The 144,179-nt window shown below is 37.0% G+C and overlaps 3 protein-coding genes across 3 annotated transcripts in view; 2 read left to right on the top strand and 1 right to left on the bottom strand.

The window, feature by feature from the left end:
• LOC140151027 (tubulin gamma-1 chain-like) overlaps positions 1–16,627 on the bottom strand; it is a 22,624-nt gene extending 5,997 nt beyond the window's left edge. The window contains 10 exon segments of the mRNA XM_072173216.1: positions 1–153; positions 4,664–4,819; positions 6,342–6,428; positions 11,473–11,599; positions 12,342–12,421; positions 13,173–13,241; positions 13,928–14,019; positions 14,022–14,094; positions 14,561–14,673; positions 16,481–16,627. The exon segment at positions 1–153 is cut by the window's left edge and continues 6 nt beyond it. Of these exon segments, the coding sequence (XP_072029317.1) occupies positions 1–153; positions 4,664–4,819; positions 6,342–6,428; positions 11,473–11,599; positions 12,342–12,421; positions 13,173–13,241; positions 13,928–14,019; positions 14,022–14,094; positions 14,561–14,673; positions 16,481–16,529 (999 nt within the window). The 5' untranslated portion in view covers positions 16,530–16,627.
• Positions 16,628–42,469: 25,842 nt separating this feature from the next.
• On the top strand, positions 42,470–66,110 carry LOC140151024 (ATP-binding cassette sub-family F member 2-like). The gene is made up of 13 exons (XM_072173212.1): positions 42,470–42,603; positions 45,883–46,034; positions 48,413–48,652; positions 49,464–49,652; positions 51,296–51,563; positions 52,495–52,597; positions 53,411–53,506; positions 54,658–54,777; positions 55,188–55,277; positions 59,959–60,132; positions 61,519–61,647; positions 63,572–63,775; positions 65,398–66,110. Exons 2-13 carry the CDS (start codon positions 45,911–45,913, stop codon positions 65,539–65,541), a joined length of 1,881 nt encoding a protein of 626 aa, XP_072029313.1. The 5' UTR covers positions 42,470–42,603; positions 45,883–45,910; the 3' UTR covers positions 65,542–66,110.
• Positions 66,111–83,457: 17,347 nt separating this feature from the next.
• LOC140150244 (uncharacterized) lies at positions 83,458–143,362 on the top strand. The gene is made up of 16 exons (XM_072172247.1): positions 83,458–84,059; positions 110,572–110,781; positions 114,354–114,474; positions 117,374–117,483; positions 118,123–118,190; positions 119,104–119,294; positions 120,561–120,635; positions 124,215–124,274; positions 125,543–125,735; positions 127,970–128,241; positions 132,424–132,584; positions 133,132–133,291; positions 138,462–138,610; positions 140,728–140,965; positions 141,864–142,238; positions 142,609–143,362. The coding sequence occupies exons 1-16, from the start codon at positions 83,553–83,555 to the stop codon at positions 142,752–142,754; spliced, it is 3,036 nt and encodes a 1,011-aa protein (XP_072028348.1). The 5' UTR covers positions 83,458–83,552; the 3' UTR covers positions 142,755–143,362.
• The last annotated feature ends 817 nt before the right edge of the window (positions 143,363–144,179 follow it).

The following is a 144,179-nucleotide window of genomic DNA, read 5'->3' as shown; positions in this document are numbered from 1 at the left end:
AGGATCTACCTCTCCCTGTATGATATTTAAGATAGAGATGTAACAATGATTGCTTTTCCTGCTCCTATCTGTGTTGGATACCATAATATTCTTGGGTTGAAGCAACCGTCTCATCACATCTAGCACTGTTGTTTTGCGGATGTTTCCACCACCCTGGAGGGGAGAAATACAACAAAGTTAAGTATTTTGCTTTTAAGGGGGTACTACACCCCTGGCCAATTTTGTGCCTATGTTTGCATTTTTCTCAAAAATGATAGCGCATTGGTGACAAGTAAGATATGAATACCTGAGTGGAAGAAGGGCCCAACTCCATCACAACTGTTTTTGAGATATTAAGAAAAAACTTAATATTTGGAAAAGTTTTATAGACCGAATGTTTTTATCTTCAGGGGACCTTTAGTACATGAACATAAAATATTACATACATGCGAAATTATATATGATGTTTCCACGGCAGCGGTACAGGTCTTAATCTGAGCTGGAGTTGGGCCCTTCTTCTACTAATATACTGAAAGTGTCAGTTCCGTGTTATAATAGCTACAGAAATTAGGTAATCACCATTAATTGCACAAGTAGCACTCGTGTAATATGTTAGCAAGAAAGTTTATAGTAGTGAAAAGCAGATTTCATGGATGAACAAAATTCCTCTTTAACCCTATATTTGTGGAAGAAGGGCCCAACTCCACGGAGTTGGGCCTTTCTTCCATGAAAAGCTCATGATTAAGTGTACATGGAAGACTATTTAGAGAGTGGATTTTGGCTCATCTTTCACACATAAGGAAGAACAGTCTGCTGGCAATAAAATGCTGGGTCTAACTCATTTTTGTAAAAAATTGGAGTTGGGCCCTTCTTCCACTCAGGTATTCATATGTATATTATAGGGGCAATGACTACAACTACTGCACGGAAAATTCAGCAACTCAAGGCAAGTAGTTATTGATTTATTGATCAAATATTGGTTTTCCCTCATTTTTGACTGTAACTCCACAACTGTTGTCTGTGCTGAAATAAAATTTCCAGTGCAGTAGCCGAGGGCACTCAAATTTTTTTTTGGGTAGGGGTGTGCCACCGCCAGTTTGAACTTGAGGTCTAAGGAACTGATCGGCCAGCCAAAAAGGGGGGTCTAGGGAACTGATCGGCCGGTTAAAAAAGGGGGTCTTGGGAACTGATCAGCGGCCAATCATGGGGGGTCTCGGGAACTGATCCAGGGTAAGTTTAATTTTGTTGCATTTTTGCCACAGATTTTCGAAAGAATCGGTTTCGATTCCTGTCAAAAATTGTGTAACTATCATCACGTTTCAGGAAAACTATATTATTAAAAAAAAAGCTAATGTATCTCAGCACATTTGGATCAAGATCATTTAGGCCTAGCGATACACTATTAGGCCTAAATCAGAATTATGTCATGAATATCAACCTGCATCACATCACTTGAATCCTGATCATAAAATTTACCCTGGGTCCGTAATGCCTACTTGACTCACCTAGCATTGCCTAAGTAGTACTGAATCATTGGCAGCAGCACTACATAACCATGATAAGCAAACCCATCTAAAAATGGTTTTCTTCTCAATATTAAAATGGTTAAAACATTAACCCATCACAGTCCGAATTCCAATTTAATGACAACAGCTGTACTCGGGTGTTTTACGTGTGATATGATGAACTGTGTGACAAGGATGCAGAATTCAGCAGTCTTTCCCGACCATTAGTGGATCGTAAATCAACTCTAAATTCACTATTATAGTTACTGGCCTCAGGAAATGCACATATTTTTGGCACAAAGTTATAATATTCACTTTCAATTTTATTCCCAATGGTGGTCTATTCTAAATAGTTGTCAGCCAAAAAGTCAAAAGTTCGGTCTTCTTGTGACTTGCGATGTAAATGGATTTAGTTGTTGCCAGCAATGTCAACAAGGTTGAAAAGGAGCCCAATATCCCACCCAATATTCACCTTAACAATGGTTTAAATAGGTTTTTTCAATGGAAGAAAATTGACGGCAATGCACTTTCTGAAGTTTTGGGCTAGCAATTGCCAGACATATAGACTGGGGCATGAGAGCGGTTGTCAAAAATTCTGAGAGTTTGCGGAACGACCAGAAGATTGGCAGGGGCAAGAGAACGAGTATCTATGAATTTTGAGGGTCTAGAGAACGGCTGTCGGCTCTGAAAAAGGGGGAAATCGCCATGGCACATACCGTATAGCTGGGACACGCTTGAGTGCCCTCCCGGTGCAGTAGTTGTAGTCCTTGCCCCTATAATATACATATCTTACTTGTCACAAATGCACGATAAGTGTTGAGAAAAATGCAAAAATAAGCACAAAATTGGGCAGGGGTGTAGTACCCCCTTAATAATATAACAACAATAATTGTTGTTATAACATTCTGTTGTGCAATTATTGCACAACATATTTGCCCTCCCTTATGCCCGTATCATACAAAGTAATCCCAATAAGCATAACGTTTTTATGACATTTTTATACGTCTACATCCGTTGCTTGATGGGAATAGCAATTGCCGGCATATCGATCAGAAGTCTCTAGCATGCCCCAGAATCAGATGGCTAGCAGTTGACTTCAAGCTAAGCAACTGGTAGGGTTGTAAAATCACTACTGGCCTTTGATCACAGCAATTTTACAGTCACTCACTGCAACCGCTTAGTATGATATGGCCATTGGAGTATTACTTCACAATATATAAACAGATATTTAAACTTAAGGTCAGAGTAAGGGGAGACACATTCGTCCACACCCGAATTTGAGATTTCTTGATATTTATCAACACTAAGATGTATTCTTTCACTTGAAACTGATAAAAATACAACTTCCTAATATTTCCTTGTATTTTTGCTTGATTTATTTCACTCTATTCAACTCTAAAAAGTCACATGGCTCAAGACAGTTTAGTAAATTGGCGGGAAATAATGAGTCGGCAATGCGAGAATGCGAAATATTGTGACGCGGCGCAACTCTGCGCGTATGTCCAACGCAGTCAAGGCGCATTCGGTATGTTGTTAACGCCAGCAAATGTGATGTAAACAAAACAAAAATTTGCAGTGAAAAGCCACTTAGATTTTTAAATTATTTTGGATTTAGGCGCACTAAAAACAGACATTATAGATTCATTGGTGCAAAAAGATGCATATTTAGACCATGCACCAGATACAGCTTTTATAAGCATGAAAGTCTTGCCGTTTTAAAATATAAGGACGTTTTGTGCATAATTTTGACATTTTTTTACTAAAACGTCGATTTTTCAGAGTTTATCATTTTTAACAATATTATACGATTTTTGTGACAAGATAACTCAAAAATATGCAAGCAAAAGGTAAACCGTTTGCACTATCGTTTAGAGCACATCAAAGTCTAGGGAAGGTTTTCTCATTTTTTCAAAATATTTGTTTTGGACAAAAATATCCACCATTATGTGCAATTTTTAGCTTAATAGAATGACAAAATTGCTTTTTTCACATGTTTTTTGAAATATTTCGAAAAATAAGAAGAATATCAAAAAAATAAAAAACCTTCCCTAAGTTCATGTCTCTTCTCCATGAAAAACTAACTGTTTTTTTTTTACTCGAACAGATTTTTTTTTTTAAGTTGTCACAAAAAATTGGGGTAAAAAGTGCATTTTGTGATTTTTTCAAAAACTCGAGATTTTTGAACAAATCTGACGTCGCCATGGAATTCCTTAACTCATTTCCTTTCCAAAAATGTATAGTTTTATATACTTTGGACATACAATTCAAAAATAATGATGCTCGAAAAGGTCCGTGTTCTCTCCCATTACTCTGCCCTTAAAAGAAGCAAACAAATAACAAGGTGAAAGTTGTTTTGAACTTCTTTTCAAAATCATAAAGGTTTTTATAGAGGCCGTCAGCCTTTCCCCATCTTGTGGGTACAAATGATCTGCGTGTTCATGTGTCGGACACTACGCGCAGGGTGCAGCTTGCCACGCAGCTGTTATCACGCATCAATGCGGTGATTTTGCTGTTCACGCATGGAGATCGAACGACCATCACAGCGTGTACCACAAGATGGCGGCATATGACGTCACGCTGATGGACTCTATTGGAAATCAAAAATGCTGATCTAGTTTTATTTTCAAGAACAGATGCTACATGTAGATAGTGAATTTAACAACATGTGAACATTAAATTTCATCATACGATAACATTGTTAATATCAACATGCAACAAAGGTCAACTTTGTCTGAAATCACAAAAATTCTGTATGCGAAAAACAACCACTTGCACAGTATAGACGAATCCAACGAGCCAAGTCATGGTCAGGATTTGGTCGGCCATATTTGGTTCCCCGCATGCACCAAACAGGTGTTGTGAGTGAACAATTGGGTGGATTAAACCCACTTAAAATTCGATGTTAGATTCTTTTGTGTTGTAAACTGTCATCATTCTTTTGTCTACTTGTAACACAGGTGATAGAATGCAGTTTAAAATACCCTTCAAGGCCGCATCATTTCACATTTTAGGTGAGATAGCTGGGTCCCCGTCGTGGCTATGGCTGCCATTGAGGAGTAGGAATGCATGAAATTGGATTAGTCTATTGTCACACAGTGGATCTCCAACTTGTAACTAACAGTAACATCTCCACATAATTTTAAAATTCTTGAAATACTTGGCATAGGCTTCTAACTCACCTTCTGATCAGCACTGATTGTGAGTGGTGTGTATCCAGTCATGAGAAAGTGAAGTCTTGGTGTTGGAATAAGAGAGGCTATTAGACCAATCAGATCATTGTTCATGTAACCAGGGTAGCGTAGTGTTGCTGGGCTGGTTGCCATAATTGTTGACACCTAGATAACAAAGTGATGAATCAAGAATAGAAACCACTGGCTGCATCATTCATGTGTTATGGTTAGAGCTATATTGATTTATAGACAGTATAACAAATTTTCAAGTTTGTACCCAACAAAGGTAGGGAGCACGGTGGCCGAGCGGAACAGGCCCCGACTCATAATTGGAAAGTCGCGGGTTCGAGCCCGGCGAGACCATCGTGTTGTGCCCTTGAGTAAGGCACTTTATCTCGATTACTCCTCTCCACCCAGGTGTATAAATGGGTACCGGCATTCTTAACTCTCTCCACGTGGGTGTCGACTGCAGACGACATGTTTCAAAAATTTCTTAAAAATTCAAAAATTTCAGAAATGTAAATTTTCATGACCATATTTGTAATCAACATGAAAATTGCATTAAAATGAGTACAAACAAGCCTAGTATTGGTTCAGTAGTTCTTAAGATAGCTCTTGATATTTTGAGAAAATATTTCAAAACTTGAATTTTTTCTGTTGAAGCACATGGATAGCAGAGCATTAAATGCTGGGAACTTGAAGGTAACAGACTTGCTGTGGAGGAGGTGTAGCGACCCCCCTATAGCAACATTACATGGAGGAGTCTGGCCCAATCGCCAAATGAAATACAGATGGGCACTCCAATCACTATTTATACAGGATCGTCTCCTTTACCTTACCCAACAAACAAATAACCAAAAGATGTTTCATTGCAATTGTTTATATTTGTGTGCAGTCAATATCATCAAGAAACTGCAAGAACATTGTATTTGACAAAGACACTAATGACAGATGTTCTTGTCTATCTACCCATCTCTGACTACTGTTTGTAGACCCTGGTGGTTTACCAAAGATTCATCGGTCGGTTTAACAAGGGCTTCAATTCAGAGGCATCATATCAATGAAAGAAATTAAAGATATGTGTGTGCATACCATAAAAACTAGATAGTTAGCACATATGTGCTTACTATCAAGCACTTTTGAAAACATGAAATTGTACCAAAGTCCGGCGCTTTACCAACTGAGCTAATGGGGTTGAGACACATATTTGCAGGCTTACTTGTACGTATATAACTATGTGTATCAATGATTTGCTCAGAACCCTTTACACTTTTGTGGATGGGTTCTTCATGTTTGCATGTTTTAAAAGTGCTTGATAGTAAGCACATATGCTGCCTATCGAGTTTTTATGGTATTTCATTAAATATAATGAAGAAAATGTAGACTAATATTAAATTAACCCCAGTTTTCCACAAACCCATGTTTACTTGTCACCTGGGGTCACTATCAACAGTCAAATTGATTTGATATTAGCATTGAAGTTGCATAAATGGCATGCATGCCATATTCCAGTAAATTAATTTTAGGGATAGGTTTGTGGTACAACTTTGCACTTTGGTCGCCCTTTGAAATTTCACCCAAAATGTCGCTTGTTTTATCTATGGTCACAGGGTGTCTCTAAAATGGCTTAACATTTCGTTTAAATTGTAGAAAACATGAATACACTCTTACAACCTTCTATTCTTACCATCTGGTTAATCTGTGTAAAGTCTGGATTCTGTAGTTTTAGTCTGTCTACTGCAATACGATTCAATGCTGTATTGTCTAGAATCACCTGTGTACACAAAGCATATAAAACAAAATCATAGTTGGGACAAATGACTATTCTATATAATATCACTTGTAAAGAGCTGAAGTGCATGTTTGCAGCTTTAGTTTTATGTAGAAAAGATAGGATGCAATGATACTTTTTCATTTCATCTCTAAACTTTGATTTGAGGGTCTATTGCTTTGATTAACTCAGTCACATAGTTTGTTAATGATTGGGGGGAAACCAATAGACCCTCAAATTTAGCAATGCAATGTCATGAGTGTACTTTTTTCTAAAAGAATAACCTCTGATCAAATCCATTGTTATTTAAATTATACCAGGTGCAAACCTAAGGCAGTTCAATGTTGACGCTCCAAGTTATCTCCAAAAGAGCATCACTTGATGAGCCACTTTCAGGGTCTGAATTTCGACGAGAACCCAAGAATCTATTGTAGCAAAGATTCTTGTGAACAGATTTGCGTGAATCAAAGTTGATTCTCGCAAACTTTTGTAGTTTACACAGAAGTTGATTTGAAACGAAATTCTGACCCTGCACTTGACAAAATGTTAATTCCACCATATAGTAGACTTGTTAAGGGGTGAAAATGGGGCGAACGCTGCATTTTTTAGTACAAAGGTCCCACTTGGCATGAATGTTCCTTGGGGCAAAAGGAAAAGATTCATCCAAAGAGACACTCTGTATCTATGCATAAAACCCCTAATTTGCATAAATTATGCTAATTAGCACCCAAAATATGGTATTTTCTAACTTTTAGCCCATTTCACTTTAAAACATGTGTAAACAGTTGAATTTGGATTAGTTTAGGATAAAGAATTAATTTTAGGGATAATTTTGGGAATATGTGCCCATTCTGACCCCCAAATCCAAGATGGCCGCTGGCCGCCATCTTTAAAAATTGTGTTTTTACAACTTTTGAACCAATCGAGCTACAGACTTGTGTGGCATATCAATTAATACTAACATGGGGGTGGGAAACTAATTTCTGGCACTGTTTATAAGATAGGAAGTCATTTGAAAAGGGCACAGTGGTTTTTTAAATGTAAATTCTAATGTACCAGTCTTTGACAATATTGTAGATGGTTGAACATCAAACTTATATTTGAATATATAGTTTGGTTCAGTGCGTCGCCAACATTTTGGTCGTTGGCAATTGTGGGGATTTTCTATATTTTGCTTTTTTGAAGTCTAGGATTCACTTGTAATGTAAACCAATGTTTACCATTTTTTAAATACCAATATGGCGGCCATTTTGACAATCCAAAATGGCCGGTTAATCTTCACACACGCAGTCATTTTCAGTTCCTAAAAGTGGACCTTTGAACCTGAAATAGTTACTTTTTATTGGACTGTGCAGTCATACTTCTTCTTAGCGTGTCCAAGCGCAGGGGTCAAATGCGCCGAGCCAATAGCTGGCGCTTGATGACGAGCAGAATCGTTGAATTCAGCTAGGTCCTCATGTGTGCAATGTTGCCCCATCTGTGGACAGACCAACAGGTGTTCCATAGTCTGTGGAACCGTTCCACACTCACAGGTAGTGTTTTGTCCTTCTGGTAGGTATCCCCATTTCTGCAAAGCGACCTTGCACCTTCCGACCCCTGATCTTAGTCTGTTGAGACACCGCCACTCAGGCCATGTGGAATCAGCTCCAGGTGGTAGCTGCTCACTGGGTTGTAGTCCCATAGCTGGTGAATTGGGAGATCTCTCTTTCCACAGGGTGAGTCTTTCCGCTTCCTTGGAGACTGTCCCAAGAGGATGAACTTTGCTTAGGAAGCTTCCTCTGGATCTAAGGCGTTTGGGTGCAGCAGTCTGGTTGAACATGGGGTGTTCATATCAGTGGTCTGACGCTCACGCTCTTGCATGCTGGTCACTTGTCTGCGTACATCTGGAGGGGCTATAGCAGCTAAGGTGTAGAGACTCTCCGTTGGTGTTGATCGGAGGCATCCAGTGATAAGTCGACAGCATGGGTTGAGTGCTGGGTCCACCTTCTTGGCATGAGTTGATCTTCCCCACACTGGGCAGGCATATTCAGCACTAGAGTAGCATAAAGCCAAGGCTGCTGATCTGAGAGTGTCTGACCGGGCTCCTCATCTGGATCCAGTGAGCTTGTTCAAAATTTTGTTTCGTGAACAAACTTTGCTCCTTGTCTTCTCAATGTGGCTCTTGTATGAGAGTGTACGGTCGAGAGTGACTCCCAGATATACGGGTGTTTCACAGTGCTCTAGTGTGGTTCCAGACCAGGTCACCTTCAGTTGACGTTTAGCTTCACGGTTGCGGAGGTGGAAAGCACACACCTGTGTCTTGGATGGGTTGGAACGGAAGTAGTTTTCCTCATAGTATGGCGTGAGCTCAACCAGGGCTTTGGAGAGTCTCTGTTCCACAACAGTGAAGTCGGTGTGTTGTGCACTGATGCCAAGCTCGTCTGCATATATGAAGCGTTGGGTGTCTTCACTTCTCGGTTGATCATTGGTGTATATATAGAACAGGAGAGGTGCGAGAACACTGCCTTGGGTTAGTCCGTTCCTGGGTCTTCGCCACCGGCTCTTCTTGTCTCCAAGCTGAACAAAGAACATCCTGTTGTCAAGCATGCATTCGATGAGCTCCGTCAGGTGGATATCTTTGGTTAGATCCAGGATTTTGCTGAGGATACATTTATGATTGACGGTATCGTAAGCTGCTGAGAGGTCGACGAAAACAACTCCGGTTACCAATCCATCCTCAAATCTATCCTCAATGTGCTGGGTAAGGTTGAGAACTTGGCTTGTTGTTGATTTGTTCTGGGATGAGTTGCTCGTCTACCACGGGTGCCAGTCTGTTGAGCAGGAGGCGTTCGAATAGCTTGTAGGTATGGCTGAGAAGCGATATTGGTCGATAACTCTTTGGGATGGATGGATCTTTCCCTGGCTTCAGCAGACCGATGATGTGAGACTTGTTCCAGATCTTAGGGAGTCTGTGGCTGCGACGACAGGTGTTGTAGAGCTGTAAGAGCCATTTCTTTGCCTCTGGACCAAAGTTCTTCAGCTGCTTAGTTGCGATGTTGTCAAGGCCAATTGCTTTCCCTGGTTGGAGTTTGGCGATTCCTGCTTCCAGCTCCTGCATAGTAAAGGGCTTGGTGAAGCCTGGGTCTCCGCTGTATTTCTTGCGGTCTAATTTGGTCTTATGTTTCTTGCCACTTCCATTCAGGAGCAGTTGGTGGGCAACCTGGTTGGGTGTGACTTTGGGCTGCAGTGGGGGCTGTTGTAGGGTCACCTTGAATTTTTTCGGATGGTGGACCATGCCTTCTTGCTGTTATGGTCATGTCTGCTGACTCTATGAGGGTATGCCAGGTCTTATTACGCTCTTTGGAGGTGGATTCCATAACTGTCGCACCCTTTGCTGTTGTTTCCTCGGTGAAAGGGTCAGCTTCAAACATGGTTACATACTCTTGGTATTCTTCTGCACATTCCTTGGAAAGGCCTGGTATGTATTCCACCCTGCAGCCTCTAGGTATATGTCTACGAGCAGTCTTGGAAACTAGTTGGGCAAAGGTGTCATAGTTGTCTGGAGTCTGCTTTCTTGTAATTGAAGCGTCGCTGAAAAGGCACTATGTTTGGTAAGATTACGGTGTTAACGTGGATATCAATTGGCCGGTGTTGTGTTTGGGGAACTAGATCCAATACAATCTTCTTACACATGTCAGAGATGTTGTTAGTGACAATAGCTAGATCAGGGTTGTATCTCTCCTCCAACGGGTACTATGGAACGAAGGAGGAAGTTTGGAATCATTAATAAGGCTCAGCTGGTGTTTGTCTATCCATTCCTCAACTGCAGCTCCATCGTTGTTGGTTTCTTTGTAACCCCATTGAGTGCTGTGGCTGTTGAAATCGCCGATGAAGATACATGGCTTGGTGTCAGTGTTAGAAGTGAAGAGAGGGAGCTTGAAGTCTTCTGCTGGTGGCTTGTAGACTGATGTTATTGTTACATTACTGAGCTCAACAGTGAGGACTTCAATGTTGTTGTCATCAGACATCATAGTGGCTTCAATCACAATAACTTCATTCACAAATATTGCACTCCCGTATTGACGACGTGGTCTCTCAACGGCAAGGACCATACCTGGTATGGTTGTGCGGTGGTTAGTCGCTCCTCTATGGGTTTCCTGTAGACACAGGACATCACAGTGGAGATTGTTGCACAATCCGCTGATGATATTTTGCTTGGCGGTAGAGAATCCTTCGACATTCAGTGATGTAACTGTCAAAGCAGGCCTTAGAAAAGGTCTGCTTGGACTTCCTTTGGCGATTCTGGGCATGATGGAAAGCTTCTAGATGATAAGTTGCGATTGGTGGTGGCAGGATTGGTTGGTTATCCAGGGCCGCGTGAACTATTGGTTTGGACGCTCCTACCATGACCCCAAAGTCATACTGATATGGTACTAGTTCAATCTGTTTAATGTAATACCATAAACCAGTGTGTCATTTACCACGCATGTTTTGAAGGTATAAAATCAGGAATGATTGAGAGCAGATTTTTTTTTCTGACTCACCCTGTATAGCAAATAAATAAACCTTTAAATTAACTCCTTTAATCAAATTAATGCCGGAAATGAGCTCTACAGCCCCAAATTAGTATAAATTGATATATCACACAAGTTGGTAGCCAGTATGATTCAAAAGTTGTAAAACGTATATTTTAAAGATGATGCCAGCTGCCATCTTAGATTTGGGGGTCAGAATGGACACATATTCCCAAAACAACCCCCAAAATTAATTCCTTATCCTAAATTAATCCAAATTCAACTGTTTTCACCTGCTTTTAAGTGAAATGGGCTAAAAATTAGAAAATACCATATTTTGGGTGCTAATTAGCATAATTTATGCTAATTAGGGGGTTTTATGCATAGAGACAGAGTGTCTCTTTGGATGAATCTTTTTCTCTTGCCTCAAGGAACATCCATGCCAAGTGGGATCTTTGTACTAAAAAATGCAGCGTTCAACCTCTTAACAAGTCTACTAATACAGACTTGTTAGATCGAGCTAATATTAGGTTTCTTCATTATCAACCACTTACCACACAGTCTGCATTTTGTGTGAGCCTCTTCAAAGTCAGAATTGAATTATATGGTTGTACAACAACATCACTTATCTCCTCTTGGTTAGGAAACACAGAGTAGGTCTGGATCAACTTCTTAGGAAACCTTGCAAAAACAAGGAAAACAATGCTGGTCAGTTTTGCTTTGGGTGAGTGTTGCCAAAGAAGAGTAAAGGCATGCTCTAACACCTGCAACCAAAGGTCATTTCACAAACATTGAACTATAATTTGGTTCACCTCAAGTTTGTTAGTGACGTCAATGCTTTTTCACGATTGCGCCGCAAGCGTGCCAACAAGCCGCCTCTGTATGTGTGCGTATACACTCAGTGTGTTTAACTTTATGTGCACGATTCGATACTGCGGCAAGCAAAATACGCAAATACGTCACTACTGAACTTGAAGTAACCAAATTATAGAAACACATTTGAGCCTTAAATGTCCCCTTATTACTGATGTATCGCTGTCCAATCTTGCCAGCAGCGTTTACAGACAGGGTTGGGAGTGTGCGTACGTGTTTGCCGACAAACGAGGAACAAAGACACATACATGACATTTCACATTTAAACTGTGGACCTCTCTGCCACGGGCGACCATCCTCGGTTTTGGAGGTCTGCAAATGACCACAATTGCATGCATTTGCGAGATATGTTCTCTATCATGCATTAGATATATGCCGTTTGTAGTTGCTAGGTAAAATTTCCTTTTATGCACAAAAGTGGTGGAAAACATCCTCGGTATGTTGATTGAATGTGGATTCAGATGACCATAGGACCACACAGGTGTTGGGGTGTGTGTGTAAGAGTGAAGCATGCATATACATTACATTTTAACCACCAATTATACCATACCTATCATTGAGTCTCTCCAGCATGTATGAACCCAGACCAGACCCAGTGCCTCCAGCAATAGAATGACACAGCACAAAACCCTGAATAGTAGAACAAATGCAAAGATACATATAAGATTTTATTTTAGTGAAATAAAATGTTATTGCAGGTGAAGCTCATAGCTCTTGTCTTTTAATATGTTTTTAAAAGATTGCGAGTCCGCTATTTACAATGACTGTTACAGCATACCTAACCTGTTGAATAACTGTGCATCAGTTATTTGGAGGGCACTGTGAAAAATCAATGAACATTTTGCCTTTGAAACTGAGGAATATCCAGAGGCGTAGTCCGGCGTACCCCGAGGGATATTCCGAGGACAAACCATCAGTTATACAAATGTTATTTAGCTTGAACATTGTTTGAATTGCAGAGATTGTTCAAATCAACCTATGTGTTACTGCTACAAGTAACATGCTACTTACACCTGCAAGTGTCTGGAGAGACTGTTAAATAAAAGGTATCATTCACACAGTCTCTTTTTAAAATTCTCATAAGTACACAATTCAAGAGAGTGATTTGATTCACCAATTTAATATTACATTTTTACTTTCTAATTCTATACAGATTACAGTTTGTTTGTGTGCTGGTGCTAGCTGGTAAGCTTCTTGTTACATTACACAGAGATGCCACTTGCTTGTTGAAAAAAATCAGGAAGTTGCAAAGCGGAACCACTCATTCATTGCAAAAAAAATTCTGAATTTATGTCTAAAAATGGCAAAAATCAGGAATTCCTGATAAATCAGGAAAAGTGGCACCTCTGATTACAGTAATAAACAGAAAGGGTGGACTCACTTCTAAGCTGTCGCTGCCATCTGCTTCTCTGTCAATGACATCAAATATCTCTTCATAGATGCCTTCACCCTGCAGGAATGCAAACATCAATCTCATTAAATACACTTCGACTTAAACTTATCATTTAATTTGCTCAGCCCTCTGGAAAGGGTTTCTCTACAGTTTGTCCAAGTACAAAGTGACAACGCGCTCATATACAGCGTGTTAACAGTGCGTAGTGTCGCGTCTTCGCTGCAGGTATGCGTGTCTTCAAAGTCGGCACAATGTGTGCGTCCATGTCTGTACTTTGTACTTCAGAGAGTAGACTGACTGTAGGGGAATATTATATCCTACCCAAGGGCTCATTGTTTAACACTGTACTGACCTGTTTGACTTATTTATTGCATTCAAACTTTCCGCAACCAATAATTCCTAATTTCCTATTTTACTTGTACATTCTACAACAAAGTGTTCATCCCAGTCGTCCTTGTACCTGAGTGTATTTTAACTGACCGCACTAAGCAAATGAAATTTACATATCCATGGTTTCCAATCTGGACTGTGCTATGCACACTAAGCAATACCAGAATGGTATAAATATTGGAACACAGGTCATGTTGGAGGTGACAGTGGGATACATTTGTACCATCCGTTTTATTGTAATATCATAGAAAATTTTTCCTGGAGGAAATTTTACTTAAATGAGGATGACTATGTTGCAAGTCTTGACATCATGATATAGCATACAAAGGGATACAAGCTTTGTCTGGGCTTACCCGTGTATATCCGGCTCCCCAATTGTTTCCGGCACCTCCTCCATCCTTAGACAGATATATGTTCTCCTGGTTGAACAGGTTAGCGTGGCTGAATTCAATATACTGTGAATTACTCGAGGCTCCAGGTCAATAAGAACTGCCCCTGGAGTGTAGCGCTCATCATCAGCCTGTCAATGAAATGGTGATTTCCATTATTATACTTTTTTTTTTTAATTTTATACCATATTTCCTTGAATAGTCGCCCCCCCCCCCTCAAATAAACGCCCCACCACTTTTTTCAACCAAGATGTTTAAAAAATGCTGACATTTTCATGCTTTCTTGTGTAGTAAGCTTACCAAGTTGCTCACATGGTTGATAATAGCGTCAATAATCGGCGAAAATCATGGTCGGAAACCCGGAAGTGAACCAGAAGTCAGTGTTTCTTGTTCAAAGTTTGTCATTTCAGCGCGAGTTTTAAGCTTACTTAAATTTTAACAGGAATTATGGTTCTCTAAAAGGCGGTCCATAACTAGTGAAAACTAACATTTTGTGGAAATGTTAAAATATTACAATAAATTTGTTATGTACAATACTAGTACCAGTATAAAGTTTTTTTATATGGTTCATTGAATGTCCTTGCAAACCCTAGTTACCTGGTAAAAGAAAACATCTTTCCGATCTGTACCATCAGTTGCAAACTCTTCAAGAATGCCTTCAGGACTAATCCCATGCTCTAGACATAGTCGCTTCCAAAATTCCATTCCAACTAGAGAAAACAAAACAATTACAATTAGAAAACTGCATTACCTGGTATATAGTAAGCTGAGATTATAGGGATTAACAACAACAACAAAACTGCATTTATATAGCGTCTTACGAACACCTCAAGGCGCTTTACAGAGAATATACTAAAATACTTTAACTTACAACTTAAATTATACAACTATATTAGAAGGCGTGATTAAAATACCCCCGGTACTAGTTAAAGACCGATGCACCCCAGGGGTGGGGGGGGCATGTCTTATACTTCACCCAGATCCTTCTCCTCTTTGGCCACCATAATTTCATCTTCTCCTGCATTTTTGTAGGACATAGGATCATAGCTTAGGATAGCTTTGCTCCAAAGCCGACCTATTTTCCATCCAATTGAAAGAAAAAATGAAAAACCATGCCATATGCCCTCTGACACTATAGTAAAGACCGGCCGTAGGTCGGCTGCGCCTCGTTAAGTGGACTTGAGCGGTTGGTGGGTGGAGTAGACCAATATTAATATCTGTGGGTAGACTACATTGTACTTGTTGGTGACAGGGAAGTGCTGCTTGGTGACTTATGTAGCTTACCTAGTGATAGTGTAGGAGTGGTATTAATTTTTTACAGAATGGTCTAACCAGGCAGGGATTGGCCTTACATTTTCTTTACTAGTCACTTGCTTGGGTTTATTTTACTCAGGGATCACTGGATCTTCTAAGGTACTGCGAGGGCTCTGATCAAGAGCTAAGCTTAGGATTGCTACCAGTATTCTTCTCCTTCCAAATTATTTATAGTGTCAACAACTAGACAATTTCATTGTGATGAAGACTCAGACACTGAATGTGTGCTATGTGCTCACCAAGTGTGAAATAAGTGAGCTTGACTTGAACCTGGGGAAACTTTGACAAAAAGTGGCCCCTGGTTCACCAAGATTTGGAGTGAGTGAGCCAGGGGCCACTCTGGATGTACCAGGGGCCACTTACCAGTAGTGCTGGTATCGATCGACAAGGTTTTTGCCGATTGTCGACAATGTATTGACAAAAAGTAAACAAAAACTTTGGCTAAGCACGCTCGAAAAGTTTAACATCCTAACATAGATTTACCAAGGTATTTTTGGGATCTATATTCTTAACATCTTTGTTGATTTCCCTGACGTTCTCATTGTGTTTCTTTAGCGTTTTCATCTTTAGCGTTTTGATCTATCGCACACGCTGGTAGGCTGTGCATGTGGTAGCATCCAATTCTTTCACTCGGCAGTCGCCATTTTCGCTCTCACGCAACATTGGCAAACAGGGAAAGTCCCTGAGACCCTGATGATCAACTGATGACGTCAATATTGAAACAAGCACACTACTACTAGTTGGGTATTTATGCGAAATGCAAATGGGTAAAATATGAGCCAATCACAGTCGCTGTTTATTTGCAATTTGATCTTTCACACAATGTTTTTTTTTCATCTCTGTATCTGATTCTGTACCAACTACACAACTATTTGATTTCATGATTTTGTTGAGCGATCGTCAGATCAGATATACATGACAATTGACATAACACGGTCACGGACCACGGTCGGCATTGCAAATCAAATAAGGTGATCATCAACACGTGTAGTGCTGGGCTCACATGTTCTAGAACCGGAAGGGTATCACCATCAGTTTGCAATGACAAGCAACCTTTGCAAATCGGGAGATGGATTGATTTTATTTATTTGTTTACATTATGATTGACTGTACTACAGCGGTGCAAAGCTTCCGAATTCTGCGGATCAACATTACGAGTAAAAAGTATGACTGGGAAATACAATGAATCACACATAAACTTACTTTGATTTCCACATTGCCCCAATTGTAGTGTTATAATTTCTCGAGGCATGTTGATTTATGGGTCACATACAAAAGATAGGAAAAGAAAAACACAATTTTTCGTTCCGATCTGAGAAATTCACATTCACAAATTTGCGCTACAGTACTGCGCATGGGCACAGATGTCGTCATGTTAATAACAATCCTTTAAAAGGGAATAGGCCCCAGAGCACGAGAACATGATATTTGCTCCCGGGCCCTGGGGAGAACTCAACTTTGGAAGTGACGGTATTTGCCTGTCAATAGGCCTCCTCTTTTGAAGTCGACTATACCCGATGACGCCCTTTTTGTTTAAAGTCATCCCCCCCCCCCCCCCCCCCCCCCTGAGTTGCGGCTACCCAGTATACTGTGTGTGCACACATGATTTATGTTTACATTATAATCTATTTGTGGTATTTTTTTATAAATTGTGGGATAGGCTTTTACGACGGGAATTCATAACCATTAGTGGGTCAGTTTTAGCGGGTTCGACGTCGGACAAGTTCTAAACTAAGAAATATTAAAATGACGAAGCTGACCAAAATTGCTATCTTCAGAAGATAGCAAGCAAAAAACGTAAAAAATAATAATATTTAAAAAAAACATTGCCTAGCACGCGTTGTAGATGATGATTCAGTACGGCGCAAAACTGCATTGACTGGGAATGCGCGATTAGGGAAAAATCGGCATTTGGCCGAACGTAAGCTATAAAGAAATATAAAAATTACGAAGCTGACCAAAATTTATCAAGCAGAGATTATCATCTCCCTGTTTCTCTATTTTTTTACCTCTTTTCCCCCCTTTTTTAAACATAGCGCGGCATATAGGCCGATTTTTAAATTCGGGCAGAGTAACCGTGCGCGTTTTAGGATTTTTTCGCTATATCTACTGAAGATAGCATTTAGAATCTCATCCCGAGTCATTGCATCTTTCTACTCTAGAAGTAATGTTTTACATTACTTTCTCTAAATTTTTACTTCATCATGTAGCGGTGATTTTTTTTCATTCTAATAGGCCTACATCAGTCCCGATCAGAAAGTTTAAAGCGATAATACACACTCATCACTTTCCGCATCTGCCTGTTTCTCTATTTTTACCTCTTTTTTCCTTTAAAAAAATGGCGCAGCAAACAAAAACGACAACCAACGGTCATTTAAATTTGAGCTATCTGCAGCTGATAGCAAAATCACACGAATCCGACAAACACCAAAATGACATAAAACAGATAGAGAATATCAAAGGTTTATTTCAAAGTTGGTTTCAGCGTCATACGGTATTCGGTTTTTGAGATATTTCAATTTTAAAATTACCCATGTAAAGCAATGAAGGAGCTCTAAAAAATAGACACCGGCACCAGAATTGAGCAAATTATGGCATGTCTCGCCACATTTTCTTTTAGTATAAAAAATGAGAGCATTAGGTCGAATGCAAAGCTGTAAAGAAATGTTAAATGACGAAATGACCAAAATTGCTATCTTATCAGAAGATAGCAAGCAAAAAAGAAAATGATAATATTAAAAAAAAAATATAAAAAAAAGATTGCCTAGCACGCGTTGTAGATGATGATTCAGTTCGGCGCGAAACGGCAAAACTGCATTGACCGGGGCTGAGCGCTTAGAGAAAAATCTTCATTGGGCCGAAGGCAACTAAGAAATGTTAAAATGACGAAGCTGACCAAAATTGCTATCTTCAGAAGATAGCAAGCAAAAAAGCATAAAAAATAATAATATTAAAAAAAAACATTGCCCAGCACGCGTTGTAGATGATGATTCAGTAGGGCGCAAAGCTGCAAAACTGCATTGACTGGGAATGCGCGATTAGCGAAAAATCGGCATTTGGCCGAACGTAAGCTATAAAGAAATATAAAAATTACGAAGCTGACCAAAATTTATAAAGCAGTAATTATCATCTGCCTGTTTCTCTATTTGTTACCTCTTTTCCCCCCCTTAAAAAAATAGCGCGGCATATAGGCCGATTTTTAAATTCGGGCAGAGTAACCCTGTGCGTTTTAGGATTTTTTCGCTATATCTACTGAAGATAGCATTTAGAATCTCATCCCTAGTCATTGCATCTTTCTACTCTAGAAGTAATGTTTTACATTACTTTCTCTAAATTTTTACTTCATCATGTAGCGGTGATTTTTTTCTTTCTAATAAATCAGTCCCGATCAGAAAGTTTAAAGCGATATTACAGACTCATCACTTTCCGCATCTGCCTGTTTCTCTATTTTTACCTCTTTTTTCCTTTAAAAAATGGCGCAGCAAACAAAAACGACAACCAACGGGCATTTAAATTTGAGCTATCTGCAGCTGATAGCAAAATCACACGAATCCGACAAACACCAAAATGACATAAAACAGATAGAGAATATCAAAGGTTTATTTCAAAGTTGGTTTCAGCGTCATACGGTATTCGGTTTTTGAGATATTTCAATTTTAATATTACCCAATGCAGGAGCTCTATAGACACCGGCACCAGAATTGAGCAAATTACGGCATGTCTCGCCACATTTTCTTTTAGTATAACAATTGACAGCATTAGGCCAAATGCAAAGCTATAAAGAAATGTTAAATGACGAAGATGACCAAAATTGCTATCTTCAGAAGATAGCAAGCAAAAAAAAAATTATAATATTAAAAAAAAAAAAAAAGATTGCCTAGCACGCGTTGTAGATGATGATTCAGTTCGGCGCAAAACGGCAAAACTGCATTAACCGGGGCTGCGCCTTTAGAGAAAAATCTGCACTGGGCCGAATGCAACTAAGAAATGTTAAAATGACGAAGCTGACCAAAATTGCTATCTTCAGAAGATAGCAAGCAAAAAACAAAAAACATTGCCTAGCACGCGTTGTAGATGATGATTCAGTACGGCGCAAAGCTGCAAAACTGCATTGACTGGGAATGCGCGATTAGCGAAAAATCGGCATTTGGCCGAACGTAAGCTATAAAGAAATGTAAAAATTACGAAGCTGACCAAAATTTATAAAGCAGAAATTATCATCTGCCTGTTTCTCTATTTGTTACCTCTTTTCCCCCCTTAAGAAAATAGCGCGGCATATGGGACGATTTTTAAATTCGGGCAGAGTAACCCTGCGCGTTTTAGGATTTTTTCGCTATATCTACTGAAGATAGCATTTAGAATCTCATCCCTAGTCATTGCATCTTTCTACTCTAGAAGTAATGTTTTACATTACTTTCTCTAAATTTTACTTCATCATGTAGCGGTGATTTTTTTCTTTCTAATACATCAGTCCCGATCAGAAAGTTTAAAGCGATATTACAGACTCATCACTTTCCGCATCTGCCTGTTTCTCTATTTTTAACTCTTTTTTCCTTTAAAAAAATGGCGCAGCAAACAAAAACGACTACCAACGGGCATTTAAATTTGAGCTATCTGCAGCTGATAGCAAAATCACACGAATCCGACAAACACCAAAATCACATAAAACAGATAGAGAATATCAAAGGTTTATTTCAAAGTTGGTTTCAGCGTCATACGGTATTCGGTTCTTGAGATATTTCAATTTTAATATTACCCATGTAAACAAATGCAGGAGCTCTATAGACACCGGCACCAGAATTGAGCAAATTACGGCATGTCTCGCCACATTTTCTTTTAGTATAAAAATTGACAGCATTAGGCCGAATGCAAAGCTATTAAGAAATGTTAAATGACGAAGATGACCGAAATTGCTTTCTTCAGAAGATAGCAAACAAAAAAGAAAATTATAATATTAAAAAAAAAAAAAGATTGCCTAGCACGCGTTGTAGATGATGATTCAGTTCGGCGCGAAACGGCAAAACTGCATTAACCGGGGCTGCGCCTTTAGAGAAAAATCTGCACTGGGCCGAATGCAACTAAGAAATGTTAAAATGACGAAGCTGACCAAAATTGCTATCTTCAGAAGATAGCAAGCAAAAAACATAAAAAATAATAATATTTAAAAAAAAACCATTGCCTAGCACGCGTTGTAGATGATGATTCAGTACGGCGCAAAGCTGCAAAACTGCATTGACTGGGAATGCGCGATTAGCGAAAAATCGGCATTTGGCCGAACGTAAGCTATAAAGAAATGTAAAAATTACGAAGCTGACCAAAATTTATAAAGCAGAAATTATCATCTGCCTGTTTCTCTATTTGTTACCTCTTTTCCCCCCTTAAAAAAATAGCGCGGCATATAGGACAATTTTTAAATTCGGGCAGAGTAACCCTGCGCGTTTTAGGATTTTTTCGCTATATCTACTGAAGATAGCATTTAGAATCTCATCCCTAGTCATTGCATCTTTCTACTCTAGAAGTAATGTTTTACATTACTTTCTCTAAATTTTTACTTCATCATGTAGCGGTGATTTTTATCTTTCTAATACATCAGTCCCGATCAGAAAGTTTAAAGCGATATTACAGACTCATCACTTTCCGCATCTGCCTGTTTCTCTATTTTTAACTCTTTTTTCCTTTAAAAAAATGGCGCAGCAAACAAAAACGACAACCAACGGGCATTTAAATTTGAGCTATCTGCAGCTGATAGCAAAATCACACGAATCCGACAAACACCAAAATCACATAAAACAGATAGAGAATATCAAAGGTTTATTTCAAAGTTGGTTTCAGCGTCATACGGTATTCGGTTCTTGAGATATTTCAATTTTAATATTACCCATGTAAACAAATGCAGGAGCTCTATAGACAACGGCACCAGAATTGAGCAAATTACGGCATGTCTCGCCACATTTTCTTTTAGTATAAAAATTGACAGCATTAGGCCGAATGCAAAGCTATAAAGAAATGTTAAATGACGAAGATGACCGAAATTGCTTTCTTCAGAAGATAGCAAAAAAAAAGAAAATTATAATATTAAAAAAAAAAAAAAGATTGCCTAGCACGCGTTGTAGATGATGATTCAGTTCGGCGCGAAACGGCAAAACTGCATTAACCGGGGCTGCGCCTTTAGAGAAAAATCTGCACTGGGCCGAATGCAACTAAGAAATGTTAAAATGACGAAGCTGACCAAAATTGCTATCTTCAGAAGATAGCAAGCAAAAAACATAAAAAATAATAATATTTAAAAAAAAAACATTGCCTAGCACGCGTTGTAGATGATGATTCAGTACGGCGCAAAGCTGCAAAACTGCATTGACTGGGAATGCGCGATTAGCGAAAAATCGGCATTTGGCCGAACGTAAGCTATAAAGAAATGTAAAATTACGAAGCTGACCAAAATTTATAAAGCAGAAATTATCATCTGCCTGTTTCTCTATTTGTTACCTCTTTTCCCCCCTTAAAAAAATAGCGCGGCATATATGACAATTTTTTAATTCGGGCAGAGTAACCCTGCGCGTTTTAGGATTTTTTCGCTATATCTACTGAAGATAGCATTTAGAATCTCATCCCTAGTCATTGCATCTTTCTACTCTAGAAGTAATGTTTTACATTACTTTCTCTAAATTTTTACTTCATCATGTAGCGGTGATTTTTATCTTTCTAATACATCAGTCCCGATCAGAAAGTTTAAAGCGATATTACAGACTCATCACTTTCCGCATCTGCCTGTTTCGCTATTTTTAACTCTTTTTCCTTTAAAAAAATGGCGCAGCAAACAAAAACGACAACCAACGGGCATTTAAATTTGAGCTATCTGCAGCTGATAGCAAAATCACACGAATCCGACAAACACCAAAATGACATAAAACAGATAAAGAATATCAAAGGTTTATTTCAAAGTTGGTTTCAGCGTCATACGGTTTTCGGTTTTTGAGATATTTCAATTTTAATATTACCCATAGTGTAAACCAAAGCAGGAGCTCTATAGACACCGGCACCAGAATTGAGCAAATTACGGCATGTCTCGACACATTTTCTTTTCGTATAAAAATTGACAGCATTAGGCCGAATGCAAAGCTATAAAGAAATGTTAAATGACGAAGATGACCAAAATTGCTATCTTCAGAAGATAGCAAGCAAAAAAGAAAATTATAATATTAAAAAAAAATAAATAAAAAAAAAAAGATTGCCTAGCACGCGTTGTAGATGATGATTCAGTTAGGCGAGAAACGGCAAAACTGCATTAACCGGGGCTGCGCCTTGAGAGAAAAATCTGCACTGAGCCGAATGCAACTAAGAAATGTTAAAATGACGAAGCTGACCAAAATTGCTATCTTCAGAAGATAGCCTGCAAAAAACATAAAAAATAATAATATTAAAAAAAAACATTGCCCAGCACGCGTTGTAGATGATGATTCAGTACGGCGCAAAGCTGCAAAACTGCATTGACTGGGAATGCGCGATTAGCGAAAAATCGGCATTTGGCCGAACGTAAGCTATAAAGAAATATAAAAATTACGAAGCTGACCAAAATTTATAAAGCAGTAATTATCATCTGCCTGTTTCTCTATTTGTTACCTCTTTTCCCCCCTTAAAAAAATAGCGCGGCATACAGGCCGATTTTTAAATTCGGGCAGAGTAACCCTGTGCGTTTTAGGATTGTTTCGCTATATCTACTGAAGATAGCATTTAGAATCTCATCCCTAGTCATTGCATCTTTCTACTCTAGAAGTAATGTTTTACATTACTTTCTCTAAATTTTACTTCATCATGTAGCGGTGATTTTATCTTTCTAATACATCAGTCCCGATCAGAAAGTTTAAAGCGATATTACAGACTCATCACTTTCCGCATCTGCCTGTTTCTCTATTTTTACCTCTTTTTTTTTCCTTTAAAAAATGGCGCAGCAAACAAAAACGACAACCAACGGGCATTTAAATTTGAGCTATCTGCAGCTGATAGCAAAATCACACGAATCCGACAAACACCAAAATGACATAAATCAGATAGAGAATATCAAACGGTTTATTTCAAAGTTGGTTTCAGCGTCATACGGTATTCGGTTTTGAGATATTTCAATTTTAATATTACCCATGTAAACCAATGCAGGAGCTCTATAGACACCGGCACCAGAATTGAGCAAATTACGGCATGTCTCGCCACATTTTCTTTTAGTATAACAATTGACAGCATTAGGCCGAATGCAAAGCTATAAAGAAATGTTAAATGACGAAGATGACCAAAATTGCTATCTTCAGAAGATAGCAAGCAAAAAAGAAAATTATAATATTAAAAAAAAAAAAAAAAAAGATTGCCTAGCACGCGTTGTAGATGATGATTCAGTTCGGCGCGAAACGGCAAAACTGCATTAACCGGGGCTGCGCCTTTAGAGAAAAATCTGCACTGGGCCGAATGCAACTAAGAAATATTAAAATGACGAAAGCTGACCAAAATTGCTATCTTCAGAAGATAGCAAGCAAAAAAGCAAAAAAAAAAAAAAAAAAAAAAAAAAACCATTGCCCAGCACGCGTTGTAAATGATGATTCAGTACGGCGCAAAGCTGCAAAACTGCATTGACTGGGAATGCGCGATTAGCGAAAAAATCGGCATTTGGCCGAACGTAAGCTTTAAAGAAATATAAAAATTACGAAGCTGACCAAAATTTATAAAGCAGTAATTATCATCTGCCTGTTTCTCTATTTGTTACCTCGTTTCCCCCTTAAAAAATAGCGCGGCATATAGGCCGATTTTTTTATTCGGTTAGAGTAACCCTGTGCGTTTTAGGATTTTTTTCGCTATATCTACTGAAGATAGCATTTAGAATCTCATCCCTAGTCATTGCATCTTTCTACTCTAGAAGTAATGTTTTACATTACTTTCTCTAAATTTTTACTTCATCATGTAGCGGTGATTTTTATCTTTCTAATACATCAGTCCCGATCAGAAAGTTTAAAGCGATATTACAGACTCATCACTTTCCGCATCTGCCTGTTTCTCTATTTTTAACTCTTTTTCCTTTAAAAAATGGCGCAGCAAACAAAAACGACAACCAACGGGCATTTAAATTTGAGCTATCTGCAGCTGATAGCAAAATCACACGAATCCGACAAACACCAAAATCACATAAAACAGATAGAGAATATCAAAGGTTTATTTCAAAGTTGGTTTCAGCGTCATACGGTATTCGGTTCTTGAGATATTTCAATTTTAATATTACCCATGTAAACAAATGCAGGAGCTCTATAGACACCTGCACCAGAATTGAGCAAATTACGGCATGTCTCGCCACATTTTCTTTTAGTATAAAAATTGACAGCATTAGGCCGAATGCAAAGCTATAAAGAAATGTTAAATGACGAAGATGACCGAAATTGCTTTCTTCAGAAGATAGCAAACAAAAAAGAAAATTATAATATTAAAAAAAAAAAAAAGATTGCCTAGCACGCGTTGTAGATGATGATTCAGTTCGGCGCGAACGGCAAAACTGCATTAACCGGGGCTGCGCCTTTAGAGAAAAATCTGCACTGGGCCGAATGCAACTAAGAAATGTTAAAATGACGAAGCTGACCAAAATTGCTATCTTCAGAAGATAGCAAGCAAAAAACATAAAAAATAATAATATTAAAAAAAAAACATTGCCTAGCACGCGTTGTAGATGATGATTCAGTACGGCGCAAAGCTGCAAAACTGCATTGACTGGGAATGCGCGATTAGCGAAAAATCGGCATTTGGCCGAACGTAAGCTATAAAGAAATGTAAAAATTACGAAGCTGACCAAAATTTATAAAGCAGAAATTATCATCTGCCTGTTTCTCTATTTGTTACCTCTTTTCCCCCCTTAAAAAATAGCGCGGCATATAGGACAATTTTTAAATTCGGGCAGAGTAACCCTGCGCGTTTTAGGATTTTTCGCTATATCTACTGAAGATAGCATTTAGAATCTCATCCCTAGTCATTGCATCTTTCTACTCTAGAAGTAATGTTTTACATTAATTTCTCTAAATTTTACTTCATCATGTAGCGGTGATTTTTTCTTTCTAATACATCAGTCCCGATCAGAAAGTTTAAAGCGATATTACAGACTCATCACTTTCCGCATCTGCCTGTTTCTCTATTTTTACCTCTTTTTTTCCTTTTAAAAAAATGGCGCAGCAAACAAAAACGACTACCAACGGGCATTTAAATTTGAGCTATCTGCAGCTGATAGCAAAATCACACGAATCCGACAAACACCAAAATGACATAAAACAGATAGAGAATATCAAAGGTTTATTTCAAAGTTGGTTTCAGCGTCATACGGTTTTCGGTTTTTGAGATATTTCAATTTTAATATTACCCATGTAAACCAAAGCAGGAGCTCTATAGACACCGGCACCAGAATTGAGCAAATTACGGCATGTCTCGCCACATTTTCTTTTCGTATAAAATTGACAGCATTAGGCCGAATGCAAAGCTATAAAGAAATGTTAAATGACGAAGATGACCAAAATTGCTATCTTCAGAAGATAGCAAGCAAAAAAGAAAATTATAATATTAAAAAAAAAAAAAAAAAAAAGATTGCCTAGCACGCGTTGTAGATGATGATTCAGTTCGGCGCGAAACGGCAAAACTGCATTAACCGGGGCTGCGCCTTGAGAGAAAAATCTGCACTGAGCCGAATGCAACTTAGAAATGTTAAAATGACGAAGCTGACCAAAATTGCTATCTTCAGAAGATAGCCTGCAAAAAACATAAAAAATAATAATATTAAAACAAAACATTGCCCAGCACGCGTTGTAGATGATGATTCAGTACGGCGCAAAGCTGCAAAACTGCATTGACTGGGAATGCGCGATTAGCGAAAAATCGGCATTTGGCCGAACGTAATCTATAAAGAAATATAAAAATTACGAAGCTGACCAAAATTTATAAAGCAGTAATTATCATCTGCCTGTTTCTCTATTTGTTACCTCTTTTCCCCTTAAAAAAATAGCGCGGCATATAGGCCGATTTTTAAATTCGGGCAGAGTAACCCTGTGCGTTTTAGGATTTTTTCGCTATATCTACTGAAGATAGCATTTAGAATCTCATTCCTAGTCATTGCATCTTTCTACTCTAGAAGTAATGTTTTACATTACTTTCTCTAAATTTTTACTTCATCATGTAGCGGTGATTTTTATCTTTCTAATACATCAGTCCCGATCAGAAAGTTTAAAGCGATATTACAGACTCATCACTTTCCGCATCTGCCTGTTTCTCTATTTTTACCTCTTTTTTTCCTTTAAACAAATGGCGCAGCAAACAAAAACGACAACCAACGGGCATTTAAATTTGAGCTATCTGCAGCTGATAGCAAAATCACACGAATCCGACAAACACCAAAATGACATAAAACAGATAGAGAATATCAAAGGTTTATTTCAAAGTTGGTTTCAGCGTCATACGGTATTCGGTTTTGAGATATTTCAATTTTAATATTACCCATGTAAACCAATGCAGGAGCTCTATAGACACCGGCACCAGAATTGAGCAAATTACGGCATGTCTCGCCACATTTTCTTTTAGTATAACAATTGACAGCATTAGGCCGAATGCAAAGCTATAAAGAAATGTTAAATGACGAAGATGACCAAAATTGCTATCTTCAGAAGATAGAAAGCAAAAAAGAAAATTATAATATTAAAAAAAAAAAAGATTGCCTAGCACGCGTTGTAGATGATGATTCAGTTCGGCGCGAAACGGCAAAACTGCATTAACCGGGGCTGCGCCTTTAGAGAAAAATCTGCACTGGGCCGAATGCAACTAAGAAATATTAAAATGACGAAGCTGACCAAAATTGCTATCTTCAGAAGATAGCAAGCAAAAAAGCATAAAAAATAATAATATTTAAAAAAAACATTGCCCAGCACGCGTTGTAAATGATGATTCAGTACGGCGCAAAGCTGCAAAACTGCATTGACTGGGAATGCGCGATTAGCGAAAAATCGGCATTTGGCCGAACGTAAGCTTTAAAGAAATATAAAAATTACGAAGCTGACCAAAATTTATAAAGCAGTAATTATCATCTGCCTGTTTCTCTATTTGTTACCTCGTTTCCCCTTAAAAAATAGCGCGGCATATAGGCCGATTTTTAAATTCGGGCAGAGTAACCCTGTGCGTTTTAGGATTTTTTCGCTATATCTACTGAAGATAGCATTTAGAATCTCATCCCTAGTCATTGCATCTTTCTACTCTAGAAGTAATGTTTTACATTACTTTCTCTAAATTTTTACTTCATCATGTAGCGGTGATTTTTATCTTTCTAATACATCAGTCCCGATCAGAAAGTTTAAAGCGATATTACAGACTCATCACTTTCCGCATCTGCCTGTTTCTCTATTTTTAACTCTTTTTTCCTTTAAAAAAATGGCGCAGCAAACAAAAACGACAACCAACGGGCATTTAAATTTGAGCTATCTGCAGCTGATAGCAAAATCACACGAATCCGACAAACACCAAAATCACATAAAACAGATAGAGAATATCAAAGGTTTATTTCAAAGTTGGTTTCAGCGTCATACGGTATTCGGTTCTTGAGATATTTCAATTTTAATATTACCCATGTAAACAAATGCAGGAGCTCTATAGACACCCGCACCAGAATTGAGCAAATTACGGCATGTCTCGCCACATTTTCTTTTAGTATAACAAGTGACAGTATTGGACCGAATGCAAAGCTATAAAGAAATGTTAAATGACGAAGATGAACGAAATTGCTTTCTTCAGAAGATAGCAAACAAAAAGAAAATTATAATATTAAAAAAAAAAAAAAAAAAAAAAAAAGATTGCCTAGCACGCGTTGTAGATGATGATTCAGTTCGGCGCGAAACGGCAAAACTGCATTAACCGGGGCTGCGCCTTTAGAGAAAAATCTGCACTGGGCCGAATGCAACTAAGAAATGTTAAAATGACGAAGCTGACCAAAATTGCTATCTTCAGAAGATAGCAAGCAAAAAACATAAAAAATAATAATATTAAAAAAAAAAACATTGCCTAGCACGCGTTGTAGATGATGATTCAGTACGGCGCAAAGCTGCAAAACTGCATTGACTGGGAATGCGCGATTAGCGAAAAATCGGCATTTGGCCGAACGTAAGCTTTAAAGAAATATAAAAATTACGAAGCTGACCAAAATTTATAAAGCAGTAATTATCATCTGCCTGTTTCTCTATTTGTTACCTCGTTTCCCCCCTTAAAAAAATAGCGCGGCATATAGGCCGATTTTTAAATTCGGGCAGAGTAACCCTGTGCGTTTTAGGATTTTTTCGCTATATCTACTGAAGATAGCATTTAGAATCTCATCCCTAGTCATTGCATCTTTCTACTCTAGAAGTAATGTTTTACATTACTTTCTCTAAATTTTTACTTCATCATGTAGCGGTGATTTTTATCTTTCTAATACATCAGTCCCGATCAGAAAGTTTAAAGCGATATTACAGACTCATCACTTTCCGCATCTGCCTGTTTCTCTATTTTTAACTCTTTTTCCTTTAAAAAATGGCGCAGCAAACAAAAACGACAACCAACGGGCATTTAAATTTGAGCTATCTGCAGCTGATAGCAAAATCACACGAATCCGACAAACACCAAAATCACATAAAACAGATAGAGAATATCAAAGGTTTATTTCAAAGTTGGTTTCAGCGTCATACGGTATTCGGTTCTTGAGATATTTCAATTTTAATATTACCCATGTAAACAAATGCAGGAGCTCTATAGACACCCGCACCAGAATTGAGCAAATTACGGCATGTCTCGCCACATTTTCTTTTAGTATAAAAATTGACAGCATTAGGCCGAATGCAAAGCTATAAAGAAATGTTAAATGACGAAGATGAACGAAATTGCTTTCTTCAGAAGATAGCAAACAAAAAAGAAAATTATAATATTAAAAAAAAAAAGATTGCCTAGCACGCGTTGTAGATGATGATTCAGTTCGGCGCGAAACGGCAAAACTGCATTAACCGGGGCTGCGCCTTTAGAGAAAAATCTGCACTGGGCCGAATGCAACTAAGAAATGTTAAAATGACGAAGCTGACCAAAATTGCTATCTTCAGAAGATAGCAAGCAAAAACATATAAAAATAATAATATTAAAAAAAAAACATTGCCTAGCACGCGTTGTAGATGATGATTCAGTACGGCGCAAAGCTGCAAAACTGCATTGACTGGGAATGCGCGATTAGCGAAAAATCGGCATTTGGCCGAACGTAAGCTATAAAGAAATGTAAAAATTACGAAGCTGACCAAAATTTATAAGGCAGAAATTATCATCTGCCTGTTTCTCTATTTGTTACCTCTTTTCCCCCTTAAAAAATAGCGCGGCATATAGGACAATTTTAAATTCGGGCAGAGTAACCCTGCGCGTTTTAGGATTTTTTCGCTATATCTACTGAAGATAGCATTTAGAATCTCATCCCTAGTCATTGCATCTTTCTACTCTAGAAGTAATGTTTTACATTAATTTCTCTAAATTTTTACTTCATCATGTAGCGGTGATTTTTTCTTTCTAATACATCAGTCCCGATCAGAAAGTTTAAAGCGATATTACAGACTCATCACTTTCCGCATCTGCCTGTTTCTCTATTTTTACCTCTTTTTTTCCTTTAAAAAAATGGCGCAGCAAACAAAAACGACTACCAACGGGCATTTAAATTTGAGCTATCTGCAGCTGATAGCAAAATCACACGAATCCGACAAACACCAAAATGACATAAAACAGATAGAGAATATCAAAGGTTTATTTCAAAGTTGGTTTCAGCGTGATACGGAATTCGGTTTTGAGATATTTCAATTTTAATATTACCCATGTAAACCAAAGCAGGAGCTCTATAGACACCGGCACCAGAATTGAGCAAATTACGGCATGTCTCGCCACATTTTCTTTTCGTATAAAAATTGACAGCATTAGGCCGAATGCAAAGCTATAAAGAAATGTTAAATGACGAAGATGACCAAAATTGCTATCTTCAGAAGATAGCAAGCAAAAAAGAAAATTATAATATTAAAAAAAAAAAAAAAAAAAAAGATTGCCTAGCACGCGTTGTAGATGATGATTCAGTTCGGCGCGAAACGGCAAAACTGCATTAACCGGGGCTGCGCCTTGAGAGAAAAATCTGCACTGAGCCGAATGCAACTAAGAAATGTTAAAATGACGAAGCTGACCAAAATTGCTATCTTCAGAAGATAGCCTGCAAAAACATAAAAATAATAATATTAAAAAAAACATTGCCCAGCACGCGTTGTAGATGATGATTCAGTACGGCGCAAAGCTGCAAAACTGCATTGACTGGGAATGCGCGATTAGCGAAAAATCGGCATTTGGCCGAACGTAAGCTATAAAGAAATATAAAAATTACGAAGCTGACCAAAATTTATAAAGCAGTAATTATCATCTGCCTGTTTCTCTATTTGTTACCTCTTTTCCTCCCTTAAAAAAAATAGCGCGGCATAGGCCGATTTTTAAATTTGGGCAGAGTAACCCTGTGCGTTTTAGGATTTTTTCGCTATATCTACTGAAGATAGGCCTAGCATTTAGAATCCCATCCCTAGTCATTGCATCTTTCTACTCTAGAAGTAATGTTTTACATTACTTTCTCTAAATTTTTACTTCATCATGTAGCGGTGATTTTTTTCTTTCCAATAAATCAGTCCCGATCAGAAAGTTTAAAGCGATATTACAGACTCATCACTTTCCGCATCTGCCTGTTTCTCTATTTTTACCTCTTTTTTCCTTTAAAAAATGGCGCAGCAAACAAAAACGACAACCAACGGGCATTTAAATTTGAGCTATCTGCAGCTGATAGCAAAATCACACGAATCCGACAAACACCAAAATGACATAAAACAGATAGAGAATATCAAAGGTTTATTTCAAAGTTGGTTTCAGCGTCATACGGTATTCGGTTTTTGAGATATTTCAATTTTAATATTACCCATGTAAACCAATGCAGGAGCTCTATAGACACCGGCACCAGAATTGAGCAAATTAAGGCATGTCTCGCCACATTTTCTTTTAGTATAACAATTGACAGCATTAGGCCGAATGCAAAGCTATAAAGAAATGTTAAATGACGAAGATGACCAAAATTGCTATCTTCAGAAGATAGCAAGCAAAAAAGAAAATTATAATATTAAAAAAAAAAGAAAGATTGCCTAGCGCGCGTTGTAGATGATGATTCAGTTCGGCGCGAAACGGCAAAACTGCATTAACCGGGGCTGCGCCTTTAGAGAAAAATCTGCACTGGGCCGAATGCAACTAAGAAATGTTAAAATGACGAAGCTGACCAAAATGGCTATCTTCAGAAGATAGCCTGTAAAAAACATAAAAAATAATAATATTTAAAAAAAAACATTGCCCAGCACGCGTTGTAGATGATGATTCAGTACGGCGCAAAGCTGCAAAACTGCATTGACTGGGAATGCGCGATTAGCGAAAAATCGGCATTTGGCCGAACGTAAGCTATAAAGAAATATAAAAATTACGAAGCTGACCAAAATTTATAAAGCAGTAATTATCATCTGCCTGTTTCTCTATTTGTTACCTCTTTTCCCCCTTAAAAAAATAGCGCGGCATAGGCCGATTTTTAAATTTGGGCAGAGTAACCCTGTGCGTTTTAGGATTTTTTCGCTATATCTACTGAAGATAGCATTTAGAATCTCATCCCTAGTCATTGCATCTTTCTACTCTAGAAGTAATGTTTTACATTACTTTCTCTAAATTTTACTTCATCATGTAGCGGTGATTTTTTTTTTTTTTTTAAATTAGTCCCGATCAGAAAGTTTAAAGCGATATTACAGACTCATCACTTTCCGCATCTGCCTGTTTCTCTATTTTTACCTCTTTTTTCCTTTAAAAAAATGGCGCAGCAAACAAAAACGACAACCAACGGGCATTTAAATTTGAGCTATCTGCAGCTGATAGCAAAATCACACGAATCCGACAAACACCAAAATGACATAAAACAGATAGAGAATATCAAAGGTTTATTTCAAAGTTGGTTTCAGCGTCATACGGTTTTCGGTTTTGAGATATTTCAATTTTAATATTACCCATGTAAACCAAAGCAGGAGCTCTATAGACACCGGCACCAGAATTGAGCAAATTACGGCATGTCTCGCCACATTTTCTTTTCGTATAAAATTGACAGCATTAGGCCGAATGCAAAGCTATAAAGAAATGTTAAATGACGAAGATGACCAAAATTGCTATCTTCAGAAGATAGCAAGCAAAAAGAAAATTATAATATTAAAAAAAAAAAAAAAAAAAAAGATTGCCTAGCACGCGTTGTAGATGATGATTCAGTTCGGCGCGAAACGGCAAAACTGCATTAACCGGGGCTGCGCCTTGAGAGAAAAATCTGCACTGAGCCGAATGCAACTAAGAAATGTTAAAATGACGAAGCTGACCAAAATTGCTATCTTCAGAAGATAGCCTGCAAAAAACATAAAAATAATAATATTAAAAAAAACATTGCCCAGCACGCGTTGTAGATGATGATTCAGTACGGCGCAAAGCTGCAAAACTGCATTGACTGGGAATGCGCGATTAGCGAAAAATCGGCATTTGGCCGAACGTAAGCTATAAAGAAATATAAAAATTACGAAGCTGACCAAAATTTATAAAGCAGTAATTATCATCTGCCTGTTTCTCTATTTGTTACCTCTTTACCCCCCTTAAAAAAAAATAGCGCGGCATAGGCCGATTTTTAAATTTGGGCAGAGTAACCCTGTGCGTTTTAGGATTTTTTCGCTATATCTACTGAAGATAGGCCTAGCATTTAGAATCCCATCCCTAGTCATTGCATCTTTCTACTCTAGAAGTAATGTTTTACATTACTTTCTCTAAATTTTTACTTCATCATGTAGCGGTGATTTTTTTCTTTCCAATAAATCAGTCCCGATCAGAAAGTTTAAAGCGATATTACAGACTCATCACTTTCCGCATCTGCCTGTTTCTCTATTTTTACCTCTTTTTCTTTTAAAAAAATGGCGCAGCAAACAAAAACGACAACCAACGGGCATTTAAATTTGAGCTATCTGCAGCTGATAGCAAAATCACACGAATCCGACAAACACCAAAATGACATAAAACAGATAGAGAATATCAAAGGTTTATTTCAAAGTTGGTTTCAGCGTCATACGGTATTCGGTTTTTGAGATATTTCAATTTTAATATTACCCATGTAAACCAATGCAGGAGCTCTATAGACACCGGCACCAGAATTGAGCAAATTAAGGCATGTCTCGCCACATTTTCTTTTAGTATAACAATTGACAGCATTAGGCCGAATGCAAAGCTATAAAGAAATGTTAAATGACGAAGATGACCAAAATTGCTATCTTCAGAAGATAGCAAGCAAAAAAAGAAAATTATAATAAAAAAAAAAAAAAAGAAAGATTGCCTAGCGCGCGTTGTAGATGATGATTCAGTTCGGCGCGAAACGGCAAAACTGCATTAACCGGGGCTGCGCCTTTAGAGAAAAATCTGCACTGGGCCGAATGCAACTAAGAAATGTTAAAATGACGAAGCTGACCAAAATGGCTATCTTCAGAAGATAGCCTGTAAAAAACATAAAAATAATAATATTTAAAAAAAACATTGCCCAGCACGCGTTGTAGATGATGATTCAGTACGGCGCAAAGCTGCAAAACTGCATTGACTGGGAATGCGCGATTAGCGAAAAATCGGCATTTGGCCGAACGTAAGCTATAAAGAAATATAAAAATTACGAAGCTGACCAAAATTTATAAAGCAGTAATTATCATCTGCCTGTTTCTCTATTTGTTACCTCTTTTCCCCCCTTAAAAAAAAATAGCGCGGCATAGGCCGATTTTTAAATTTGGGCAGAGTAACCCTGTGCGTTTTAGGATTTTTTCGCTATATCTACTGAAGATAGCATTTAGAATCTCATCCCTAGTCATTGCATCTTTCTACTCTAGAAGTAATGTTTTACATTACTTTCTCTAAATTTTTACTTCATCATGTAGCGGTGATTTTTTTCTTTCCAATAAATTAGTCCCGATCAGAAAGTTTAAAGCGATATTACAGACTCATCACTTTCCGCATCTGCCTGTTTCTCTATTTTTACCTCTTTTTTCCTTTAAAAAATGGCGCAGCAAACAAAAACGACAACCAACGGGCATTTAAATTTGAGCTATCTGCAGCTGATAGCAAAATCACACGAATCCGACAAACACCAAAATGACATAAAACAGATAGAGAATATCAAAGGTTTATTTCAAAGTTGGTTTCAGCGTCATACGGTATTCGGTTTTTGAGATATTTCAATTTTAATATTACCCATGTAAACCAATGCAGGAGCTCTATAGACACCGGCACCAGAATTGAGCAAATTAAGGCATGTCTCGCCACATTTTCTTTTAGTATAACAATTGACAGCATTAGGCCGAATGCAAAGCTATAAAGAAATGTTAAATGACGAAGATGACTAAAATTGCTATCTTCAGAAGATAGCAAGCAAAAAAGAAAATTATAATATTAAAAAAAAAAAAGAAAGATTGCCTAGCGCGCGTTGTAGATGATGATTCAGTTCGGCGCGAAACGGCAAAACTGCATTAACCGGGGCTGCGCCTTTAGAGAAAAATCTGCACTGGGCCGAATGCAACTAAGAAATGTTAAAATGACGAAGCTGACCAAAATGGCTATCTTCAGAAGATAGCCTGTAAAAAACATAAAAAATAATAATATTTAAAAAAACATTGCCCAGCACGCGTTGTAGATGATGATTCAGTACGGCGCAAAGCTGCAAAACTGCATTGACTGGGAATGCGCGATTAGCGAAAAATCGGCATTTGGCCGAACGTAAGCTATAAAGAAATATAAAATTACGAAGCTGACCAAAATTTATAAAGCAGTAATTATCATCTGCCTGTTTCTCTATTTGTTACCTCTTTTCCCCCCTTAAAAAAAATAGCGCGGCATAGGCCGATTTTTAAATTTGGGCAGAGTAACCCTGTGCGTTTTAGGATTTTTTCGCTATATCTACTGAAGATAGCATTTAGAATCTCATCCCTAGTCATTGCATCTTTCTACTCTAGAAGTAATGTTTTACATTACTTTCTCTAAATTTTTACTTCATCATGTAGCGGTGATTTTTTTCTTTCTAATAAATCAGTCCCGATCAGAAAGTTTAAAGCGATATTACAGACTCATCACTTTCAGCATCTGCCTGTTTCTCTATTTTTACCTCTTTTTTCCTTTAAAAAATGGCGCAGCAAACAAAAACGACAACCAACGGGCATTTAAATTTGAGCTATCTGCAGCTGATAGCAAAATCACACGAATCCGACAAACACCAAAATCACATAAAACAGATAGAGAATATCAAAGGTTTATTTCAAAGTTGGTTTCAGCGTCATACGGTATTCGGTTCTTGAGATATTTCAATTTTAATACCGTAAACGTTCGCCTAATGGCGCTATGGAGTTCATGGAAATGAGAGAGCGCCATCCCTGTAAAAGCCGACTATTATCACTGATCATTAAGGGTACGTGTAGTTAAAGGGTGAAACCTATCGACACATATAACTATGAACAAGATCGAACAAACTTGTTCATGATAATGCGGTAATAATTCACCTGATACGTTGTGGCCCAGTGAGCAGAGCATTAGACTATAGTGCGAGGAAAAAGAGAACTTGTGGAGAAGATTGATGGTTCGAATCTCATGTAGTAATTTCTGACAGATTATGATGTCTGTCAATGTTTTTTTTCTGATTTGAGGAAATTTTATTCTCTATTTTCTTGATTTTATCTTTAACATTGTTTATATAATTTTATTATTTTATCTTGTATGTGTCTTTTTTCATGATTCTTTGAGACGAACTGTCGCGTGCGACAAGTCTTTCAATTCGCGCGAGTGTCCTTGCCTATATGCATCAGTGGTCATAAGAGGTATATCATTTTATTCGAAAGGGGGGGTCCCAAATATACAGGGGTCATAAAGTCTTGGAAAGAATAATAGGAGGGGTCATAAAATGTTTTATGACCAAAATGTAGGGAGTCACACGATGACCACAGAAAGTGTGTTATTTTATTCAAAAAGACTGATTTCAATACAATTTTGGGGTTTGGGATCATAAAATTTTTGTTGCCGAAATAGGGGGTGCGCAATTTTATTGACGCAGACTTTTTGTAAATTTGGGACCCCCCTTCCGAAAAAAATGATAGCCCTCTAAGAGGATTCAAAAGATAACCTCTGCCCCAATAATCCCTAGCTATATTTGTTTGAAACTGTTCCACGGAGGATGTATCATAATAGGCTCAGTCTTCAAATGATATAAATAAAATTTGAATGAGTGAACGAACAAAATCATACAACGACCAACTGAATAGAGGCTGTGCATATGACGTATCATCCCGTAAATATGGCGGACTACTCAAATGCATTCAACAAAAGCATGATTGCATCTACGCGACAGTTCGTCTCACACACATAACAAAATGCACTACGATCAAATAGGTTGATGACAACATTTGATTGAATGGACTGCACTGCGCCATGATTACGGGGAAGAAACCGGTTCAAATCCTTTGTTTGGAGCCAATCGATAAATGCAAGGCCTCTATAGCTATCATTGAATACTGGCTAGGATTCCACAACACAATGAGAACATGTTATAAGGCGCTTTGGAAGGCACACAATACCCCAATGGCTTTCCATATTATGAGCACTCAACAACTATTCAGTTTCGAAGCCCGGTATCGAAGTTACGTAATGTTACTATGTCAACGGGATCACGCGCTTAATTAATGAACCACGATCGAAACAATCAGTACACAAAAAAGGCATACCAAAATAGCGTGATCGTAATGATCGCCATACAAACAGTGCTTGGTTCCGATACCATCACGGAGTTACGTAACTACTTCGTGGTCTGATATGATCAATGGTCTGATCTACTTGGGTTCGATCCTTTTAAGAAAAGAAAAATAGCTGATCATTTATAATGCATAAATGAATAAAGTAATGTAGTTACACAAATTGAAACATTGAGGCCGTTCGTTCTATTTTTCAAAGGTCATTTAACTGTTAAATGTAGTGGAATATATCACGCATTGATAGGTAGCAGGTGGGGCAAATTTTGTCAGCGGTTTTTGTTGCCGTTTGTTCGCAGTGCCATTTTATCTAAAAAAAATAAGAAAATTAAATTCACAATATTCGTTCGTAAAATGGGGACAAAATCCAAAAACATTTCTTGACCCTCTTCACATAAAAGTGGGGGCAGAAATCAAGATTCGAACAAGTACCATTCACCATTCAAGGCGCACCCTCTACCGACTGAGCTAACGGGTCAGACAATAGAAGGGTGTCATTTGAACTGAAGAATATTAAAAAAAATATGAAGAAATTACAATGTTATAAAAAGATTTACTAAAATGAGTTAGGTATAACGTATGAATCGATTTACAAATTAAGTCCAATTGCACTTTAAGAAAGAATACCTGAAGAAACCCCAAAACATTTGCTGCTCTAGCAACTAACCTAGTGACCTAAAGTATTGGGTCATGTCACGATATTTTTTTCTGAGGCATTATGTCCAGGTTGCTCAATTTAACATACACGTATCCTTAATGCTGTTGAGATATTACAAGGATGGCGCTCTCACATTTCTAAGAATCCAAAAGCGCCATTAGGCGAACGTTTACGGTATTACCCATGTAAACAAATGCAGGAGCTCTATAGACACCGGCACCAGAATTGAGCAAATTACGGCATGTCTCGCCACATTTTCTTTTAGTATAAAAATTGACAGCACTAGGCCGAATGCAAAGCTATAAAGACATGTTAAATGACGAAGATGACCAAAATTGCTATCTTCAGAAGATAGCAAGCAAAAAAAAAATTATAATATTAAAAAAAAAAAAAAGAGATTGCCTAGCACGCGTTGTAGATGATGATTCAGTTCGGCGCGAAACGGCAAAACTGCATTAACCGGGGCTGCGCCTTTAGAGAAAAATCTGCACTGGGCCGAATGCAACTAAGAAATGTTAAAATGACGAAGCTGACCAAAATTGCTATCTTCAGAAGATAGCAAGCAAAAACATAAAAATAATAATATTAAAAGAAAACATTGCCCAGCACGCGTTGTAGATGATGATTCAGTACGGCGCAAAGCTGCAAAACTGCATTGACTGGGAATGCGCGATTAGCGAAAAATCGGCATTTGGCCGAACGTAAGCTATAAAGAAATATAAAACTTACGAAGCTGACCAAAATTTATAAAGCAGTAATTATCATCTGCCTGTTTCTCTATTTGTTACCTCTTTTCCCCCCTTAAAAAATAGCGCGGCATATAGGACGATTTTTAAATTCGGGCAGAGTAACCGTGCGCGTTTTAGGATTTTTTCGCTATATCTGCTGAAGATAGCATTTAGAATCTCATCCCTAGTCATTGCATCTTTCTACTCTAGAAGTAATGTTTTACATTAATTTCTCTAAATTTTTACTTCATCATGTAGCGGTGATTTTTTTCTTTCAGTCTAATACATGATTCAGTCCCGATCAGAAAGTAAGCGATATTACAGACTCATCACTTTCCGCATCTGCCTGTTTCTCTATTTTTACCTCTTTTTTTCCTTTAAAAAAAATGGCGCGGCATATAGGCATATATAGGATTTTTTTTCGCTATAGTCCCAAAGTAACGCCTATAGTCCCAAATTAAACCAAAACAAAAATGTCGCAACACTTGATTTAATTTGATTCTCAGTAGATATAGCACTAGTAGGCCTAGTCGATTCGAAAATATTATCTCGCGCAGGGAACAATGAAAACATAGACCTGCATTTTATTTCAGCTATATACTTGTATTCAGTAGGTAGAACAAAAAACCACATGCATTTAAAATTATAAACCAAATGTAGCAACAGCGAAAAGAAATCCTAAAAAAGTAGGGGGCGGTAAAAAAGAAGGGGCCGCGGAAGATAAAGGGGCGGCAAAATGAATAACAAAAGAAAACAATGGCGGGACTTAAGGGGCGGCAAGAATAATTAAGAAGGAAAAAAGGGCGAAAAATTATGAAAAATTAATGAAACTATACCTTTTTGACGTTTAACAGGACGACAGCTCAAGGTTGTGGGGGGTATTAGGGGGTGTAGGCCCTAATACCTGTAAAATTTATCTTGAAAAGATGTGGTTAAAAATTTTAAACTCCTACCACCCCCCCCCCCCCACTTGTTTTGATGGCTGGACAAAATTCAACCTTTTCGGGCTGTTGCTGCAAGGGGCACACTGACACCGCCAGGCTAATACTTAGCCTATTAATTGGTGCAGCAGAGACACTAAAATGAATACACGGGATCGATACACGTGAATTGCTATGCACGATTTTGATATCAGACGAAAATCTTCGGATACCGGGTTAGAAAATGATGAATATCTCCCGTAAATGAATTTTCTCAAGAAACCAGATGTGGTCTCATACACTTGAAAATACGTGTTGAACAGATATGATGGTCGCTAGAATGCGCCATGATGCAGTCATGTCTACAGTAGAATTCATCTCGACCTTTGCAGGACTTAAACCCCATTAAAAGCTATTAAACCAAGATAACACTCATTGAAACAGCTCAACTGATTAAATCGGATCTTCTCTGGTTGTGCACAAGTGTCTGTTTTACATGTGCGATATCGCAATAAAGCTGGTATTATAGCTTCAGTTGGGTAACCGATTATAAAGGAAACGAAAGGAAACAATGGTATGTGTACCTTTGTTCACGAAATGAGACAATGGCCTGCTTTTTGTAAACCAGCATTCTTGAAAATGAGACATAATGATTGTTGACTTAACACGGTTTGGAAATAATTTCTTCATATTTTTGGTGTTATCTGTCGTTTACATATCCTTCCTAAAACACAAAAGTGCGACCCTATTAACACCTAAATTAGCTAAAAATTTAGGACATGTTACAAAACTATATTTTCTAGAATTTCATAGAATAGTTTAAATGTAGCTTGTACCGTTTTTTTTGTGGCATCCTTCAGAACGGAGCGGTCCGTTACCAATACAGCTCAATATTTTCGGTGAAATCTCCATTCAATTAACACGGGGAGTTGGCTAGGTATGAGCTAGCTATGCTTTGCCCTCACTCATATTCTACGAAAGTGCGACCCTCTGAACATCTAACCTAGCTGTAATTTTAGGTCATGTTAGAGAAATATATTTGCTAGAAGTTTGGAGAATAGTTTAAATATTGGCTGGTTATTTTTCACACAGTGATGTTAACTAGGCAATGCCCATATACCTATAACATACACTGTTTGCAGAGGTCACGCGTCAATGGTGAGAGCACTGTGTATTGTGTATAGGAAAACGGACAGTAACTGCAGTAGGCCTATGCTTTGAAAATTGGCCGTGCGCTTTGAACTCAAAATCGGACCAAAACTCTAATTTTATATTGCGTTGGTCCTGTATGGACTACATCGTGTAGTACATGTACAGCTGCACTCACTACTAGGCAGTATAAAAGTCGATGACCATTGACCTCAATGGGGTATAGAAGCTTATTCACGGCGCACAACCAAGATCAATACCCGGCTATTGTGAGTAGCCTTAGTCATGTCCCTCGACCCCGCCCTCGACTTTTTCCGAATATTCGTCTCAAAGAGCTTCAAAGGTCTGAACCAAATGGGCAATCGTGGCTGTGGATTCAACCTACCATGGCGATTTGTGCCATGAAGATATAGGGTCGATGACACTGTGAGGGGCGGCAAAATTTACATTTAGCCCCCCGGGGTAGGAGCGGCCACGGGTACGGTAGGGGAAGGTGGGGCATAACGGAACACTTAACTTTGAGGATGCTCTGTGACGTCACCATAAGTAATATGACTGTAAAAATTATATATTCAGTTGAAGTTTGTATTTACCTTTAATATACCATTAACCAATATAACTTGAATCTTACAATTTTTTATAAAAATGAAGAAATATTTTCAACAAAAAAATCCGTTTTGCCCCACTATCGGGGCAAAACGGAACCCCCTATGGGGCAAAACGGCACCCTGGGTGCAAACTTATATTAGTTGTTCCATCGGTAGGCCCTAGTCCTAGTTATATGTAGGCCTATATTCAGTTACAATATTAAGTGGGGCTACCATCTCAGTGGAGTGAGTGGTTAAGTTCTTATAGGCCTAGTAGGCATATAATATGTATGACCAATATTTGATTAGAAAGAAATATTCAGTAGGCCTACCATCTCTGTGGAGTAAGTGGTTAACTTTTAATCATTAATTCTATCTGTAGGTCTAGTTATATGTCTATGTTTCAGCGAAGTGTTTACCATGTTCGAGTAGGCTCCTAGATAACGCCTACATTTCCTTGAGTGAAGACAAGTTATGTCCAATTGGGGCAAAACGGAACCCATCTGTGGGACAAAATTTTGGGGCAAAACGGAACCCTGTTCCGTTATGCCCCGCACCTAGGGTTCCGTTTTGCCCCATACCCGATTTTTTAGAAATTGGTTGCATGCATAATACATCGTAGCATATAGGCCATGCACTTAATACAGCTCATGGCTAGTACATTCGTGTTTACAATATACACAATTATTTGGGAATCGGATATTAATGAAGTAAAATTTCAGCGCATTAAACATCTGCATATCTTACACCAGACGGGTAGTAATTTTTTGACTCGATCTTGCTCGAATGTCAGTGGATTGTTTCAGATAAAATTTTTGTTGTAAATCCTCGTAGCCATACTTGTGTTCCTCAATATAATTTGCATAGACGGCAGTATTGCCAAGGCCTATTTTTCCAGGTGGTTCCGTTTTGCCCCGGGGGTCCGTTATGCCCCACCTTCCCCTACTGTGAGTTGGGGGCCGGGACATTGGCTATCCAGGCTTGTGCATTTTTATTGTAGTGAGCTTGGAACGGTCCATGGATTTCCCATGGATTAGCATGTGTCCCTCACGCGTGGACCAAGTAGCAAACAATGAATATAAATCCCATCATTATTTTTTTTTTATTTCACTTGCAAACGACTGATAAAGAAGCCTAAACCAATTATGCCTTATATGGTAACCGGCATATTGCGTCATAGTTTTCCGGAAATTTTCATTTTGGCTGGAACCCATTTTTTTTGCCGTGAGATTTTAGTGTTGTTTGGTATCGTTGGTACTCGAAGCACGGCGACATCGAGAATCATTGCTACATGTGTGTTGATCTCCCGCGGTTGTCTACTTTGTTCCTTCTCCAAATCTTTACACTTAGCCTAGTGTAATTCTTGAATATTTTCTTGTTTTTTGGTAAGTTGTACTTATTTCTAAGTGTTTATGTAATTTTACCTCGTATCGGTGTGGCGATCTTATTACCGAAGTACTTGAAAATCGTGCGATTCGTGTCATCGTACGTCATACTAAATTTTCCATTGCAATGCATGAATGAATGAATCATTGAACGTGCGAAGTTTCCTGTGTGCATGTTCAGTGGAAATTTCGATTGCACAATCACAATATTGTAAATGAACTGATATTAAATATATTAACTATAAACATTCTCTACTCAGACACACTCTTTTGTTGGTAAAACATTGCCCGTACACTTCAAATAATGATCACAATCGTGTTGTAAAAAAAAATCAAATTGAAATAATTGTTTTATAAATCCACATTCATTTCTTTCACGATGATCATGACATGTGCATGTCATGTACATCATCAAGTGTCAAGTTCAAAAATGCCAAATCAATTTTGGATGATTATTATTTATTGATCTGCGCCACGCAGCATCCTGTTTGGCATATATATATTTCCAATATTAGATGAACATTTTTAATTACCGTAGCAATATTCAGTGATAATAGATTTTGTTTTTACTTGTTAATATTTTTTTATTTGAATTGGGAGTGGTCCCGGCCCCCAACTCAACACAAAAGTTGGCAGACCCCCTTTGCAATGATTTTTCATCCAATTTACCCCCCTTTTTCATGCAAAATCGAGGACAAAATTTGGCTAAAAACAACCCCTTTTTTGCGTTTTTCAATGAATGACTATGACTAGAATTTCAAATACGGTAGGTCCCTTTTCAATGTCATGACTAGAATTTCAAACACCCCTTTTCAATGACACTAAATATTGACATAATAAAATTACCAGATTTTCTTAAGTACGGTAGGCCTACCCTAGTGCCGTACTATTACGCTGACTTTCGTATTCGGCGAGGAGGACGATTTCGACCTCCTCGTTTGTTTACAAACAGAGAGGTAGACAAAGGGGCCTGTCAAACCTGTTCCGCTTGTCCAAATACTCAAGTATCAAAATGATGGTCCACAATAGAGACTAAATCGGTGATTCACGCAACATGAATAGGGGATTAAAAAACTGTGAAGTAGCACCATGTGCTCCTATTGTCCAATTTGCCATCAAGATTTCGAATAAAAACAGTTCAGACCCAGTACACGATAATGTCAGAAATTAATAATTTGTTCTGGGTCTGATTATTCGGACTAGGCCTACCCCTTTTATCCAACTTTCGCAGACAGTGCAAATTAAAAACGGGTCCCCTATTTCGCTGATTTCACGGTCAAATTTGCGGACAGTTCAAATTAAATACCCCCTTGCTACTGGTAAAAAATTAATCCCCTTTTCCGCATTATTTGGTAACTCTCATTGTTGCCAATTTTGGGTTGAGTTGGGGGTCCGGGGGAGTGGTTTTTAGAATATGATATCTGCAATCAATCGATCGTCGTGCAGGATGATTGGTAAACTGCTGTTAGGGACCGTTCACAAACACTTGTAAGGGGGGCCTGATGCAAAAATGTTATCGTTTTACAGACCTCGAAAATTTCAGGGCCCCTTTTTGACATGAAAATTATGGGTCAACCCCATAGAAAAGCATATAAACTCAATTTTTCCCAGGAAAATTTGTGGTCATTTTTTCAGGGCCCCCTTAGGAGGGTCAAAAATTTTCACGGACCCCCTTTTTGCATCAGGCCCCCCCTTACAAGTGTTTGTGAACGGTCCCTTATGCCTGTGCGACAATACTCAAATTGAGGTATGCACGCGCACATATATTATAAAGGATGAGAATATTGTTTTAATTTTAGCTCATCAGCTGCTGTCATGCATAGATTGTCTTGTATTTAACTCATATTTTTAAGTAAAACGATGAGGCGAAGCCAGGTTTGTTTGTTTAAACGGTCACTCCTTGTGGAGACACGCTTGATTTGGGAGTTGGCTCCCGATGAGACCAGGTTCAAACAAAATGCTCAAGCCAGGCTAAATTGTTTTATGACAACAAATAAAAATGCCAACAAATAATTTAAAAAAATAAGTATATGGTACATTGTACGTATACCAAATTTTAATCAAAATTAAATCCTACATTTACAAGGAATTAATTAACCTACTGTAGGGCTTTATATCAATCAGTCCCGTTGTTGCTATGGCATGCATCATTGCATGTCGCGATTGGTTCAAATGTCGCACGTACGAGTATTGCGTCGACTTGCACACGCTGAACTGTGTATATCGTGTCATATCACACACTGCTAAAGAACCAATAAAAATAGATTGGAGGAACTTTCTCTAGTACCGGTACCGTACATGTATAATGTTTTTTGTGTATAGTTATTTTGATGAGTCAACTTATCTTTTGAGTAAAGGTTAGCCATTTTGATTTGAACAATTCAAATTTTGAAGTAAAGTTTTAGCAACATTTTTGATGCGATCTCCCGTCGTGATTGGCTATGTTTACTTCTGAACTAACATTGCTTTGTAATGAAACATGATACCACGCTTCAGCGAATCCGACCAGATTTCGAATGCAACAGTCTCTTGCCTCAAATGTGAAGCTCATGCTCATCGGTGAGAAAATTTGTGGCTAGACTTCTCAAGCAAAGTATAAGGTCTGCACATAAGCTCATGGTACATGTAGACTAGAGCATAGAATTATAACTACGGTACTTCAGTCACTTTTAAATTGTAGCCAATTTTCAAGCGCATTATAACACTTAACAGTCCTTTGAGAAGTTTAATTAATGTTACGGAAATTTATTTTGATTCAATTTGATGACTTGTCTGTATCTTCAGAGCAAAGTTTGCTAATTTTAAGAGATTGACTATCTATATAAATAAAAGTATACAATGTAGGGAGGTTTCATGTACTGTACACCACGGGTCACTAGCCCTGGAGGCACAACAACGATGAAAATGAAATATCACCTACAGAGTGCTAATATTCCTTACAATTTACAAAGCATGGGTTTGAATGACATGCCAAAGATTCACAGAGGATGATAATAGTTTGTTTGTCCTCCAGCACACTTGACTGACTCTCATTTTTATCAACCTTTTAACCTTTCGTGCAAGTGCCAGGTATATGCTAACAATTCGCTGAGGTGTCATTCGTGTAAAAATCAGAAATTCAAAAAACACCTCTGTGAGAAGGGCTGGGCGAATGGGTGTCCTCCTTTCAGCAAATAATTGAAATATTACCGGTACGTAAATGATTGTGAATCATTGTTTAATTTCAACATGAATTAATTAATAATGTATTGTATTCATGTGTATTACATTATATCACAGACATCAAGGTTACCAGGTAATTTTCATCATGCCAAAGAAAAGGGCACCACCAGGTCGTAGAAAGAATTCCAATGCCCAGACACCTGCTGTCAATGGGAAAGCTGAGCCTGAGACTAATGGCATCAAAGATGAAAGGAAAAGCAGCGTAGCAAGTAAGAATTTCTGTATTACCCGGTACCGTATTTCCCCGAATAGTCGTCCCCCTCAAATAAACGCCTCCACCACTTTTTTCAACCAAGATGTTTCAAAAATGCCAATATTTCCATGCTATCTTGTGTAGTAAGCTTTCCAAGTTGCTCACATAATACAATGTAAGCAGCAATAATTGGTGAAAATCTGCATCAGAAACCCGGAAATGAACTAACGTCAGTGTTTCTAGTTCATAGTTCGTCATTTTAGCATGATTTTTAAGCTTACCTAATGATTTTAACAGGAATTGTCATGCTATCAGAAACCCGGAAATGAACTAACGTCAGTGTTTCTAGTTCATAGTTCGTCATTTTAGCATGATTTTTAAGCTTACCGGTACCTAATGATTTTAACAGGAATTGTCATGCTATAAATGACCTCTAATAACCCCCCCCCCCCCCGTTTGGAAAATGCAACGCTCCCGGGAGCCGTTTATTCGAGGAAATACGGTAATTTATTTATTTATTTATTTTTTTTTTTTCAAAAAATAAATTTGTATAATGTAAAGGTCTTTTTTTATCTTTTTGTCGTAAATCATCCATTAAAAAAAATACATTCAGTTTCTTGATCTCTTGATTGTTGCTTCTCATTCTCTTGGTTGGAGTTGTTCCATCCTGTTCACTTACCCATTTCTCATGTCTGTCAAATCCCTATTTGTTTGTACAGACAGGGTCGTTCAGTTCCAGTCAATTAATTTCCTCTGCATAGAAAATGCCAATTTGGTTTTGCTTTTGTAATTATTGGAGTTTATTTCCCTGATCAGAAATCAAACTTGTTCAAATTGTTTCACCAAGAGGTATTTATATAAATTATCCTCCATTGAGTACAACGGTACATGTAAGTGTTCCTGTCCTGTCCGAGTGGGATGAAGCGATGGATCGCGAGCGCAATGTTCGGTTAGCCAACTGCCAAGTCCTAGTGACAGTGTCCGAAATAAGGAAAATATGGAGGTTGTCCAGAGGACAACTAAAGCATAAATTCTGCTTGTCCTCAAAACATTTTGGTTGTCCCCAAAATGTGTCATATAAAATATACCGTATTGTTTAGGTAATAAACGCCTGGGGCGTTGCATTTTTCCAAAAGGGGGCGTTATTGGAAGTGAATTGTCAGTGAAAAAGCTTAAAAATCGTGTTCAATTTCCCGATGGTGCTCCTATTAAAAGGAGGGACTTACACTATACATGATGGCGGCGCCCACGGAAAATGATATTTTCGTGGGGAATACAACAAAATTACACCTGTAAGTGCATGGAATTAGTGAAATTCTACCATAATTAGGCAATAAAATGGATGGGAGTTGAGTCATAATAGGTTTTGTCCATTCAATTTTGCGATCGTGACTGACATGACTGATGCAAGTTTTAAGCTTACCTACAGGCTACACGATATGTCATGGAAATGTTCGCATTTTTGTCAAATTTTCGCAGAAAAATTGGAGGGGGGCGTTTATTAGAGGGGGAGCGTTTATTACAAACAATACGGTAGTGGTTGTCCAGAGGATAAGTACATATCTCAATATGGTTGTCCCTAGTGATTTTTGGACAAGAGGACATTAGGATAAGTGCTTATTTCGAACACTGCCTAGTGATAAGCTGCATGAAATGTGACTAACCCTCTTTTTTGTTTTGTTTCTGTTTGTTGAAGGCATTAAATTTCTTTTGAATGGTTAAATGTACATGTAACCATTGACACAGTAAAGATAAAAAGGCCCACTAAAAAGTGCCTCTGCTTTCTTCAGTAATGTATTCTTTGTGAAAAATGTCTTTTTTAAAATTCTACTTTCAATATTGTGATTGGTTGGCTATTTGGCTGATTATGGATAAGACCAAAACAAGGTAGGGTTTGCTTTAGGATTTGTATTTTCTACTACAGTACAACGTAGCCCTCCGGGCCATTGAGATTGCAAAGCTCCCAAGCGCCTAGGCAGCCAGCCGTGTAGGGAGTGTTTACACACCCAAATTTGTAAATACACACCCAGTTTTTGCCCACATGACCTATACTTTGTATACAAATCTTAATTTACACACCCAAACCTTCAAATCCTGCCTAAGACCCTGAAAGCTCCTTACAATTAAACTACCATCGTCGTCCATAGGGAATAGATTCAATTTTGCCAGGCTGCAGTTGTTCCTTTTTTTATCTCCTTGGTGAGAAATGAACCCCTGCATAGTTAGTCATTTTGTCATATTTAAAAATAATTACATGCTTGGTCATGTTGCTCCTCACTGGTCTAAGTGGCCTTGTGGCTTTCATAAAAAAAATTAAAAAACACACACACAAAGAACATTGCTGTATGTTTGTAATTTGTTCATCACAATTTTGTAATTGAATTACCAAATCAGGTCTCACAAATGGTAAAAATGGTAAAAATGGTGACGGTGAATTGACCAAGCAAATGGAAACCCTGGACATAGCAGCAGCAGCCAGAGCCTGTACAGGAGCCCTAGGTTCACATCCAAGCAGTAGGGATATCAAAATCATCAACTTCTCTCTAACATTCCATGGGGCAGAATTGTTTGCCGATACTAACATAGAGCTCAACTGTGGTAGGAGATATGGTCTGATTGGATTGAATGGCTGTGGTAAGTTACATGTCAAAATGAATGGCTCTTACAAAAATGGGGCACTGTCATGTTGTCAACCTATGGAAGAACTTACTTTACATGTAGTTACTAAAGACCATTTAGAGAAAGATGGAACATGACATTGTACAGGATGTACTTGATAATAAAGGTCAATAGATCAGGGTCATTGAACTTCCATCTTATACAGGACAGACTACATGGAGCTAGATTTACGTTTATTTGATCTTTCGATTGACCATTATGCTTGGTTGACCCTTTATTATTTATGAAAATGAAATACAATGAATTGTTGAAGGGGTGTGACCCTTTAGGGGCTTTATCCCCCATTTAAGATTTTAGAATCAAAAGAAAACTCATTACCGAGTTCCAGTGAGAACAAAAACATGGTGAATTGTGGTAACCACAACCGGTTACCGGAGGTATGTGCTCTCCATGGCATTGGGGATTATTTTGCATATATTTTTGCCTCTCATATCAAAACACCTGGACCAACGACTCAAACTTTCAACACTTTTGGTACTGACTTCATATTGCACTAAAAAAAGAAGAAACAAAAAGTAACAAAAAAGTTCCCAATCCAACCTGGTATGATCCTGCTGTTGGGCCTGGAAACTGGGTCCAACTGGCAAATACTACAAATCTGTTGTTGTGAAAGTTGTAGTTCATACTGAAAAGAAATGAATTCATAATTTTAATTTTACCTTTTTTAATTATTATTTTTGGCAAATTATGTACATGTAAGTTCATAAATTGCTAGCAACACATAGCTTGGCTAAAACATTTGAATGTCTTTCATTTTTTTTTCTAGGTAAATCCTCGCTCATGTATGCTATTGGCAATCGTGAAGTTCCAATTCCTGAACACATCGATATCTTCCATCTAACCCGGGAGATGGCTGCCAGCGATAAGACGGCACTGGAATGTGTCTTAGAAGTAGATGAAGAGAGACTCAAGTTGGAGAAAGAAGCTGAGGAGTTGGCCCATGATGACAGTCAAGGTGAGAGTGATAGATGAACTCGGCCCTCGAATTAACCCACGGCACCCAAGGCATTTTGCTGTGGGTGCCCATCCCCACTGACGTAATCCCCTCAAAATATGTCCTTTACCCAATGCAGTCACTTGCCGTGTCCTCTAATGAAGTTGCCGTCGGTGCACCAGCCTTGCCCCTTCATTATAAAATCATCTATCTATGTTTCTCATCTCAAATTTTCAACAGTTGCCATGATGCCCTCTTGAAATATTACAAACTGCTGGGCTGCCTTGCCTTTTCAGTGAAAATCCAAGGCAATTATCAACTTGCCCTACAAAAAATTGCCGTGGCCCTTCAGATTCTTAAAGGCTTTTACGATTTCCTTCAAATTTTAAATTTGTCATTATATACTCAAAATGCTGAAATAATACTAGTAATAATGATCGGGAATGGTTTCTGTCCATTTTGAGCTGAAATAACGAGGTAACGTGAAAGAAACACTGCTTGTTATTTTGGCCGTTTAACACGCAGTTCTATGGGCGAACTTTGCTCTGTTTACCTACAAACACAACAAATTTGGCTGATTCCATTTAGGTGCAAGTTGTGACATGTGTAAATTAACCAAATTCATATTATAAGATCGTACATTATGACTTTAATTCGAGGGCTGGATGAACTTTAGTTCCAAAAGAAGAAAAATTGTTTGCTCAATAGTTTCAAATTATTGTTATCAAATTTGAAAACAATTTCGTCACACGAAACTTTTGAGACATAAATGAAGCGATTCTGTGTACATGTAGGTACTGTCTAAATTCACACCTTATTTGGACTGAAAGTTTATTTTAAGGCTAAGTATAAGTAGGTTCACACCACACTTGCATTCAGGTAAAAATAAATGGTTTTTTTGGCTTTAAAAGTCAAGCTTCTGAAGTTCTGATCAGCAATCTTGAAATCAGGGACAGTGGTCACTTCTGCTCAGAACAAATTTACACAACCTAACCATGCATTTTGAGGAATTGAAGTGTGAGATGGTTGATATTGACCATCCATCCAGGCAGGGTTTGAATTCGTTTACAAATTTTGTGTAGCAGTTTTTGGCTAATTACTTCCATATACTAAAGCACTATAAAAAGTGCTATACAAATGCAAAATTGGGTAGCAGTTACTTCAAAATGTGGAGCAAACTGCTATGCGATACAGCCGAATTCGAACCCTGCATCTAGGTCTTGTACACTAGTCTAGAAATTTCAATTGAATGAACACAGCCTGACATAGCGTGACATATTTTCATGTACTGTACGTACACTGCGCGATATACGCCAGTGTGTGCAACTGTGTATGCATAACACAGAAGTGATTCCATAGATGCCAATTCACTCGTGATTGATTATATTAATTATTCTATCCAAGGTCATGCGTTCCCGTTGTAGTTTGAAATACGCGATATAAGATCGTGGTTGGATCGTGTACAGCTGTTGTATGTGTTCATTCAATTGAATTGTCTAGTATAGTCTAAATTAGCTTCATCCTTCATGTAAAACTACACAAAATATTTTTCCAAAAAGTTTCATTCAAAATAAATCCAGAAAGCACAAAATCTGGGTCAGTCGGGCCCGTGAAATTTATTATTTTCCCCGCATCTAACAATATCATTTTTTCACCACTCACAGAGGCACAGGATTTACTCATGGAAATGTACGAACGTCTTGAAGAGATGGAATCAGACAAAGCAGAGGTGAATGCTGCCCGTATTCTCCACGGTCTTGGTTTCACCAAAGACATGATGCAAACCAAGACGAGAGACTTTTCTGGTGGTTGGCGTATGAGAATAGCCCTGGCGAGGGCGCTTTTTGTAAAACCACATCTACTTATGTTAGATGAACCCACCAATCATCTCGATTTAGAAGCATGTGTTTGGCTTGAAGAAGAGTTAAAGAAGTGAGTAGCTCATATAAGATGGCATATTTTGTATTGTACAGTGTTGCCAGTCTTCAGGAAATTTTCTGATTTCAGGAAATTTTACTTGGATGGTCCTGTACAAATGTATAGGCAAAGTACATTTATCAGGAAATTTCTTGCCGTTTCAGGATTTTTGACAACACTGACTGGCATCTCTGATTGTAGCCTGCTTTGGATGTTGAGGACACGGTGGCTCAGTGGTTACGGCCTTGGACTCATAATCTGAGAGCTTGCTCGACGTGCGTGGGTTCGAGTCCCATTCCACCACTGTGTTGCGCCCTTGGGCAAGGCGCTTTGCCTTGCTTGCCTCACCCCACCCAGGTGCAATGGGAAGCTGTTAGGGATAGCCACAGTCGTTGTACTGATGAACCCTGCGCCACTTGTAGGCAGCAAACGTGGGTGAACCGACATATTCTAATGACGGCGGAATAAATGTAAAGTGCTTTGAGGCTGTTTACGGCATAAAGCGCTATATAAATATCTACATTTTTATTTTTATTTTATGTTTGATTATTCGATAGGAATTCAGTTTAGGCGAGAATCAGAGAATCAATTCTCGCAATGATTCTCCTAAAATTGGTTTGTGAGAATCAATGTTTATTCCTGTACAATTTTCAGTAAACAACGAGTGGATGATTATCTGCATTGATGAAATCGCACCCTTAATTCTTTCTTATCCATTTTGAAGCTTTAAAGTAGAATTGCCTGATTTAAATGTCTCAGTTCTTCCATGTATATGTGATCTGAATCTGATCCACACAGACCACAAAGTTAGAAACTTATACAGTGCACTGTATTTCCGCTATTATTCGGCTCCCTTGTATTAAATACCCCTCCCCCACCATTTTTTTAATTTTCAACCAAGATGTTTACAAAAAGCTGACTTTAATTTGTCTTTTTTCTCTTGCAGATATGCCAGAATATTAGTCATTATATCACATTCTCAAGATTTCCTTAATGGTGTATGCACAAATATCATCCATGCACATCAACAACAACTGAAATACTTTGGCGTAAGTATATTAGTGAAACTTAATTGGTATGCTTTGAGTATAAAAGGAACTGGAATTGTCAGCAAATTGTGCTAAAAAACAACCTTTTGAGATATTTGAAAATGCACCCCTTCTCTGCATCCTGGATGTAACCTAAGAGCCTAAAATGTGTGGATCTACTGCACATCCCTGTTACCCCCGCCCTTCTGCTAAGTACACCCCCAGGATCTAGCTACCAAGTGGTTTCAAATAAGAGATAGACATTTTGAAACAGGCATGAACTTTTATTTTTCTATATTGCAAAGAATTTTAGCTTGGCACATTGATGATACATATATGTGACGTGTCATGTCAAAAGCAGACACTTTTGGGCAGGATTGTAAATGGAGAAATTGCCAACAATCTGCCCGGGGGAGATTTTTTCACAATTTGGGTTTGTTGTGAATTTGAGATGTTATTAATATTTAAAATATTGTCTGATAGTTTCAGACTGGAATATAACTGGCATCTTGTATTTTTTAAGACATTTTTCTAGGTAATTCCTACTCTCAACATTGTCAATAATAATTGTCAAGGCCGATATCTCAATTTCCAATTTTATAATACCATAACTTACGAATTCAATATCTTCGCTTAGGAATGTCCGATTTCATTGGGGAAAACAGCATTGTGGAGCAACATATCTCTTTATTTAAGATATGTTAAAACCTCAAAATTGATAACCTGCCTAAAAGTGTCTCCTTTTGACATGATACTACACAATGCTCATCATCTGCCAGCTCATGGATAGTAAAATAATCATGGCTGTTCATGTTTTTTATTTCCACTTTTCAGGGTAACTACGATTCATTTGTAAAAACTAGAGCAGAATTAGATGAAAATCAGATGAAGAAATACCAGTGGGAGCAGGATCAAATTGCCCATATGAAGGTATGGCTACAATATTTAATTGACTGTCTGATTTGTCGTGTTTATTGTCGGATTAAGACATACTTCATAAATCAAGGTTATGTAGAGGGTTCCGACTGTCCTTGAATTTGAAAACACTTTCAAGGCCTTGAAAGTTCTGGAAATTTGCACAAGGTCCTTGGAAGTCCTTGGAAATTAGAATTTTACCTAAAGTATAATTTTGACAAAATTTGGGGAGTGGAGAGAAGCTGTCACTTTCGTTAATACGTGCCGCGTGGAGAGTCGCATCATGATTTTTGTGTTGTGGTAAGTCCTTTTTAAATGCTTCAAGGTGTGGGAATCCTGTATGTACTATTTCGCCATCTGTTTGTTATCAATCCAATCTAACCGAAAGCACCAAGCATGGAAGTACAAGATGAGTGCGAGTTTAACAAAGTGCCGCAAATTCCACAAATAGTTGTGTACGCTGTAGTTAGTGGAAATGGCACATGCCCAGAGGATTTAAATCATCATGAGATCTGGGCGACCAATCACAAGCCAGATCCATTTGCAGATGCATAACATAGACACTCGTGTAAAGCATTTTAACCGCAAGTCCACTTGGGATGTTTGCAAACAGAAGCAGTACAGTGACTGAAAAGATCGGTTTTATGTATAAATGCAATGGGCAGAGTATGGACAATGGGCAAGTGGACTTTGGAGAAGTGCTAGAGATATAACAAATAATGGTGAAGAATGATGACAAAAAAGGCCGAATTACAGTGCCAAGTAATCCCTTACTGTCGGTCCTTTTCTGGCAGCAGGATGCTGGGTGCGATGAAAACAACAGCCGAAGCGATTACTTGTCTGACTTCATGGAATAGAATGATGTTATTCCACATTTGGGTTACTTGAGGGGGGATATGGATGTATGCCATGAAATGCACACCTATGACTATTGCATAAAATAGGAACAAATTAAGTAACAAATGTATCATTGATACCACTCTATATGCCAAGCAGAATTCCGCTCAATGTGAGGTTAATGATCACCTCAATTGAAGAGGTAACCTATATAAAAATACAGGTTGCCCAAAATGAATGTAGAATGTATTATAGTGTTCTGGTTCAAAATCAAACTGAATTTAACAAAATTGTGGAACTCTAGCATTTTTTCTTCTTTTGCTTTTTAGAACTATATAGCCCGGTTTGGTCATGGCAGTGCTAAACTAGCTAGGCAAGCACAGAGTAAAGAGAAAACACTAGGTAAAATGGTGGCTGCAGGATTAACGGATAGAGTAGAATCGGACAAGGTAAGAAAAGGATAGTCTTCTAGTTCAAATAGAAACAGAATGAGGCTTTAAACCTCAAACACTCTTTAAAAGAATATGTGCGTTCCTGGTTGTTCAGTTTAGATCAACCCCTATTTCCAGGTCTTTTCAAATAATGTGTGGCCGTCATGGAACTGACTTATCGCATACATGTAGCGTACAGGTGTACGACGGAATCGACTCAATAATGGTGCATGATGAGTCTGTTCTGCAAAGGCCCAGCTAGCTACACCGTATATGTACTTTGCTTCCAGCGAAGTTTCACGAGAATCAAGTATTCCTCGATGGACACAAATTAGTTAACGTTTGTTCAGAACAAAGATCCTGAACATTTGTATGAATATTTGCCACATTGCTAATATTTTCCTTCTCTGTTTTGTGGAATTGTGCAGACGGTATCATTTTATTTCCCTGACTGTGGCACTATACCTCCTCCAGTCATCATGGTCCAGCATGTCTCTTTCAAATATGGTGATGATAAGGTAAGAAAAAATGAATGCCAGGCTTCACATTGCTATTACAGTAAAATACAAGAGAATTTTGGGCGGGTGATCTTGTTATTACATATCACAATGTTGTATTACACTGGTCAGGACCTTGGCGAGTTGGACACTTCAATTATCATGGATTGTGTTTTGCCATAAAATGTTGAGCTTGTTGTAACACTTTATGAATAAATCCAGATGTGTTGTTTCCTCTTAAAAAATAAACGTTTTTGGTCCTTGTTTCCAACAATTCTCGCTATTCGCAATAAGGGCGCCGCCAGCGGTTTGCGATGTAATTGTGATGTATCATGGGAAAAGGTCGACATCCAACTCCGCGCAATACGAATATTACCATGCTATTACATAGGAACATGTGACAATATTTTTTAGTTTGTCAATATAACGGTATTACACACAAATCGATAGAGAAAAAATTAATTGTGCACATTTCAAATCACATTATTAAGTATTATTGAGTATCGATTCGCGTGTAACACCTTTATTTTGACAAACTAAAAAATATTGTCACGTGTTCCTATGTAATAGCATGGTAATATTCAGTATTATGCGGACTTGGATGTCGACCTTTTCCCATGATACATCACGATTACATCGCAAACCGCTGGCGGCGCCCTTGTTGCGAATAGCGAGAATTAAAGGTCTTTTTATGACATTTTTCAGTATATATCCACGAAAAAAGCTTATTCCCAAAATTTCAGTTGATTCCGATTTTGTGTTTGCGAGTTATGCATGATTATGTGTATTACACTGCTCCATGGGCCACTGTTGTAATTTCGTTGTGGTATACCAGAACGAAATTCAAAATTGACAATATTTTTGCTAAACAAATTAATCTGCAAGAAATATTTGGTACATAAACATTATGTAGCCAGAGGTTTCCAGTGGTATAAAAACCTCAAGTTTTTTTGAGAAAAATGGGGAGATGAGGCTGTGGATCACAAAATGTCCTTTTAAGAGATTGAGCTGTGCTTCATGTGGCAAAACAGGATACTAAATTTTTATATCAAAAATGAGTGCTGTATTTTTTGTTACCAGGACTACATGCATTCAGTTAGATTTATAATGAATCTTTTCTCCAAGGAGGGATATAATTATTTATCTCCTTGCTAGAAATAGAACCTGCTGCTACAATAAATTTAATGTGTGAAGAATGATGACAAAAAAGGCCGAATTACAGTACCAAGTAATTCTTTGCTTTCAGCTCGTCTGACTGCAGGATTCTTGGCACGATGAAAACAACAGCCGAAGCGATTACTTGTCTGACTTCATTTTACATCCGATTTTACACAGATAAAATCGGATAAACAAATAAGATACATGTATACTTAGTACAAGTATTTGGCTTGATTGTCACGGTATACAAAATATACCTTTAAAAACAATTCTTAGTCAGTGGGAGTGGTCTATTACGTAGACACATAATCTGATTGGACAATCGCATGATTTTGGGTGTCGTCTATCAGGCTGAAGACGACCCCACGTCATCATGAGTGTTGATAACGCGTAACACGTTCATAGAGGTGTGCGTATGTATCGCGTTGTATGTGTAGACGCAGTGCGGAATACTTGGGACGCGCTAGCAGTACGCGCAACAAAAGATGTGACGTTGTAAACAAGTTTCATTCATTTTAGAAAAAGGGGAGTTTTTATAACGGTAACTTAATTTTTGATTTAAAAAATAATTTACAGTTATTAAAATAATATTTTTAACTGACTAAGAATGAGAATAAACGATAGGAATTTTTATTTTGACTATCTTCAACCTATGATAGACGACAGACAGGCAGGTCCAACATTTTTATCGTAATGGATACCGGATGTGCCGGCATCCACTACTCAAAATATTGGACCTATTGGACAAAATGGGATACTAAATTTTAATACCAAAAAATGAGTGCTGTATTTTTTTGGAACCAGGACTACATGCCTTCAGTTAGATTTATAATGAATCTTTTCTCCAAGGAGCGATATAATTATTTATGTTCTTGCTAGAAATAGAACCTGCTGCTGCAATAAATTTCACATATGTGTGAAGAATGATGACAAAAAAGGCCGAATTACAGTACCAAGTAATTCTTTGCTTTCAGATCGTCTGACTGCAGGATTCTTGGTACGATGAAAACAACAGCCGAAGCGATCCTTGTCTGACTTCATTTTACATCTGAATTTACACAGATTAAATTGGATAAACAAATAAGATTTCTTATCCAAAATGTTATTTTTTGTATTGTGTACTTTAGGTAAAGGGTGAGATATTTAGATATCAGTCATGAGAATTTTCAGTTTAAAAATGAATTCTGTTTTTTTAGTCAAAATTGCTGCAACTTTATTTAATTTTAGCCTGTTTTTGGTACTTTTTGCCCAATTTCACATGTATTTTCAGTTTTTTAGGAAAGTGCAGTATCATGCCTGAGATATCTAAGTAGGATCAATATATGTGACATGATCAAGGGGAAAGAGTCACATGTCGAAAATGGGTTTTACATATGTTTTTAAAGAGGACATTAAGAGCTTTCAGAAACTGAAAACCCCATTTTGATACGACTCTTCTTTGTGAAGTTATGTCAATTTATCAATCGCTGAAAACAATATTGCGTGACGAACGTCGGCGTACACTGCGTGTCAAGTGGGTGGTTAAGAGCCCCTGTATTGCAGAAGTGAATCCAATTCACTCCGATTGGCTGGTATTTTCAATGTCTTTGGATTGGTTTGATCAGTATTTCTGCTCATCCACATTTTGTATTTCAATTTTAAAATACGATTGCGGTCAGATCGCATACAGCTGTTGGCGGTTGTGTTCATTCGAATGAAATTTTTTAAATTGTTATGACTACAGTCCTGTTATATAATAAGTTGAAGCATTCAGAAGCTTGAGTAAGTCCATAGACTGATATGAAAAAATGAGGGCTTGAGCTGTGCTCCATGTGGTAAAACAAGATACTAAATTTTAATACCAAAAAATGAGTGCTGTATTTTTTTGGAACCTGGACTACATGCCTTCAGTTAGATTTATAATGAATCTTTTCTCCAAGGAGCGATATAATTATTTATGTTCTTGCTAGAAATAGAACCTGCTGCTGCAATAAATTTCACATATGTGTGAAGAATGATGACAAAAAAGGCCGAATTACAGTACCAAGTAATTCTTTGCTTTCAGATCGTCTGACTGCAGGATTCTTGGTACGATGAAAACAACAGCCGAAGCGATTCCTTGTCTGACTTCATTTTACATCCGAATTTACACAGATAAAATCGGATAAACAAATAAGATTTCTTATCCAAAATGTTATTTTTTGTATTGTGTACTTAGGTAAAGGGTGAGATATTTAGATATCAGTCATGAGAATTTTCAGTTTAAAACTGAATTCTGTTTATTTTTAGTCAAAATTTCTGCAACTCTTTTTAATTTCAGCCTGTTTTTGGTACTTTTTGCCCAATTTCATGTGTATTTTCAGGTGTTTTTTTAGGAAAGTGCAGTATCATGCCTGAGATATCTAAGTAGGATCAATATATGTGACATGATCAAGGGAAAGAGTCACATGTCGAAAATGGGTTTTACATACGTTTTTAAAGAGGACATTTAAAGCTTCCAGAAACTGAAAACCCCATGTTGATACGACTCTTCTTTGTGAAGTTATGTCAATTTATCAATCGCTGAAAACAATATTGCGTGACGAACGTCGGCGTACACTGCGTGTCAAGTGGGTGGGTAAGAGCCCTGTATTACAGAAGTGAATCCAATTCACTCCGATTGGCTGGTATTTTCAATGTCTTTGGATTGGTTTGATCAGTATTTCTGCTCATCCACATTTTGTATTTCAATTTTAAAATACGATTGCGGTCAGATCGCATACAGCTGTTGGCGGTTGTGTTCATTCGAATGAAATTTTTTAATTGTCATGACTACAGTCCTGTTATATAATAAGTTGAAGCATTCAGAAGCTTGAGTAAGTCCATAGACTGATATGAAAAAATGAGGGCTTGAGCTATGCTCCATGTGGTAAAACAAGATACTAAATTTTAATACCAAAAAATGAGTGCTGTATTTTTTTGGAACCTGGACTACATGCCTTCAGTTAGATTTATAATGAATCTTTTCTCCAAGGAGCGATATAATTATTTATGTTCTTGCTAGAAATAGAACCTGCTGCTGCAATAAATTTCACATATGTGTGAAGAATGATGACAAAAAAGGCCGAATTACAGTACCAAGTAATTCTTTGCTTTCAGCTCGTCTGACTGCAGGATTCTTGGTACGATGAAAACAACAGCCGAAGCGATTACTTGTCTGACTTCGTTTTACATCCGAATTTACACAGATAAAATCGGATAAACAAATAAGATTTCTTATCCAAAATGTTATTTTTTATTTTAACTCTTTTTAATTTCAGCCTGTTTTTGGTACTTTTTGCCCAATTTCATGTGTATTTTCAGGTTTTTTTTTAGGAAAGTGCAGTCTCATGCCTGAGATATCTAAGTAGGATCAGAATATTATATTGGCGTGTCAGACTAAGAATTGTACATCAAAGACAGTTATAGGGGTTTCTTAATTTTGCAATGTTTCACAAATTGTTGACATAATATATGCCATCGTTTGACATGAAAATAGTGACTTGACAATTCTCACATCTTTCACACCTTTCTCATTATTTTGCAGCCATTAATATACAAGAATATAGAATTTGGTCTAGATCTAGACAGCCGTATAGCTCTTGTAGGGCCCAATGGCGCAGGCAAATCAACATTACTGAATCTCATTGTAGGCGATCTAGTTCCAACTGATGGGCTTATACGGAAGAATTCACATCTACGTATAGGACGCTATCATCAGGTGAGTGGGTCACAGATTGCTTTTTTTTGTCTCTGTATTATATATATATATGTATATAAACATCTCAAAAAAAGTAACTAACCCCCCTTAAACAATGGCCATTATTCAAAAAGGGGCTATTGTATTGCAAATCTGTAAAATATGTTGGAAGCAGAATTTATTTCTACCCATTTTGACACCTCATTTGATACGATAGCCCAGAAAACAATAAAACTCCGGTCAATTTAATGTAGTGAGGTCCAGATTTGAAAGTTGCACTTACAATTTTTTTCAATACAAAAACACTCAGATATCATTACACAGATTTTCGTCCATTACACTGAATACAAAATCAAAACAATTTACTGCAATTTTCAAATCTTGGGTTACATTGATTTAAATGTACGCTGTGACGTCAATATTTAGTCAATTGGTGCAAATGAGGTGTCAAAATGTGCAGAAATAAATTCTGCTTCCAACGCATTTTACAGATTTGTAATACAATCACCCATTTTTGAATAATGGTCATTATTTAAGGGGGGTTAGTTACTTTTTTTGAGATCTTAAGCATGAAAGCATGTGTCTTCTGAGGAACATAGGCCCTTGTTACATGTATGTCTTTGCAGGCTCAGAAATCTGGTGCAAATCGATTTGTGCAAATATTCTTGTTAAACTGCAACTGAGCAAATCCGTGTGGATTCAGGTAAACATTGATAGTTTACAGCAAGAAAAAAGATATACTCGTGTAGCATCGAGTTTGACTCCCAGTTTGACTGCTTATACTTATACATTTTTTAAGCCGCTGAACCCCACAAATTGTGAATTATGGTATAATTTATTTCAATCATTAATATAAAACAATACTGATTTGAGTGGGCATTTTAACAGCAAAACAGCCATTGTGTGGAAAGACTACTCAAACATGATTCCTTGGGATTGCTTGCAGTGTTGTTAGTGCAGAAAGGGACGGACCTCTCTCAAGTAGGGTTGGTTTTTTGCAAACATATTTTCTAAAAATGTTTGGCCCCAAAAACGGCTACACAATTCTAGCAAAATTTGACAAAAAGAATTTCTCCAAAACGTAAATTCTTGGTCGGTCGGGCCTGTCACCGTATGGCTTTAAGTCTGACCCCAAACTAGGCACGTAGAACAGGGTTTTTTTTGTCCCCTAAGGTACAATATTTTATAATGAATTTACATTTGTGTGTGCGCAAGTAGTTGATGGTTATAAAAAAAATTATAACAAGGAGACAAAATTTAACAAAATCCAACTGAAATTTAATAGAGTAATTTTAGTCTGTAGTGATTTAGTAGCAGTTTTGTGAAAACTAATGGAAACCACTTTACTGCTGTATATGTGTACTGAATGATTTACATAACCCTAATATGTAGTGATTTGTTTTACAGCATTTACAAGATCTTTTGGACCTAGACATGAGTGCCTTGGATTGGATGTTGAAACACTTCCCAGACATCAAGGAAAGAGAAGAGATGAGGAGAATCATCGGTCGCTATGGACTCACAGGAAAACAACAGGTGAATGAATAGACATGGTTGTTCATTTCTTATTTGGTAACACAATTAAGGCTAGAAGATTTGATTTAAGGGAAGGGGTATGAGCGTTTGGACAGTATTTATTGTGGGACATTAGAGCACATCAGACATATCAAATTGCATTCTGAATCGAAGAATGTCCTTCTGATATCAAATAATTTTGATTTTTGAAATTAGCAATGTAATACACATTTTATGGCAAATCATAAAAAATTGATATTTTTTTTATATTTAACAGTACTCGAAGTAAACTTTATAAATCTGATGATTTATACTTAAAGTGTATGTAGGTGGGATGAAAAGCCGACGATCAATTGAAAATTTTGACCTTTTGTAGTGAAGATACGGATTTTTTCCCAAAACACAAAAAAATTAGGTCTTTTTGGGAAAAAATCCATATCTTCAATATGAAAGGTCAAAATTTTCAATTGATCGTCGGCTTTTCCTCCCAGCTACATACACTTTAAGAATATAGGCACTATCATTAGATTGATAAAATTTACTTCAAGGACTGTTATATATCAAAATTTGAAAAATATCAAATTTTAATAATTTGTCATAAAATTTATATTATATCGTGAATTTCAAAAAATGAAAATTATTTGATATCAGAAAGACATGCTTCGTATTCAGAATGCAATTCAATACGTCTGAGGTGCTCTCATGTCCCACAAAAAATACTGTCGAAATGCCATAAACGCTCATTCTAGATCTCTTAAGGCTAGAAGATTTGATTTAAGTTACTTACCGTATTTTGTCAAATAGTCGCCCCCCTCAAATAAATGCCCCCCGCCACTTTTTTCAACCAAGATGTTTCAAAAATGCCGATATTTCCATGCTATCTTGTGTAGTAAGCTTACCAAGTTGCCCACATGGTCGATAATAGCGTCAATGATTGGCGAAAATCTGGATTGGAAACCCGGAAGTGAACCAGAAGTCAGTGTTTCTAGTTCATAGTTCGTCATTTTAGCGGGAGTTTTAAGTTTACCTAATGATTTTAACAGGAATTATAGTTCTAAAATTAACCTTGAATAAACGCCCCCCCCCCCAGGAAAATGTATCGCCCCGGGGACGAAATACGGTATACCGTATTGTTTGTAATAAACGCTCCCCTCTAATAACGCCCCCTTCAATTTTTCTGTGAAAAATTGACAAAAAATGCGAACATTTCCATGACATATCGTGTAGGTAAGCTTAAAACTTGCATCAGTCATGTCAGTCACGATCGCTAAATTGAATGGACAAAACCTATTATGACTCAACTCCCATCCATTTCATTGCCTTATTATGGTAGAATTTCACTAATTCCATGCACTTACAGGTGTAATTTTGTTGTATTCCCCACAAAAATATCATTTTCCGTGGGCGCCGCCATCATGTATAGTGTAAATCCCTCCTTTTAATAGGAGCACCATCGGGAAATTGAACACGATTTTTAAGCTTTTTTCACTGACAATTCGCTTCCAATAAACGCCCCCCTTTTGGAAAAATGCAACGCCCCCGGGGCGTTTATTACAAACAATACGGTATGTGTGGATTATTTTAGGTTCACCTTTGTTTCAATGGTACATTTTGATGCAGAGCATGACATATATCTACATGTAATGCGCAATTTCTGTGAAAACTAAACTCATTTAAAAAAACGGTATTTACATCATTACATGTGTGTGCAAATTGCAAGTATATGAAAAGAGTGGTATTTGAGGACACTATCACCTCAGTTTTAGGCCTGTAGTAAAAAACCAAAAAAAAAGAGCTTGTTTTCATAAAATTTCAAACATGGGGTATGTCATGCAAGTAGTTCGCTTGTCCTAAAACATAAATGTTGTCAAAAATGGGGTTTTCATGAAAGAAATGGATCAATCAAAACATAAAAAACATAACTTCTGTTGGTTTTTCATTCCAGATTTGCCCAATTCGTAATCTTTCCGATGGACAGCGTTGTCGAGTCATCTTTGCCTGGCTGGCATTCTCTGCACCACATATGCTGCTACTTGACGAACCTACGAACCATTTGGATATAGAAACCATAGATGCTTTAGCAGAAGCCATCAACGGGTTTGACGGTGGATTAGTTCTAGTTAGCCACGACTTCAGACTTATTAACCAGGTAAGTGGGCAGACTAGAGTTTAAAGTTAGTTTTAAATCATTGTTAAAAGGAGAATATCACGCCGCCAATAGATTTTTTTTTTTTAAATTTTTTTTTGTTGCCGCCAATAGATGCCCTGTGTTACTTTTAAAATCATCATGAGAATGTGAGTTTCAAAATCATGCAGAGGAATGATGTCGCAGAAAAGGTTTTTGCCCTCGCTTCCAAAAGCAAAATAGTGAGATTTTTTACACCACCAGAAAGATAACTGATACAAAGTTGTTAACCCCTAAACAAGGACACATGTGTGACATAGCAAGGGATTATGTGCCACAATTACTTCTGTGTGGGATCTGACCAAAAAAGGGGGTCATTCAGTGACACTGGGAAAAATTTTGGGTCAAGATATTAAAGGTGATAAAAAGTTTTCAAAAATTCATCCATAATTTGAAAATTTTTTGAAAAATTTTAGGAAAAATACTGAAAAAACGGGGTCATTTAGTGAGAGATTATCAGAAATTTCCCAAAATTTTTTTGAAAAAAAGGGAGTCTTTTGGTGACAAGAAAACAAAAAAGGGGGTCATTGGGTGAGAGGGAGCTCAGTAAAATAAAAAAGGGGGTCATTGAGTGAGTGGTGGTCAATGTGGCCGCACATCCCCGTCGCCCATTTTTAGTGAGTGCCCCCCGGGGTGTGCATCATAGGTCACTTTCGCACAACACCCATTATTTGCACACTGCATGATTTTGCTCTTTTGTAATTGGTTGCTTAAGCTGAATTTATACTCAATTGCTTTTGCAGAAAAGCGATTCTCACGCATACTCAGTGTTTACTTCCACTTACAAAATCGTTGAGGCAAAGATGACGTCGCTTTTCCAAGAAAGAAACCTCAACTTACAAACGATATCGCTTGACACATGAATACATCAACCAATCATTTCCTATCAAATGGATCTATTATTTTGCTAATTAATTTACCTTTCTCGATTATTAACTTTCGGTGATGAATTAATTGAAAACAATAATTATTAACAGCAATGGATGTTCTAAAAATGTATTTTCTGGCATTTAGAGTATTTTAATTGTCGTCTGCAATCGCTATCGCTGAATTTATACTCAATTGCTTTTGCAGAAAAGCGATTCTCACGCATACTCAGTGTTTACTTCCACTTACAAAATCGTTGAGGCAAAGATGACGTCGCTTTTCCAAGAAAGAAACCTCAACTTACAAACGATATCGCTTGACACATGAATGCATCAACCAATCATTTCCTATCAAATGGATCTATTATTTTGCTAATTAATTTACCTTTCTCGATTATTAACTTTCGGTGATGAATTAATTGAAAACAATAATTATTAACAGCAATGGATGTTCTAAAAATGTATTTTCTGGCATTTAGAGTATTTTAATTGTCGTCTGCAATCGCTATCGCTGTGATACATATAAATGTAAAAACGACGAGTGATGTATCGTACAATTCGGCGATTGCCCATCGCTTTCCAAAAGCGGTGCATCGCAATCGCCTGGCAATTGAGTATAAACTCAGCTTAAGTCTGATTTTGCCCATTTGATTTTTTGAAGGGGCAAAAGCTGCAAGTATTAATGCATTTTTCCCTTTTTCTTCTTTTTCCCATATTTAGGTAGCAGAAGAGATTTGGGTGTGTGAAAAACAGTGTGTGACAAAATGGACGGGTGACATTCTATCGTACAAGGAGACACTCAAGAAAAAGATCTTGAAGGAGAATGCTAAAATGGCCAAAATGAATGGCGGTAAAAAAAAATAAATGCCATTTAGATTTAACATTTGGAAATTCTTGGGGGGGGGGGGGAGGTGAATTGAACATTTTTTGGAAATTATAAGATTAAATTCAAATTTTATGTCACTTTTGGAGACTCAAAAAGTTATTTGAGTAAAAGATTCTATGATTTTGGAAATGTGAGTAATCAATTATGTCCAAAACATGAGCAACTAAAATTTGAAATTCATTTGTCCCAAGTAAGGTCAATGTTGCTTTAATGCAGGTACATGTTGCATCAAAGGGCGGCAGTCAGAAATTATTGAAAGAGGTTGATCTAAACAACATCACCTTATCTTATATTTAAATATATTGAATATTTATTATCAAAGTCAAACTATATGTAAAAAACATGCCAAGTCAGATGTCATTGTTGGAGAAGATTTTTGTGAAAAATCAAGTTATTGTATTAACCTTTTAAGTGTACACAAATATATGCACAGGGTCATATAATTTTATTGTACATGGAGGTATCCACAAAAACAACATGTATCTCTAAGAATTATATGTGCAAGAACTTTATTTTATTTAAAAAAAAATATGCAAATTGCTGCTGAGCTACTGTATGTAAGGTGTAGTATTATTTAATATCTATAAAATATTATTGAAGCCTGTTGTCAACAAAATACACTGGATCTATAACCTATTCCAGCTCCAGTGACACCTCATGCATATTGTCCTGGATAGGATATGTTGTTCATCACCTGAGTGGCATGTGTTGATGATAGCTAGCACTGCTTAAGTGCTGTATTGATTTTTCAAAGTAAACTAATACCGATTACAATACTAAGCATCCGAAGGTCCAAGGAAATTAGCAAGGTGGCACTAAAGCTAGAAGAGATAATAGTAGGAATCCAACAGTCTTTAAAATGTGGCCCCACAGGCCAAACCACAGTGTATATCGAGGGTCGAGAACCAGCCTTAACTCACAATGCCCTGCTCCCACAAAATGAGCATGAACTCGCCAGGATACTATAGAAGATACAGTCCATTAAACTTGACAAAATTGCAATAGAAAACGAAAGAAATTCTGGAAGAAATTGATTTTTGAAACCAAAGCAAGGAGCCATCGTAACAATTTTGGTATGATTTTAAAGGGTATAAAATAAGAATTTTATTTCTGGTTATGGTGATGTTTAATATATCTCGGATTGTTCCTATGCTACTATTTTATACTTGCATTGAAAAAACCTGCTCCTTTAAATGTGTGAGGGGATTCAAAAGTTGAGTGTCTGCCGTGACCAATGTTTTCTGTGAAATGACGAGGTCAGTTTGATTGGTATATATAGTGCAGTGCAAATCTCTTTCAATGTGTACTTGCTCAAATAGAATCAATGTGTAAGACTGTATTTTTGGCCTACAAATATTGATTAGGTGATGAAAAAAGAAAACCCTGTTCTACAGGCCCGACCGACCCAGATTTTGAACAAATTGGGGAAAAAACTTTTCCTGTACAAATGATTGCGACCCAAATTTGGAAATTTCAGGAACAAAATTTTTTTTTTGTATTTTCTCAAATTGCAAATTATTTACAGATTTTGGTGATTTTTGGGTCATTTCCAAAAAAAAACACATGACCCTACTTGAAAGGTCCGTCCGCCCGTAGAACTGGGTTTCTTTTTGTTGTCGCCTTATGGTGTACTTACCTGCACTATTATACAAATATTGACTGCTATGAGGGGCATGGTTAAGATTATAGGCCAAGGTGATCTCAAAACCATGCTATGACCGAGGCGCAGCCGAGGTCATAGCATGGTTTTGAGATCACCTGGGCCTATAATCTTAACCATGTCCTTAATATAGCAGATCAATATTTGTTTTATATACCGAATGGATACGTGGATGCTGCGATTGCGCAGTTTGACCGGGACGCACATGACCGGTCCATAGTTCATTTCCATGGACCGGTCCATAGGCCTATAGTTCATTTTGCGGGCATAGTTAATTCAATGACTGCACTTTTAACCAATCAGATGACAGGAATCTATATATGAGGTATATAAAGTACATTTCAAACTTGTTGCACATCTTGTGATGTAAAAAGCGTATCTCCTGCAATATGAATATACTCACTATTTTGGTTACAATGATATTCCATTCAACACATTTTACTTGCAGTTTACAATAGTGAATGCCAGTGGCAGCGGAAGCATTAAAATTTTAGGGGGATGAGCATATTTTGTTCCAGTTTTATAGACAATTTAGGCCAAAATGAATGTGAATTGTACTACATTTGCAAAATAGTGCGATTTTACCCTTGGGCAATTAGTGCTATATTGTTTTAGATAATTAAGATTTTTAGGGGGGATGTCCCCTCCACCCCCACCACTCTTCCGCTGCCTGTGGTTGTTGCAGTGCAGTCTGGATATGCCCCCATACCAAGCCCTCAATTAAAAATAAGCACAGATTTATGGAGTATCTTACCACATTTAATTAATGGTACAATTGCCGTAAATCCTTTTCATGAATCCTTTGCATGGGAAAAACAGAAAAGGTGTGCCCTTAATGTTGTTTGCAAGTAACTTTAGGAGAGATGCTCCAGGAGAGGGTAGCATAGTTGTTTTATGGTTACCTGGGAGCGTGGCTGGGCACAAAACACTTGCTACAAGCAGGACTCAAGTATGCTATAAATAACCAGTCTCAAAAGACTGACAAGGTAGTGCAGAAGTGAGGTACAAAATAGTGCACAAACACCTCAAAATGGTCTGTAAACCCTCTTCACAAATGGGGATGTGCAAGATTTTATCTTCATTCAGTTTTGATACATTTATTACTCCAGGTTGCCTGTGTGTAGTAACTTATTTTACAATTTATTGTACATAGTAGGTATATTTATCCTTTATTTGTAATTGTAGGTGTAAATGTCAGTGGAACAGAGTCTGGTTAGGCCAGTTAGAAAAAAAAAATTCCAGTTGTAGGTATGATATCAATGTGAATGAGCTGACCGAGAAGAAATTATTTTTGTTTGTTTGGTGTGTATGCAGTAAAATTGTTATTCACATAGGTGACATAACTTCAGTTTTGGACTTAAATAGAACCAAGTCCCAATTGTTAATAGAAATGTAACCACCTTTTGGAAAATAAAATTGTTTCATGCTCCGTAACGTCGTATCTAGATCAGAAAATAATGATTCCACCCATTTGATGTATTTTTTTATTTAAGGACATGACTGAAGTTAGTCATTCGTTGTGAATTCTGACCTTAATTTGCATTGTTACATGAACACATCAGATTCAAGAGACATATTTCCATATATCTACCTTCCCAAGAAGAAACACAGTATCTTAATTTGCTTATCACTAGCAGATACTTGGTTTTGCGTTGGGAGTTAAGACTATTTCAAAATAGTTAGGCAATAGAACCAAATTAGTTTGATCTTCCGATCAACCATCGATGCTTGGTTGATCTTATTATTTATAAAATTAATTGACGATTGTTAATTGTGATTACATATGAATCTGTGCATGTAATGATAGTGACCAATACAAATTTACCAGTAATTCTGATTTATTAGTTGATAGTCCATAAATTACAAGCATCATAGCAGCATCGACGGTCGATCCAAAGATCAAACAAATTTGGTTCTGGTGCCTTACCTTGTTCTTTACATGTAGGTACAGCATTATGACTTTGTGATTCAAAACACATGTCTCACAAAAGAAGAAGACAGTATCTCTTTAGTAACATGTGCATAGATGACTGCATTATTACTTTGGAAAGCAGATATAGCACATGGTATTTCAGTAAGACAAGTGATATCTTAGGAATCCTTAATGGATGGCTGGCTCAGGGATGTAAGTCTTCAGGCAATTACCAGAATTCCGGAAATTTGGCAAAAAAAAATCCAGAAATGTAATGATTTTTTTTGCATTTCCGGAATTGGATGATAATTCGTCATAAAAAGAGACAAAAAACTTTTTTTAGGAGGGGTGATATGCTGCAGTCTATTCCCTGGACAACCCTCCCTAAATGTTTGATACCACACACAAGCCCTCGGCCACCTGTCCAAGGACTAGATGGATTTTAAGGAAATGGATATTGCCCATTTACATCTCTGATGGCTCTGGCACCTTGAGTGTTGCATTTTGAGAAATGATAAAAATCAATGTATGAAATTAGTGATGTTAGTAGTTTTTTTTGTTATGATATGTTTTGTTTTCAAATTATGATTTTGTTTTTGTTTCCTTATTTGTTGAGTTTATTTTAAGTAAAATAAAATAGTAATTTCTGAGAATTCAGTGATTTCTGAATGTGGTTAGTTAAAAATTATATCATAAAGCCCTTGGCTGTTTATTGGGCTATCCGTATGCTACATGTCAAATTCATTTTGCAAAATGCAAAGGCACGATGCAGACACAAAAAGGGGTAAAGATTACGAGTAATTTGTAGCTTGTTACAAATGATAATTCTTAATTTAATTTTCTACAGGTTTTCTGTAAGTCTCAAGTACACAGCTTGAGACATGTCTTATTATTTAGTCCTATGTTTATTGTCTCAACCTCATTGTGACGTGTCATGTCAAAAGTAGACACTTTTGGGCAGGATCGTAAATGGAGAAATAGCCAAAAATCTGCCCGGGGGTGAATTTTTAACAATTTGGGTTTGTTGCGAATTTGTGATATTATTGATGTTAAAAATATTGTCTGATAGTTTCAGACCAGAATATAACTGGCATCTTGTATTTTTTGACGCGTTTCAATAATAAGGCCGATATCTCAATTTCCAAGTTTATAATACCATAACTTAGGACATCTATTTCATTGGGGAAAACAGCATTGTGGAGCAAAATATCTCTATATTTAAGATATGTAAAAACCTCAAAATTGATAACCTGCCCAAAAGTGTCTGCTTTTGACATGACACATCACATTTAATCCTGGCCCCATTAAAATAACAGAATTGCAGTACGTGAGTACAAATCGCTGTCCTTGCACTCATTCCAATACTCATTGACTGGTACCTGCACTTCGTTCAACAATGAATTTTGTACCAGGAGCAATGCCTATTAAATATTCTACCTAGAAATGTATTATGGGCTATGGAACTGAAGTCAGTTACTGACTCGTATTTGCTTTTGTTACATGTAATGAAAGTGGTGCCCATAGTGCCGCTTGAACCTCAAAATGGTTTAAATATATTGGAAAGAATTTAAAACAGTGCAGCTCATACTTGAATCGTATTGGCCAATTTAGAGTTAATGTAGGAAGAGTATTGGGGTATTATATATGTAAGAAATTTGGGCAGTATTTGGGTGTATGAATATAATGCAGTGTTTTAACTGTAAAGTTAGTAATGTTCTCTTAAATTATCAATGTCCATTTGGAATTAAAACACGTTGTTATCAAATCCGTTGTATGTCTCCTTTCTTGTGTCATTGCAATTGCTAGATCAAAAAGTAAAAGGAACAATCAACAATTGAATACCTGAGTGGAAGAAGGGCCCAACTCCAATTTTTTACAAAAATGAGTTAGACTCAGCATAGTATTGCCAGCAGACTGTTCTTCCTTGTGTGCGAAAGATGAGCCAAAATCCACTCTCCAAATAGTCTTCCACGCACTCTTAATCATGGGTTTCAAGGAAGAAAGGCCCAACTCCATGGAGTTGGGCCCTTCTTCCACAGATATTGGGTTAAAGAGGATTTTTTTTCATCCATGGAAATCTGCTTTTCACTACAATAAACTTTCTTGCTAACATATTACATGCTTCTACTTGTGCAATTAATGGATAATTATCAACTTTCTGTAGCTATTTATAACCCATCTGCTTACAGAACTGGCACATGCAAGATATTAGTGGAAGAAGGGCCCAACTCCAGCTCGTATTAAGACCTGTACCGTTGCCATGGAAACATATATAATTTTGAATGTATGTAATATTGTATGTTTATGTATTGAAGATCCCCTGAAGATGAAAACATTCTGTCTATAAAACTTTTCCAAATATTAAGTTTTTTCTTGATATCTCAAAAACAGTTTTGATGGAGTTGGGCCCTTCTTCCACTCAGGTATTCAATTAGAGTCAAACATTCATTAAACGATACCGATTTATTTATTATTATTTCTCTCTCACTCTCTCTTGGTCAGATGGCGCTTGATTGCGCTGCTGTGGTCTTTACAAGAGTACGCCATCTACTTCGATCAAAAGCCAAACGTGTTGCACCATACATTCCGTGTGATGAAACGTTCTTCACATCATTTGTCCAAGATGTTGATGGACGTCCCCTTCCACGATGGCCTTCCACGGCTCCCTGAAGAATCTGCATCTCAACTCCACCATCCTTTCTTACAATGTGGCCAAAGTAGCGCAATTTCCTCTCAATGATGGACTTTTGATGTGTGCCAATCTTATTCAGGACCCAGATGTTTGTCTTGTCTTTCCAAGATACTCCCAACAGCCTTCTATAGCACCACATCTCAAATGCATCTATCTTCTTCCTGTCATTCTTTGTAATTGCTCAGGATTCGCACCCGTATGTAGCAATTGAGAAGACTGTTGCACGAAGTAACCGTACCTTGAGGTTGATTGATAAATCACGACTCCCTATCTTTGACATACTCTGAGTTGTTGTCCTTGTCATAGCTAATCTTCGTTTGATCTCGGATGTGCTATCACCTTTGTATTCAAATTGTTTAACGTCCCCTTGAGGCATGTCTTACTATTTAGCCCTATGTTTATTGTCTCAACCTCATTTAATCCTGGCCCCATTAAAATAACAGAATTGCAGTACCAGTACGTGAGTACAAATTGCTGTCCTTGCACTCATTCCAATACTCATGGCCTGGTACCTGCACTTTGTTCAACAATGAATTTTGTACCAGGAGTAAAGCCTATAAAATGTTCTACCTAGAAATGTATTATGGGCTATGGGACTGAAGTCAGTTACTGACTCTATTTGCTTTTGGTAACATGTAATGAAAGTGGTGCCCATAGTGCCGCTTGAACCTCAAAATGGTTTAAATATATTGGAAAGGATTTAAAACAGTGCAGCTCATACTTGAATCGTATTGGTCAATTTAGAGTTAATGTAGGAAGAGTATTCGGGTATTATATATGTAAGAAATTTGGGCAGTATTTGGGTGTATGAATTAAAACTTCTGCAATATAATGCAGTGTTTTAACTGTAAAGTTAGTAATGTTGTCTTAAATTATCAATGTCCATTTGGAATTAAAACACGTTGTTATCAAATCCGTTGTATGTCTCCTTTCTTGTGTCAATGTAATTGCTAGATCAAAAAGTAAAAGGAACAATCAACAATTAGAGTCAAACATTCATTAAACGATACCGATTCATTTATTATTATTTCTCTCTCACTCTCTCTTGGTCAGATGGCGCATGATTGCGCTGCTGTGAGTCTTTACAAGAGTACGCCATCTACTTCGATCAAAAGCCGTACCATACATTCCGTGTGATGAAACGTTCTTCACATCATTTGTCCAAGATGTTGATGGACGTCCCCTTCCACGATGGCCTTCCACGGCTCCCTGAAGAATCTGCATCTCAACTCCACCATCCTTTCTTACAATGTGGCCAAAGTAGCGCAATTTCCTCTCAATGATGGACTTTTGATGTGTGCCAATCTTATTCAGGACCCAGATATTTGTCTTGTCTTTCCAAGATACTCCCAACAGCCTTCTATAGCACCACATCTCAAATGCATCTATCTTCTTCCTGTCATTCTTTGTAATTGCTCAGGATTCGCACCCGTATGTAGCAATTGAGAAGACTGTTGCACGAAGTAACCGTACCTTGAGGTTGATTGATAAATCACGACTCCCTATCTTTGACATACTCTGAGTTGTTGTCCTTGTCATAGCTAATCTTCGTTTGATCTCGGATGTGCTATCACCTTTGTATTCAAATTGTTTAACGTCCCCTTGAGGCATGTCTTACTATTTAGCCCTATGTTTATTGTGTCAATCTCATTTAATCCTGGCCCCATTAAAATAACAGAATTGCAGTACTTGAGTACAAATTGCTGTCCTTGCACTCATTCCAATACTCATTGACTGGTACCTGCACTTTGTTCAACAATGAATTTTGTACCAGGAGTAAAGCCTATAAAATGTTCTACCTAGAAATGTATTATGGGCTCTGGGACTGAAGTCAGTTACTGACTCGTATTTGCTTTTGGTAACATGTAATGAAAGTGGTGCCCATAGTGCCGCTTGAACCTCAAAATGGTTTAAATATATTGGAAAGGATTTAAAACAGTGCAGCTCATACTTGAATCGTATTGGTCAATTTAGAGTTAATGTAGGAAGAGTATTCGGGTATTATATATGTAAGAAATTTGGGTGTATAAATTAAAACTTCTGCTATATAATGCAGTGTTTTAACTGTAAAGTTAGTAATGTTCTCTTAAATTATCAATGTCCATTTGGAATTAAAACACGTTGTTATCAAATCCATTGTATGTCTCCTTTCTTGTGTCAATGTAATTGCCAGATCAAAAAGTAAAAGGAACAATCAACAATAGAGTCAAACTTCATTAAACGATATCGATTCATTTATTATTATTTCTCGCTCTCTGGGTCAGATGGCGCATGATTGCCATCGCCATCTACTTCGATCAAAAGCCAAACGTGTTGCACCATACATTCCGTGTGATGAAACGTTCTTCACATCATTTGTCCAAGATGTTGATGGACGTCCCCTTCCATGATGGCCTTCCACGGCGCGGCTCCCTGAAGAATCTGCATCTCAACTCCACCATCCTTTCTTACAATGTGGTCAAAGTAGCGCAATTTCCTCTCAATGATGGACTTTCTGATGTTTAAGTATGTGCCAATCTTATTCAGGACCCAGATGTTTGTCTTCTTGTCTTTCCAAGATACTCCCAACAGCCTTCTATAGCACCACATCTCAAATGTAATTGCCCAGGATTCGCACCCGTATGTAGCAATTGAGAAGACTGTTGCACGAAGTAACTGTACCTTGAGGTTGATTGATAAATCACGACTCTTCCAGATCTTTGACATACTCTTGAGTTGTTGTCCTTGTCATAGCTAATCTTCTTTTGATCTCGGATGTGCTATCACCTTTGTATTCAAATTGTTTAACCTCCTCGATCTTTTGACCATCTATCAAAAATTCCTCTCCAGTTCCATTTCTATCAATAACCATTTAATTACTTTAGTCTTCTTGGCAAGGCCCTTCTCCTCACTGGCTTCCTTGATGCATTTCAAAAGGGCTAGCAGTTCCTCTCTACTGCTGCATATTAGAGTGGTATTATCAGCATATTGTAGATTTGTGATACTGTTACCGATTTTTGATACTGATATATTATTATTTAATTCAATTAAAGTCCATCCACAACTTGTGAATGGATTTTAACGTTGTAAAGGGTAGACTAGGTATTTTTGGTCGAAGCAGCCAAAAAAAAAAAATAATAATAATAATAAAAAAAAAAAATTTGTGCCTATTTTTTGCATTTTTCTCAAAAATTATAGCGCATTGGTGGCAAGTAAGATATGGATTTTATAGGGGCAAGGACTACAACTACTGCACTGGAAATTTTATTTCAGCACAGACAACAGTTGTGGAGTTACAGTCAAAATGAGGAAAACCAATATTTGATCAATAAATCAATAACTACTTGCCTTGAGTTGCTGAATTTCCAGTGCAGTAGTTGTAGTCCTTGCCCCTATAATATACATATCTTACTTGTCACCAATGTGCTATAATTTTTGAGAAAAATACAAAAATAGGCACAAAATTGACCAGGGGTGTAGTACTTTGAAAACTTGCTGAGATGCCAACCCTCCCTATTTTTGTAAACATTTTTGTCCATTTTGACACCAAAATTTGGCAACCTTCCTTTTATACCGTTTTGAAATTGCATGTAATTTTGAAAACCTCCCTATTTTTTGTTTGAATCCTCCCTATTTTCTGGATGTTAAGGGTAGACGAGGTATTGTTGGTCGAAAGCAACCTAAAAATCGATTTTCATTATCTAGATCAATATGTTATTGAAAATTAACACCTTGATGTTTTGCAAAAGTGCATTCTACAAATCGTATACTTTGCACACTTGCTTAATTTATTGTTGTTAATGAGTTATGTACGTTTTACAAAAGTGTTGTTGTTGCAGCCCTCTTTACAACGTAACTCAAGAACCGCAGCACCTATAAAAGTATATCTGTGATATTTTAATTCTTCTACACGCTCGCTATGAATTGAGCAATGCAGTTTTTGCCAAAGCTCACTACCATTCGTAAGATGCTGTGAACTACCAAATCACAACAGTTTAGAATAATTAATAACCTTAATGTTGGCATCTCTTTTATAAACCATCATGCGCACAGTTTCCACCTCGATACACATGAACACACATTTTCGTCCAAGAGCTTCCAAACAGCAAGCAGTGAATTGTCTCCGCACAGTCTTTGATTGCACTACATGGTTGAGTGCATAGCAATGTAAGAGCTGTGGAGCTTCTAGCTGAAAAATGGGGACTCTTTGATAGGTTTTTGTCGAAACATCAGTGTTCCCTTCACCCAATCAGAATTTTTTTAAATATCAAACGAAAGCTAACACTTCCCACTAAAAACACTTTTCATGCTTTTCGTCACTAGGTCAACAGATAACGCCAATTCAATGTTATAGCAAGGCGAACGTGGAAAATCTGTTCAAAACCACCTATCCATGCACATTGTTTTTGACCAAAACGTAGGTTTTAAAAGTCAAAACCTCAAGTGTTCCTTACAATATTTTTCAAATTTTATGTCATTAAATGAAAAAGCATACTTATTTATTGTCCATATTATATTAGCGTCACTAGAATGAGCAATGGCCAATTCTCTTTAAATTACAAATCTTGTGCAAAAAGTTACTATTTTTACCTGTTTTGTCATACGGTTGTAAATTCAATGAATTAAGACTTTGCTAAAGATATGTATTTTTTTCGTTTAATAATGTCAGTTAAAACATAGTGCTTGGATATACATTTTTTAAAATCCTGGTGCTAAAATTAGGCATGAAATTGTGTCTTTTAGTGTAACATTTTTGAATTTTATAGGCCTTAATTTTGCACGCGAGCTTTTTTTTGGAATTAATATTTTAGCGTTTCAAACTACGGTAATAAAATTCGCTAAAAAATATTTCCCATCTCTGTAAGGCACATCGTGTGGTTCTATAGTTTTGTCAGTATATTCGTTTTCCCACTTGCGACGCCCAAAATATCTAACCAGTACTTCATTTCCAATATAACCAGCAGAAATAATAATAATAATAATAATAATAATAATAATAATAATAATAATAATTTCAAGCTCCTAATTAAGTGACTGAGTGGGTCTTGTTTCACAATAGGCATCGACTGACTACATGGACTCGCGCACAGCCTGATTTTAGTATTGAAAAAATTGCCTCACCTGCCTCGGTATAAAGGTTCTTTTAGTAGCAGACCAGTGGGACGATTTGGACTGTTCCCCCGGTACAATGACTACGGTATGTCTATGAACCATACCCCACCATGAGTGGACCAAGGCGGGACTCTGAGTTTTCATTTCACGCTTCGCGCCCGACACATTATTAAAATCACCAAAAAAAATAATATAACCCCCCGGAAAACTAGCGACTAGCGACGGCCCTGAGGAGGGGGGACAAAGTGAAAGATTGGGAAAGAGGGAGACACCCTCCCCTCACCCCCACACACCCCACCCCCTCTTGTAGATGCTGCCACCCCCACACCGGGGACACACACATCGGTTACGGGGCTCCGCCATCTATTTCCATATCAGTGATCGCCTTGTCAAGGAGTACTTACAAACAGTGGAGTGGTAAGAGCACTTCGCTTTCAAGCGCCTTACACTTAACATCGTTTGATTTTTTCGAGTTCAATTAAAAGGTGACTTAAGTGTCTTCGTGAGACCATGTACCAGTGTTATGTCGACAAAATGCAACAAAGCGAGGAAGATTGTGAAATTTCGTCGTCGACGCCGACAAAAATCAGTGCATTTTCACATAACTCTTCTGAAGATTTGAACAGATGTTCGCCACAAGTTTGTGATGATATTCCATTAGAATTCATGTGTAGCATGGATGAATCTATGAATACAAATAATAAACAAACAACTTATTTACGGAATGACGATGAAGAGGATTGTGATGAGAATCTATTAGCGAAACATTTGCTTCTTGTTCACGCTTCATATTGCGAAGAATGTCAATTTATGAATACCAAAGGACCAAATTTAAATGACGCGGTTGGTTCAAACGAACGAAAGTATCCAGAGAAAGATCATATTGGGTGTGGTCCGAGTGGGTGTGGTCCAAATAGATGTGCCTCACATAGGACTGATTGTGAACAGAAATATACAAAAAGAGCATCATTAAAACATCAGCGATTTAGTAAGCCACCTGTACCAGCTCCAATATCAGTGCCATCAGATTCGACACACACGGTAAGATAATAAAATAAAAAAGTGTTTGTTTTGTGTGTTCGTATTTTTGCCTTATACTGTTCGTTTGTTGATAGTTTATTGCTTTTTGCTACCTTGTCAATTCTTTAATCCGCACAATTTCTATAAGAAATTAAAAAAACCACAGCTTTAATTTTAATTTTAATTTCAACACACACATTTGTCAATCCCATACATTCAGACACACCCTTACGTGACCCTCCAATGGTAACTCTGTTTAGGAATTTAAACGGGGACGTTACTTTCTGATTCTAGTTTCACAGGGGACGTTCCCGTGGACGTTATATTCCTTGTTATACTCGTATAGCATTGCATTGGTCAGTCCTATAAAGTGCTTTCCAATTCGGCAACATTCCACACCATGTCCAGCACGTAATTGAATATTGCATAGATAAACAATTTTCATAACTTTCAGTATCAAGTAGTTCTCAAGATAACAAAGTTGGCTGAAATGCAACCTTAAAATACTATTAGTCTAGTGGAATCTAATATTTGATAGTGTAAACAATAAGGTTTCTGGACAAATCGAATCAAACATCAACTTTTATAAAAAAAAATGACATAAAGTTAGCAGCATACATATTTGATAATAAATTATATCATCAATGTTCACAAAAATCAAACAATATCGTGTATCTTTAACCGTAACTGACTGTAAGGAATGCTATACTTCAAACGTTAGAAATTAGCTATTTCATCATGATTTGATACAGTCAAATTTTCTTGACATATTTTTGGGTGTAAAATAAAAGATATATGGGCCCGTTGAAAATAGTAATCGAATAAGGAATAAAAAATTTTACTCTCTAAATGTAAAGACGTGAAAAAAGAGTGAACGAGTGAAAAAAAGATTCTCTGCAAATGATCGCTCCAATCGAGTGAAAATTGAGCGAATTCACTCTGGAAATAAATAGAACAGGAGTGCAACTCACACTACGAGTGAAACTTCAGTCCAGTAATTATAGTGATCATTGTATAGGTCGTGCAAACCAAAAAAAGAGTGTCTTTTTACTATTTTGATCTACCATATCCCTCACACGTATGATCGCAAATCCAAATACATATTTGAAAAGAGCAAGATTATAAAATTATTCTGATTTCAATTTGATTTAGTTTTCTTTTTCATTGAAAGCATTAACCATGTTAACACCATTTCCAAACCACACCCAAATATTGGATATTTCATTAAGTTTGATAAGTTTAAACTCTGTTACCAGAGACCTCTCAAACCAAGAAATTACACAATTACGTTTCAGCTAAATGACCACAATATTATCAAAAAATGTTTCAATGGCAAAAGCCTCTTGGCTTTTATGTTGGACCCTCATCTAATGACCATCGTACAAGTTTTTTTAATTTGATTGTTTGTTTGTAGTATCACACATATTGTATTCATCGTTTTGTGACCAACACATGCTATTATTGTAAGCGAGAGAGGAAGCTTAAATATATAATGTTTTTGAGGGATTCAGTAAAATATTTCACGTGTCATGATGCACTAATTGTTTTATGTGCGCTTTTCTTACTTATGCCAAAAATACTTCTTTATATTTTGCATCTAACATCAAAAACACTGCACAAGTTAGAGATTAAAACAATACAAGTTTCCTCATTATTCGTAATGACAAATGACGTGCATATATAGCCTTCTTAACCTGTAAGAAGATTACAAACAAATAACTAAAAAGTAAATTGCAAAGTAAAGTATCAATACTTAATGTCAGGAATGCAATTATACCTTTTTGATAGACATATCTAAATATACGAGAACGAATGTCATTTTTTTAAAGTAACGAACGTTAAAGCGTATTTTACAAAAATCATTTATTTTTGAAAAGCAATATGTAAATGTGATGTTACAAAGGTAAATACAATTGATATTAATTAATGTCATAAACAAAAATTTTTGACGAATTGATTAACGTAGAATGTTAATCGGTTGTATCCTAAAATTAATGTTGTTATTAAACCATTTTACTATGGTCACAGTCAACTATTTGGTGTTATGCCAACATTTATATTAAATGAATGGTTGGAGGGGAAATCGCTGGATGAATGGTAACCATTTTACTATGGTATTGGTCACAGTCAACTATTTGGTGTGATGCCAACATTTGTATTAAATGAATGGTTGGAGGGAAATTCTTTCAGTGTACCAGAAATATAGAAGCGATATTAAGTTATTATGACCACTGAGATACCCTTAGCTGTTGCTGATTATTATCATCAATATCATTTCACCATAATAGAATATTTGACATTTTATCAAAAGCCCACCTGTATAGTAAAACCAAACTATGAGTTTTCATAATGATCCGTGATCACGATGATTAAAATGTGGTGACCGTTTGTGACTTTTGCAGCACATGCCTAAGGTGTCAGAATATTGGTATAAGTTCGAAAAGTCAGATGAGATAGATATGACGGTACCACCACCCACATGTATCTAAGCAAATAAGACACTTGTCGGCTTGTTTTGTTGGGCTTTTGCAAAAAGCCATATCTGCATTTTTGTCATTTTGTATTTCATTGTTAATATCTAATTAATTGCTTTCAAGACTGAAAAATAGCTTTCAATGTGTGCATTTACCTAACCCCTTTTTTTCTACGAAGTCGGAATGTTTTGGGCTGAAGCATATTTCTCTACTCTTTCATCATAAAGTTGCAACCATTGTGCACTGATTTGCCTACTTTTTTACCAACAAAAACAGGAAAAACAGGAAAGAGTGCACTTTTAAAAGAACACAGACATAATTATTTCCTCCACGTTCATCACAAAAAAGTAACCTTTTGCTTTTTTAAAATCGCGAAAGAAAGAATGAGCGAATGAAATAATTGTACAAAATTCCCCGGTTTGTTTTCACAAGCTTGAGTATCGGGCTCGGGACCATTTTTCAAAAATCATTACTCGACATTTTTCATATTTGACTCGATCATATCACAAATAGTTGCGCCCCTGAAATGCAATGTTTTTTATTAATGCACGAAACGGTGATTAATGTCGCATTGAGATCATTAAAAGACATTTGTCATAAAATATCACATGTATGAGCAACTTATTTTCAGACACATGAAGTGTTTCCAATGAGGGATATCTTTTGCATGAAGGGAAAACTTTAGCAGTTTTTTGCAGGTAACGTTTTACAAGTTCAACTCAACATAATTCCTATCCTATGACATTGTAAATCATGAGATTGGTCTCTGAGGTCGAAAGAGGTTGAAATGATAACGACATCTTAAAGAATAGTTTTTCAAAACATAAACACCCACATGTCTTTACATAAAATTAGAAAAAACCCTTTTAGCATACTATTGGAATTCTTAGTGTTATGTTTCTGGTTTTAAGAACCACTCAAGTGACCCACTATCATCCCAATCTCGTCATCTCCATCTCTGGGGCACACGGATTGTAATTTACATATAAGGGGACACACAGAGTATTATAAAGAATGATTGAAGTAACATAAATTAAGGGACCGTTCATAAATACTTTGGTGGGGGGGCTGGGCACTTGGAAATTTTTGGAGTCAAAACTTTTTGACCCCCAGAGAACCTAAAACTTTTTGACCCCCCTCTATAGACATACAAAACTTTTTTGACCCCACCCCCTTTCCAAGAGGTTATAAAACAGTCTGGGGAGGGGGGCTACTCCATTTCTGCAAACTCAGTCACAAAATAGGCCTACACGTTTGTTCATACATTTATTTATAGGTCTGTTTCCTAGAAACATGAAAGTTGATTGTGTTTTTCACATGCTGTGACTTGTATGAAGTTTAATTTCAATTTATGCATTCTAATTTTTGGAAAATACATATGTTTCATTCTTATAACCAATAATTAAAATAAATAACAGTAACACAAAAAAGGGAAATTGACAGTGGCGTAGCTAAGGCTTGTGGCACCCAGGCTAAGGATAGGTGTCACTCCGATTCTTGAAATTATTATTGTGCGCGGAGCACAAATAGGGCATAGCGCTAATTAATTTTGGTTATATTGAAGTGGATATCGGTCTTAAATTGACCTTTCAAATGACTTTGTCCTGAAATGCGCGCGTACCGCACACAAATTTTGACTTTCATCGCTTAGAGGGCTGCAGAATCGATGCTGAATTGGTCAATTCGGCGCCCCCTAAGAGTGGCGCCCAGGGCACATGCCCCCACCTTCCCCCCGTCGCTATGCCACTGGAAATTGAGAGCAACATCTGGGCACATACTCAAGATTTTTAATACTTTTAAGTCTTAAAAGACTTGTTTATCAGGGGCGTAGCCAGCTTTCTTTGTCAGGGGTGCAAAATATAAATTTCGGGGCAAAGACAAAAAAATGCTGGTTCCATCATTTTGACCCGGTATTATCAGTGGGATATACATACATATACCCTTTTCTAATAGCAAATTGTAGAATACATGTAAAGTCTTTGAGAATCCAAAAAGGCTTTAATGGGATACTGGTAATGAAAAAAGCCAAAAAACGTATTTTACACTATTTTGGGCCATAATCGGGGTAAAAAATGGCTTTACTGACACATATGCGCGTGTAGCGCGAAAATTTTTTGTATGCTCTTGTTCTTTTGGCATTTTCTAGTTTAAATTTTTTTTGACCCCCCCCTCCTTTAGTAACCAAAACTTTTTGGTCCCCCTTTGTGCAACTCAAAACTTTTTGTGTCCCCCCACACTTTGCCCAGACCCCCCCCCCACAGTATTTATGAACGGTCCCTAACACTTGTATTGCTATTACCACGTACAATTTGAATTTGTTTTCCCTTACAAAAAGTGTGTTATTTTTACAAAATAAAGACAACCAAAAATATTAAAACATTATGATCAAATTGATGTTCCATAATTCTAAAGTGTTCAAATTAAATGTGTTAATTTCATCAACAAGTATTTTCATGGTTTTTTTACGTCATTGGTGTTCAGATTATCATCATTTTTAATATGAAAACTATTTTGTTTTCATGATGCTCGAGTGCGAGAGAGAGAGAGGGATAATAGGCGAGGGTCATTAAAAAAAGTTCTGCCTCACCACTCTTATCTCTGCCTCTGTAGCCCTTTAATATTTTCCACAATTATCAACTGGGGGTCAGAGGTCAACCAAGGTCATGGTTCACTTGGGATTTTTTTGTTTTATGCCAAGATCCACTGTGCCAATTCTCGAACCAATTTAAACGAGTTTTCTATATTAAAAATATAAACCACGAGAAAGAGACACAAATAGAAACAAAATCAAAGAGAAAATGAGGGAGAGAGCGAGAGAAATGAGAAAGAGCATATAGAGGGAGGGAGAGAGGGAGGCAAAGCGAAAAAGTGGGAAAAGAGATGAGACACACACACATTGCGTTACGGTGCTCCGTCATCTATTTCCATCTATTTACATATCGGTGATCGCCTTGTCAAGGAGTACTTACAAACAGTGGAGTGGTAAGAACACTTCGCTTTCAAGCGCCTTTCACTTAACATCGTTTGATTTTTTTCTTGGATTTAGTGTTCAAATCGTAGCTGTAAAAGCAATCTCGATTTAAATTAAAAGGTGACTTAAGTGTCTTCGTGAGACCATGTGCCAGTGTTAGGTCGACAAAATGCAACAAAGAGGGGAAGATTGTGAAATTTCGTCGTCGACGCCGACAAAAATCAGTGCATTGTCACACAATTCTTCTGAAGATTTGAACAGATATTCGCCACAAGTTTGTGATGATATTCCATTAGAATTCATGTGTAGCATGAATGAATCTATGAATACAGATAATAAACAAACAACTTATTTACGGAATGACGATGAAGAGGATTGTGATGAGAATCTATTAGCGAAACATTTGCTTCTTGTTCACGCTTCATATTGCGAAGAATGTCAATTTATGAATACCAAAGGACCAAATTTAAATGATGCGGGTGATTCAAACAAACGAAAGTATCCAGAGAAAGATCATATTGGGTGTGGTCCGAGTGGGTGTGGTCCAAATAGATGTGCCTCACATAGGACTGATTGTGAACAGAAATATACAAAAAGAGCATCATTAAAACATCAGCGATTTAGTAAGCCACCTGTACCAGCTCCAATATCAGTGCCGTCAGATTCGACCCACACGGTAAGATAACGTAATAAAAAAATGTTTGTATTAATTTTATTCTTTTCGCTGTTCATATGTTGATATTTATATTGCTTTTGGTGTAGACTGCCCCTACTTCTTAATACTTCTTAATTCTTTCTGATTTTTTATTAAAAGTTATTGTTTTTGTATTTCCGTCGCAAACTTTCTTTAAGAAATCAGAAACAATTTTGATTTTAACCCCACGAATATTTCACACACACTTCCCACACACCCCGACACCCCGCTACGTGATCCCAACGGTGACGCTGTTTAGGACAATGCAAACGGGAACATGTCTTCCTGACTTTCACCGGCGACGTTCCCGTGGACGTATTATACATGAATTAGGCTTATTCACAATTCAATGGCATTTAACATCTCAACCCATCTCCGATATGGGACGCACTCTCATGGGTTTTTTTTTTTCGTTTGAAATAAAAAAAAATGAGAGAGCGTTGTTTGCACCCACACTTGCATATTAAAAACGGGGACAAATCCCCGGTTCCCAAGAGGTCCTCGTTTGTAATGTAGGCATATAGGGTACATTATCATACCTAGGCGTCCCCGTATACATACCCGAGATACACACATGCAATAAATCAAATAATTTTAATCACATCATTTCAGATCTCGGTTAACAACTGGGGATGTGAGCATTCTAATTTCAAATGCCGAAAGTGTATTTTTAAAGGGCGCGCAACTTGTAAATTCCATTTTCTGTTTCTTGTTAGTATTTTGTGCTCAAAAACGCATATAGGGCTGATGTGCATAATATTAAATATTCGTATTGTGGTATAGCATTCCATTGGTCATTCCTATTATAAGGTGCTTGCCGCAACATTCTACACTATGTCCAGTACGTAATTGAATATTGTATAAGGTAAACAATTTTCATAACTTTCAATATTAATAGTTCTCCCCAAAGATAATAAACTTGGTAGAAACGTAACCTCTCAAACATGATTATTCTAGTGAAATTTAATATTATTTTAATACTGTAAACAATAAGATTTCTGGACAAAATCGAATCCGACATCAACTTTTATCACGTGTGTTTGTTGAACAACAAAGACATTAAAGCCTTAATGTACGGTCTTTTTAAATTTTTAGATTTTTCTTTTTTTCTTCCAAAATGATAAAATAGATAATATGCAATCATTATGAAAGTTCCCAATACATTTGGACGCGAAAAACATTGGAAATTTGCAAAGAAATAACATCATAAGCTTCACCTCTATCACTCGAAATATCTCGCACTTTTTGGATTAGGACGGCGAGTGCGGCCTCAGAGTTAGTCTCCTACGCAGTTAGTTTGGTTACGCTCCCTCCACGTGTGGAGGGAGCGTAACCAAACTGGCTTCGTAGGAGACTACGATTTGCGATCGTTCCGACATATTTTCATAATCTCAAAAATTATGATAATATGTCGGACCAACAGAAAATCATCCCGTTTTGCTACAAATTTAGGTCGAATTTTAAGGTGGAACATGTGTAAGTATTACAAATATGCCCCCCCCCCAAAAAATCAGTTTTGAAAAAAATAAATGTATATTCTGAAAAGTTCGTAGCTATATGATACATGGTAAGCTACTGTATTAGGCATTTAGGCATCGTTCACGAATATTGGAGGGCAGAATAACCCTCAAATTTGCTTGATTATCATAAAAACGGGGGAACATGACGAGGCGAACAAATAGTGCACATATGATTTTTATAATATTTTCCTAATTTACATGAAGGTTTGGTTCACTGCCACTGACGGGACTACGAAAAAACGCGATAGAGTGGCTTGACCTACTGTCTATATATATTGGATAATAACAGCATCAAAGTTCCTAACAATTAAACAATATCGTATAACTTTAAACAGTAACTGACTCTAAGGAATGCTATACTTCAACTAATTTTCAGTATAATTTTCTCAACGTGACTAATAGATTATGGACCTGTTGATAATTATAATCGTAGGGAAATTCTGTTGGTGTACCAGAAACATTGACGAGATATTATTTAAGCAATATGTGACCACTAAGATACCCATAGCTGTTGCTGATCATTATCATTAATATCATTTCAGCATAATAGGATATTTGACATTTTATCAAAAGCCCACCTATATAGTAAAATCAAACTATGAATTTTCATAATGATCCGTGATCACGATGATAAAATGTGGTGACCTTTTGTGACTTTTGCAGCATATTCCTAAGGTGTTAGAATATTGGTATAAGTTCGAAAAGTCAGATGAGATAGATATGAAGTTATCACCACCCACATGTATCTAAGCAAATAAGACACTTGTCGGCTTGTTTTGTTGGGTTATTGCAAGAAAGTCGTATCTGCATTTTTATTATTTTGTGTTTCATTATGATTATTTGTTAATATCTAATTAATTGCTTTTGGCTTTCAATGTGTGAATGCATTTACCTAAACCCCTTTCCCTACGAAGTCGGAATGTTTTGGGCCGAAACACATTTCTCTACTTTTTCATATAGTTGCAACCACTGTGCACTGATTTGTCTACCTTTGTCACCAACAAAAACAGGAAAGAGTGCACTTTTTAACGAACACACACAATTCTCAGTTTCATCACACAAAAAAGTAACTTTTTGATTTTTTAAAATCGCGAAATAAAAGATAAAGAATGAGCAAATTAAATCAAACTCCTCGTTTTTCACAAGCTTTTTCAAAAATCATTTCCCGACATTGTCCATATAATTTTGATTCGATCATATCACAAATATTTGCGCCCCTGAAATATAATGTTTTTATTAATGCACGAAACGGTGATTAATGTCGGATTGAGATCTGTAATTAAGAGAGATTTGTCATACAATATCACATGTATGAGCAACTTATTTTCAGACACATGAAGTGTTTCCAATGCGGGATATCTTTTGCATGCAGTGAAAACTTTGACAGGTTTTTGCAGGTAACGTTTTTCAAGTTCAACTCTGCATGTATTTAATTCCTATCAGAAATTGACTTTATTTCAAGCAAATTTAAAAAGAAAATGCTGGCTGACCTGACATTATTTAAAAATATCAGGGCGGCCAGGATCTCACGGGGGGGAACTTCTCACATGGACCCCCCCTGTCCCCACGTGGCTACGCCACTGTTTTGTGACCCAAACAAGGGAAACATTTCAACAGTACTATAATACGAACGTCTCATTTAGATTGAAGACTTTTTAGGCCTTTGTTGTATTTTAAGCCCATTTTTGACCGTTTTCATCCAAGTTTACCCCCTTGAAAATTGCTGCCCACCCCCCTTTGCCCACCCTCTGAAAAAGTGCTGGCTACGCCACTGCTCCAAAAGGATATGTTTCCATAAATGATTACTTGTGAGGTTGACCAATAATCTTGCCTCTGATGCGCTGAATAGTTAATTGAGTTTGTGAATAGTTTGAGTTTGTGACCGGATATCAGACAAAAAAAGGATCTGCGAGTGAATAGATATGGCAACCTTAGTGGAGGTGACTTAGTCTGCAGGGTTCTTTCAGTGCTTTTGAAACAAATTAACTTAATTTGACCCCCGTAACGTACACAAAAACAAAGTTCGGCGTTTTATTGGGGTGTGGACAATCATATTATTCGCATTGCAAAAAACCCTACCCGATATAATGCTGATCTTAAAAGTTTTTAGCGTTACAAATTCGCTTAATTATTTTTAATAGATTATTCTTCCATTTTGATATTTTCATGTGCAATGTTATGTAACTTTGATAAAGATTGGATCTAAACATGTATGTACCAGTGATAAAACTTAAAATAAATGAAAACAAAAATGACCTGCAATTAAAACGCTGCAAACTTTACCCCCTTACGTAGATTAAAATATGTGTACCCCAGAGATGGAGATGATGGTGTTAGGATGATGCTCTTAGTCCGATAGCAGACCAGAGTAGGCTATAATTAAAGACAGAGATAAATAGAATTTATCGCGTCTGACGTCATCTGTCAATCAAACTCGAGCACGGTTTGTTTACAAATGTCGTGATGATGACTTGCTGAACGCGGCGGTATAACCGGTCGCCTTATTGTTAATTTTGCACTTTCAAACATGCAAACCATCTCAAAAGTTAGGTCTTTATAGTAGGAAACTTTCTTTGGCGAAGGCACCATGTCAATAATGCCTAGAAAAGCTGCTTTTTGCCTTGTAAAAGTACGTAATTTTTCGCCATTTGCTGCTGTTCCTTTTCTCCGATCAGCACCAGATAGATCGGTCTTCCTTTTACGCGCTATTAACCTGTGTAAACCAATCAAGGATCGTAATTGACAGTGACATCAGACGCGATAAATTCTTTTTATCTCTGTCTTTAATTATAGTATTGTCAGTTTAAGCATTTTTGTTAATTGATTACTACTCTATGGGTGGTACAAAATCAGAAACAGAGGGATGTAAAATCGCCACCCCTGGGCAATTCGAAATATCCCAATTCAAAGTGTATACAGGGGTCAAAATTAAAAACGTGTCCAATTTTGTTCAAAATATGTAAACCTTTTCCTCTTGTCGTAAGAATTCAGAAAATATATAGTTTTTTATATCTACGACTTGTTGTTGAGGATTTATTGAGCAAAAAAAGGTTGAAGGTTAAATAGAGGGGTTAACATAGAAAATATACAAAATAATGGTATCAAATGGTTCTCTCTGCAACAGTAACTCGAATAAAGAATAGTTTGAAATACCTAGAATGACTTGTTGCATCATACTGATGTTGACGTACTGGTACTTTCCGGGGTACTTTCCTTAAGGCTACATGCTCTTTTTGGTTGAAATTTTTGGCGGAAATAATCCCGCCAAAACATTAAAGTAATCTTTTCCCACAACTAAATATCGTAGTCAGGAAATTAATGATGCATCTGGTAGCTTAGATCATAACTTTCATTGCACTTAGTTGCAATTATCCCAGAAAATTCTTGATTTGTTTTTACAGAGTCTTGAATTGTCGATGTTTTTGATCAAAAACATCACTCGGTGTATTTTGAAACTCGAGGCATTAACTCTTCTCAAATTAGCCCCAAATCATAATTTATTATATGCACGTGTAGCAAACACCAATGGGAATAATTGGACGTTGTTTGCGGAGCCTAAATTTGGTTTGATTTTATTTCACAATAATTCTAAGGTGAGAATTTTGACCTGACATTTACTTTTTGGATTTCAAATTTAAATTTATTGATATACATATTTTGAATAAATAAAGAGTACGCTTACCTTTCTGCAACTCTTCCCGGTATCATTAAGCATCTGCTGATAACCAACATTTTAGCTGAAAACAGTCCCTTCCTATCATTTTTGAACAAAATATGGTTCAAAAGTCTGTACGCTGCGTGTATAAACTAGCACAGCGAGATAACGAACAGAGCTATTTACGGTGGGGTATCTATTGTAAGCTATTAGGGTAGGCCTATAGTATATCTTCCCGCAAGTGACAAGATGTGTCAAGCAGGGCGGTATATTCAAACGCTATTGTCTGGATCATTGAGTATCGATTGAGCACGTATACATGCAGCACGGATGTGTGTGGTCATCCCCAGGTTTTGACATAAATTACAAATGACGTCGTGAATGACCCAGCGTTTTCATTTTATTACTAAATTAAACGTCGTTTATCACGAGTGCTAAGAGTTGTACCAGTTCAATTCATCAAAATTAATTTGTATTAAATGAAAAACAAACAGACAAGTAGAGTCATATGTCTTTCTATGACCGTATTCCTACCAAAATCAAAATCAAAATGATTTTCAATACACTAGAAACGTGTTGATATGTATATCTTTGAAAATCGCCGAATGTTAACCACAGTCACCGTGGCACAGCATAGGCATCTTTAGCATTCAGTGAAATTGGCAGTGGTTCGAACCCCGGTGAAAATTTTAGTATTTTTTATTCCTTTTACTAATGCGCTGTGCCGTTTTACAAACACGCCCCTGAATGAAACTCATGGGCATGTACCCTTAATGGTTAGCTAGGTAACGTGTTGCTATAGTTGGTCATAACTTTATAAAGTTATTAGATTGAGGTAACAGTGCCAACAATTTGAGACCATTTTCATCAAAATTGGAACAATATTTATCTTTTAGCCCCAGGGTTCTTCAAAACCTTTGACCTTTTGACTTATAACTCCAAAACGATAAGTCGATGGTGGGTCAAAATATACATTTTACAAATCCTTATGATTAGAGGAATATTATGGTGTGAATTAAAAACAAATTTGCGCAGTTTTGAATTTTAACCCCTGTATAAACTTTAACCTTGGAAATCTTGAATTGCACTGGAGTGGCAATTCTACACCCGTAATCTCATTTCATAACACCTAGTATAGAATAATAATCAGTGAAGAAAAAACACTTTAACTGGCAAAACCATTTAACCCGATAAAACAATAGTTTGCAGCCGTACTAGCTGCACCTTTTGTGGTAGAAGTCATCGGTCACCGCAGCGGTTTTAGTTTTATTTTATGTTGCTGTATTTGCCAAATGAATCAACTAAGTCAATTCTCCATAACCCCAGTACAAGTTTTAGGCATGCATGGGACATGTTAAAGGGGCATTTCGTGATCCACAGCCTCATCCCCCCACTTTTCCCAAAAAAAGTTGAGTTTTTTACACCACTGGATACCTCTGGCTACATAATGTTTATGTACCAAATATTTCTTGCAGATTAATTCGTTTAGCAAAAATATCGCCAAATTTGAATTTCGTTCTGGTGCACCAGAACGAAATTACAACACATCGGAATCAACTGAAATTTTGGAAATAAGCTTTTTTCGTGGATATCTACTTTAAAATGTCATAAAAAGAGGATGCTAGGATCACGAAATCCTCCTTTAACATTTACTGGTATGAACAAAGAAGATTGCTTCAATTGCTTGGTGGTATACTACAATGTACTATTTTACGTAAGTATAAGTAACCGTTGTGTGTTTTTAATTTCCAAACCAATAGATTAATTTACTCAAGACTGGGCATGAGATTGTTTTGGTGATTGACTTCCATGTAGCATAGAATCGGTCATCCGCCTTTTATATGACTTTAATACAAATACCATGAAGATGACGTCAAAATAATTATATCCTTAGCTATCCTTGACATTACAGAATAAAATCCGAGAGAATGCAAAGAATATACTTGAAAGCTAAAGCAGGTATCAAATTTACAATTTAAAAGAAAATAAAGTGGAGTTTATATCAATTGAAGTACTTTGATACTTTTTGTCTGAATGCAAGTGACATTAAAATAAACCAACAGCGCGATCAAAAAGATGCGTCGTAATTAAATTTAAAGAAAATGTCAATGGTACGTGACTATAATACGAGGATCATTTAAAAATACTACCTATAACATTCAGAAGATATATGTATTTTGGACAAATAATTCAAAGAAATCTTTGAAATAACTCCACAATATCAGAAAGATCCAGACCCAGTTAACAAGTGTAGCACAACCCCCTTCGTGAGTTTGAAATTTACTGGGTTTAGATATTCCATTGCCATGGCAAAGTGTGCTTCCTTCTCACTGACAAACATCTGTAATCCTGCAATTTTCTGTGAAATTTTTGAGAAGATTTCTGAACCTAAATCTGAAATTTGGAGGCTTATGATTTAAAAAAAGGTATTTTGACGGGTTTTTTCGCCACGGATTATTTGCCGAATGTGTGCAAAACGTATAAGTATAGTTGTTCGTTGTGTGACGCATTGAGATCGAATTTTAGATATTCCTTAGACATGTTAGAGTAAAAGGGTGCCGGGAAAAGGTGTTTCTCTTTCGCCTACAAATTCGTGTTGCCCTCAAATTTTCTGTGAATTTGTTGGAAACATATGTGAACCTAAATCCGAAATTGGGAGGTTTATAATTAAAGCCATATTATAACATTTGCTGTTGAGGACGCCCTCACTGATTTTTTAAAATTCATTTTTTACACAATTATATTGTACTTTATTAAACCAATATACCCTGCAAAAATCAAGACTCTAGGTGCTGTAGTTTTGTCAAAATCCGATATTTTGAATAAAGCGCCGGAACCGGCGTCTTATTATTACGATGGAATTATTAGTCGAACGCATACACGATGTTCATAACACCATAGACTCTATGATAACACACAGTGCGGGACGGTGATCTACACAACAAAGGGTCGTACCATAACATGACCGAAGGAGTGGTACGTATTGGCGACATACGCGCTGGTAGTAAATTCCAATTTTCTTTGCTTTGACGTAGTTGTTCGACTCAAAAATAAAAGGGGATATATCTGACAGTAAAAACTAACAGTTTATGTCAAAGAAATGCTAATCTATTTTGTATGATAATGTTATAATATTGCTTTAACATGATTAAATAAAAAGGTACATTTGACCCTTGTTCCACGCGCTTTCTGTGACCGTTGCACATGTTTTGTGTACAAAACGCATATCATGTGTCTTGCGCTGAGTGTTCCATTGAGATAGCTTGAGATCGATGATTTTACTGGGCTGAGATTTTTATCTTAAGGGATCTAAAATGAGCGTTTATTGCGTTTCGACAGTATTTTGTGTGGGACATGAGAGCACCTCAGACCTATCGAATTGCATTCTGAATACGAAGCATGTCTTTCTGATATCAAATAATTTTCATTTTTGAAAATCACAATATAATACAAATTTTATGACAAATTATAAAAATTTGATATTTTTCAAATTTTGATATATAACAGTACTCGAAGTAAATTATATAAATCTAATGACATATTCTTAAAGTGTATGTAGCAGGGAGGAAAAGCCGACAGTCAATTGAAAATTTTGACCTTTCATATTGAAGATATGGATTTTTTTCCCAAAAAGACCTATTTTTTGGGTGTTTTGGGGAAAAAATCCATATCTTCAATACGAAAGGTCAAAATTTTCAATTGATCGTCGGCTTTTCATCCCACCTACATACACTTTAAGTATAAATCATCAGATTTATAAAGTTTACTTCAAGTACTGTTAAATATCAAAAATATCAATTTTAATGATTTGCCATAAAATGTGTATTAAATTGCGAATTTCAAAAATCAAAATTATTTGATATCAGAATGACATTCTTCGTATTCAGAATGCAATTCGATATGTCTGATGTGCTCTAATGTCCCACAATAAATACTGTCCAAACGTTCATACCCCAGCCCTTAATTTAACCCCAAAATGTGTTGTTTACAACCCTGCTAAGCGTCAGTGCAGTCACCGGAGCAAATCAGTAATAGCAATCCAATTAAAATGTGTTTAACAACAGGGGATTAAGCCGGGGGATTAAGGCCTTCACAACCGGCAGGCTGTTACTGGCAATAGAAAAACATACATGTATTTACCAAAGAAACATTATTCTTGTTTATATATACCATGATGTTGTTGTATCTCAATACTATCACAACTTCAGCTGTGTATGGGGGTGGGTGGGTGTGGTGTGTGGGGGTGGGGGGGTGTGTGTGTGTGGGGGGGGGGTAGGCAATAACAGCTGCCTGTTATCATACAACATTTGTGGCACTGTTACGGCTTCAAATTTGAGGGTAGCTGGACTTGAGATGCTTTCTGGAGCAAATTTTACGGCTTTTGTCTAACACACGCGTCGCGTCACGTCACGTCACGTCGCGTCGCGTCACGTCACGTCACGTCACGTTGATATCTTCTTAAAAGTTACAAACAAGTCATACGGATTCAGTTCACGATTTCGTTTAGTTTTTCCCGGGGTGTTCCGCATCGAACCCGTCATTATCCCAGGCCCACAGTGAAATGGTTATCGGCGTGGCGATTGCTGACGGCCGCACACCACCAAATAAGCCCCATCGAAATGCACGTAAAAGGGCAAACAGATTCGCGATTTTACCTTCCATGAATTTCCAGACACGATCATTTATTTAAAAAATGACTTTTTCTATGGCAAAATATTTACTTGTATTTGTATGAAAAAATATTCCTTATTAATTTTACTTGGCCTATACAAATGTAGGTCCTACCAGCTTTAAACCACGATGAGTAGGTCAAAGGTCAAATTAGGGTCATGGTCACACAACATTAATGGGGTTGGTCAGTGATTATTGTGACCAAGCCTGGTCAAAATCCGATGTAGTATACGGGTGCTAGACTCATTTTGAAATGTTGCCAGAAAGAAGAAAAATGACCTTTGACCCCTTATTTGTGTACATCCTATATGAAGCATGAGTAGGGATTCTTCTAAAATATTTTGGTGGAAATCGGCTTAATCGTCTAGAAGCCTTAGTATTTTTGTGTGAAAAAAAATCACATTTTCAACTATATAATCAAGGTCAAAGGTCAAATTGGGGTACAAACCATAAATGGGAGTGGTCAGTGGTCATTCTGACCAAGTTTGGTTAAAATCCAACTTAGTATGTGGATGTTATAGCGATTTGAAATGTTGCCAGAAAAAAGAAATGCGGGTGAAAGAAAGCATTAGGCAACATTTGTTGCCAAATGCAAAAAGGGAGCAAAAGACAACCGAGACGAGAGCAAATATCCCCTACTGCGAATTATATGACCAGCTATTTACACCGCCATCAAAGAAGACCAAATAATACCGCATCATATACCTCACAGATTCTGCAAAAATGGCTAACGTGTTTTATAAGTCTGAAACACGCGAATGAGGTAGCTTATTTTGTTTTGATAGGCCATTTTCACGTGTGTTTCAGTGGGAGCATTATTTAGTGGTGTGCGCACTGTACGTAGCCTCCGTCGCAGGCTACTCGTGTTTTTATCACGCACCGCCTGCAAAAGAGGCTACACTAAACTAGGATACGGGCTGTGGTTTAAAAGTAGTTCCAGCAATCCCGATTATTTTATTCATTGAAGCTTTGCTGTGCTTTGCGGCATTGATGAAAAGCTGGAATTCCATGGACTATTTCACGGACTATTTATCACGTAGGGAGATAAGGGTAATTGTGGAGTTAATAATTTATTATGAACTTTTGATAACATTTCAACGTGACGCGACGTGACGTGACGCGACGTGACGCGACGTGACGCGACGTGACGTGACGTGACGCGACGCGTGTGTTAGATAAAAGCCACTTTGGCCACCTGATGAACAATCTCAAATGCTATACTTCTGTATCAACGTGACAGTAGATTTTAAGCAAGAATTTTATCATTTAATAGTTATATGGTTTATTATTTTGGTATAGACGAATCCAACGAGCCAAGTCATGGTCAGGATTTGGTCGGACATCTTTGGGTAGCCGCTAGCACCAACCTGGTGTTTTGAGCGTCCAATTGTGCAAATAAAAGCCGCCTAACTCCTAGAGAAGATGCAAGGACGAGGAGGGTTAATAGAATAATAGCTAATAATAAACTGAGCTAAAAAAGAAACTTATAATGTTTTACAACTTGTGAATCACAAGGTCATATCTTAAAATAGTGTCAATCAAAATGAACCAAAATTACACACAGGATTACTTTAATACTCTACTCAAAACACATGTCAGTAACCAAGCAGTTGTCCATCTGACACAACAGCAAAATGCACTGTCATGGGACAGCTTCCTGGAAGTTCCTCCACTTTCACAGCCCAACATTTGGCACCCAGCACAAAAAATCTGTGAGAATGCACACAAGATCCTTGCACAGATGATAAAACGGTGCTGCTTTCTGCTTTTCATACACTTTTTTCATGAAACAGGGCTGGGCTGTGAATGTGGTCCAGGAAGCTGTTCCATGTCAGTGCATTTTTGCTGTTGTGTCAGTTGGATCATTGCCTGGTTAGTGACATGTGTTAAGAGTAGAGTATTGAAGTAAACCTGTGTGTAATTTTGGTTCAATTTGATGGACAGGATTTCAAGATATGACCTTGTGAAAAATTATAAGTTTCTTTTTGAGCTCAGTTTATATATAATGGAGATAATTCCGCAGGTAATCCCGTCGCATCTATTCATACATAGTCCTTTTGTTGCAAGTACATCAATGCATAGATACCGCGTGTAGTTAATCCGATTATGTCATTTCAACAGCGAATAGACCAGCTGTATGTTTTGTCGAAGGGAACTGTATTGTGTTGTAAACTTTAATCTTTCTTTTGTCTACCTGTGTTTTCGCGAAAGGTGTAAAACGGGTGATGGAATGCAGTTTAAAATTTCTGCTAAGGCCGAATCATTTCACATTTTGAGTGCATTGTAGCCGACGGCTACCCAACTAAAGGCTGCTAGTCAGGTGTAGGAATGCGTGAATTTGGATTCCTCTATACCAGAAATGAAGATTGTATGTATTTTTGTATTTTAAATTTGTATCTAAGAGTTGTATATACTATATAAATTGTATGTTGATAATTGTTGCTTTTAAATTATTGTATATATGTGTAGCAGGGCCCCATGTTAGACCAGCTATTTGGCTGAATTGTGCTACCCTGGATAAATATGATTAAAATAAAAATAAATAAAGTAATAATATCAGTAATAACTGTCAGAAATAGGTTTATGTCCATTTAAAGCCAAAATAATGGGATAAAATTAAAAATAAAACGCACTAGTATACTGTAACTTGGAGCTGTACACAGTGATAAACTAAAGCAACAAACCTACTGAAAAACAACCGAAATAGAGAGTCATATAGAAAATGGTACCAGCACACACCACCAGGAGGGTGAAAGTGCATATAGGAACAATGCCAAAAACTACGTCACGCCGGTCACGCTATTGTTCGACTTAAACTACATCATTCGCCATTTTGTAAATATTAACGCATGATCGTTGCTTTGAAGTTTCCACCGGATAGTCTGTGGATAGCGCAAGAGCATGCTTTGACCATGCGCAAAAAAATGAATAGCATGAAGATGTTTAAGATTGATTCTTAGATGTTTCAAAAATTACCGTCATATTGCATAGATTCATCAAAGAATGGTTTGAAGTACTAACCTTATTTAGTAATTTTAAAAAATCGGGAGAATTTTACAAAAGCAATGTTTTTACCTGTCGGCATTACAACTCGTGAAACACATTAGTGATGTGCCTGGGTGACCTAATCTACTAACCTTTAACGTTTCCTCTATGAACTCTAACCCTCCTGCAATATGGCGCCTATTGTCTAGAGTTAAACTACATCTTTCGGTGTGTTACGTAATACTACGATGCCTATCCCATTATATCGATCCCTGACACCACATGATCCCATATACACCAACATGACACCACAGCAATCTAATCTCTGCAAATTACTTTATAACTCACCGATAACAAACTTTCTCATTCATGTCCCATCCATTAATCTAACGTTTATTATACGCAAGACTGCGTTCAGCTACTGGTCTATTGATCAATTCTATTCAGTAAAACCGAGTCAATATCTCTGCGCCATATGTTGACCCAAAGCTTTTGAATACAGTACATTAGGATCGGGAGGGTTGGTTCGAATCCTTTATTTGAAATCAATCAATATGAGAAAGCATTGGAATTCCAATGTGGATAGTGCATAATGGCTTGTATTCCGGATTTAGGGTTAGGATTAGGGTTAGAGCACAGAGCATACCTTGAGAGGACACTTGGCTCATTTGCATGGCAGTCGGACTCTCCATTGTATTTGTTCATTTGTGTATGGAGAGCAATGGCGACCCTTCATTGTATTTGTTCATTTGTGTATGGAGGGCCATTCTTGGAGCCCATGGGACTCAGGCTAGGTCCTCAGGTAGAGTCAGACGCTGTATATACTAGAAACGCATATTCTTAATTCCGCGTTTATTCAATGTTAGCATGAAATTTGTATTGCCCGGCAGCGCGCGCAATGGAAAAACCTGAATTTGTTACATAAAAAGAAATGAAAATTAAAAAAAGTCGGGTTCCACCTGTACATATTAAATGGGTGTAGAAATTGTTCTGAAAATATTAATTAATTTAGACAAACATACGGGATATAATGAACCTTTGACATGACGCCATGATGACATGATTTTATTAGTCGTTTTATATCACCTATACCGTGTGTCATAATACCAATATTTTGTAATTTTATATAAGAACTAATATTTTGCATCATAAACTCGCAGTCCATATGTACAAACGAATACTAATCTAAGATATTAAGCTTTAGAAGACTTCAAAATAACATGTCACTAAGCAGGTCATAGGTGCTGGCCTTGTCCTATTGTACTTGTTCATTTGTGTATGGAGAGCTCACTGACCTGTATAGAGGTCAATGGGAGCTAGAGCTTCTTTACGGGGCACTATCGGTTTCAGGGCGTAGTTCATTGAACTCAACGGGCTGTTATTTGAAGTGCTTTTATGTTATTGCAAAACGGATCGAGGCGAAAGCTAATAAATAATTCATACCAGGGTTTAATTGATCTGGGATGCGGACATTTAATTATTCGCAAACCACCGGGATTCGATATAGGTTTGCGTTGTAAAATGAAAATGTGAATAAGAGTGTCATCCCCCTGGTTAGAGTTAGGATTAGATTACACGAAATAATTACATGAAGGATCGACCAGGGTTTTTTTAACGTGTGACTTGGGGTGGTGTTCAGTTTTGCAATACTTTCGCCATTCTACAGGGTAGAAATGTGGTCAAATGTTTGTCAATAACGAAGACCGAGCATTTTTGGAATATACATAGTTGAATTGGAATAGGTATGCAAACTACATAAGACGTTTTAGGTAAGTCCTTAATGTTCTTCTTAGCAAGAACATAGAAAACATTGGCAAAAATGCAACTTCTTACAAAAACGCTATATTCTGCGATAGTCCATATTTACATGATTTCTGCCAACACTTTTGGGTCTCGTTTAAAATCTACCGATAACACAGCCGTTCTAATGTTATCGGCGTTTGCGGTACAGTCTAAATCCATATCTGGATTAACGAAGGCGACCCTTATGGTATATTAAGACGTTGCAAATTGTCGACAAAAAGCTTATAATTAACATTACTGACAGTAAGATCCATAATAGATAGTATCTACATTCCAAACGGAAACCTAAATATGCAATTACAGTAGTAAATGACTATGAACTTGGAACACCGAAACAGATGTTTACATTGGTGTCAGACTTATTAATATTAAAAGGATACGATAATTAGCCCCACAATAATGACTTTCATTTTAACTGAGATTTTTACTTTTTGAAAAATTAATGAATTTTTCGAAACAGTTTTGGAGAACGCTACTTTAATGCTCCGATCCCTTAACTACTGCAACTTCAGTTTTGAACGTGGTAGCTTATTCAAATATTGCATGATGATACATTTGAGTCTGTAACAGTACAAGGGAGAACAGACTTACATTAATACCATTGGTTGATTTATATAGATGACCTAAAACCATAAAAAGATTTGGGACACCAGAAACGGTAAAAGTTATAAAGAGATTTTCCTTAAAATTTATAATTCATCCGCATAGAAAAGTACATGGATAAGTTTTGATATGCTAATGATTCAAACCATTTTTATCATTATCATTTTACTGGAATTTCTGAATACCTTTAGCGCGTTTAAAAGAGAGTTTTGTAATCCCTCTCTCTCGCACTCGAACATCATCAAAACAAAATATTTTTCATATTAAATGATGATAATCTGAAGAACACCAATGACGTTAAAAATAGGAACATACTTGCTGGTGAAATAACACTACAGCACTATATTAGAACAATATGGAATAGAATTATGGAATATTAATTTTACAACAGTTTTTATAAAGTTTTTGCTTGTCTTCACTTTGTAAAAATAACACACTTTTTGAAAGCAAATTCGAATTTACGTGGTAATAGCAATAATATAAATATGTTACTTGATGTCACTTGAATCATTCTTTATAATACTCTGTGTGTCCCCTTGCGTAAATTACAATCTGTGTACCCCAGAGATGACGATGATGGGATTGGGATGATAGTGGGCCACTTGAGTGGTTCTTAAAGCCAGAAACATAACATTGGATACTAAGAATTCCAATAGTATGCTGAAAGGTTTTTTCTAATTTTATGTAAAGACATGTAGGTGTTTATGTTTTGAAAACCATTCTTTAAGACATCGTTATCATTTCAACCTCAGAGACCAATCTCATGATTTACAATGTCATAGCATAGGAATTATGTTGAGTTGAACTTGTAAAATGTTACCTGCAAAAAAGTTTTCACTGCATGCTAAAGGGTTTTTACAATTATACGTAAAGATATGTAGGTGTTTACGTTTTGCAAAACTGTTCTGTAAGACTTTTATTCAAGTCGTTATCATTTTAATCTCTTTCGCCCTCAGAGACCAATCACTAGGATCCCCAACATGCTCATCTATCAAGGCACAGTTCTTTAACCCCAATATATTTGTACATTCATTGAATGACCTTTGCAAATTTGGGTACTAAAACTCATACTCTGCTATTTGAGGTCAAATTTTGCACTATGATTGTTTAATTGAGGTTATTGAACTATGTCATTGGGATGAGGCCATTGTGGTCCATAGTGAATCTCATGATTTATAATGCCATATGAAAGTCGTATTTCTTCATCATAGTAATCACTCCGCACATACGAACGGTTTATTAGAATCTGTCTTTCTTTTCTACATGTTCACTATAAGAAGGTATCTGAGTTTCAAAGGTTTCATTTTTAAGTACCAACCATCAATTCATCATGGAAAAGAGGAGCTGTAGGAGTTACTTCGATCATCATGATCATTGGCTCATTCTATTGTTGACATTTGTGAGGTGTAATGTCAAAAGCAGACAATGATGGGTTTGGGATGATAGTGGGGCACGTGAGTTGGTCTTAAAGCCAGAAACATAACATTGGATAGCAAGAATTCCACAAGATGCTAAAGGGTTTTTACAATTATACGTAAAGATATGTAGGTGTTTACGTTTTGCAAAACTGTTCTATAAGACTTTTATTCAAGTCGTTATCATTTCAATCTCTTTCGCCCTCAGAGACCAATCACTAGGATGCACAACATGCTCATCTATCAAGACACAGTTCTTTAACACCAATATATTTGTACATTCATTGAATGACCGTTGCAAATTTGGGTACTAAAACTCATACTCTGCTATTTGAGGTCAAATTTTGCACTATGATTGTTTAATTGAGGTTATTGAACTATGCCATTGGGATGAGGCCATTGTGGTCCATAGTGAATCTCATGATTTATAATGCCATATGAAAGTCGTCTTTCTTCATCCTAGTAATCACTCCGCACATACGAATGGTTTATGAGAATCTGTCTTTCTTTTCTACATTTCACTATAAGCAGGTATCTGCGTTTCAAAGGTTTCATTTTTAAGTACCATCTTCCAACCAGCAATTCGTAATGGAAAAGAGGAGCTGTATGAGTTACTTCGATCATTGGCTCATTCTATTGTTGACATTTATGCTGTCTTTGATTAAAGCCAAAATGTGTGATTTGCTTCACAGCGACGCCCTCAAATTTACTCGGATTTCTACTTTTTGCATAAATATAATGCCCAGTGGTGTACTAAAATACCACATAAAAGACTAAGCCTGAAGTGCTTTAATAACAGTAAAATTTAACTGTTTATATTAAAACCGTTTCGATCCGGTTTTATTCAGAGTTCATCGATCGACTGCTTGCTAACATCTCCCGTGGATGTCAGCTTATATGTACACACGTCGAGCGAGATGCTCCGTGTAGTATTACATGTTACGATCTGCGAGCGTAGTACACGCATTGTAGGCGCTAGAATGAAATCGCAATTTTCTTCATTATACCTCATTTGTTTAGCTCGAAATTAAAAGGGGATAATGTGATCAGTGGAAACAAAAATTTAAATAGGAATCTATTCTTTATGCAAATCACACATTATTGCTTTAAGTGAATAAAAAGTACATGAAACCACATGAAACTGTGTACTCCTGATGTTTCAAATAGTAGCACAGTAATTGTCACGTTTATAATTGTTATCCCTAGAATCAATTGTTCCAGCGTAAATTTACGTGTAAAAGATCCTTATGACATGCAGATGCCTATTTACCACTAGATCTCTCACAGTTCTTATGATGCTATGCACTCAACCGTCTAGTATAAACACAGACTGCGTAGAAGCTAGACTAGGTGTGCTTTGAAAATATCTGTGTACTCGGGTGTATCGAAGTGGAAACTGTGTGTAGATGCATCAATAAGGCCCCGTATCCATAGACTGTTCCCTTGTGGCGTGTGCCCTTGTTCCGTGTTCACTTGTTCCCATGTGACCTGCCACACAGACAACGTACCTAAGCAAAACAAAGGTTCGTTGTCTGTGTGGCAGGTCACATGGGAACAAGTGAACACGGAACAAGGGCACACGCTACAAGGGAACAGCCTATGGATACAGGGCCTAAGAGAATCGTTTGGAAGCCAAACCTTTTCATATGGAAAGAAATAAAGGTAAAAATTAAACCTTTGAAAGTCGGATATCTGCTTTGTGAACATATAGAAAAAAAAGACAGGTTCTCATAAACCGTATGATGAAGAAAGACGACTTGTTTTGTAAATCATGGTCTCTGAGGGCGAAAGAGATTGAAATGATATATAACTTCAATAAAAGGCTTAAAGAATAGGTTTGCAAAACACAAACACTCACTTCTATACTTATCTTTTATACGTAAGATTTTATAAAACCTTTTAGTATTCTATTGCAATTCTTGCTATCCAATGTTATGTTTATGGTTTTAAGAACCACTCAAGTAGCCCACTATCATCCCAATCCCATCATCGTCATCTCTGGGGTACACAGATTTTAATTTACGTATAGGGACACACAGTGTATTATAAAGCGACGTTGCTATTGCCATAGATTCGAATTTGCTTTCTTTTACAAAAAGTGTGTTATTTTAACAAAGTAAAGACAATAATAATAATATAAACAAATTAAAATTCTACGTGTTCTATATACGTGTTTCTAATGTTATTTCATCAGCAAGTATTTGCAGAGTGTTTTGCGTCATTGGTGTTCTGCAGTTCAGATTATCATCATTATGAAAAGCATTTGGTTTGATGATGTAGAGAGGGGGATTATAATACAATTACACTAAGGTCATTCATAAAGTTCTGCCTCAACCCTCATATCGTTGTCTCTGGTAGCCCTTTAATATTTTCCATGATTATCAATCAGTACGAAATCTCAAAGAGAAGGCGTAAGTAGACCAAATTGAACTGCAATACCATCTGGTCAACTGAGAAGGCTTGAAGTGATGTAAACACAAAGAAAATATTAGAATAGTGTAGAAATAAAATGTCCTTCTTGAAAAAAACGGATAGTTAGGCAGAATCTGTCAGTATTTAGGCATAAGTCAAATTTATAATGCGGCATTGTTACAAACCTTTTATGGAGATATCACTTTGTAATAGTATTTCGTGATCCTAGCATCCTCTTTTTATGACATTTTTCAGTAGATATCCATGAAAAAAGATTATTCCCAAAATTTCAGTTGATTCGGATTTTGCGTTTTGAGTTATGCATGATTTAGTGTATTACACTGCTCCATAGACAATGTGTTGTAATTTCGTTCTGTATACCAGAACGAAATTCAAATTTCACGATATCTTTCCTAAACGAATTAATCTGCAAGAAATTTTTTGTACATAAACATTATGTAGCCAGAGGTTTCCAGTGATATAAAAATCTCAACTTTTTTGAGAAAAGTGGGGGATGAGGCTGTGGATCACGAAATGCCCTTTTAAATGTCACGAAAGCTCGTAACTAGGGAAAACAAAATATGGATAAGCGTCTTTATTTTTTCACTTTTATCGTCGAGACAGAACTCTAAAGCGATTCCATACAAAGTAACTACTGCATGATTTCCATCAATATAGTCATCAGAGATTCCAGTAAAATGATAATGATAAAAGTAGTTGGAATTTAAACAAATATTTTTATCAGTGGCAATATTGTGCTTAGCTTTTGATCTCTGTTTCAGTTGTAATCATTAGCATATCAAAACTCATGTATGGTTTGTATAATCTCCTGTGAGGATGAATCATAAATTTTGTCAATCTGTCTTTTTTCTTTATGTTCACTAAGCAGATATCTGACTTTCAAAGGTTTCATTTTTACCACCTAAACATAAAACACAGAACATATTTCACTTTTTGCAATTATACCAACAGCAGTAACAAACAACAAGAGAATACCATAAAGAAAGCAAGAACTTCTTTCATAATTTTTCCCCTTTCCGGTGTACCAAATCTTGTTATGCTTCTGAGGTCATCTACAGAAATTTACCAATGGTATTAACGTAAGTGTTCCCTCGCTTGTACTGTTGTAAGGGACACTCTAATGTATAATCATGCAATATTTGAAGAAGCTTATATTCAAAACTGAAGTTACAAAATAGTTAAGGCAGTACTTTTTAAATGACCCTCATATTATAAATCACACACCCCTGACATTTCTGTTTAATTAAAGACGCATCATTTGGATCACGCATTTTGTTTATTTTGATGTCAATTGCATTAAGACAAAATGTATCGAATTACCTCAATTGATTAAACTCAGCTACGTTTCCTTTGAATTGTTTAATTGTAAATTTGATACCTGTTTTAGCTTTCAAGTATATTCTTAACTTCTCTCGGATTTTATTCTAGAATGTCAAGGATATAATTATTTTCACGTCATCTTCATGGTATTTGTATTAAAGTCATGAAAGGCGGATGACCGATTCTATGCTACATGAAAGTCAATCACCAAAACAAACAAAGGTATGCAAACTACATAAGATGTTTTAGGTAAGTTCTTAATGTTCTTCTTAGCAAGAACATAGAAAAAAAAAAAAAAAAAAAAAATTCTGCGATAGTCCATATTTACATGACTTATTCTAATACTTTTAGTTCTCATTTAAAATCTGCGGTTGTAGTAAATTCTAGGAAAGAATGTGGCTAGTTGTTTGGTTACAAAACCGATACTGTCAAAAACATCGGGATTAACTCAGGCGACCCTTTTGATGTGTAAAAGACTTTGCAAATTGTCAGATTGAAGAGCTTATAAATTAAAATAACGGACAGTAAGATCTAAAATAGGTATATACATTCCATGCGGAAACGCTTTTGAGGAACATATCACCCCTTTGCAACAATCACTGAAACTTATATGCAATTCCAGGCGATCTGTAAAACCCAGCATGAGTTTAAATGACTATGAACTTGGGACACCGAAACAAATCTTTGCATTGGTGTCAGACCGATCGCAATGATACAATAATTAACCCCTCAATAATGGCTTTCATCTTAAACGTTATTTGTAAACTGTGATTTTTACTTTTTGAGAAATTAATGAATTTATCGAAAAACATTTCAGAGAACGCTACTTTAATGTTCCCTTCTCTTAAGTAAATTAAAACGTGATGGGAGTATACGCTGGCGAAGTTACGTAATAATCGGATTAACTACCATAGCAATAGGTCAAAACAATTTTTGAATATACCGCGCTGCACTGATACGTTCACGCGGTACCTCTGCATTGAACCATATCATGCTGATCACTTGCACCTGTAAGATTAGTATCTTTGAAAAGACCAGTATTGTATTCAATCTATGATTGCAGACATACACAGGTGATAAGTTCAACCTGCTTGTAGTGCAGCGCGATATGTTCAAAATTGTTTTGACCTAATTACGTAACTTTGCTAGCGTTAAAGAGCAATCAGTTGGTGGAATTTAGAGATGGTTGAACCCGGGACCTCCGATTGCAGTTAGAAGTGTTTTATTGACCTTCTATACAGACGAAAAGGATTGAGAAAGGGTGGCTTACTTCATTAAATGAAATATGATATCTGTACTTTAATTAGCATTGGGTTAGAACCTATAATTGTTTTTGACAATGTGGTTATAAAATATTGTTTACATAATTTATCACAATGTATTTAAAAGGAAAAATATTATTTTTGTAGTGTATTTGAATAAAATTTATCTAACCAGAGCTCAACACTACTATGTTTTTATTATTAAGATACCCAAGTAATTAATTATTTGACACAATATATTTGAAAACGATTTGGTCAACATTTCTGTATAGTGATAGGATCATACGCTACTCATTTTAGTCCAGCTTTGTATCAAAATATGTCATTTATTTTATATTTTATTATTGTACTTTTGAGTATTATATGGTTTAGTGATTCCATATAAGTTACATTTCTTTTAATTTCGACCACATGATATCATCATTGTACACATTAATATCTTAGTGTAAGTTCAATTTCCATCTTGTTCAGACTAGGTGCCACAAGCTTCACGCTTCGCGTTTGTAACATCCACATCTCTTCTCTCTTCATATTCTTATGGTTTATCTTAGTAATTAATATCATAATGTATTTTTATCTTGAATTTTCCATTTCAAATAATAATGATATGAATTGAGATGAAAACAAATAAACTAAAATCGAAACTTGATCAAAAAATGACAGTAACTTTATTGTAACGATTTTAGGCAGATAATGCTACATATACCTCAATACGTTATGCATTTGCAACAATGCAACATAGCCTTTTCAGTAACAAGATGGGTTTGTCAAAATCTGGACCTTGTTATAATTCTCTAACATAATTTTTGTAACATTTATATCCATTCATACAGATACAAATCAATTAAATACATGAATACATGTATTTTATATTAATCTGTCACCTTTTGTAGTGTTTATTTATAAGCAAACGTCAAAATGCCAAACGAACCCTGAGAAAATGTATTTGACCATGTTTACACTGAAATCAAAAGGTATGTTCCGGACTAATAGTATTAGTAATACATTTATGAATTTCACCCGGAAATTTCAGTGAGTTACTTTAAACGCTTACGTTTTATTGTAAGGATACATAACCACTTAAAATGGATAGACAATATAAGTCATGTCCTTAAAGCGCTATTTAAATCGAAAACCATTTTAAAGGACTTAAGCAACAACAAGTAGCTTCAAACTATTCTTAAGGGATACCATTACATAGCCTTTAAAACAACTTTTCAATTTCCCTCCATATATACCTGGGACCAAAAATCTAGTACAAACTACAGGATCTGAAAATATTGACCTACAAAAGGCAGCGAAAAGCTGGTTGGTAGTTAAGTCCCTTGGGTTGAACGCCTTCTAAAGCACACTCCACGGGGAGGGCTTGTACGTGATATTGTCAACGAAGAACACATTCGTGTTCGGTAATCGAGCAAATCACCACCTAGCCGACTACAACTCATTGTTAGTCAATGCATGGACCAAATTTGCCGCCACGCATGAAATTCAAATGCTGATTTGCAGACATTTAAATCGGATTTTTGTGGCTCATGATACCTTAGAATTTTTTTCTAGCTAGCTCAGGCAGCGCTGAGGGTAAATGTAGCGTGGCCTTAGTGCCCTGGTATCCTAGGCTTACTAGAGATCTTGTTTTATTGATGCACTGGTCAACATTTACCTGGATATCGACGATTTCAACGCCGAGCCCAGGGGTTACCTATGATGTACTCACGTTTACAATTCCCTATTTATTTCATCAACTTTGTCGGTGGGGTTGGTTCTATAAGCATACAATTGTTTTATATATCCTTTGGTTACGTTGCCTTTCGTTGCTTTGTGTTTGTCAAATTTTTTCAGAACGTCAAATGTTTGTTCTCCAGTAATACATGTAATATCCAAAAAAAATTGAAAACGTAAGTTTTGTCAACGCAGTTTTGGCATCGCAACTTTGACAAGGTTGACAGATCTTTTCACGATATGAACAGTTAAGTGCGACTATACATTATGGAGTCTTTAGATATCATGGATATGGTGACTAGGGTAAATCTCATTTGGTACATTATGGTTAAAAAACATCGCATGGAAAAACATATACGTTTGAAATTTTTTTAAAGGTCCCTACCGAAATTTTGTGTGTGAAGTCAATGTGATTTTTGAGGTGAATCTGTTTCTTTTTGTTTTCACTTTCAAAAAGTCAGATGGATGCCAAAAGACTGTCACATATTTTTGACATGACAAATTCTTTTTTTATTATCATGGATATCAGTAAGAATAAAGTTAAAGATTCATCAAAAAGCACACAAAACTGAAAATCCTTGTTGGGGGAGTGCAGCTTTTAAACACATCTGCTTTTATTCCTGTTACTTGTTTGAATTATTCATTACTATAAATATTCAGTTCATCACTAACAAAGGCTTGCACACCTGAAACCATTTCATATTATTAAATAAGTCTGCCACAGAGAAGTATTATGTAATATTGAATTGATCTGATTCTAACCATTTGAAGTGTTTTGATTCACTGGTTGTAAGTACCTATTTGAATATGTGATGCGATCAAGCAAAATCAGTCGGAACTCGGATTTAATTTTCAGTTTCTTACAGGATAGTAAAAACATTTATAAAGCTGCATTTTCTAGAAAACCACATTTAAATTGAACAACCAGTTCCAAAGATATTAGCAATTAAAGAGTTTCCAAAACAAGGGGAAACAAAAGGAAATATTTCCTTTGTTTGGCTATATCTCAAAATCAATATTTCCGAGTTCCGACTGATTTTGCTTGATGGCATCACATATGCACTCAATTCAATATTTTAATGGACTATTTCAATATTATGTAATGCAGATACAAACTAAATTCAGAGCAAAGCCTAATTAAAATGTTCAGTTTGCCACTCCATTTCAATTGCCTGGTAGCATAATGCCACAGTACACAATACATAAAGTATATAGCAAATGGCCATCTACTCACTGGCTGTTGAATATACTGCTGTCAACCCCATTTTGCCCTTTTTAATTTAAAAAAAAAAATTGATTTGGGGATATTTTATCCCGAATATCCTTTCACAATTATGTTACAAATTCCAATAACTCTCTGATGACACATGTTTTTAAAGAAATATTTCAGATAAATATTACTTTCTGGTACTTTGTTGAAAATAGTTAAAATCACCATTGACTTTATGTGCAAAATGCGATGTTTTTTAAACATAATGTACCAAATGAGAGGGTAGCCAATTAAAACATCCAAATGTTATGTTTTTCAGATTCACCCTAATGGTGACCTTGAATTTGTGTACCACTGTTTGAGGCGCATTTAGCTGATGGGAAATAAGACTTCACTGAACCAATGATAGAGCAAATCAAAAGACACTTTAGTATAAAAACAATATCAAAGCATTAAAAATACATTGGTTCGGTTCAAATATTTCGTATTGGGCTTTCCTAGTTGAAATTGAAATGCATACACCCGCTAATGGAAGACAAGGTCTTAATCTTTCATACCCCAGTGTGAATTTAAAATGGGATTATTCGAATGGGTGACTCAATTTTAAATCTACACACCACACTGGTGGAAGATTAAGGTCATGTGTTCCAAAGCGTGGGTAAGCATTCCAATTTCCCAATGGTTTGTTACACATCTTGTAATTCCTATAGTTCGGTTCCGGGCCCTTTTAAGTACTGGGATGCGTACAAATCTTGTAAAATACATATAATATAAGTTTAATATTAATTTGTAACCCCGTTTGTTAATTTCGAGCTTGAATAACAGATCTCTTTTGTGGATTCAGATTCAGATAGCCTCAACAGGACAAGCCATCGTTCACTCTCTCGGTTTCCAGTAAAACAAAGGATTGTTTATAAGATCATTCTGTATGCATTTAAATATCTAAATAACCAAGTTCCTACATATCTGATTGATCATCTTGTCCAGCTACTTCAGGACGCTGCTTCTGGCAGATGCAGACACATACTTCACTCTTCTGATACAACAAGGCCCGCTGTTTCTTCATCTGGAAAATAAGTCGGAGACAGCTCCATTGTTATTATTGCACCCCCAGCTTTGGAATAATCTTTCTGTTGACATCAGGGAATCGGAATCGGAGGCTGTGTCTGTATTAAAAATAACGCCTGAAAACACACATGTTCCAGAGTAATTTTTTCTGCATATCTCTTGGAATCCTGTATTTGTGTTCCTTGTGTATTGCTTTCTTTGGATGGCTCTTGTTTTTTTGTAAGGCGCTGTGTGCTCCGTAAAGCGCCCTATAAAATAATGTAATAATAATGATAATAATAACGGAAAGCGCAGAAAGATTGATATTAAATAATTAACCCATTCTACCCCTAAATACATGTATCTACAAAAGGATATTTGATCATCAAAAGGTATGTTCCGGACATACACATAATTTTGTGGATTTCACACGGAAATTTAAGTGTGTAAATTGCTTACGTTTGGTTGTATTGTAAGAATACATATAACCGGCACTTAAAATGGGTGCAATGTATAAATCATGTCCATAAAGCGCTATTTAAAACGAAAACCATTTTAAAGGACTTAAGCAACAGCAAGTAGCTTCAAACTATTTTTAAGGCATACCATTACATAGCTTTTAAAACAACTGCTCAATTTCCCTCCATATATACCTGGGACCAAAAATCTAGTACAAACTACAGGCACTGAAAATATTGACCTACAAACATGACAAAAGCCAGCCAAAAGCTGTTCCTTACATATTGTAGCATTTGAACTCCTTGAATCTGATTTTCTTCTAAGAGTGTTAATTATCGTCATAAAATGTAGGACATGTATTTTCATTAGATCATTTCATACTCATTTTTTAGAATACCAACAACTCATTCGACTCTGGAATAAACAGTAGCCATGGAACCCCAAAGTCAGCAACCAATTCTCAACATATGCAGAGTTTTGATTCTTGCGATCCTGTACATGACGATTGCCAGCGGATGATCAACACACCACCTCCGGCAGTGCTTCATCATGACTGGAAAACAGAAGTGATATTTCCTCAACAATCAGATTGCAACAACAAGGTAAAGTATCATTAGCAAAGGACAAAATCATCTGCAGTCTTGAAACTTCTCTATATTGGTTAATTATCACATACAGGATGTCCGTGAAAGAAATCTTCGTCGGAAACTTTACTTGTTGTTACTCAGCAGCATGGATACTGATATTGGACTCTGTCATTCTTGACATTTGCTTAAAAAGTTACCTTTTTCAGAGTCTTGGTTAGCAGCGGCGTCTTCATTCAGCGTATAGTGTTTACAATCGGATACGACCTGCCCGCCATCTACAATGATCTGCTGACACTTGACCACCCATCGGGTGGTCAGGTGACCGGAGGATTGTAAACACTACGCTGAATGCAAGACGCCGTGATGGTGTCGCAAGCTACGTCGCTGCTAACCAAAACTCTGAAAAGGGTAACTTTTAAAGCAATTGTTGTTACTTGTTGGGTTTTTTGAAACCAAGCAGAACTAAATATTTGATGATGTGGTTTAGAAATAAAACAGCCATCACATGAATTTTGACAACTGATCGTCCCGTTCTTGAAATCTGGGAAGAATATAATATCTTTTTCAGCTTGATATAAGAATTTTACGAAAATACCTCATTTTCTATGCGTTCAACAGATTCAAATATCGTTTAATAACAATAGTCGTCTCGTGCGCAGTGACTGGTTATCAAGATACAGATCAGTGATTAATAGTTGAATACGTGGAACGGTTTGAATAAAATAAGGTATTTTTGTTGAATGCTTATAAGAGTATATGATAGCTGTTTTATTCCTCAACCACGCCAATTATTTAGTTATGTTTGGTTTGGGCATCAAAATACCCCAAAACTAAAGTTTCCGACGATACAGTTCTTTCAGGGTCACAAAACCCACTTCATTTTTAAACAAAACCGCAATATTTTATGCTGTTGTTTCAGTTTTCAGTTTCAGTTTATTTTACTATGTAGATACATGATACATAATACAATTAAATGATTTAAATACATATAAGCATAGTGGGCAAACCATACAGAGCAAATTAATGCTCGACTTAAATGGTCACCCAAATAAAATATAAATGATTTTATTGCTTAATGATAATATTAAATGTCTTTTATTTTGATAAAATATCAGTTCTTAATGAATGATCAAAATGTAAAACCACGTTTGAATTAATTACAATTACTTTAAGGTAAGATTTGCCAATTACGTACAATAACCCAGTAATGAATGAATGCAAACGATTACCAAATTTAAAAATCACAAGTTGGTAGCGTACATTCACTTAACGTGACTTTGATCGAGTGTCAACACCATCGGAGGCGGACAGGCCCCGAGTAACCTTATAACGTCTTTTACCAGAATGACAATAGGATTACTTCAGCCTTAAAATGCGTCAAAAATGGTGTGAATATTTAAATAGGTGCATTAGACGCATCAACATCTCAGTACAAGTGTATTATTTTGTTCCATTTTTCGAGCGGTCAATTTTTCGAGCGACAAGTGGTACGGAGTGCACATTATACACAATCAATGCACTCCGCGTAATTTTCTAACCGCTTTTCTGATTGGCTGCTTTGATATAGGAGTGTATGAAAAGATGATATAGGTTGTCTGTACTCCAATCTTAATTACCTTGATGGTTGTAATTCGAAATATTTGTGTTTTTGATAAAAACCGTAGAAAACGTGTTATTGACTAAAAAGGTGGAATGTCTCAAAATATAGGTTATTATTTTGAAAAACAAATACAAATTCATGGAAACCTAAAAGGCGGGGAGGGCTACGGTATCTATGTTTGACAGAGCTTATGAAACTACTCAAGAACTATTACCTTTAAATTCATGGAAACCTGAAAGGTGACGAGGGCTATGTTTGACAGAGCTTATATAAAACTAGTCACTATTACCTTAAAATTCACGGAAACCTGAAAGATGGGGGAGGGCTTTGTTTGACAGAGGTTATATGAAACTACTCAAGAACTATTAACTCAACAATGTAAATAGAAATGTAGTTCAATACCAACGTTAAAAATTCTGATTATTTTTTTTCAACAACTTATCCAAGTCAAGAGTGTATTTTCTGAAATAGCAAGAAATCTTACTTGAAACAATAACACTTTATGTCACGACTATTAAGGACTAATATTTCTTTATAAAGTCAATTAATAATTACTAATTACTTTGGTATTACGCACGTAACCTTGAGCTGACAAGGGGTGGACACACCTAATATTGAGTTGTGTTTTCTCAAGCAAGAGACTTATCTGAACATGTCACAGTGAGAGTTTAAGTTTAAGTTTTTGTTTAAACAAGAAAGTTTGCTAGTGTCTTTTATCTCATTTTGTGATACAAAGAGACCGCCAAAAAGTGTTGCAATTGTGTGATCCTTCCATTGTAGTGCGCTTCCTCAGGTAATTATTTGTTTACTTGACAAATTGTGTGATGTAAACATCAAAGGACATTTGTATCTTTCAAGTAAATTCAACTTAGCACTACTCCAGAACAATATGATTGAAAACTGCATTTGATACAAAAATAAAACTTATTGCATTCAATTGTCGGTGAGACTTGACTTTATCAAGAAAAATTAGTCCTTAATATTCATGACATAAAGTGTTATTGTTTCAAGTAAGATTTAGATGGCGACACTATGCTGAAAATCCCATCCAAATTGGAGTTAAGGTGCCTGAAATGCAGCTGTAGTTTATTCTCTTAAAAATGAATACAAACAAAAATTGACCTCTCCTCTGGGTCTTAAATCGATTTTCCTTGATCCAAACACTTATTTTGTACAAGGAAAACATGCACCAGTACAGCATAATTCATCTAAGTGGTGGTTAATCGTTGATTCTAGTGAGAAAGGGAACGCGGTTTCGGCAATTAGTTATTTGTTTAAATAGCCAAGAAAAAAGGAGAAAACATGTGGAAGATGTGGCCTTCTAAAAGAATCTGGTTACTACTTGTTTGCTTGTCCTCCCCGGACCTACCCTTATATTTTAAACAGTTCCCGTCACATTTCTAAATGGGATTAACATATGCTAAATGTGGGGCAAGAAATCCAATTACTATCATGAAATTTCAGTGACTCAAAACAAGCGGTTCGGTATATATGATAGGAAACGAGGTACATCCTAGCGGTACCTTATTTCTGATCATAAATAACAAACCGCTTGTCTTGGGTCACTGAAATTCCAGTGTAGTAATTGGATTCCTTGCCCCAATAATATACATAACTTTAGTTATCACTGTGTTATTAGTTTTTGAGAAAAATGCAAAAATAATCACAAATTTACCACATGGGTGTAGTACCCCCTTAACAAAAAGTCAACAAAATAGACACAAATTTATCGAGCGGTGTAGTACCCCCTTAAGAAGTTGACTTTTTTGTTGGCCCTACTACTAACATGTCACATTAATATTTATTTCATTGAATAATTTTAATTAAACGAGCTTAAAAGCTCGTTTAAAAAGCTTTAAAAACAATCTCATAGCATACCTCGATCATTGGTGCCTACATACTATTAGCAAAAATGGATTTAAAAATAAGAAAGAAGAGATTTAGACCTATAGCAATTCAACTTGCCAATTATTTCTATTTCTTACAGTGGGCAGCAGCAGTTACTGTTTTTATGGCATTGTCGTTGTTCTTAGGAATTATCGCCTTTATGATCGTATTCTTCGCTACCAAAGGAAATGAATCAGATAGTGATGTACCAATGACGTACAGTGAGTACTCAAACATTCCTTTGTTTAGTGAGTACTCAAACATTCCTTTGTTTATTGAGTACTCAATTATTCCTTTGTTTAGTGAGTATTCAAATATTCCTTTGTTAGTGAATACTCAATTATTCATTTGTTTATAGTGAGTACTCAATTATTCCTTTGTTTAGTGAGTACTCAAACATTATTTTGTTTAGTGAGTACTCAATTATTCATTTGTTAGTGAGTACTCAATTATTTCTTTGTTTAGTGAGTACTCAATTATTCCTTGTTTTTTTTTTAAAAGGGAATGGTCATTTTTGGCCATCGAACTTTACCTACTTCTAATGCCTACATTTGCTGTTTAGTACCGTCTAGTCTGTATTGTCTTGTTAACCCCACGAGGTATGCGTAGCCTTATTTGTTTTACCAATATGAACCAATGTATAGCATCACACATCATTGCGTTCGGCCACAATGGTTTATTGTGTAAAAGAGAAGCCGTTTTAAAAGTTGCATATGAGTCCATGGGCAGGGCCAACTGTATTGTTTCAGAGTTGACTCCTTTGGACTCAGATGCAATTCCAGCTGTCTTCTTCAAGCTGATCATAGAGTTCTTCCAATGTTCTGGACGGCTGATGTATATATCCTTATTCACTTGTCCTGCGAAAACAGCGAAGTCCATTGTACACTTGCATTTATATATCCTTGCGTATAAAATCCTCACACAAAAATGGTGCTGCCTTCTCCAAACATTTATCTCCTTGCGCTGCCTTCTCCAAAGATGGTGCTTCTTTCACCAATCACCCTTTCTCCAGGAAACAGGCTTCTTTCTGCACTGCTCCACCGTATTTGACAGATATGTTGTTTTATAAACCAAACTCCAACAAGTCGACAAAAGAACTTCAATCCTTTGATGTGAAGGAGCAGATTTATGTACTCAAAAATCTCATTCGTTGCTGTATTAAAAATAGCACATTATTGGCTATGTAAACTGGTTAAAATGTACCTCTTTTTGAAGCACAACCAAGATCATGATTACTTCCAAGGGTTTCCCCTTGTCTCATATCTCTCATGACATACTTTCAGCTTGTAAACAAAGTTAAATAAAATTACTGAGGGCACATCATATATTTTACCCCTTGTAATGACACAAATTTGGTAATCATATCACCTTTATTAAAGAAAAGGTGATTTTCATGAGGGTGTTCCTTTTTAAAAGGGTCTTTTTACATGATGCACCAAGCACAATGATGTGTGACACTATAAATTAGTCCAGATGTGTAAAACAAAGAAGGCTACACATACCTTTTTACATTTTTACATTTCATAAAATATTTTTTCCATTTATATTAAAAAGCGTCAGGGGAAACTTAAACGTTGAGGATACTACAAACTTAATTAGTATTTGTGGCATCATGGACCCAAAAGGTATACTCAGTTTCCTATTTCAATTTTGCTGTAGTTGTCAGAATGGACGTGTTATAACTCAGAAAGGTCTTTGACTACACCATTTTTCTAAACAATATCTCTCCTATTTCAATGTTTTCATTTGAAAAACTAATTATAGCAATATGGTTACCGAGTATGATCAATCAAAACATTAAAGCTATTTTAGGAGCTATTGTATTTTGCTACGTGTTGCCTTTACTTATTTTAGACACAAAATTGAATTCGACACAATAGGAGAGGAGCGGAAATTTAATATTTGCATTTCAAACACGTTGTATGGGGGTATATTTTAGTGATTGTGTGTTGGGTGCTTGTATATGTAAAATATAGCGATTCTGGTACACCATAAGCCTAAGGGACCGTGATTGTGTGTTGGGTACTTGCATACCCCCACACACCCCCACATCTCAAATCCTCCCCTACACTCCGCCCACACCACATACTTAGAACCATAAACAATCTTATACCAATGCATTCTTACGAGAAATTGGAAAAGGGATTTAATCAATGAACCCTTGACACAAGGTCCATTATGGTGTGCCTGAATCGCTATATTTTACACATGTGGAGGTATGTGAGGTCCACGGTGGGTCGATTAAAAACGGGTGTGTGCGCCCTCGGTTAGATAGTATTATTAATCATATGCAGAATCCCCTCTCCCCGTGGCTCATCTGGTAATGGCGGGGCAGTTGACCCATGATAAAAGACCTTGTTACAGTCGGTTCCGATCAGGGTAACAAGCCCGATTGTTGGCTACAATTGACTGTCCTGTAAAAATTCCCCGATAATTCTGGTGTACGCTCAGCTCCCACAAAAATTACGTGAAAATGTCGCTAAACGTTAATATTAGATCCCTTAATTCAGAACAAAACGTAGGTTTGCCATTTACTGGTTCAACATGCATGGTAAATAGCTATGAAATGAGTATGGGGGAATTGTTGGGTTTTTTTGTGCGTAAGGGGTGGTGGCCTAGTGGTTAGAGTGTCCGCCTCACGATCGGGAGGTCGCGGGTTCGAATCCCGGCCGGGCCATACCAAAGGCTTTCAAAATGGTACCTACTGCCTTCTTGCCAGGCGTTCGGCATTGAAAGAATGGAGTAGGGAAAGTTAAACACATGGCTACCAGTGAACTAACCCCCTGCTGTAGCTTTTCTGCTTGCAGCCATGTGGCCTAGAGTTATGAAACGGAGATAGGCGCCCCAATGGGCCGAAATGCTTGGGAAGGATTTAACTTTAACTTTAAGGGGGAAACGGAATATACAGGAAATGTTGATACTTGTAGTGTTTCAGCGTAATACTTGACCTGTTAGTGCTTGTTGTGGTGTGAATAGAAACATGCTACCAAATTGGTATTGGTACATCATTTGATTAGCATATCAGAGAGGGTGGTAATCATAATGTTATTAAAACAACTTAGTGGATGATAGCTTGGTATAAATACACATTGTGACAAGTAACCTGTATGTTCTTCACAGATTCGTTACGAGCATCAGCCGCCCTCAAACTTAACTTAACCTACAAAGAAGCATATGGTGATGCTACAAGTCAAGAGTACAATGAGTTGCGTAGTGATATGTTATCGATGGTAAGAGCCGTTTATTTTCTTGGTTTTATCTTATTTCACTTTGTTTCCGATGCCATACATCCAATTTATGTATTAAAAAAAACACACACACACACAAAGTTTTCAGTGATACAAATATCACTGCCACATCAAAATGCAACATAGGATCAACATCATTGGTTGATGAATGTGATAAACAGTCATATGACTATAAATCATGGTCATTTCAAGGAGATCCGATGTTGCATTTGGAAGAGACAGCCTTTTCAATAGCCATCAATTCTGATGGGTACCAATCATTTTGATACAGCCGTAAGGCAATAGAAACAATCGATCGACCATCGATGCTTGTTCGATCCGTGTTATTTATGAAATCAATTAATTTACTATTGTTAATGATCATAATATAGTAATTATTGCCTTTAGTGATATTGACCGACATGAATGTAGCATTAATTCTTATTAATTAGATTAATTAGTTGATAGTTCATTAATAATAGACATCGACGGTCGATCCAAAGATCGAACAAATTTGTTTCTGGTGCCTAAGAAATGATGCTTTCCTAATTGAATGATTAATTTCAATAAACAAGTTGAATCTGATGATATGTGATTTAGACTATAATAGTGATTCGATGTTATAATACACTTTACTTACAGCTGGATAGTATTTTTCGTAACAGTACACTCAAACAGGTTTACATGGACACGGTCTTCAATGGGTTTCGGTATGTAAAGCATTTTTTTTGGTAAAATTGAATCACGAAAAGTTTGCTATATCTCTACAGATCACGTGTAGGTCATTGAAAACATTACATGATTGATAATTCAACAGAAAAATGAAAGTTGCGACAAGTCACGACATTGCTTTTGGTGGAAAAATAACTTCATTGAGCCCCTCCTGAATTTCTATGCCTTTCATTTGGGTGCCATGTCTATCTTGTGGGTCTGTAGAAGCAAAGCATACTTTGGCAGAATCGTGTATTAGTTTGCGTGTACATATGTTATGTTCGATGTTGCAAAGACTTAAATTCGTGACAGATATTTAGCTCATTTTGTTATTAGCTGGTTTATGACCAGTTTTGTTATAGTCTTTGAATCTAAATCACTGACATGTGTTGCCAGCATCCGGAGATTTCTGTACAATTAGGTGACTTTTTAAAAAGTGGAATTAACAAAAAGCACTGGACCGCTTACTGAAAGATAATAACCATGGCTACAATGGGGAAGGTGCTAGAGGTTCCAGATTAATTGACCTCTTCGGTAAATCCCATATAGACCTTTGCGAGAACACCTGAGATGTCGTTATTTGAGGTCACGCTGACTTGTAATGCGCAGTAACGATGTTCGCTAAATTATGTGCGCATTAGCGCAAATCGGCGCGACGTCAAATGTCGACATCTCAGGTGTACTCACAAAGGCTTATGTGATTTACTGAAAAGGTCAATTCTACTAATGCTTCTAGAATAACATTCGTTGTTTCTAAATTTTTTTTTTTTTTGGATTGAGGTATTTTTTTTAAATTTAGGGAAACATTTCTTTTACATAATGCAAACAACAATTACCCCTGATCTGGAACCAGCTGTACAAGGATATCTAGTCTGGTTAAATAATTAAGCTGCGCTTTCATGTTTCTTTCAGAGCTGGCAGTGTGTACGTCGATGTCACTATTATTCTTTCATCTCTACCTAAGGCTGTAGAAACCTTTCCAGACGACACACGGAAAGAATGGACACGGAAAGAAATTCAAAATGTCATTGATTTTGGCTCTAAAAACAATATTATTATGCAAAATCGTCACGCAAAGTTAGAAGCAATCTTTGTCACAGATGGTAAGTTGAGACTTGTACGATATGATGGAGTAGAATGTACGTAATTGCAGGTCCCCCACTGTCAAAAACGGACCAGCCAAATTTGCACGCTACAAAGCCTGAAAATAAAATCCCGCGAATCACACGTATGGGAGTCCCATAGGGTGCTATATAACAGGTGCTAACGTCATCGCGGGGGTCACCGGGGTGCTAACGAACGCGTCGCCAGCACAAGCGTCCTACGCGATCAATAACGCGTATAGGGCGCATTCAAGTTCGCCGTTAGCGACCGGTAGTTCCTGATACGCGTTGACAGGGTCAATGGCCGCTTCCACACAATAACATACTTCTGAACTCACTGTCAGAGTCCTGGTAGTTAATATAATATAAATTATTCGAATAAATTATTCATGGGATTCAACATAATGTGACCTCCATTTCACTAAACTTTACGAAGCTTCGTAAGTCTTGAAATCAAAACTAAACTTACTTACGAACACGGTTGTTTAATGGCATGTAAAATTGAGTCATTTTAAAGAAAAGTTGAACAATGATGGCGCTATTTATCTGAAATCTTATTTGCATCTTTACAAGGGATTACACTTGTACAATGGTATTAGAACATCAACAAAAACACTAACAAATGACAAGGGAATTAAAAAAACACCTTTTTATCATGTAATGTACGGTATAACTCACACTAGTATTTGGGTAATTTAAATTTAAAATTCATGTAAATAGCGCCCTCAATTTGCACACAAATGTACAGTTGAAAGAAAAAGTACCACAAAGAAGCATAAAAAATATGAATAATTTGAAATAGAAACAAAAAGCTATGTTAAAAAAAAAAAAAAAAAAAATATATGTGTGTGTATATTAGTGTGATGGCTGTAGGACCGAGGTGTTATTCAGGTCTAGAATTTAACATTATATAATGTTTTGTTAGAATAATTAATAAATGATCACATCAAATAACCGATAATAAATGATCACATCAAATAACCGAACGGGTATAGAGATTCACTACATTGACCTTCGTAAAGTTACGTCTAGTATTGGGTATTCGTAACTTTACGAACGGTTATTTGAGTTACGAAGGGTTAAAGGTTTAGTGAAATGGACCCCTATTTAAGGGCTCGGTCACCCTGCACCTTTGCACAGCACATCAGACGCACCAAATTACATTCTGAATATGAAGAATATTTTATTAATAATTTAAAAGTGATTATTTAAATATATATCTCTATTTCTATGCTATTTTTCCTCTATTTCTGTACTGTTTTTCAGTGATACTTGATTCTACTTTAACAGTCGAAACGACACAATCTCCGTCATCACCAACTCCACTCAGAGGTACAACAGGTAGAGTTGACAAACTCCTCTTTTTTTGCCCCATTCATTCAATGGTAATATATACTTCATCTAAGACCGTTATAACCACTATTATGTTTTCATGGATCCAAATGTGTGAAAATATTAGATGCAACGCATAATAATGATAAAATTGGATGCTGTACGCCCGTTATTTATTGGTCTCTCTATGAATATTAAAATATTGGACTCGACTACGTCTTGTCCAATATTTTAAAATTCATAGCCTGACCAATAAATATGGGCTCAATCAATCCAATTTTATAATGAGTTGCATGTCAGGTTCTTAACCCATGAAGACAAATCAGTCAATAGAAGTGTCAATCAAATTCGGAATTTAACAAAAGCTATGTGTATTGTATTCAGTTCTTCACAATAACAATAGCAGTACAAAAACCATTGTTTTGCTATACGGGGATTTGAACCAAGCCAGTGGCAATTATTATAAGTTTAGAAAAATGAATCCTATAATCTGAGATAGATTTTTTTTGCGTCTGACGTCACCGTCAATCAAAATCCCTACAACTCTTGTTGATCAGAAAAAAGAAATCGCAGAAAATCGCGAAAAATTACTGTACTTTTACAAGGCAAAAAGCAACTTTTCTAGGAACTGTTGACACGATGCCTTCAGCTAAGACAATATCATATTACCCTTGAGACGGTTTGTATGTTTGAAAGTGCCAAATTAACCATAAGGCACGCTGTTTTACCACCGCTTTCAAAATCGTTTTTGAGTTTGAATGACAGGTGATGTCAGACGCAAACTTTTTATTCTGTCTCCGATTATAGACCTTTATAAAACATGATGGAGACAACTTGAGCAAAATAATGCTTGTCTGAAGGTTCCAATACCTCTTGGACATCAGACGCATTTTGGCAACTCTAACTTTCTTCAATCAATCAAGTGCTAAAACTCTTAAAGAGTATCATGTTTAAGCACCGTTGATGCAAATTTTGTGGTTGATGACAAGAAATTAAATGATTATTGAAGATTTAAAAAATGAAATCGTGTGGGAGGTGTAACATGATTTACCCACCAAGTGTTTGCTTAATCAGTATCGCTTCGGACAAGAGATAGTTCACATTTTACAAGCGTACTCTTTGCAGAATCTCACAAATTAATGCGTGGGTCCGAAGTGAATAGAGTAGACATCAAACAGAATATATAATAAAACAATTAAAGAAAGACGCATTCGTGGAGGAACTACTTAAAAACTCTTGAGATATTATGTATCACAATTATGGTGTTGTAAAGTGCAAAGATTCCTTGTGACCTTATGAGGATGAAGCCACGTTGTCGATATGAATCAAAATGGTTGATACCCTTTAGTTTTGATGTTTATTTTATTATAAATACGGTACAATAATTTAACACCGATAATAATATTTTATTATAAATACGGTACAATAATTTAACACCGATAATAATATTTTATTATAAATACGGTACAATAATTTAACACCGATAATAATATTTTATTATAAATACGTTGCAATAATTTAACACCGATAATAACATTTTATTATAAATACGGTACAATAATTTAACACTGATAATAATATTTTATTATAAATACGGTGCAATAATTTAACACCGATAATAATATTTTATTATAAATACGGTGCAATAATTTAACACCGATAATAACATTTAATACACTCTTAAAGCGATCTACTTATTTGTGAATAGAAACTTGTCAAATTTGACAAGAGAAACTATTCAGATGGAGAACACAACATATTTCGCTTCAAAATGAATCTGATATTCTCATCAAAATGACAAGAAACTCATCAAATTTGATAAGATTGCCATGTCATTAAAAAAAATGTTCTTGTCAAAAATGACCCAACTTGTAAGCGCTCTTTTAGCAAAGTCATAGTTCATTGAATTTATAACTGTATGACAAAACAGGCGAAAATAGTAAGTTTTTGCACAAGATTAATAAATTTGCAATTTAAAGAGAATTGGCCATTGCTCATTCTAGTGACTCTAGTGTTTGGACAATATAAGTGTGCTTTTTCATTTAATGGCATAAAATTTGACAAATATTGTAAGGAACATTTAAGGTTTTGACTTTTAAAACCTACATTTTGGTCAAAAAACGTTCGCCTTGTTATATATATATAACACTGTTGACCTAGTGACTAAAAGTGTTTTTAGGGGGAAGTGTTGGCTTTCGTTTGATACAAAAACAAAACAAAAATCTGATTGGATGAAGGGAACACTTGAGGTTTCGACAAAAACCAATCAAAGAGGCCCATTTTCAGCTAGAAGCTCCACAGCTCTCACATTGCTATGCACTCAACCGTGTAGTGTAATCAAAGACTGTGGTGGAGACATTCACTGCTTGTTGTTCTCTGCTTGGAAGCTCTTGGAGGAAAACGTGTGCTCTGGTGTATCGAGGTGGAAACTGTGCGCATGTTGGTTTATAAGAGAATCGTTTTTGTATAGAAACCTTTCCATATGTATAAAATTTGAGTAGTTTGTCTTGTCAAATATGACAAAAAAAAAATCAAATTTGAATAGTTTGTTTTGTCAGAGGGGAACATAACAAAATCTTGTCATAATGAAAGGGGTAATATTGTCAAATAATGAGTTGGAGATCTTGTCAATTTGAATAGTTACTTGTTAAAATAATACGGACACTATTAATTTTGATAAGATTGTCGGTTCAAAGTAATATACCTAATCAAAATGAACAGCGTATCTCATCAAAAACGAATCAGTAGATTAATGGGTATTTTTCCAGCTTTTGGCGGCCATTTTGATTACGTCGCAGTTGGACCCCTCGCCCAAGTTAAATTTGTGTAAACTTTTGATATGTTATTTATTACACCTTATATTGCAAGAAAATACCAAAATCCCTCTGTTGCAATTTTTTTGGGGGTCATGTGGTAACTTTACTCTACTATGCAGGCTGTATAAATCTTAAAACAGACAATACAATACCCGTAAATAAAGTATTTCGATAAAAAGATGTTAAACATACCTCAATGACGTTTCGTACTACAACGTAGTACTTTCTCAAATTGACTGATCAACTCTCCCACTCCTCGCCTGTTTCTGGTTGGAACTTGACGTTGGTGACGTTTTGGAGATTGGTCATTTACAAATAAGGCATTCACAAGATCAGAGAGAAAAGCCTCGGTCACAGGAGAGGTAAACAAATCAGCCATAACGGACCACGTAGCGGATGAAAACCATGTCATAGACTGGGAAGACGCAAAAATCAGAAACAAAGAGCAAAACAGAAAGCAAAGACACATCAAGGATGCCATCTTGACCCGGCAAAAGAGAGCCAACACAATCAATCGAGACGAGGGCAACCACTTCCTACCCCACATTTATGACCAATTACTCCACTCCAAAACGCCACCACCAACGTCAAACAGGAAACAGACGAGGAGTGGGAAAGTTGATCAATCAATTTGAGAAAGTACTACATTGTATTGCGAAACGTCATTAAGGTAGGTTTAATATCTTTATACGGGGTACCGAAATACTTTTGGATTTGTATACAAGAATTTTGAATAAAAAAGGACGACATCATTTGTTCTTTTATTCTGCAGATAATAAAATCAAGCCATCGACAGCATCAGATGATTTATTTGTTGAAGTTCTGCATCACGGTACGTAAAGTATAGCATAACCTAAATCATAATTGGAAAACATTATAAGTTGCCCTTACGCTTTTTGAAATAAATGGAAATAATATTTTACGAAATATAAGAATGTAAAATGGTATGTATAGCCTTGTTTGTTCTTCACATCTGGACCAATTTATAGTGTCACTATCATTGCGCTCGGTCACAATGGCTCATTATGAAATACAAGAGGCCACTTTAAAAGTTTCATCTGAGTCTATAGGAGTCAATCCTCAAACAATACAGTAAGCCAGACCTGTTTTTGTTAAAGAAAGTTGCACTATGGACTCATGTGCAACTTTTAAAACAGCCTCTTTTTTACACATTGAACTATTGTGACCGAATGCAATGATGTGCGAAACTATACGTTGGTTCATATGTGTAAAACAAATAAGGCTACACATACCTTTCAAAAAACGCCAGGGGAACTATAAGTTGTGGATCCTATATTAAAAGAAGCAAAGTTAATCTTCTATTTTCGGCACATAATATTTAAGATGATATTATTCTGTTTTTCAGATGAACTGTAGCTCAATCCCTACACTTTGGTTAAATCCAACTAGGAATTAAAATAACAGTTTGTAGAAGAAACGCCAAAAGTATGCATTTCCAGTATGTATGAAGAACAATTAAGATCAAACAATTAAGTTTTATGTGCTCTGACTATAGGACAAATATTCCAGTTGATATCCATACATCACATCCTCAATGGAAGACATGCACTTGATCTTTAACACAGGGAGTGTGAATGTCAAATGGGTTACCTGAAAGGGGTGACTCCATTTGAAATCTACATTCCCTGTGTGGCGATTAAGATCATGTCAGGGTGTGTATGGATTTCAGCTGGAATAGCCCATTGGTGACATATTTCCTTAAGCAATGGGAGAGTGAAATTAATGGTAGTATAATCAAGAATTTGAAGACCTTTACATCTTTTTTCATTTAATGACTGCGATTGAAACAACGTGCAAACGTTGATTTCTTTTACTTTATTTGTTCCCTTTAACTAAATATTGAAAAGAGACTTTCATTGCCAGAACGATTGAACTAAAATATTTTTTTTTCAAGTTGCAATATAGAATTATAATTGTGTGATTCAAAACAATCATGGCTTTACAGTAATTTTTATTGGAAGTAATCCAACAAAATGACAACTTAATATAAAGGCAATATGACAATATCAGACACACAAACAAAATAATTTTGATACGTTTCACAGTTTTTCATTTTATTCATAATTATTCTAATTGTAGATATATTGAATCAAGATCAATGTGGATATCGTAATAGTGCGTTATCACGTTTTCGTATCATCGGTGGGTATCCGGCATTGTCTGGTGCTTGGCCGTGGATTGGTTCGATGGATTACGCCGTAGTTGGGCATAAATGTGCGGCGTCGTTGATTGCTCCTGAGTGGGCTATTACTGCCGCTCACTGCGTTACCATGTGAGTACATTGTATTTTCCTGTTCTCGCGACTTAACTATGCCCTCCTGAGTAAAAACGGCGATATCTCAAGCTGCAAGCTGCCCCCGGACACAAAAAACCTGCGAAGAAGAGCAAAAATAGGGAAGGGGGAAAAGGGGGAAAGGGAAAGAAAGAGGGAAGAGGAGAAAGGGAAAGGGAAAGGGAGAAGGAAAAAAAGGTAAAAGGAAAGAAAGGAGAGGAAAGGGAAGGAAGAAGAGAAAAGGAAAGAAAAAGAGAGAAGAGAAAGGGGAAAGAAGAAAAGAAAAAAGAGGGAAGAAAAAAGGGGAAGGGAGAAGAAGAAAGAAAGGGGGAAGAAGAGAAATTAAGGATAACTGTTGTACAAATTTTAGTGCAGCTTCAAACAAATCTATACTACTTTCATTGTGAAATTTGTACTCTGAAATCCTGATTTTTTAGCTTCTAATATGCCCAAAACCAGGAGCTTCCGATGGCTCCGCCCCTGACCCCACGGGGCTTTGCCCTGAAGCTTAAGGCGGGCCCTGGTCCCCACCCCTAACCCGTAACCCCCCCACGGAAGGTCACGTCTGGTTACGCCACTGGATGGCCGAGTGGTCTAAGACGATGGGCTACCGGCCGAGTCTATACGACCTACGCTGCGCGGGTTCGAGCCAATCCTACATGAGTTTGCCTTGGTACTAGAAATCATTTGCCCAAATGTCGGAAATCCTGCAATTACATTCACCTAATCACCGTTTAGTAAACTGGCCTCAAAAAGAAACTTATAATTTTTCACAAGGTCATATCTTAAAATCCTGTCCATAGAAATGAACTAAAATTACACACATTATTACTTCAATACTCTACTCTAAACATATGTTCTAAGTAACCAAGCAGTTGTCCAACTGACACAATAGCAAAATGAACTGACCCAGAACAGCTTCCTGGACCACATTCACAGACGAATAATTGGCACCCAGCAAAAGAAATCTGTGAGAATGCGCACAAGATCCTTACAGAGGTGATAATTTCCAAAGAGTAAGTGGAATAGTGTGTAACGGGGTGCTTCTGCCTTTCACACGCTTTCTTCAATAAACAGGTCTTGTTCCACACTATTCCACTTACTCACAGATTTCTTGTGTTAGGTGCCAATTATTAGGCTGTGAATGTGGTCCAGGAAGCTGACACATGTCAGTGCACTTTGCTGTTTTGTCAGTTGGACGACTGTTTGGTTACTGACCAGTGTTTAGAGTAGAGTATTGAAGTAAACTTGTGTACAATTTTGGTGCATTTTTATGGACACGATTTTAAGATATGACGTTGTGAAAAATTATAAGACTCCTTTTGAGCCCAGTTTACATATGTTTAGCGAGGTTATTTTTTTTATCGGCGTTTATGTTTTTAATCATACTATCAGTAGAGTATATTGACGAATTTCTTCACAACCCAATACACTGCTTAGCACGTGCAGGATAAGTAGTAAGCCGCGTGTGCGTCTTGTGGTTCGGAAGTATCTGTTGGTCCCGTGTACAGAAGAATAATCCATATGCATGTTATTAAAGCGCAGAACTGTTCGTAAAGAGAAGGGGCCATCCCCACTTATGATACCGGTATTATATTCCTCTACAGTTGGTCCACTATGAAGTACAAAGTGACAACTTGCGCGTAAACAGCGCGTAAATATAGTGCGCAGTGCTGCGTCTCTTGAAAGTCGGGGGCAGGCATGGGTGTTTTTTGACAAAAAAATCGCCCACTTATTTCGCCTCACTGTTGAGTGAAATAAAATCTCTGTATAAATGTATACATTAAAATTTTACAAAAAACCGATACCTTCGCGGCGAAAATAAATCCGCCTGACCCAAACTCCCATGCCCTCTGAGAATCAAAAGGTGTGTCCCTAAACATGCCGGCAATAATCCATGTGAATACCTCTGGTCGTTCCACCACAGACAATAACATTTCACGATTCCGGTTCAGTGATTATTTTTGGTCCTCATAGTCATACGGAAGTTTTCTCATACGATTATTGCGGATAGCATTGACATTTTTGACAAATCTAACTAAAGAGTTTGACCACTCATCATCAATGTAAGAGATTAAAATCATTGTGTTTGATCCAAAGCATTCCGTATCTAAAGGGGAACCCATCGCTCCTAATCTTAACTGTCCTCACTCCAGGTGCCTAGGTGATATTACTTTATATTGGATGCAACACAATTTTACAATTATACCTGTACTTCTTTTACCCTACCACAGTGGTCGTGATGCTATTCTTCAAAATATCACATTCGGCGACCTCTCCCTTGAAGACCCATCACCGTATCATCAAGAAATACCTGTCGAAGAGATATATAGTCACCCAGGATTCAGTCCTCTGCACAAAGATCACGACATAGCCGTACTGAAACTTGCTAAACCAGTACAGATGTATGCGGGACATGTCATGCCTGTATGCCTGGAGACAAATTACAGAAACTGGGACCAATATAAGCAGTGCTTCATCGCTGGATGGGGTGTCAAGGAAGTTTGTAAGAAATTATTTTCTATATATTTTTAATGACATTACGCAATCCTCTCCTGACTTGATTCGTTTATTTACGTCGATAGTAACAGGGTCTCCTATAAAGAGATTACATGTAGAAAATGAAATGCATTTGTGATGGTACAACAAAACAATGTAACTTTTTCAGATATTATTTATTCACACTTCTTGTAATTGTTTGCTAAGTTTCAACTCCGTATCTTATGACCAAGTTGACCACAAGCACACCTATGTTTTCATATTTTTTCTTTATTACTTTTTTTTATTTTTGCTCTAATTTTTATGGTTGATTGTTTTTCACAAAAGAAACCATATTATCGGCTACATAATTTTCCGCTTTGTGTTGTGTTATGTTGAAGTAAATAAATATAATGTATGGATTGGATATCAATCACACGCGTACATAACTGCTGCATTTATAAGCGACATAAAAATGTATAAATTAATTAGTTTCTTGTCCCCGGAAAGCAAAACACATACATCTCGCCTAGGCTCCCCTATCCTCTAACCTATATTACATCCTCTTCCCCTATTCCCTCTCCTACTCTACCCGGCCCAGTGTCTCCTTCTTCTCTCCCTCACCTCTCCCCTATACTGAACTCTTCCCTCCCCTACAACCTACTCCACTCCCGTCTCGAGCTCTCCCATCCCCTTCCTTCCCGTCCCTCTTCTAATCCACTCTCTCGATCTCCCTCTGTTTCTCTTCCTCTTTCCCCAAACCCCTCGCACACCACCTCTCTCCCCTATCTCATTTTCGTGCAATAAATAACTTGAATAAAAGTCAACTAGCATTTATATCGGAAGTCATATAGCTTCAATCGATTAACCATATATGCGATATGCATATGAATATAGATGTGAACATAACTCGAGCGTCTATTCTTTTGTAATCTCGGGAAGAAATATTTCGATGGTCTATATTTTTTCATAGAATTATTTGAACATCTACACCACGCTTTCAAATGTAGATTGAGTTGTTCGATTTCTCTCGTGAATATTGCACTGCGAAATTTAAACACTTCTTTTGTATACTTTGATCAAGGTAACTTCAAACCAATTGATTCTGCGGTCACACGATTATATAACAAACTGAATTAAAACAGGCAGGATAATGGGAAACCACGTGACCAAACCCAAACAAATCCTAATACTCATAACTTGAAACGACCGATTGTGGTGTTTCAAATGTAATCTTTGAGTGTTGTATTATTTTGTAATTCAAAAACGGGGTAATAAAGTAATGACAGGAGGAATAAAGCAATGAGATAAGATTTCCAACAACTATCAAGGGATCTGGAATGAGAGTTTTGAGCGTTTGGACAATATTTATTGTGGGACATGAGAGCACATCAGACATATCGAATTGCATTCCGAATACGAAGAATGTCTTTCTGATATCAAATAATTTTCACTTTTTTAAATTCACGATTTAATACAAATTTTATGACAAATTATTAAAATTTGATATTTTTCACATTGTTGATATATAACAGTCCTCGAAGTAAATTTTATAAATCTAATGATATATTCTTAAAGTGTATGTAGCTGGGAGGAAAAACCGATGATCAATTGAAAATTTTGACCTTTCATATTGAAGATATAGATTTTTCCCCAAAAGACCTAATTTGTTTTGGTGTTTTGGGAAAAAAAAATCCATATCTTCAATACAAAAGGTCCAAATTTTCAATTGATCGTCGGCTTTTCATCCCACCTACATACACTTTAAGTATAAATCATCAGATTTATAAAGTTTACTTCAAGTACTGTTAAATATAAAAAATATTAATTTTTAATTATTTGATATCAGAAGGACATTCTTCGTATTCAGAATGCAATTCGATATATCTGGTGTGCTCTAATGTCCACAATAAATACTGTCCAAACGTTCATACCCCATCCCTTAAACAAGTTAAACGAGCTTTGACATAAGGTATCTCAAATTGCGTGGAAAAAAAGTAAACAAGACTAAGGTGTGGTACTCTTATAGATATACGGAAGGCATTAGGCAATCAGGCAATGATTTTAACGATTTTAACTTCAGGATGAGTGGTCAAAGTATTCAGTCAGATGTGGTGTGATCAGTCTGAAGTCGGTCATATTTTCAGTTTCTTATTGGATTGTAATAAGCATTTACAAACTACATTTTGCAGAAAACCCCGTAGAAATTGGACAACCAGTTCAAAAAATATGAATAGTTAAACAGTTTCCAAAAAAATTGGAACAAAATGAAATATTTCGGTTTATCTTAAAATCAATATTACCGGCTTCCGACTGATTTTGCTTGATCACATGTCATTTCCATCCTCACTACTCACACACAAAATCTATATACTATATTGTCCAAGTTGAGGGGAATTGGTTGGCAAGCTGGAGGTATTTTCAAGGACTATTGCAGAATGAATAATAATAGGAGTCATTCATTACTTTGACAGGATAGGGCAATATCTATCGATCAATAGTTCCTGTGGGATTATCCTGCCCGCTTAAGGGTACTTGCCCATCAATTTCAATCAGGGGCGTGTTTGAAAAACGGCACAGCGCATTAGTAAAAAGAATAAAAAATACTAAAATTTTAACCAGGGTTCGAACCACTGCCAAGGCACTATGAATGCTAAAGATGCCTATTGTGCCACGGTGACTGTGCTTAACATTCGGCGATTTTCAAAGATATACATATCAACACGTTTCTAGTGTATTGAAAATCAGATTTTGGTAGGAATACAGTCATAGAAAGACATATGACTCTACTTGTCTGTTTGTTTTTCATTTAATACAAATTAATTTTGATGAATTGAACTGGTATGACTCTTAGGACTCGTGATAAACGACGATTAATTTTGTAATAATAAAATGAAAACGCTGGGTCATTCACGACGTCATTTGTAATTCATGTCAAAACCTGGGGAGGACCACACACATCCGTGTATACGTGCGCAATCGATACTCAATGATCCAGGCAATACCGTTTGAATATACCGCCCTTATGTATGCACCTGCTTGACACATCTTGTCACTTGCGGGAAGATATACTATAGACCTACCCTAATAGCTTACAATAGATACCCCACCGTAAATTGCTCTCTTCATTACCTCGCTGTGCCAGAATATACGCGCAGTGTACGTACTTTTGAACCATATTTTGTTCAAAAATGATAGGAAGGGACTGTTTTCAGCTAAAATGTTGGCTATCAGCAGATGCTCAATGATACCGGGAAGTGTTGCAGAAAGGTAAGCGTACTCTTTATTTATTCAAAATATCACATATCAATTAATTTAAATTGGAAATCCAAAAAGGAAATGTCAGGTCAAAATTCTCACCTTAGAATTATTGTGAAATAAAATCAAACCAAATTTAGGCTCCGCTAACAACGTCCAATTATTCCCATTGGTGTTTGCTACACGTGCATATAATAAATTATGATTTGGGGCTAATTTGAGAAGAGGTCATGCCTCGAGTTCAAAAACATCGACAATTCAAGACTCTGTAAAAACAAATCAAGAATTATCTGGGATAACTGCAACTAAGTATAATGAAAGTTATGATCTAAGCTACCAGATGCATCATTAATTTCCTGACTATGATATTTAGTTGTGGGAAAAGATTACTTTAATGTTTTGATCGGATTATTTCCGTCCAAAAATTGCAACCAAAAAGAGCATGTAGCCTTAAACATGGTAATTCCTTGCGTACGGGGATAATAGTGCAGAAAGGTAGTTTGGGTCAGACTTAAGAAATCTTTAAGTCTGGGATATTTTAGTATATAGCTTTCCTTCAGATGCAATTGCGTTCTTATCTAAAGAAGAACCTCCCCTTATCAATATAGCCTGAGTCCCTCGGCCTCTCACTCGCAAAATGGCGGACAAACATGACGGCGGCTAGCCTGAGTCCCTCGGCCTCTCACTCGCAAAATGGCGGACAAACATGACGGCGGCTCGTTCGAGTATACAGCACAGTGCAACGGCCGTGCGTAGTATTCGAGACTGGAGGATTTAGTCTATTATCAATATTCCTGGAGAAATCAAAACTGTACAATAGTAGAAGATATTACATGAAATTAAGAAGAAAGTAAGGAAGGAAAGAAGAAAGGGCGATAGGAAGGAAAGAAGGAATCGAACCACACTGTCTTTCCTCTTATGATTACTCTTAGCTTATTTTTATATTTTACAGCTGGAAACATCTCTGTTGAACTCCAGGAAGCAAGGTTGCCACTTGTACCAAAAGTTGAATGCCACAACCAATATAATCTTTCACCGTTGCCCTCGTATAATGTCATCACTGATAATATGATATGTGCAGGTACTGATGATGGAAGTGTGGACGCGTGTCAGGTAATGCTAGTGTTCATGTTCAAAGTTATGCCCGAAGTAGCATGGACTTTCTGTTTGTCGTATGTTTATATATCGTAACCAGCTTAATCGTAATACCGCCATCATCAAGGAAATCCAAACTATCTATTTCAGCTCAAAAAAGAGGGCAGTTTTTAAAATGTGCCGGTTGTCTATTACATACTGTAATACGGTATACTAATAACTAATTTTCATCTCAGGTCAAATTGGGCCAAAATTTTAAATTTTTGTCGACAATCTTACAAATATCGGAATATCGTGGGTAGGGTGGCATCATTATTATTATTGTATTTGGTTAAAAAAGAAGAGGATGATCGAACAATTACATATAAACACTTTATGAGTAGTGTGTGTGTTTTATTACAACGTAAGAGAAATGTGAGATAAAGTGAAATGTGTCGTATGAAAAGAGGCAGTGAAGAAAAAGGACCAAACTTACCAACCAGCTTAAATAATCTAAAATTAACGCTTAGGTATGCAACCTTATTGTCATTGGCTAATGTTAGTGTTGTATTATTATTCCTAACAGAGTGATAGTGGTGGACCACTTGTTTGTCAGCGAGAGAGTGACAAATGGCATATGGTAGGAGTAACTAGTTTTGGCATGGGATGTGGCCATCCTAATTTTTCTGGAGTCTATGCGCGTGTTTCAAGATATAGGGAGTTTATCTTATCAGTTGTTGATGGAGGTTAGTAACATTCTCCTTACCTGTAATTCACGTAGTGACGATCTGCGCATTGACGATGACGTCATATAGTCTTGATTTATTTGTAAAGGATGTGGGAATAACTTCACATTTTCTAAAGTTTAAGGGGGTACTACACCCCTGCCCAATTTTGTGCCTATTTTTGCATCTTTCTCAAAAATTATAACGTATTGGGGACAAGTAAGATATGTATATTATAGGGGCAAGGACTACAACTACTGCACTGGAAATTTTATTTCAGCATAGACAACAATAACAAGTGAGGACGTCGTAGATCTACTGAAGTTCATACTGACCACCACCTATTTTACGTTCAAGGCAAAATATATCGTCAGCTCTTTGGTACGACGATGGGCAGTCCCGTAAGCCCTATAGCGGCCAACATTTTTATGGAAGCCTTAGAACAACAGGCGATCGCTACTGCCCAACTTGATTGCAGACCAAAGCTATGGCTCCGATATGTCGACGACATTCTTGAAGTTATTCAAAGAGATAGTGTTCAGCAGCTCACAGACCACATCAACCAAGTAGACAAGTCAGGTTCCATCAAATTTACCTTTGAACAAGAATCGCAAGGTCAGCTTCCATTTCTGGACACCCGAATTGTGAAGAGAGACGATGGAACGGTGAAGTTGCTGGTCTATCGCAAGCCTACTCATACCGACCAACACCTCAACTACAAGTCGCACCATCCTTTACATCAAAAACTGGGGGTAATCCACACATTATACAACAGGAAGGACACCATCGTGACAGAAGAGGAGGACAAGGTTGAGGAGGATAAGAAAAACCAGGAAGCGCTTCAAACATGCGGTTACCCTAAGTGGTCCTTTGAAAAAGTCAAAGACCAGATGGAAAGTGTCAAGCCAAAGAAATCGGCTAAAAAGACTGATGACAGCACCAGAAGCCGTGGTATGGTCGTTCTACCCTATGTCAAAGGCGTCACAGAAAGGGTGTCAAAAGTGATGAAAAAAATACAATGTCTCAACCGCGATGAAGCCACACAACACGCTCCGCAGAGAATTGGAGAAAGATAAACGTGATCCTAACAACTTGACCCAAGCAGTTTACAAGATCCCCTGTTTGAACTGTGACCTTTCATACATAGGGGAAACTGGCAGAAAATTTGGTACACGACTTGATGAACACAGGAACACAGGGGAAGGTTAACAGCACAGTTACCACCAGAGCCGGTAGAAAAGAGTCTCTCACAACGGTAAACAAGTCAGCAATCACAGATCATGTAGTCGACAAGAACCATGTTATTGGATGGGGGGACGCTGAGATCATAGGCACTGAACAAGAACGATTCACACGCTGGATAAAGGAGGCTATAGAAATTAGAAAGAGGAGGGGCACCACCATGAACAGAGACGACGGACAGTCTCAACTCTAACACATTTTTGATGAGTTTCTAGAACTGGGTTCAAGAAAATCCCCAGATGGAAAATCAATTGGCAACACCAAGACCTACGCTGGAGATACATCTAGCGTCGGTTGCCAGTAGGAATCACTCATCATCAAGTGTTGACAGAGGCAACAGTGTTGCTGAAACGTACACAAAGTAAGTGCAATTTCTGGATCAGATATCAAGAACTTTGGTTACTGAGTACTTGCAGTCCTTGCCCCTATAATATACATATCTTACTTGTCACCAATGTGCTATAATTTTTGAGAAAAATGCAAAAATAGGCACAAAATTGGCCAGGGGTGTAGTACCCCCCTTAAGTTACCTTGATTGCATTTATAACGTATATAAATTTCAAAACATATCAGTTCTTCGTAATGTTTGAGCTACCGCTGTGATTCATGATCTGTTATAGATATAGCTAGCATCATGCAGTCATGTCTACAGTAGAATTCATCTCGACCTTTGCAGGACTTAACCCCATTAAAAGCTATTAAACCAAGATAACACTCATTGAAACAGCTCAACTGATTAAATCGGATCTTCTCTGGTTGTGCACAAGTGTCTGTTTTCATGTGCGATATCGCAATAAAGCTGGTATTCATAGCTTCAGTTGGGTAACCGATTATAAAGGAAATGAAAGGAAACAATGGTATGTGTACCTTTGTTCACGAAATGAGACAATGGCGTGCTTTTTGTAAACCAGCATTCTTGAAAACCAATATTTGATCAATAAATCAATAACTACTTGCTTTGAGTTGCTGAATTTTCAGTACAGTAGTTGTAGTCGAAAATCAAAATAACAAGTGAGGACGTCGTAGATCTACTGAAGTTCATACTGACCACTACCTATTTTACGTTCAAGGCAAAATATATCGTCAGCTCTTTGGTACGGCGATGGGCAGTCCCGTAAGCCCTATAGCGGCCAACATTTTTATGGAAGCCTTAGAACAACAGGCGATCGCTACTGCCCAACTTGATTGCAGACCAAAGCTATGGCTCCGATATGTCGACGACATTCTTGAAGTTATTCAAAGAGATAGTGTTCAGCAGCTCACAGACCACATCAACCAAGTAGACAAGTCAGGTTCCATCAAATTTACCTTTGAACAAGAATCGCAAGGTCAGCTTCCATTTCTGGACACCCGAATTGTGAAGAGAGACGATGGAACGGTGAAGTTGCTGGTCTATCGCAAGCCTACTCATACCGACCAACACGTCAACTACAAGTCGCACCATCCTTTACATCAAAACTGGGGGTAATCCGCACATTATACAACAGGAAGGACACCATCGTGACAGAAGAGGAGGACAAGGTTGAGGAGGATAAGAAAAACCAGGAAGCGCTTCAAACATGCGGTTACCCTAAGTGGTCCTTTGAAAAAGTCAAAGACCAGATGGAAAGTGTCAAGCCAAAGAAATCGGCTAAAAAGACTGATGACAGCACCAGAAGCCGTGGTATGGTCGTTCTACCCTATGTCAAAGGCGTCACAGAAAGGGTGTCAAGAGTGATGAAAAAATACAATGTCTCAACCGCGATGAAGCCACACAACACGCTCCGCAGAGAATTGGAGAAAGATAAACGTGATCCTAACAACTTGACCCAAGCAGTTTACAAGATCTCCTGTTTGAACTGTGACCTTTCATACATAGGGGAAACAGGCAGAAAATTTGGTACACGACTTGATGAACACAGGAACACAGGGGAAGGTTAACAGCACAGTTACCACCAGAGCCGGTAGAAAAGAGTCTCTCACAACGGTAAACAAGTCAGCAGTCACAGATCATGTAGTCGACAAGAACCATGTTATTGGATGGGGGGGGGGACGCTGAGATCATAGGCACTGAACAAGAACGATTCACACGCTGGATAAAGGAGGCTATAGAAATTAGAAAGAGGAGGGGCACCACCACGACGGACAGTCTCAACTCTAACACATTTTTGATGAGTTTCTAGAACTGGGTTCAAGAAAATCCCCAGATGGAAAATCAATTGGCAACACCAAGACCTACGCTGGAGATACATCTAGCGTCGGTTGCCAGTAGGAATCACTCATCATCAAGTGTTGACAGAGGCAACAGTGTTGCTGAAACGTACACAAAGTAAGTGCAATTTCTGGATCAGATATCAAGAACTTTGTTTACTGAGTACTTGCAGTCCTTGCCCCTATAATATACATATCTTACTTGTCACCAATGTGCTATAATTTTTGAGAAAAATGCAAAAATAGGCACAAAATTGGCCAGGGGTGTAGTACCCCCTTAAATTACCTTGATTGCATTTATAACGCATATAAATTTCAAAACATATCAGTTCTTCGTAATGTTTGAGCTACCGCTGTGATTCATGATCTGTTATAGATATAGCTAGCATCATGCAGTCATGTCTACAGTAGAATTCATCTCGACCTTTGCAGGACTTAACCCCATTAAAAGCTATTAAACCAAGATAACACTCATTGAAACAGCTCAAATGATTAAATCGGATCTTCTCTGGTTGTGCACAAGTGTCTGTTTTCATGTGCGATATCGCAATAAAGCTGGTATTCATAGCTTCAGTTGGGTAACCGATTATAAAGGAAACGAAAGGAAACAATGGTATGTGTACCTTTGTTCACGAAATGAGACAATGGCGTGCTTTTGTAAACCAGCATTCTTGAAAATGAGCAACATAATGATTGTTGACTTAACACGGTTTGGAAATAATTTCTTCATATTTTGGTGTTATCTGTCGTTTACATGTCCTTCCTAAAACACAAAAGTGCGACCCTCTCCAAAAACCTAAATTAGCTAAAAATTTAGGACATGTTACAAAACTATATTGTCTAGAATTTTAGAAGAGTACTTTTAATATTGGCCGGTTATTTTTCACACAGCGACGTTAACTAGGCAATGTACTATTACCTATAACATTAACTAAAACACCAAAGTACGAATATTTCCAAACATCTAAATTAGCTAAAAATTTGCATATTATTTTAGCGGCCATCTTGGATTTTTGGGTGTCGGATTTCAAAAGAGTCCAGCAACGAAATATGTTAGAAACTTAATTTTTTTAAATGAAAGATAATAAACAAACCTAAAAAATGTAGTTAGATATTTTTTAAAGCATTCCATTTTCTCAGGAAAAGATAAAATCAAATTATAGAGGGCGCTATTGAGTGCAAAATACCCATGTTTTTCTTTATTTTAGATTTGTTTTTTCTTATATGGAATATTTTTTAAAAATCTAACTCCTACATTTTTCAAGTTTGCTTATTATCTTTCATTTAAAAAAAGAATTATGTTTCTGACATGTTTCGTTGTGTACCTGGACTCTCTTGAAATCCGGCACCCAAAAATTCAAGATGGCCGCCAAAATATATGCAAATTGGGTAATTTTTATCATTTTTCGCTTTTATTCAACCCAAGTGTCCTTGACACCATATATAGTGTCTAGCAGGTTTAATAAGAAAAAAAGTTTTTTGGCAGGCCAAAAAGGGGGGGGGGGGGGACAAGCATTTTTTGGCAGGTCGAAGGGGTGGGGGTCAAGCAATTTTTGGCAGGGCGAAAGGGGGGGGCGGCAATATATTTTTGGCACAGGTAGTTTGGGCACCTTTTCTATATTACGCCCTAAAAAGGGAAAACATTAGAAACACAAAAAAGGGGGGGGGGCAAGTGATATTTGGTAGACCACTTTGAGAATTCACCACCCTGGGGTACAAATAATTCTTGCACTACCCCTAACGAATGTTTCTTTTACAGATCCGTCAGTTCTTTGTGAACCAATTGATCTTGATGGATGCCGCGGAATTCTGCCCTATAGTCATACATACGTAACATCTCAAACAGACTACAAGAGTACAATTGAACGATTGCTTGCCACTACTAATACAACAAAAAGCAGGGACAATGTAAGTACGTGTATAAAAGTGTCTATAAACGATTTCAGTTTTGGATAAAGAAAACGGGTTATGACAGTCCTTACGTATTCATTAGAGAATGAATTTGGAGAAAACCTTCTGATAATTACAAACACTCGCTGAGCAAGAAGACCTTCCCTCTAAGCTTTTAATCCGATAAGCTGATTATCTATTTGTTTTCATGAATTGGAAGACATTCTTTGATGTATTACTGAGCTCAATCATCTGAAATTACTGGAGCGTGAGCCACCCACGCTGGTGGCTCAGCATAGTATTTTATTAACAGAAGGTTTTCTCCAAATTCGTTTCATAATGTAAACTTGATTCCAACAACTTGTTCAAAAGTCTCAATCATAATCCTTACGTATTAAACTGGATTCAAACAATAACTTGTTCCAAGGTCGCCATAATAATTAAAGGAGGATTTCGTGATCCAAGCATCCTCTTTTTATGACATTTTTCAGTAGCTATCCACGAAAAAAGCTTATTCCCAAAATTTCAGTTGATTCCGATTTTGCGTTTGCGAGTTATTCTTGATTATATGTAATACACTGCTCCATAGGCCACTATTGTAATTTTGTTCTGGTATACCTGAACGAAATCAAAATTTGACGATATATTTGCTAAATGAGTTAATCTGCAAAAATTTTTTGGTACATAAACATTATGTAGTCAGAGGTTTCCAGTGGTATAAAAAATTTTTTGAGAAAAGTGGGGGGATGAGGTTGTGGATCACGAAATACCCATTTAAGAAGTATAAATATGATTTTACGAATTTCTCTTCCATCATGGTGGGATTATGTCTTCGTTGAAATTATTAATATCAGACTCTTAGATAGTTAGAGCCAATCGGAACAAAATTTAGGAAGACTGCCATGAGTGTATTAATTTAGGTTACTATAGTAAGAAAATGCGTATCACTTGTTAGGAGTGAACTTGTACAAAATAGTGTACTGATGGGCTCGTGCATACACGTCAGTACAAGCGCATTATTTTGTACAATTTCTCGAGCAACATACATGATAAAAAAATCCCATGATTTGAGGTATTTTTCTATCATTAAAATGTTTGAAATGCGATCAAATATAAATGCATCATCCCGCAAGGAACATGAACGCGTGCAAAAGCACTGCGATTAGCACAAGTAGTGCGAGCCCGGCCATTATAATACACTCCTTGCATTTGTCTATAAACATGATAAACGTTTGCTCTTACTAGTTCTTGCGATCTATAGACGAATCCAATTTCACGCATTCCTATACCACAATGGCAGCCATAGCCGCGACGGGGACCCAGCTATCTCACCTAACATGTGAAATGATGCGGCCTTGAAGGGTATTTTAAACTGCATTCTATCACCCGTGTTACACGTAGACAAAAGAATGATCACAGTTTACAACACAAAAAAATCTAACATCGAATTGGGCACTCACAACACCTGTTTGGTGCATGCGGTGACCCAAATATGGCCGACCAAATCCTGACCATGTCTTGGCTCGTTGGATTCGGCTATACGCGCCGTCAGTGTGATTCCACTCACTCCACATAGTGAGTAGAATGGAGGAGGAGGCTAAAGAGTAGAAAATAAAGCTATAGTTGACGGACAAACATGCGTTAAAACATCTTAAGTCAGACATTGTTTGTGACCACTCTCCCGATATTGCCTTTATGCACTCTACCCTTCCAGCACTAAATGATATGTTAACTCCTGATCGGTAACTCATTCATTCCAAATTGCAACATCACGATGTCCAGTGCTTTGAAAATATAGACGAATCCAATTTCACGCATTCCTACTCCTCAATGGCAGCCATAGCCGCGACGGGAACCCAGCTATCTCACCTAAAATGTGAAATGATGCGGCATTGAAGGATATTTTAAACTGCATTCTGTCACCCGTGTTACACGTAGACAAAAGAATGATGACAGTTTACAACACAAAAGAATCTAACACCTGTTTGATGCATGTGGGGAACCAAATATGGCCGACCAAATCCTGACCATGACTTGGCTCGTTGGATTCGTCTATAATGTGCGGTAATGTGTTGAATAATTCCGAATGCTTTCAAAGAGCAACACTATGGTAACCTTTTTCTGATTATTTTCAGACTACAATACGTGACTACAGACTTTTTATGTGCTCTGTATTTCTACCTCGATGTACACATAATCCTAGTTCTGGTGTTGAGGTGACGAAAGCTTCACAACTCACTCCTTGTCTGGAGTTCTGTCGCAGAGTGGAGCAATTTGTAAAAGATAACGATATGTCATGGTCATATATATTCATTACTTGTGCAGATTTTCCTTTCGCCATGAACAGATCAGCAAAATTATGTGAAAGTAAAGGTCAGTTCATGACGTAGATCCTTACCCTCGAAGACTATTTTGAATTGTTTAAACAGGGATTGCAACCTGTATTATGTCCAATAATGTGAACTTGCATGCATCAGGAAACAGTTTTATAGAGTGTTTTGCAAAATCACGGTGCATTTTGGTGATGCGGTGATATTATTCTTAGGCGAAAACCAGTAAACTAAACGGCGAATTTGCAATTGGGGTCATTGTCCTACGGCATTAGACGGCTAACAATAGAAACAGCGCCCCACGAAACTATCGCCTATTTTTTCGGCAGTAACTTCGCCCTAGAAGAATTTATTTGAAACGTTTTGTTTGTTAGGGGTCGCAGCACACCTGTTAAAAATTATAGACACAGATATTTTAATTATTTACTTGTATACAAAGCATTGTTAAATATTGTTTGTTTTCCTATTTATTATGAAGCTGATCGAATTTCTACATATTTGTAAATGTTTGTAATCATCCTGGTAGGTAAACAAAGTAAAGAAAATTTCAATTCAGATCATCTGGACTTACTATTAATTTGTTGATAGCTGCGACCTATCACGTCTCATCCGAGATGCATCTTCAGGATGACATGACCTAATTCTACAACCTTTGCAGGACCTACGACGCATTTCCACGACGGCTCTCCCGTGACTTTATCATCCTGATCACCGGTCAATAGCTAGACCAGGCGACCTGATAATGTGTCTGGGATGAGTTATCAAAAATGGGAAATCCAGGCCAACTGAATTTTAATTTTCTTTACTTTCTAATTTCTATAGTATGTTGTTATTTATTTATTTATTTATTTATTTATTTATTTATTTATTTATTTATTTATTTATTTATTTATTTTTTTATTTTTTTATTTATTTTTTTTTATTATTTCTATTTATTTCAGAAAGAAACTTAGCTTGTGGGCTCGACTTCCGATTTAATATATCCCATGGTTCTCACAAGGTGTTGAAATCTCCGTATTATCCCGCTTCATTTCTCAATTCTCTGGACTGTTCATGGTTTATAACATCACCATTAAATACCTACATACTAATCAAATTTCACCAATTTGGGCTATCTGAATGTTGTGATGTAGTAAGCATTGGCGAAGGAACTGATATCTACAATAGAACGACTGTAAGAAGGAGACTAAGAGGTGGTTCCAAGTTAACTCCAATGGTCGCCCATAGCAACCATGTTTGGTTAAGACTTCAAAGTGATGAATTTGTTGAGACCAAAGAAGTATTTTCCATGGAATTTCATACTATTTTCCCACAAGGTTAGTACGGTAGTAAAATTTATGTAAATCAACATAATTTTAGGCAAACAATTCCTCAATTTCTCGGTCACAATAATATGATGTTTGGATGAAAGTATAGGTAAAAGACACAAAAGGACACCAGTGGGTTTCGGACCTTTTTGCCAGTAGTTATAAGTCACAAATAGTGCAAACTATTCTGAATCTCCGAAGCTAAATTAATGATATTTTACGAAGGTAAATATTAATACAGCCGAGGGGGTCGTGGAAAACTGGACCCGGGTAACTGACATACTCCAAAGAAAATGACAGCTCCTAAAAACATTGTTTCTCTCCTTATTTCCTCAAGGTCTGTTCTCAGTAACCTAGTCACTATGTGTTATCTTTACAGATGCCAATGATCCATGCAAAAGCATTGAACATTCATCGAGTGCAATTTTCACCAAGTGGAGATGTGATGGCATTGTTGACTGTGCTAGCGGCGAGGATGAAGAAGGTTGTGATCGCATCAACAAAACAACAAGTGCTCCCCCGTAAACAAGATTTAACAATGATTACAATGGAGTGTTTAAATCCATTGTAATGGAAACATTATTTTACATCTTAATGCAACAACTGTCAGCAATGGACAGGGGTTTGTGTGGGCATGAGTTTGGGGTGTGTGGTGTGGGGATGCGTGTAAGTGGGGTGTGCATGTTGCCGGTGCGCGCTATATTCGGTGATGTATGTAACTCCAAAGTGTATCGATGTAATACAGCCAACGGCTTGAGGCAATGGTTACATTCTGGAAAGCTGGACTGAACAGCATCATTGGATGTAGCGTGATTCCTATCTCGGTCATACATTTTCATTGACTGTATAACGCATTACGTCATCTCAGGTACATGTATAACCTGTAAACGTTCAAAAATTGTAAGTGAAAGGTGGTTCGACAGTGATAGATTTTGGAGTGTCGTTTTAAACATAGACCCTGGGGGAAGCAAAGATATGTCAGCGCTGTTTAACCATTAGATGATTTCTAGCTTATAATTAGGCTGATGTATTTTGATGATTATTAAGCTGATGTGGGAGAGCGTGGCGCAATGGTTAGGGTACTTGCCTTTAGTACATGAGGTCCCGGGTTCAATTCCCGGCGGAGGCGATTTCCTGGGATATTAACTTGGAAAAAAAATCTGAAATTAATTGGCAACATCTGTAGATGAAATTCAGACTTCCGCTCTCCCCACAGTTCATTTAGAATTGGGTAAATGAAGCATGAAGTACCCCGTCCTTCGGAGGGGACGTTAAGCCGTCGGTCCCATGTGCAGAGAGCCATACCTGTACATGTATCTCGCAGTTTCGAAAAGGGTAGGGTGTTAACCCCTGACTGTTCCCAACCCGTCACGGTTTTCAAATGGACCCCAATGGAAATAAGCTTCAATAGAGGCTTTCTTGGGTTATCTCGTGTTGTCAAAAAAACCCGAACAAATCAAATCAAATCAAATATTTTGTATGTGCTTGAGTGCAGAGTGCAAGTGTTATTATGAGGACTGCTAGAGTTTTGTCTTTTGCTTGTATTTTGGAAAGTCGGTGTTTCCTTATGATCGGTGTGCAAGGGTGAAGGGGTATATGGGGTGTTTATGGTGTGTGTGTTTGGTGGTGGTGGTGTGGGGGGTGGGTGCGCATGTATTTGCTGTCAAACGGGGACGTTTTTATGAAACTTCACATTCAATCGTGGCCGTTACTGCAAACAGCCTAAAATGCATTTGATAGTGCGTCCCCTATTTTTGATATAAAAAGCAGTCCCCGGTTGATAGGTTAAATTCCTAACAAATTGTGTATGATTTGTGTCAAACGGGGTCATCGCTCCAGGTTAGGCGCAGAAAATCAGGATCCCCGTTTATCGGCAAACACATGCAGGGGTGTGTGTGAGGGGTGGATAGGGCGCTCGTATATGTCACATTTTTATGTATAGGAGATGTG

This window comes from Amphiura filiformis, chromosome 4 (genome assembly GCF_039555335.1).
Source record: "Amphiura filiformis chromosome 4, Afil_fr2py, whole genome shotgun sequence".
NCBI classification, from domain to species: domain Eukaryota; kingdom Metazoa; phylum Echinodermata; class Ophiuroidea; order Amphilepidida; family Amphiuridae; genus Amphiura; species Amphiura filiformis.
The sequence above is the reverse complement of the archived record's forward strand: the minus strand, read 5'-3'. Positions and strand labels throughout refer to the sequence as shown.

What these genes read in the sequence shown, in the direction of transcription:
- LOC140151024 (XM_072173212.1), top strand. Translation starts at nt 45,911, where the DNA reads ATGCCAAAGAAAAGGGCACCACCAGGTCGTAGAAAGAATTCCAATGCC. An exon ending in ATAGAGTAGAATCGGACAAG is followed by an intron (nt 54,778 to 55,187) that starts GTAAGAAAAGGA and finishes GGAATTGTGCAG; the next exon opens with ACGGTATCATTTTATTTCCC. An exon ending in TCAAATATGGTGATGATAAG is followed by an intron (nt 55,278 to 59,958) that starts GTAAGAAAAAAT and finishes ATTATTTTGCAG; the next exon opens with CCATTAATATACAAGAATAT.
- LOC140150244 (XM_072172247.1), top strand. Translation starts at nt 83,553, where the DNA reads ATGCAACAAAGAGGGGAAGATTGTGAAATTTCGTCGTCGACGCCGACA. An exon ending in ACGGTCTTCAATGGGTTTCG is followed by an intron (nt 118,191 to 119,103) that starts GTATGTAAAGCA and finishes TGTTTCTTTCAG; the next exon opens with AGCTGGCAGTGTGTACGTCG. An exon ending in ATGGGGTGTCAAGGAAGTTT is followed by an intron (nt 128,242 to 132,423) that starts GTAAGAAATTAT and finishes TATATTTTACAG; the next exon opens with CTGGAAACATCTCTGTTGAA.